The sequence below is a fragment of the Muntiacus reevesi genome, chromosome 2 (assembly GCF_963930625.1).
Source record: "Muntiacus reevesi chromosome 2, mMunRee1.1, whole genome shotgun sequence".
Classification (NCBI taxonomy): domain Eukaryota; kingdom Metazoa; phylum Chordata; class Mammalia; order Artiodactyla; family Cervidae; genus Muntiacus; species Muntiacus reevesi.
Window position 1 is genome coordinate 96909447 of NC_089250.1, and position 144179 is coordinate 97053625.

Genomic DNA, 144179 nt, shown 5'->3' on the forward strand with positions numbered 1-144179 from the left:
ATTTGGAACCAGTCTGTTGTTCCATGTTTCCAGTTTCTAACTATTGCTTCCTGACCTGCATGCAGATTTCTCAAGAGGCAGGTCAGGTGGTCTGGTATTCCCATCTCTTTCAGAATCTTCCACAGTTTATTGTGATCCACACAGCCTTTTATGCCAAAGGCTTTGGCATAAAAAAATAAATAAGTGTATCTTCATATACATTTGAGGCTTTCCAGGTAGCTTACTGGTAAAGAATCTAGCTGCCAATGCAGGAGGTGTGGATTCAATCCCTGGGTTGGAAAGGTCCCCTGGCAGAGGAAATGGCAATTCATGCCAGTATTCTTTTTTTTTTTTTTTCAGTGGGTTTTGTCATACATTGATATGAATCAGCCATAGAGTTACACGTATTCCCCATCCTGATCCCCTCTCCCACCTCCCTCTCCACCCGATTCCTCTGGGTCTTCCCAGCCCACCAGGCCCGAGCACTTGACTCATGCATCCCACCTGGGCTGGTGATCTGTTTCACCATAGATAGTATACATCATGCCAGTATTCTTGACTGAAAATTCCCATGAATAGAGGAGCCTGGTGGGCTATAGTCCATGTGGTCAGAGTTGGACATGGCTGAATGACTGAGCTCACACACATACCCACACTCATTCATAAACACAGAGGAGTATCACACTTGGCCTGTTTCCTTCTGTTATTGAACATTTATAACACTAGTATGATTTAATTTATAAATGAGAGCAATGATACTGTCTTTTCTTGTTTAGTCGCTTAGTCATATCCCACTATGTGACCCCATGGACTGCAGCACACCAGGCTTCCCTGTCCTTGCCATCTCCCGGAGTTTGCTCAAACTCATGTGCATTGCGTTGGGGATGCCATCCAGTCATCTCATCCTTTATTGTTTCAGTCTCCTTCTGCTTTCGATCTTTCCAAATACCAGGGTATTTTTTAATGAGTATGCTCATCCCATCAGGTAGCCTAAGTATTGGAGCTTCAACATCAGTTCTTCCAGTGATTATTCAGGACTGATTTCCTTTAGGATGGGCTGGCGGGATCTCCTTGCAGAAGTCAAGAGTATTCTCCAACATCACAGTTCAAAAAGCATCAATTCTTTGTTGCTCAACTTTCTTTATAGTCCAAATCTTACATCCATACATGACTGCTGGAAAAACCATAGCTTTGACTAGATGAACCTTGGCTGGCAAAGTAATGTCTCTGCTTTCTAATATGCTGTCTAGGTTGGTCATAGCTTTTTTCCCAAGGAACAAGTGTCTTTTAATTTCATGGCTGCAGTCACCATCTTCAGTGATTTGGAGCCCCCAAAAATAAAGTCTGACACTGTTTCCACTGTTTCCCCATCTATTTGCCATGAAGTTATGGGACCAGATGCCATATTTAGTTTTCTGAATGTTGAGTTTTAAGCTAACATTTTCACTCTCTTCTTTCACTTTCTTCAAGAAGCTGTATAGTTCTTCACTTTCTGCCATAAAGGTGGTGTCATCTGCATATCTGAGGTTATTGATATTTCTCTCAGCAATCTTGATTCCAGCTTATGTTTCATTCAGCCAAGTGTTTCTCATGATGTACTCTTCATATAAGTTAAATAATCAGGGTAACAATGTACAGCCCTGACATATTCCTTTCCCTATTTGGAACCAGTCTGTTGTTCCATGTCCAGTTCTAACTGTTGCTTCCTGACCTGAATATAGATTTCTTAAGAGGCAGGTCAGGTTGGATGGTATTACCATCTCTTTAAGAATTTTCCAGTGTTCAATGTGGCCCATGATACTCTGAGTGAGTGAAAGTTGCTCAGTCGTGTCCGACTCTTTGTTACCCCATGGACTATACAGTCCATGGAATTCTCTAGACCAGAATACTGGAGTGAGTAGCCTTTGCCTTCTCCAGGAGATCTTCCCAACCCAGGTATCGAACCCAGGTCTCCTGCATTGCAGGTGGATTCTTTACCAGCTGAGCCACAAGGGAAGTTCAGTTATCAAGGGATGATACTCTCTACATCTCCTTAATTCTTTTCCCCTTTACCTCTTTTTGCTTTTTAGCACTTGAAATATAAAGTGTGTGTTTTTAATTAACATAAAAAGTCTCCTTCTGTTAATAATCAGAATTAATTTCAGACAAGGCTAAGGCTAGAATTCCTTTGGAAATAGGCCTAGGGAGAATCCATGAGTGTCTGGTAACACTTAAACCTTCACTAAAGATCCTATTATATATTTATCAAATAACATATCTGTTTATATCAAGCTTTACAATAACTTGCTCTCATGCATTAGGCAGACATATGGATTTTTTAATGACATTGGCACATTTATGTCTCCAGAGAAGTTTCCTGCCATGGCATCCATACCCTATAAAAACATTACAAAGGCATTTTTGGAGCAAGGAATGAATTTTGAAATGACAGCCTGGCTCTGCTCCATGATGAAAATTAATGATAAATCTTTAAAAAAAAACTGAATTAAAAAGTAATCCTAAAATACTGATTTACAAAGATTCCTGACCTTGTTTGGCTACTGAAAATTTAGTAAATTTGGTAAATTATTCTGGTAATCTAGGTTACACCTTATTCTATTTGCTGCTTCTCCAAACCAGTAATCCAAGGAGATGTTTATAATAACTGTTTTCCTTAATCCCCAGCTGAACTGGTAAAGGTGATTTTCTGAAATCAGGAGGTAAGAGGCATTCCAAGTAATCACAGATGATAACAATTGCCAAACAGACTTCAGATATCTAAAAATAGAAGAGCATTAGTTCCTACTGCCACAAAAAGAATCTGATGTCAGCAGTGTCAGGAAATGTAACCTAACCAGAGTGAAAACACCCCATGGGGTTATATAACTCACTGGAGTCATTTTCAGGTTCTGCATGTAAATTGTATAAAACTCCCAATAATATAATCCTCAGGATATAGGGATGATTGGCAGGCTGCAAAGCTTTTTCTTTAGACTCAAACAGTTCTTTGATACAAACAATATTTTTCATTTCAAAGGTAATTGTTGGTAGCCAATAGGCACTGATAGTCCCATGTGAGTAGCACAATAAGTACATTGCCTTTCAAAAAACAGTATTGCTTTTCATGTGATAGAGACCATTTGTGCAATTGAAAACCCATTCAGAATGCACACTGATAGACCCTTTAAAATTCCAAGATGTTAATGTACTGAAGTGCATTATCAGACAGGCTCTCACACAAAAGCTCCTTGGGAAAAAATCTAATATATATATTCAGCCATCATTGTATTTACTTTTTTGGCACCAATTCCTTTCCCTTATTTTCTACTACACTTAGCAGAAAACCTCAGCTGTGTCTCAGCTGAAACAAAAGCAAGCCACAGTTCCAAATTTCAGTTTTTATTGTTGTCTCAATTACAGTGTTTCCCACTGTCCATTTTTGTTTCTTATCAGGAATTTTTAAATAACATACAGGACACAGAGATCACAAATGATTGCCTACCTATCCCTGGACCTATATGTCCTGAAAAGTAGATTTTTTCCCAAGTAAATCTTGCAAATTGTCTCTTTTTATCTCCCATGGTGAGCTTATTTTATACCGAATGGCAAATGGTTTTTATCTTCTCTTTTTATTTCTAATTCTTTTCAGGGCAAGAGCAGGCCAGTAAGAGAAATCCTTAGGCTATTCAATATTTATACTTATTGACAGAGCCAAAGAAACATGTAATCAGAGAGTGTAACAAAATGAACTATTAAAAAACATAAAACTAAGAATAAAGGAAAGCATTACCATTCATCAAGAGATTAGCCATAATCCTATTAAGAAATCAAAGAATAGTTCTAAAAGAATTCCACATTCAAAATTCTGAGTGATCAGTTGTCTGAAAGAAAATCAATTTTACATCACATCAAGAACAATTTTTGATGAATCTCTACTTACCTATTGATAGCTAGGCAATTAAAATAATAAAAATTCAATGACAATGTTAAGCCATTATTTAATCAATTTCTATTAAACAAAAAAAATGAAAAGCTTATTTAACTGAGTCTTGGGACCTGGGAAAATTTAAGTCACAATATAAAACTGATAGGGGAATCAAGAGACACAGTTCATTTTTTCTGTGCATTGAGTCACTGTGTGACCTTTAGCTAGTAACTTCATCTCTCTGTTTCATTTTTACCCCGTGTGAAAATGAGAGTTAAACTGAAATATCAGCAAATTTGCCAGAAAGACTAAAGACATCATGTTCCTAAAAGTATCCATATCTATTGAGAAATACAGATTCATGTACTAAAATTAAAAATCTTTATTTCACAATGAATGCTTTAACTTATCTATGTGCTAGGAAGGTTGCATGCTTTCTAATACAAATTTAGAGATTTTAAATGCTACTTTTTCTTACATAAATGTCTTCAGGCTTGTACAGTTTTCCTAGTTCATTTTTAGCTAAGCTAGGATCTCATGGGCTGTATTTATTGTACCAAAGTTATCCTCATCATCACACAGACTTCTAGCTACATTGGCTAAATGCCAAGATACTTATTGATGATGATTCTATAGTAGTACCTTATATATGCAGGCCAGTTTACACTTTACAGTCTAATGTACATAATGCTTTCTTGGCTAGTAAACAATTTTACTTTGAGGGTGATTGCACACTTGCTATGACTTCAGTTCTTTAGAGAGCTGGGGCACTGGTGGTTTGTCATCTAGAGATGGAAAATTCCTGAGATTTTTGCCTCTTAAGTCAAATGATATGATTCAGCAGGATACTCATCTTCATTGGATAGAATAGCACACATATGGCTACAGCAAGGGGTGTGACCGCCATGTTCACAAAGTCAAGATACGTAAAGCAAGTTAAGGGAAATGTGATGTTGGGGCAGTAAGCACAGCTAGAGACACCGTTGTGATTGTTGCCACGTGGTGACTCAGCCCAATAACAAGCTCTACAAGCATTTCAAGAGAAACAAAGTCTGTACACACACACATATAAATAAAATGCCCCAGTTTTTAAAAATAGTAATTAATTAACCTATGTTGAGAACTCTGAGAAAGACCTCTGTGCTAGGGCATGATATCTGAGCCACTGGAAATCTCACTTTAATTAAGAAATTCCTTCTGAGAACAATTTTTTCAATAGGAAAACGGAGAATCTATGCTTGAGAGTTTCAGACTCTCTACAACACAAGTATTCATCCTGTAAGATATTTACAATAGTGATTTTTATCATCATGTAAGCTTTTGTCGGAGCTGTAATGCCTCAGCATCGCAGTGTTGACGTCACATAGTCTTCTGCCCAAGAGCAGCAGCATCTCTCACGAGCACCATCACTGATTTTGCACTTTCCATCTCCCTCATTGCCAGTCATAGTCATTCAAATAAGAGATGGGTTATAAACACAACTGTATTATATCTATACATTGATTGCTTCTGATTTCCATCTTAGTAAAACCTGAAATATACATATTGTTCTCAAATGCAGCAAAAAAAAATGTGTTCTTTTAATTTTCTGAAACTATTCCCATCTTACGCTGAGATGCCCATGTCAGCTGATGGCAGAAAAAAAAAAAAAAAAAAAAACCTTCAAAACTCACAAATTACAGTACCTCAGGCCCTTCCAGTTTCAAATAATTTCTTTTGGTTAGAATATTATCATTTCAGAAATTATTAAGGCAACTCGAAGCTCGGTTCCTACCCAATCTTTTTCCTCTCCTTCCCTAACTTAGCTTCTGGTTTCAAGGGCTACTTTTCTATCCTGATGGTGAGATAGTTGGGACCTGGGGTCCTCATAGTCCTTCCTGGGACTCAACTAACAATCTGTGGGTATCTGCCTCTGATGTCCAAAAATGAAGAGCTCACTTATTAAAGTCATAATCTCAGTGAAATTCATATTCTTCAGCATGCTTAATGCTTGTTGAATGTTCCATTGGGCAGTTAGATGTTACTCCCTGCTGACAAGGCCCTATTTCTATTGTTATTTTTATTAGGTTGGCCAGAAATTTCATTTGGGGTTTTCCAGTACATCTTCTGGAAAAATTTGAATGAACTTTTTGGCCGATACAATATCATTATTGTAAAATATACATATCATAAAATCTATCACTTTAGCCATTTAAAGTATACAATTAAGTATCACTCAGTCCATTTACAAGAATGTGAAGCCACTCTAGTTCCTGAAGCTTTTGTCACTCCAAATGGAATCCATACACATAATAAGCAGTCACTCCCCATTCTGTCCTACCGCCAGCTCCTGACAACCACGAATGTACTTTCTGTCACTGAATTTGTTTATTCTGTATATTTTGTATGAATGGAAACATGAAACATGTGACCTTTTGTGTAGGGCTTATTTAACCTAGTGTTTTCAAAGTTCATCCATGTCTTTTACATTATCAAAACTTCATTCCTTGTTAAAGGCTGAATAATAGTCCATTATGGATATATTGCTTTTTGTTTATCCATTCATCTCTTAATGGAAATTTGGGTTATTTCTACCTTTGGCTATTGTGAATAGAGCTGCTATGAATAAGCGAGTCCATGTTTCTATTTGAAGACTTGTTTTTCATTCTTTTGGGTCTATACCTAGGAATGGAATTGCTCAGTCACATGGTCATTCTGCATTTACCCACTTCTACCTTTGTTTGCTGCAGATCTTCTCATTCTCAGTCACTTCCTTTCACTTCATTCCTAATGAATGATGTCCACCCATGGTTACCATGCTAGGGGCACTTAAGTTTTCATTACAGAAAGCTTCCTGGAAGACCTGCAAATTTGAACCTCAACTTTCTGGATAAGGAGGGGTACTCAGAAATCTCTGAATCTCTTAGGTACCACATGTAGGGATACAAAGCCAGTAGAACATCCAATAGCCCATCCCTGACCTCCCTCCTTCAAAGCCATTTTGCCATCCTTGAGCCTTGTTGGATGTGCTGGGAAAATAAAACTTCTACTTGAATATTCTCATGTTCTCCCTCCATTTCCTGAAGATTCTAACATTTTTTTTTCTTGTCTTACTACATTCCTATCCACCCTACAAGCAAATACACACACATAACCTATCTGGTATTTCTGTTTTTCTCATCTGGTAGGTTGTTTCAACTCTGAAGATGTTTCCCCTAGACTTGTTATCCTTCCTTTCCATCTCTTTCTCCTTCTGTAACTAGAAGGATTTCCATTACATAGCTTCTTACTCTTTCATGAGGCATTGTTTGCCTTTCTTTTTTGGAGCAGAAGGGCTACAGGGCAATCTGATTTAGGGGAAAATGGAAATATATATGTTTAATAGTTTTAGTATCAGATTATCCTCTTTTCATGTCTAATGGGCTTCCCTTGTAGCTCAGCTGGTAAAGAATCCACCTGCAATGTGGGAGACCTGGGTTCAATTCCTGGGTTGGGAAGATCTCCTGGAGAAGGGAAAGGCTACCCACTCCAGTATTCTGGCCTGGAGAATTCCATGAACTGTATAGTACATGGGGTTGCAAAGAGTTGGATATGACAGAGCGAATTTCACTTCACATCACTTCACTTCATATCTAATAGCAGTCTATGTAATGCAAGTTACATTCCTTAATTAATTGGCTATTTATATTCACTTGGGGAATTTTTGTACTATAAGAAAAATTGTATTCATTTTTAGACATTTCTAGAAAAAGGAAGCTCTTTGGGAGAATTTCCACTGTGTCCACCTGGCCTATACTCATGTTCTCCAAGTTGTTTATGCTTCCCATGGCTTCATTCTTAATGACTTCTTCAGTTGCTGTCAGTAACTTTTACTACCAAACATTTGGCTCCATTGAAGCCTGAGCCCCCAGAGTTGTGTTTTAGCTTCTGTGTTGTCCAAGGTTTGCAGCCGCAAGCCTGTCCTGCCGTAATTCTCTAACTTGGCCTGAATCCTCAAATGCCTTGTATTACTTTGCTGGTGGATGAGACACCACCCACCTTCAAAAACAAAAACAAAAACAAAAAACACCAAAAAGTCCTATCAAGGGAGTAGGGAGTTTCAAGAAGGAAGAAGCTGTTTGTAATGTAAAAAACTGTGGAGAGTTCAGGTAAAATGAGGAAAGAAGTGTGTCTTAATGACTTTCATGAGAGAAATTTCAGCAGAATAGCAGAGCTAGAAGCCCTAAATAAATAGCCAATACTTCCAAAATGTTTGTATTACCCTTCATTTCTTTGTAGTATTCATTTCAGCTCTAATTCGTTTTGTAAATAATGATTTGATGTGACTTTCTTTCCAAAGCTATAAGCCCCATGAGTATAAAAACTGTATCTTTTTGTATAATACTTTCATATTTTTTGTCATTAGGACTGAACATAATTCCTGGCACATAGAAAATGCTTAGCACATAAATGTGGGATGAGTGCAAATTAATGAAAAATTTAAAGACAGCACAACCTTTTAGGTATTGAGGGTGCCAGTGAAAGTTCCAGGTGATGGTAGTTCTAGTCCTGGGCCCTTCATTAGCAAGATGTATAAACTTGGAAATGTCATTGAATTCCTCTGATTCCCAGTTTTTTTCTTCTAATAGACTGATTGGATCTGTGAAAGATTTTTCTGTCATTGGTCCCTTTTTAGTAAATTCAGCCTTTTCTTTCATGTATGAAATGAAAAGTTTTAACTTTATCTTCTTTAGAGTCAGACATTTTATTCATAGCTCCAGGCAATTTATTGTGAATTGAGCTTTCTAGAATGGAATATTGAGTGCTCATATTTGCCCTAACATCTTGTCTCATTTTCCAGTTTGGGGGATTCTATCTTTCTTTATTTCACCATGATTTTATATTCTTCAGCCTTTTTTCTTTCTTATTTTGTCTCTGCTTGCTTTCTTTCCACCTTCCTGGCAAGAGAAAAAATAAAGGAAAATAGGCAAGCTAAATACCTTGGGTAGCAGTGTGACTCTTATATGACAATCTTTTTCCAATAGTGAAGATTTTCACCTGGGAATAACACTACTGTTTTTTATTTCCAAACTGAATGCATATTTATATGAAAGAGATGGGAATACCAGGCCACCTGACCTGCCTCTTGAGAAACCTGTATGCAGGTCAGGAAGCAACAGTTAGAACTGGAAACATGGAACAACAGACTGGTTCCAAATAGGAAAAGGAGTACGTCAAGGCTGTATATTGTCACCGTGCTTATTTAACTTATATGCAGAGTACATTATGAGAAACACTGGGCTGGAAGAAGCACAAGCTGCAATCAAGATTGGGAGAAATATCAATAACCTCAGATATGCAGATGATACCATCCTTATGGTAGAAAGTGAAAAAGAACTAAAGAGCCTCTTGATGAAAGTGAAAGATAAGAGTGAAAAAGTTGGCTTAAAGCTTAACATTCAGAAAACTAAGATCATGGCATCTGGTCCCATCACCTCATGGGAAACAGATGGGGAGACAGTGGAAACAGTGTCAGATTTTTTGGGGGGGAGCTCCAAAATCACTGCAGATGGTGATTGCAGCCATGAAATTAAAAGACGCTTACTCCTTGGAAGGAAAGTTATGACCAACCCAGATAACATATTAAAAAACAGAGACATTACTCTGCCAACAAAGGTCTGTCTGGTCAAGGCTATGTTTTTTCCTGTGGTCATGTATGGATGTGAGAGTTGGACTGTGAAGAAAGCTAAGTGTCAAAAAATTGATACTTTTCACCTATGGTGTTGGAGAAGACTCTTGAGAGTCCCTTGGACTGCAAGGAGATCCAACCAGTCCATCCTAAAGGAGATCAGTCCTGGGTGTTCTTTGGAAGGACTGATGCTGAAGCTGAAACTCTGGTACTTTGGCCACCTCATGTGAAGAGCTGACTCATTGGAAAAGACCCTGATACTGGGAGGGATTGGGGGCAGGAGGAGAAGGGGATGACAGAGGATGAAATGGCTGGATGGCATCACTGACTCGATGGGCATGGGTTTGGGTAGACTCCGGGAGTTGGTGATGGACAGGGAGGCCTGGCGTGCTGCGATTCATGGGGTCACAAGGAGTCGGAAATGACCGAGTGACTGAACTGAATTGAACTGAACTGAAGAGCTCATTTGCACTAAATGGCTCTTTTTTGAACCTATATTTGGATTTGCCTGTGTGCATGTGTGTGTGTGTGTGTGTACGTACATGTGTGTACCTGTGTTTATGCCACAGTTTTTTCCTTAAAGCTTAAGCCCACTTTTTATTTTGAACCCTTTGAACAACATCTAAACTAAACACAGCAATTAAATTTTTTAAAAACTCATGATTATGCTCCAGATAGATGGTTTTATTTCAGAGAAAAGTGCTTTATAATGGTTAAGGATGGAGACACAAATTCTTCTTGATTTATATCAAAACATTCTGTACTATCATCTCCATGGTTTCTTAGCTACTAAAGAAATCTAATATCCAACAGGAACCAAATTCAAGAAGCTTTGAAATAGAATAGAATAAGCTTAATGTGCAATCCAGTTTTCTAATCTCCCAATATTATGATATAGATTAAATTAGGCTCTGAGAGGCCTGAAATGGAAGATTTCAGTTCCTATTGGAAAATCAGGTAATTAGGGGAAAACAGTGGTTTAAGAAAAAAAGGAACCTTGAGCTACTGTTAAATTAATTATGTGAATTGAATCAAAGAAGTTGAGCTGAAATTATTTTTACAACTTTAGTCTTCTTTAGGAAAAGAGTTAGAAGGTTAGGGAGATCTAGAAAAGATATGGGAAGGGATTCTTCAAGAGATGAGGTAGTCAGTTTCTCCTCGTAGTTCCATAACTCTTAATTCTTTTAAGTTTTCCTGCTGGGGAGCATTTTTTTCCATTGTAAAAATGCCCCAAACTCTTTCCAATAAAAAGCACCTATGTATTATTGTCTATTGAATCAAGACTGATATATAGTAAGTAATTTACAGAGAAGCATTAGGGCCAGACCCCAAACGAGATGCTATCATTTCATGCAAAAGTGACTCAGGAATAAAATTACCTCTCAGAAATGTTATCATTTCACTGGCCAACTCCTGTCATCCTACGAGCAGAACCTAAAGTTGATGGACTCAGAGCTGGGAGGTTGCTATTGTAGCTGTATTTTCTAGGTCTAGGAAGTTGCTTCCCTTATTTTTAAATAGTAAGAGGATGTTGCAACATATAAACTTTTTCTTTGGAGTATTCACCTGCATCATAGAATTGAAGATATAACTTGTACTGAAATCAAACTGCAACCAGAGGGAATTCTTCCCTTTCAAGATTTATATTCATGAAGTAGTAAGAATTCCCCTATTTTTCTAAAATACTATGATGGATGCATTTTGGTAAAGTGAAAATTGAATATAAAATGTTATGATGAATTATAAATACAGATATATTTCATTCTCTCATCTCGATACTTTGCATTAAATATGAGTGTTGTATTTCTTTCAAGTGACTGAGTTAATTTTATTGGAGAAAATAATAAAATGATCATTCATTTCAGAAAGGCCTCTTGGAAAGGATTGCACTCATTTCATTTCTATTTTTGTATACATACATAACCCACTCTTGAAGAGCCAAGAAAATGTTTTACATATCTCATGAACTCCATCAAGTGGAAAAGAACTTAAAGCAAATATTGACATAGGGTAGTGACTTAACCGTATTACCTAGTGGGGAGAAATTTAAATTAGCTTCCTGACAGATGGATCAGCAAAACCCAATGATAAGTTTAGTCTGCACTGATCTTTGAGAAAGATTGAACTCAAGGATAGATTTTGGAAATTTTAATGAGACTGAAATGGAAAACAAGATAAGAAGTAGTTTACAGATTATCCATGGTTATTTGAAAGATGTTTGTGTGTGTGTATGTGTGTACAGATGAAAGGAATATAGGGAAGACAGGAGAAGTTCACTGATTATAACTTAACTGTAATAAATCAATAAAATGAAGTAATCTAACAAAGTAAAATAATACAAATGTAATATAATTATAAATATGACATCAATAAAAGATATTTAGAAAAATCAGAAAACTAATTCTTCTGATTAAAAAAACTATTTTGCCTTCCATATATATATATACATACACTATATATAAACTATATATAAATATATAAATTTTCTCCATGTGGAAGGGTTTGTGGGTCCCATGAAAAGTTCAGAAAGATGTTTCACCTAGGAAAAGTAACCATGACCTCACATTTCCCTGCAGAGAACAGAGTAGTATATTAAGCTACAGAATAGTGTATTATTTGTGACTGGAAAAGAAGCATTGACACTTGTTCTTCAGCTAGTTCTTCTGTCCTGATAATCTCTTCATGGATACAGACACAGAAGATAAATTATGAAAAGGACATTTAAAAAATTATTGGATCAGATCTAATCATGCATTTAATAATTTGTAATTTTTCATATTCCAAGAGGGTTTTAAGAAGTGATTCAAGATTAAAATTTAAAATTCAGGAGAGTCCATAGGATTCTCCAGGCAAGAAAACGGGAGTAGATTGCCATTCCCTTCTCCAGGGGATCTTCCCAACCCAGGGATCGAACCCAGGTCTCCCATAGTGTAGGCAGGTTCTTTACCATCTGAGCCACCAGGGAAGCTTTAAAACTTAGAAATAGTTAGGGCAAACAGTAATTAATGTTTTAAAGTGTAAAATTAAACAGATTTAGGTTATTACTAAAAACTCATTCTATAAGGAATGGACCACAAATTTGGTTTTGAGGTTTCTAGTTAATAATACAAAAGTAAAAATAGACCAATTAGATGATAATTCAGAATGTTTATAATTAATATTTCCGTCAGAGGAAGGAAAACCTAAATATTCCCAGTACTCAGGCCAGGGAGAATTTTCTCACAAGGCTTAAAAGGCGTATTGTGAAACGTAATGAACACAACCTTCAACCACAATTCATTCGCTACAATTCCGGTCTCTGAGAGCACTTTGGAGATCATGATGATGTGATCTTGCAAGTGTCTCTTGCTTTGACCAACACACTACTTGGGAAAACCTCACTGGATTTTGTTTATATAGGAAAGATTTTGAATTTGCAGTAATGAATACAGATTAGCAATACAACAAACAAATGCTATGTAACAAACCCTCTGCTTAATTTCATCTTAATTCGCTGCTGTATTTGCATTATATATTCTTTTAAAATGATATAAAATGTAGAGTTCTCACTCGCACCACCAACCCTTACCAAATCTCAATTACCACTTCTTTCATTAGAAATAACCACTGTTATGATTTTGATATTTGTTATTCCTATGTATTAAAACAACATTCACTCATTAGTTGAATTTTAAATATATGTAAAAAATATATAAATTGTGCAGTTTAATTTTCATAAAGTAAAAAGGCTCATTCAAACACTTTAATTTAGAAAATAGAACATTATTGGGTCACAAGGAGCCCGTCCCCACCCAAATTTGTACATCCTAGCAATCACTGTTCCCATACTCTTCTCAAACAGTAATCAATATTTTTTCTTCTACCACCACAGATCAATTTTTCCTGTTTTTGAACTTGATATATTAGGAATCAAATTGTATATCTCCTTTTACTTGGTTTTTTTTTTTGCTCAAAATGGTGTAAGATTCATCTTGTTGCATGTGACTTTAATTGTTCATTTCATTGCTGTATAGTGTTCAGTTGCATTAATATACCAGAATTGATCAAATCATTCTATTATTAATAACATTAAGATTGTGTTCCAAATATTAATAAATATTGCTATGGGCATTCTTCAACATAGACTTTTATTGGCTGTATATCAAATAAGGAAATTACAGAATTAATGAATGAAACAAAATAGTTTCCCAAGTGATTCTAATGATCACACTGCCACCAGCACTGTTTGAGAGTTGCCATCACTCTGTGTGTTTGCAGTACTTGGCATTATTAGACTTTTAATTTTTAGTCACTTTGATAAGTATTGCTATAAAGTGTTATCCTGTTTTTAATTTGCATTTGCTTGATGACAAAGATTGCTGGGAGAAATATCAATCACCTCAGATATGCAGATGACACTACCCTTATGGCAGAAAGCGAAGAAAAACTAAAGAGACTCTTGATGAAAGTGAAAGAAGACAGTGAAAAAGTTGGCTTAAAACTCAATATTCAGAAAATTAAGATCATGGCATCCGGTCCTGTCACTTCATGGCAAATAGATGGGGAAACAGTGGAAACAGTGACAGACTATGTTTTGGGGAGTTTCAAAATCACTGCAGATGGTGACATAGCCATGAAAGTAAAAGACACTTACTCATTGGAAGGAAAGCTATGACCAACCTAGACAGCATATTAAAAAGCAGAGACACTACTTTGCCAGCCAAGTTCCATCTAGTCAAAGCCATGGTTTTTTCCAGTAGTCATGTATGGATCAGAGAAGGCAATGGCACCCCACTCCAGTATTTTTGCCTGGAAAATCCCGTGGATGGAGGAGCCTGGTAGGCTGTGGTCGTAGGGTCGCTAAGAGTCGGACACGACTAAGCAACTTCACTTTCACACATCGGAAAAGGAAATGGCAACCCACTCTAGTGTTCTTGCCTGGAAAATCCCAGGGACGGCGGAGCACAGAGTCAGACACGACTTTGGTTGCACAGAGTCAGACACGACTGAAGTGACTTACCAGCAGCAGCATGTATGGATGTGAGAGTTGGACTATAAAGAAAGCTGAGTGCCAAAGAATTGATGCTTTTGAAGAAAAGCTGTAGAACACTGCTTTGTTGGAGAAGACTCTTGAGAGTCCCTTGGACAGCAAAGAGATCCAACTAGTCCATCCTAAAGGAAATCAGTCCTGAATATTCATTGGAAGGACTGATGCTGAAGCCGAAACTCCAATACTTTGACCACATGATGCAAAGAACTCACTCCTTGGAAAAAACCCTGATGATGGGAAAGATTGAAGGCAGGAGGTGAAGGGGACAACGAAGGATGAGATGGTTGGCTGGCATCACTAACTCAATGGACATGAGTTTTAGCAAACTCCAGGATTTGGTGAAGGACAGGGAGGCCTGGTATGCTGCAGTACATGGGGTCACAAAGAGTTGGACACTCCTTTGTTCATTGCCTTGCATCATGCCAGCTTCTGCTGATTTATTAATTTGGCTGCAACAGGTCTTTGTTGCAGCATGTGTGACCTTGTGTTCTTCAGTCTTCATTGAGGCTTATGGGAATTTTTTTTTTTTTTTTTTTTTGGTTGCAGCATGCAGGATCTTTTAGTTGTAGTATGAGGAATCTTCTTAGTTGTGGCATGTGGGCTCTTGAGTTGCAGCATATAAACTCTTTAATTGTACCTTGTGGGACCTAGTTCCCTGACCAGGAATTGAACTTAGGTCCCTGGCATTGAGGGCATGGAGTCTTAGCCTCTGGACCACTGGGGAAATCCCCAACTTCTATTTTTGTTGCCACATCCATTTCTCTGATACTGACCTTCCTGCCCCTGTTTTTTAAGAACTCTTGTGATTACATGGCCCAGTCACAATAATCCAGGATGATAATATACCAATATCAAAATCTTTATTAATTGCAAAGTCCCTTTTATGATTTAAAGCATCATATTCATGGTTTCCAGGGATTAAAGATATGTACATTCAGACTACCACAAATAATAATATTATTAAATGAATTTTCCTCATCAGTTGAGGTGATCATACTATCTTCTCCTTTATGCTATATATGTGGTGCGGCAGCTGCATGACGCTGGAGCTGCGAGCCTCTGAGAGAAGATACACCACGTCCAAAGTTAAGAGTGGGGGCCATGAAGGGGTACCCATGTCCAAGGTCAGGAGCAGGGGCCAGGAGAAAATACCCCAAGTCCAACATCAGAGAAACCCCAGTAAGATGGTCGGCCCTGAAAGAGGGCATCAGAGGGATGACAGACAGAAACCACAATCACAGAAAACTAACCAATCTAATCACATGGACCACAGCCTTGTCTAATTCATTGAAACTATGAGCCATGTTGTGTAGGGCCACCCAAGACAGATGGGTCATGGTGGAGAGTTCTGACAGAATGTGGTCCACAGGAGAAGGGAATGGCAAACCACTTCAGTATTTTTGCCTTGAGAACTCCAGGAACAGTATGAAAATACAAAATGATAGGATACTGAAAAATGAACTCCCCAGGTCGGTAGGTTCCCAACATGCTACTGGAGGTCATTGGAGAAATAATTCCAGAAAGAATGAAGAGATAGAACCAAATCAAAAGCAACACCCAGTTGTGGATGTGAAGGGTGATGGAAGCAAGGTCGGATGCTGTAAAGAGCAGTATTGCATAGGGACCTGGAATGTTAGGTCCATGAATCAAGGCAAATTGGATGGGGTCAAACAGGAGATGGCAAGAGTGATCGTCAGTGAACTAAGATGGACTGGAATGTGAATTTAACTCTGATAACCATCATATCTACTACTGTGGGCAAGTATCCCTTAGAAGAAATGGAGTAGCCATCATAGTCAGCAAGAGTCTGGAATGCAGTGCTTGGATGCAATCTCAAAAACGACAGAATCGTCTCTGTTCGTTTCCAAGGCAAACTATTCAATATCATGGTAATCCAAGTCTATACCCCGACCAGTAATGCTGAAAAAGCTGAAGTTAAACAGTTCTATGAAGACCTACAAGACCTTTTAGAACTAATGCCCCCAAAATATATCCTTTTCATTATAGGTGACTGGAATGCAAAAGTAGGAATCCAAGAGATACCTGCAGTAACAGGCAAATTTGGCCTTGGAGTACAGAATGAAGCAGGGCAAAAGATCATAGAATTTTGACAAGAGAACGCTCTGATCATAGCAAACACCCTCTTTCAACAAAACAACAGAAGACTCTACACATGGACATCACTAGATGGTCAACACCGAAATCATATTCATTATATTCTTTGCAGCCAAAGATGGAGAAGCCCTATACAGTCAGCAAAAATGAGACCGGGAGCTGACTGTGGCTCAGATCATGAACTCCTTACTGCCAAATTCAGACTTAAATTGAAGAAAGTGGGGAAAACCACTATACCATTCAGGTCTGACCAAAATCAAATCCTTTACAATTATACAGTGGGAAGTGGGAAATAGATTTAAGGGACTAGATCTGACAGACAGAGTGCCTGATGAACTATGGGTGGAGGTTTGTGATATTGTAGAGGAGACAGGGATCAAGACCATCTCCAAGAAAAAGAAATGCAAAAAAGCAAAATGGCTATCTGAGGAGGGCTAACAAATAGCTCTGAAAAGAAGAGAAGTGAAAAGCAAAGGAGAAAAGGAAAGATATACCCATTTGAATGCAGAGTTCCAAAGAATAGCAAGGAGAGATAAGAAAGACTTCCTCAGTGATCAGTGCAAAGAAACAGAGGAAAACAATAAAATGGGAAAGAGTAGAGATCTCTTCAAGAAAATTAGAGATACCAAGGGAACATTTCATGCCAAAAATGGGCTCAATAAAGGACAGAAATGGTATGGAGCTAACAGAAGCGGAAGATGTTAAGAAGAGGTGGCAAGAATACACAGAAGAACTGTACAAAACAGATATTCAAGACCCAGATGATCATGACGGTGTGATCACTCACCTAGAGCCAGACATCCTGGAATGTGAAGTCAAGGGGGCCTTAGGAAGCATCACTACGAACAAAGCTAGTGGATGTGATGGAATTCCAGTTAAGTTATTTCAAATCCTAAAAGATGATGCTGGGAAAGTGCTGCACTCAATATGCCAGTAAATTTGGAATACTCAGCAGTGTCCACAGTACTGGAAAATGTCAGTTTTCATCCCAATCCCAAAGAAAGGCAATGCCAAAGAATGCTCAAACTACCACACAATTGCACTCATCTCACATACCAGTACAGTAATGCTCAAAATTCTCCAAGCCAGGCTAAACAATATGTGAACCACGAACTTCCAGATGTTCAATCTGGATTTAGAAAAGGCAGAGGAACTTGAGATCAAATTGCCAACATCCGTTGGATCATCGAAAATCAAGAGTTCCAGAAAAACATCTATTTCTGCTTTACTGACTGTGCCTAAGCCTTTGACTGTGTAGATCACAACAAACTTTGGAAAACTTTGAAAAAGATGGTAATACCAGACCGCCTGACCTGCCTTTTGAGAAATCTGTATGCAGGTCAGGAAGCAACAGTTAGAACTGGACATGAAACAATAGAGAGGTTCCAAATAGGAAAAGGAGTATGTCAAGGCTGTGTATTGTCACCCTGCTTATTTAACTTATATGCAGAGTACATTATGAGAAACACTGGGCTGAATGAAACACAAGCTGGAATCAAGATTGCCAGGAGAAATATCAATAACCTCAAATAAGCAGATGACACCACCCTTATGGCAGAAAGTGAAGAAGAACTAAAGAGCCTCTTGATGAAAGTGGAAGAGGAGAGCGAAAAAGTTGGGTTAAAACTCAGTATTCAGAAAACTAAGATCATGGCATCCAGTCCCATTACTTCATGGCAAATAGGGAAACAGTGGCTGTTTGGGTCCAATATCACTGCAGATGGTGACTGCAGCCATGAAATTAAAAGACACTTAGTCCTTGGAAGGAAATTTATGACCAACCTAGATAGCATTTTCAAAAGTAGAGACATTAATTTGCCAACAAAGGTCCATCTAGTCAAAACCAAGGTTTTTCCAGTAACCATGTATGGATGTGAGTTGGACTCTAAAGAAAGCTGAGCACCAAAGAATTGATGCTTTTAAACTGTGGTGCTGGAGAAGACTTTGAGAGTATCTTGGACTGCAAGAAGATCCAACCTGTTTATCCTAAAGGAGATCTGTACTGAGTGTTCCTTGGAAGGACTGATGTCAAAGCTGAAACTCCAATACTTTGGCCACCTGATGCGAACAGCTGACCCATTTGAAAAGACCCTGATGCTGGGAAAGATTGAGGGCAGGAAGAGAAGGGGACAACAGAGGACGAGATGATTGGATGGCATCACTGACTCAATGAAGTTGAGTTTTGGTAGACTCTGAGTTGGTGATGGACAGGGTGGCCTGGCATGCTGCAGTCCATGGAGTCGCAAAGAGTTGGACATGACTGAGCGACTGAACTGAACTGAACTGTGGTGACTTCTTTTCTAATGTCCTCATGTTTAAAAAACTTCGTTCCTAGAATAACTCAGTTTCTTTGTGATGAGCTACTCCATTTACAAATCTTTAAATTTTATTTGGATTTTCCCAGGTGACTCCATGTTAAAGAGCTTGCCTGTAATGCAGGAGACACAGGTTCAACCCCTGTGTCAGAAAAATACCCTTCAGAAGGAAATGGCAACCTGCTCTAGTACTCTTTCCTGGGAAATCCTATTGACAGAGGATTACATGGGCTACAGTCTTTAGGGTTGCAAAGAGTCAGGAAAGATAGAGTGACTAAACAGAAGCAGCAGATTTTATTTGCTGTTATTTTACTCAGCATTTTTGCATCTATCTTCTTAAACAAAAATGGCCTGTAATTTTCCTCTTTTTGTTTGTCTCAGTTTTTTTTTTTTTTTTCCCAATCAGTTTTCTTGCCCTCAGATAATGATTTGAGAAGTGTTTTCCTTTTATCTAGTTTCATTTAAGTTTCTACTTTTGGCTTTGTTATTTTCTTTGGCTGTGCTTTCTGTGAATTTAGTTTACTTTCCTAAATTCTTGAGATAAATGCTTAGCCCATGGTTGTTTAGTTTTTCTTCTTTTCTAATAAATATACTTAATATTAAAAATGTCCTTCTGACATGACTCTAGCTGCAGCCATCAACTTCTGATATGTAGTCTTTTTTACCAATTTAAAATGCATTAAAAATTCTACTTTTACTTTTGATATTTTTCTTTGACCTACAGCTTCTCAATGGCCTCTTCCAGAATACATGCAAGTATATCTACAGATTTTCCTTATGAGTGTGTTTATCTAAATTGCTAGCCTACAATTATCAACAACAGCATTCTCTATGACTAATTTTGACTGTTCTTTGTATGCATGGATCCATAAATAATATATAATTTTTCTGTGGACTTTCAAATATATATTTGTATATACTGTTTTTATTTATATAAGATGTCAAATAAACATTGATCAAAAGATAACAGGCAGGGAATTATTAGTATCAGATAAAGCAGAACTAAAGGCAATATAGACTGAATATGAACAAAAATAAAAAAATAATTCACAAGGAATACATAGGAATCATAAGTTTGTGTACTACTGAAAATGTCATCGTATATAAAGCGAAAACTGACAGATTGTTCACAAACCGTCACTAATGATCATGATGAGAGATTTCAATTCAAGTGTAAGACACTCTATAAGTGAAACAAATAAAAGGAAGATGGTTAGGATATAGATTTTTGAATGAGACAATTACAAATAACAGGGCAGGGACTGGGTGGGTAAACAGACATAAAGAACTTTATAACAAGGAAATAACAAGCATACCTTCATTTCAAGTACACAGTAGACATTTATTAAAACTGATTCATGTCAATGTATGGCAAAAAATCACTACAATATTGTAATTAGCCTTCAACTAATAAAAATAAATGAAAAAAAATTGAGCTCATACATTTCACATTCTGTAATAAAAAATTGAATTAATGATTCAACAATAAATTGATAATGAAAATTAGAAAATTCATACATTTAAGAAGGCTCCTCTAAATTTCTTTTTTTTTTCTTTTCTTGAGAAACATCACTTTACTTACAAAGCTTCCTGTAGTTCACTTAGAATGAATTTGTCCTGCCTCTGGCCTCACATTCTTTTTCTTCTTATTTCCTGTTTCTCTGTATTTATATGTGTATATTTGCACCCTATTAATCTCTAAACATCTCCACACTCATATTTCACCATCGACAAGCAGAGAAACTGAACTATAAGAAAATCTCAAGACTTCTGCTGAATGACTCGATGGAAGGTAACATGGGCTTAGATATCCCTGAGGCTGGTCAGATGTTAACTCTAACAGTCCCTGTTACTGGGCCTGTGCTGAAAGGTAAAATAACTCTTGAGTGAGGCCTCACTAACTAAAAGATACCACAAAATGTCACAAATAAATAATAGTAGAATCTGAACAGAAGTGGATGGATTCATAGTGCCACAGAATTCTTAATATGACTAATTACAAACTTCCATGGCTTCCTACTAAATGTCAGAACAACTGATCAATTCAGTAGAATGAAAATCCTTCATACTTCTGATTGGAACTGAACTTTTCATTTCTAACTAGGTACACTTCTATTAGGTAGATCAATCATTCATTTATCTCTAAATATTCTTTTCCTTTATCATCATCTATTATTCCAAAACATCCTGGTTTTCTTTTTTTTTTATTCATTTTTTAAAATTAGTTGGAGGCTAATTACTTCACAACATTTCAGTGGGTTTTGTCATACATTGACATGAATCAGCCATAGAGTTACACGTATTCCCCATCCCGATCCCCCATCCCACCTCCCTCTCCACCTGACTCCTCTGGGTCCTCCCAGTGCACCAGGCCCGAGCACTTGTCTCATGCATCCCACCTGGGCTGGTGATCTGTTTCACCATAGATAATATACATGCTGTTCTTTCGAAACATCCCACCCTCACCTTCTCCCACAGAGTTCAAAAGTCTCTTCTGTACTTCTGTGTCTCTTTTTCTTTTTTGCATATAGGGTTATCGTTACCATCTTTCTAAATTCCATATATATGTGTTAGTATGCTATAATGTTCTTTATCTTTCTGGCTTACTTCACTCTGTATAATGGGCTCCAGTTTCATCCATCTCATTAGAACTGATTCAAATGAATTCTTTTTAACAGCTGAGTAATATTCCATGGTGTATATGTACCACAGCTTCCTTATGCATTCATCTGCTGATGGGCATCTAGGTTGCTTCCATGTCCTGGCTATTATAAAAAGTGCTGTGATGAACATTGGGGTGCACGTGTCTCTTTCAGATCTGGTTTCCTCAGTGTGTATACCCAGAAGTGGTATTGCTGGGTCATATTGCAGTTCTATTTCCAGTTTTTTAAGAAATTTCCACACTGTTCTCCATAGTGGCTGTACTAGTTTGCATTCCCACCAACAGTGTAAGAGGGTCCCCTTTTCTCCACACCCTCTCCAGCATTTATTGTTTGTAGACTTTTGGATAGCAGCCATCCTGACTGGCGTGTAATGGTACCTCATTGTGGTTTTGTTTTGCATTTCTCTAATAATGAGTGATGTTGAGCATCTTTTCATGTGTTTGTTAGCCATCTGTATGTCTTCTTTGGAGAAATGTCTGTTTAGTTCTTTGGCCCATTTTATGATTGGGTCATTTATTTTTCTGGAATTGAGCTTCAGGAGTTGCTTGTATATTTTTGAGATTAATCCTTTGTCTGTTTCTTCATTTGCTATTATTTTCTCCCAATCTGAGGGCTGTCTTTTCACCTTACTTATAGTTTCCTTTGTAGTGCAGAAGCTTTTAAGTTTCATTAGGTCCCATTTGTTTAGTTTTGCTTTTATTTCCAATATTCTGGGAGGTGGGTCATAGAGGATCTTGCTGAGATTTATGTCGGAGAGTGTTTTGCCTATGTTCTCCTCTAGGAGTTTTATACTTTCTGGTCTTACATTTAGATCTTTAATCCATTTTGAGTTTATTTTTGTGTATGGTGTTAGAAAGTGTTCGAGTTTCATTCTTTTACAAGTGGTTGACCAGTTTTCCCAGCACCACTTGTTAAAGAGGTTGTCTTTTTTCCATTGTATATCCTTGCCTCCTTTGTCAAAGATAAGGTGTGCATAGGTTCGTGGATTTATCTCTGGGCTTTCTATTCTGTTCCATTGATCTATATTTCTGTCTTTGTGCCAGTACCATACTGTCTTGATGACTGTGGCTTTGTAGTAGAGTCTGAAGTCAGGCAGGTTGATTCCTCCAGTTCCATTCTTCTTTCTCAAGATTACTTTGGCTATTTGAGGTTTTTTGTATTTCCATACAAATTGTGAAATTATTTGTTCTAGTTCTGTGAAAAATACCGTTGGTAGCTTGATAGGGATTGCATTGAATCTATAGATTGCTTTGGGCAGAATAGCCATTTTGACAATATTGATTCTTCCAATGCATGAACACGGTATGTTTCTCCATCTGTTTGTGTCCTCTTTGATTTTTTTCATCAGTGTTTTATAGTTTTCTATGTATAGGTCTTTTGTTTCTTTTGGTAGATATACTCCTAAGTATTTTATTCTTTTTGTTGCAATGGTGAATGGTATTGTTTCCTTAATTTCTCTTTCTGTTTTCTCATTGTTAGTATATAGGAATGCAAGGGATTTCTGTGTGTTAATTTTATATCCTGCAACTTTGCTATATTACTTGATTAGCTCTAGTAATTTTCTGGAAGTGTATTTAGGGTTTTCTATGTAGAGGATCATGTTGTCTGCAAACAGCGAGTGTTTCACTTCTTCTTTTCCTATCTGGATTCCTTTTATTTCTTTTTCTGCTCTGATTGCTGTTGGCCAAAACTTCCAACACTATGTTGAATAGTAGTGGTGAGAGTGGGCACCCTTGTCTTGTTCCTGATTTCAGGGGAAATGCTTTCAATTTTTCACCATTGAGAGTGATGCTTGCTGTGGGTTTGTCATATATAGCTTTTATTATGTTGAGGTATGTTCCTTCTATTCCTGCTTTCTGGAGAGTTTTAATCATAAATGAATGTTGAATTTTGTCAAAGGCTTTCTCTGCATCTATTGAGATAATCATATGGTTTTTATCTTTCAATTTGTTAATGTGGTATATTATATTTATTGATTTGCAGATATTAAAGAATCCTTGCATTCCTGGGATAAAGCCCACTTGGTCATGGTGTATGATTTTTTTTAATATGTTGTTGGATTCTGTTTGCTAGAATTTTGTTGAGGATTTTTGCATCTCTGTTCATCAGTGATATTGGCCTGTAGTTTTCTTTTTTTGTGGCATCTTTGTCTGGTTTTGGAATTAGGGTGATGGTGGCCTCATAGAATGAGTTTGGAAGTTTACCTTCATCTGCAATTTTCTGGAAGAGTTTGAGTAAGATAGGTGTTAGCTCTTCTCTAAATTTTTGGTAGAATTCAGCTGTGAAGCCATCTGGTCCTGGGCTTTTGTTTCCTGGAAGATTTTTTATTACAGTTTCGATTTCCTTGCTTGTGATGGGTCTGTTAAGATCTTCTATTTCTTCCTGGTTCAGTTTTGGAAAGTTATACTTTTCTAAGAATTTGTCCATTTCATCCAAGTTGTCCATTTTATTGGCATAGAGCTGCTGGTAGTAGTCTCTTATGATCCTTTGTATTTCAGTGTTGTCTGTTGTAATCTCTCCATTTTCATTTCTAATTTTGTTAATTTGGTTCTTCTCTCTTTGTTTCTTAATGAGTCTTGCTAATGGTTTGTCAATTTTGTTTATCTTTTCAAAAAACCAGGTTTTAGCTTTGTTGATTTTTGCTATGGTCTCTTTAGTTTCTTTTGCATTTATTTCTGCCCTAATTTTTAAGATTTCTTTCCTTCTGCTAACCCTGGGGTTCTTCATTTCTTCCTTCTTTAATTGCTTTAGGTGTAGAGTTAGGTTATTTATTTGGGTTTTTTCTTGTTTCTTGAGGTAAGCCTGTAATGCTATGAACCTCCCCCTTAGCACTGCTTTTACAGTGTCCCATAGGTTTTGGGTTGTTGTGTTTTCATTTTCATTCGTTTCTATACATATTTTGATTTCTTTTTTGATTTCTTCTATGATTTGTTGGTTATTCAGAAGCATGTTATTTAGCCTCCATATGTTTGAATTTTTAACAATTTTTTTCCTGTAATTGAGATCTAATCTTACTGCACTGTGGTCAGAAAAGATGACTGGAATGATTTCAATTTTTCTGAATTTTCCAAGACTAGATATATGGCCCAGGATGTGATCTATTCTGGAGAAGGCTCCGTGTGCACTTGAGAAAAAGGTGAAGTTGATTGTTTTTGAGTGAAATGTCCTATAGATATCAATTAGGTCTAGCTGGTCCATTGTGTCATTTAAGGTTTGTGTTTCCTTGTTAATTTTCTGTTTAGTTGACCTATCCATAGTTGTGAGTGGGGTATTAAAGTCTCCCACAATTATTGTGTTACTATTAATTTCCTCTTTCATACTCGTTAGCGTTTGCCGTACATATTGTGGTGCTCCTATGTTGGGTGCATATATATTTATAATTGTTATATCTTCGTCTTGGATTGATCCTTTGATCATTATGTAGTGTCTTTCTTTGTCTCTTTTCACATCCTTTATTTGAAAGTCTATTTTATCTGATATGAGTATTGCGACTCCTGCTTTCTTTTGGTCTCCATTTGCGCGAAATATTTTTTTCCAGCCCTTCACTTTTAGTCTGTATGTGTCTCTTGTTTTGAGGTGGGTGTCTTGTAGACAGCATATATAGGGGTCTTGTTTTTGTATCCATTCAGCCAATCTTTGTCTTTTGGTTGGGGCATTCAACCCATTTACATTTAAGGTAATTATCGATAGGTGTGGTCCTGTTGCCATTTACTTTGTTGTTTGGGGTTCACGTTTATACAACCTTTTTGCATTTCCTGTCTAGAGAAGATCCTTTAGCATTTGTTGAAGAGCTGGTTTGGTGGTGCTGAATTCTCTCAGCTTTTGCTTGTCTGTAAAGCTTTTGAATTCTCCTTCGTATCTGAATGAGATCCTTGCTGGGTACAGTAATCTAGGTTGTAGGTTATTCTCTTTCATTACTTTCAGTTCCTCTAAATTTCTAATAGAAGTTTTAAAATATTTTAAGTTAAAAATATAGTCATTAAATAATAAAATGTATCATATCTAAGATTATAACTGGAGTAAATTTACAGGCATAAGCCTAAATGCCTTTAGTAAAAATAACAGAATATTTGAAAAAAGAAAATGAGTTTAGCTCTTTGAACTCAAGAAGCTAGAAGCATAGCAAAAAACAAATTCTTTATTAGGGAGAAGAACATTTCAAAAACAAAATAAGAAATTAATGCAAAATGAGTCAAAGAAACCAAAGACCAACAAAATTAAATATGTTTATTTAGTGAACTAGAAGAATAGTCACACTTCAAATGAATGATCAAGAAAAACAAAAATATTTTAAAGTATTATGAACTAAACAAACACGATCACAGATACATCAGTTTATAAAATCATAAGAAAACACCATTGGGAAAAGTTTAAAAAAAATGAAAACTTGAATTTATTATAAAAATTTATAGAGAAATTAACTATAGCTGTACATATCAAGGTTAATAAATGCCAAAAACATAAGGTTAAGTTTTTAAAAAAGGGTAGAATGATACAATATGGTTTATAATTTATGAGACATTCATATTCATATTTTAAATTTCTCAGGGTAGTTTTGTTTTAGATGGATTTTGTCTTTTAGACCTAATTTAATAAATCATGATCTTTTCTTAATTGTTAGCTTTGTTAAATGTAAATCTATTACATTTATTATATTTTTTCATCATTTAGTCTTATTCCCATCATCTCATTTTGTGTTTTCTGTTCACATTCTTTTCCTTTGTTCCTTTTTCCTCCTACTTTCTTTTGAATCAATAAAAAATTTTAATCTATTTTGTTTTTCTTTAAAGGCCTAGAAACTCAGTTATATTATTATTTCACTAGGAATTCTGGAATGTTTTAACACATATTAAGTTAATTTTATTTTCTAACAAATTCTGTAGCTATGCAACATTTTTTCCCTATTCTCATACATAGTACAGAACCTCTCATATTAAAACTATACACTAATTGTTTTAGTCTGTCATCTCGTTATTGTTCGAATTACATTTCACATTCTAAAATACATAAATTTTTTTTCCCATCAATGAATAATTAAATTCATTGATACATTTTATTGATTTCTGAGTTCACCCCTCTGCTTGATGACAGTCTTTAATTTTTTTAAGAGTGAAAATCAACAGTCTTAATATTTACACATTTGAAAATCTCATCTTCATTCTTTTGGTTTAACTGGGTATAAAATTCTAGGTCACAGGTATTGACCTCAGCATCTTAAATAACACCACTGTCTTCTGGGGTTTCTTACTGCTAAAGAGAAATCTCCTGACAGTTTAAATGTCATTTTCTGCAAAAGTGTTTTGCCTCCAGGTTCAGGATTATTTTTAATATCTTCAGTGCTTAGTTCTAACTTTATGGTTTATCTTGCACACTTCTCAGAATTCAGTAATTTGTTATGAACATTTTTGTCTTTGTTCACTTTTAGGAAATTTATAGCTATATCTGTTCAGATATTGTTTCTTCACCATTTCTTCTAGCCTCTGATTCTGGAATCTCTCAGATCAGTCATCGATATTTCTTTGATGTGTTTCCTTATCCCTTAGAAATTTATTTTGCTCTTTGTGATGAATTCTTTGTGAATTCCTCAGTATAGTCATATAATTCATTAATTCTCTCTTTCTATCATGTTGCTTCATCTTTAGAATTGTTTCACCTAATGGGTGTTGTGTTTTTTCTTTCATTTCAATGACTGTATTTTTCACTTACAGAAGCCTGTGATTCAGTCTGTTTCATCTTCCCCTGGGCTTATTTAATTTATGTATGTATTAACATACCTACATTTTATTAACATATTGTATTTATGTTTTGTTTACATTTTATGGATTCTTTTTTTAAAAAAATATTTATTTGGCTGCACCAGATATTAGTTGTGCTACACAGGATTTTTGATCCTGTTGCAGCATGTGGTATCTTTAGTTGAGACATGTGGGATCTAGTTTCCTGACCAGGGCTCAAACTCGTGCCTCCTGTGTGGGGAGCATGGAATCTTACCATTGGACCACCAGGGAAGTCCCATTTTATAGATTCTTGCTCTTGGTAAATAAGAATTATTCTTTCATCTGAGACAGTCATTGTATTCCCCCATCCCTACAGTGCCCTAGTTCTGGGTAGCAAGACAGCAGTAGTTTTTTTGTTTTGTTTTGTTTGTCCCCCAGCTTTATTTTTTCATGAGCAGGAGAATACCTTGTCCGCTGTTTCCAGGCAGTGATTCTAGCTTTGGTCCTAATATCATCTAGTACTCTTAATTCCGCATAAGTAGCTGCTACAGCCTGAACCTGGACTTAACGGATTCAGTCTGGCTTACTGTTTTCTGTTCTATTTCTCATCTGTCCAAGAGTTTATCTTGATGGGCCTCATTGACAGGTATAATGCCTAATATTATATTTTACCTATTATTGCTGTGCATGTGGTAAAAATGTGAATTCTGCTCCATTTTGTGTGTGTTTGTAAATTTGTTATTAGATTGAAAATTATAAATAAAATCCTACTGGTTCCATGTGTGTTATTCCTCCAGATAAATTAATAGGGGAAAAATTCAGGCAAGTAACCAAGAATTCTTGGTAACAATGAGATGATCTGGAATGGAAATAAGGAAACCTTATTTGCCACTTACAGTTCTGCTTGTGGAATCAGGCAACCTTGGAATGATATCTGTGTCACTCTAGTTATCTGTCAAATGGGATTTGTTGTAGATATATAAAATGAATAAATTTTGAACAAATGTGGCCTCCAAATTTCTGATCTAATAGGTATCACTTACAACATTGTGGAATTCCATGGAATAATATCATATTTTATAAGAAAAACAGCCTTACTTGATCAGATAAGCTTGATAATTCTGTTTAAATGAAGGAAAACAGATTTGTTTACTGCTAGAATCCCAGAACCTTTAATGTACTCATGACTGGGAGTCTCCCTGAATGAGCCATCCATGTAACACTTTGCAAGGTCAACATGAAACAAGCAGGTTTTTGTTTTTCTTTTAGTTTTTGTTTTTGTTTTAGGTTTTTGTGGGACCTACCACAAATTCAGGGTCAGGATCTTATATTTGGAAAGAGAGAAATTAGCCAGTTAAGGAGAACAATTTCTTTGTTGTGCAAAAGCTTTTAAGTTTCATTAGGTCCCATTTGTTTATTTTTGCTTTTATTTCCAATATTCTGGGAGGTGGATCATAGAGGATCTTGCTGTGATTTATGTCAGAGAGTGTTTTGCCTATGTTCTCCTCTAGGAGTTTTATAGTTTCTGGTCTTACATTTAGGTCTTTAATCCATTTTGAGTTTATTTTTGTGTATGGTGTTAGAAAGTGTTCTAGTTTCATTCTTTTACGAGTGGTTGACCAGTTTTCCCAGCACCACTTGTTAAAGAGGTTGTCTTTTTTCCATTGTATATTTTTGCCTCCTTTGTCGAAGATAAGGTGTCCGTAGGTATGGGAATTTAAGCAAGGTGAAAAGACAGCCTTCAGAGAAGGGAGAAAATAATAGCAAACGAAGCAACAGACAAAGGATTAATCTCAAAAATATACAAGCAACTCCTGAAGCTCAATTCCAGAAAAATAAATGACCCAATCAAACAATGGGCCAAAGAACTAAACAGACATTTCTCCAAAGAAGACATACAGATGGCTAACAAACACATGAAAAGATGCTCAATATCACTCATCATCAGAGAAATGCAAATCAAAAACCTCAATGAGGTACCATTACACATAAGTCAGAATGGCTGCTATCCAAAAATCTATAAGCAATAAATGCTGGAGAGGGTGTGGACAAAAGGGAACCCTCTTACACTGTTGGTGGGAATGCAAACTAGTACAGCCACTATGGGGGAACAGTGTGGAGATTCCTTAAAAAACTGGAAATAGAACTACCATATGACCCAACAATACCACTTCTGGGCATACACATTGAGGAATCCAGATCTGAAAGAGACACGTGCTCCCCAATGTTCATCGCAGCACTGTTTATAATAGCCAGGACATGAAAGCAACCTAGATGCCCATCAGCAGACAAATGGATAAGGAAGCTGTGGTACATATACACAATGGAATATTACTCAGCCAGTAAAAATAATACATTTGAATCAGTTCTAATGAGATGGATGAAACTGGAGCCCATTATACAGAGTGAAGTAAGCCAGAAAGATAAAGAACATTACAGCATACTAACGCATATATATGTAATTTTAAAATATGGTAACGATAACCCTATATGCAAAACAGAAAAAGAGACACAGAGGTACAGAACAGACTTTTAGACTCTGGGAGAAGGCGAGGGTGGGATGTTCAGAGAGAACAGCATTGAAACAAGTATACTATCAAGGGTGAAACAGATCACCAGCCCAGGTTGGATGCATGAGACAAGTGTTCAGGGCTGGTGCACTGGGAAGACCCAGAGGGATGGGATGGGGAGGAGGCAGGAGGGGGAACCGGGATGGGGAACACATGTAAATCCATGGCTGATTCATGTCAATGTATGGCAAAAACCACTACAGTATTGTAAAGTAATTAGCCTCCAACTAATAAAAATAAATGGGGGAAAAAAAAAGAACAAGTTCATGGGGCTGTACTAATGGGCCATGAAGTGCTAGATTCTCTTCTTACGGATGGCTACTTTAACTACTTAATTAGGTTAGATGAAGCCAGGACTTCTATTTCTTAGAAGGGAGCAGATGTCATTTGCCTGTTTTTATCCAACATAATGATAAGTAACCTGGACTACAAAGAGTTTTCAAATAGCACTGGTCAGCAATTTCAGTAATTATAGGATTTGGGGGATGATTTTTAAAATGAAAGTGTCCTAAATCTAAAATATATGCATTAGTAGATATATTTTTAGTTATTGAGTCAGGCATATGTCTTAAAAAGCAATATTTAGATATAGTTTGTATACTTACATCTATATCTATCCTTATATACCTATAGTAAGCTTAATTTGCTCTATTATTTGAATTAATATTTTTATACATTTGTATCTTTCTTATAAGCTGCTATCTGGCTAATCTCTTGAGTTCCTATACTGTACTTTCTTAAAATTTGAAACCATTTCTGAGAAACCCTTGGTAAATATCCTCATTGTTTGCTGTGAAGTGAGATGTGAGAACAGAGAGAGATTGCAACACAAGCTGAGACTGAGTTCTTAAATCCTCCTTTAGAGATACTTCCCCTCTGGCAATTCCTCAGACAAGAGCAAAAAAAAAGTGAAGTCATAAATTTGGAATTTTAGAATCATTTTAAGGGACCCCAGAGGTCATTGACTTAATATTGCTGCTTTCTGATGGTAATCTGTAATAATCATTTAAAAGATGCTTGTAGCCTGTATCATTATTTCTGATGACTTTAAAATATAACAAGCAATACCCTAATTAATTAATTTCCATAATATTTATTTTCTTGCCTTTTGCCTCATTTATCCCCAAGCATCATAAGAACATAAAAGAAAAAAAAAAGTTCTATAGTTGAATAAAGTAATTTTTTCATTCTTAGTTGCTTAATATGCTCTGCCCACCCTCACCTCCCTTGTCTCCAAAAAAAGAAGGATTCGAGTTGGCTTAGGGAAGAAAGGCTCCCTAGCAAAAGCAGAATGAAGTTGAGACATCAAATGCCCTCATGATCTGACCCTAACTTAGCCCTCCAGCTGCAGCTCTTATGACTCTGTCTTGAAGTTTATATTCCATCAGCACTTAATCTCATGCAACTGACTCATGGTTGAGTCTGACTTCTCCATCTGCAGGAATGGTCTCTCTTCTTTCCCATGGTCGGCTTGGCTCTTGGCCTGGTGAACTCCCACTTGTTCTCTAAAGCTCCCTAAGCAAGACTAGGGACTTCCCAGATGGTCCAGTGGTTACGACTCCACGCTTCCACTACAAGGGGCTCGGGTTTAACCCCAGGTTGGGGAACTAAGATCCTACATGCCATGTGGCCAAAGAACAAGTGTACAATAAAAATAAAAGTGCCTAAGCGAGCGCCTTGCTGAAACTCTTGGGTGGATAATTGCCTGTTTCTGGACTCTTACAATATCTCATACAAAGGCCTACCTTGGCAAATTCTGTAATGCATTATGTTTATGTGTTTTTCTCCTCCTTGTTTGAAAAGAAGAGACACATCTCATTCTTCTTGTCCCCAGTATATAGCACAGTAAGTGCCCAGTTCATGTTTACTGGGCTCATGAGTGCCATGTGGGGCAATTGCACAATAAAATATTTTGGAGTTAGGTAGGTAAACTCCACTAAAATGAAGATTAAAAGACAAAGCTTTTTAAACAATGAAGAAGGTTCAAAAGATTGGAGATAGAAATTTCTGAAGGCTTTGGTGGAGGGTAATTGCTCTCTTGTATCACTGGGGTATTGATGTGTTCAATATAAATGAATTTATTGTATGTGATTCAGTGGGTAAGTTACATGATGAGTAGGATTAAGAAGCTGACTCTATTCTGGCCCTGCAGTTGACTCTATTCTTATAGCAAACTGCATTGCCTTCATGGTTCTCTACAGTATTCCACAACTCAAAATAGGTTCTTTTTCTTTGGATGTATTTTCAGAGTACATGGCACAGTACAATCTCTCTGGCTTACAGACTGGCTTGAAAAGTGGATTTGCTATTGCTGTTGTTGAGTCACTCATTCATGTTTGACTCTTTGCGATCCCTGGACTGCAGCATGCCAGACTTTGCTGTCTTTCACTATCTCCCTGAGGGTGCTCAAATTCATGTTCATTGAGTCAATGATGCCATCCAACAATCTCATACTCTGTTGCCCCCTTCTCCTCTTGTCCTCAGCATTTTCCAGTATCTGGATCTGTTCCAGTGAGTTGGCTCTTCACATCAGGTGGCTAAATTATTGGTTTCAGCTTCAACATCAGTCCTTCCAATGAATATTCAGGGTTGATTTCCTTTAGGGTTGACTGATTTGATCTTCTTGCAGTCCAAGGGACTCTCAAGAATTTTCTCCAGCACCATAGTTCAAAAGCATCAATTCTTCTGCTCTCAGCCTTCTTTATGGTCCAATTCTCACATCCAAACATGACAATTGGAAAAACCATGGCTTTGACTATTTGGACCTTTCTTTGCAAAGTGATGTCTCTGCTTTTTAATGTGCTGTCCAGGTTGGTCATAGTTTTCCTTCCAAGGATTTGCTATAGGATAAATTAAATTCTGAATATGGTGGTAGAAAAGGACCCAAGAGATTTTTCAAATCTACCATTTGCTGTGAGTTGACCTTGGGATTATATGAGATTTCAGGCTCTCTACTCTTAGCCCCTGAAGACAGTGACTGAGTTTTATTAGCATTAAGTGTTAGGCTGTTTAGAATGGTTTAGGCTGTTCTCAGCAGCACAAAGTCCATGCTTAATAAATGTTCAATGCCTGACATGCTCATCCAACAATTTGTGCATCAAAGAATAATTTGTTAATTATTATTACAGTGATCTCTATATTTGTTTTCTGACTCAGAATTCCCAGTGTTTCCCATAAATATAAATATGAGATATTTTGCTGCTGATAGTATTTTGTTCAAAGATAAAAGATATGTTGACCTAAATTAACTACAGAAAGCCAAGAACATCAACTGGGGCTTTAAAAAATTATCTTGCTTCCCTTACAGACACTTTGATCTTAAAGTATCATGCTGTCTGTAATCTCCTTACTTCTTAATCCCACTGACTGAAAATATCAATATTCTAGCAGGCTCAATGGCAACCCACTCTCCAGTACTCTTGCCTGGAAAATCCCATGGACAGAGGAGCCTGGTGGGCTACAATCCATGGAATTGCAAAGAGTCGGACACGGCTGAGTGACTTCATTTTCACTAGCAGGCTCAAGTGGGATGTTTCTGTGGAGATGAACGGGGGTCAGGGGAGGGGGAGGAAAAGGCAGGAATAGAAACCAGATCTGTTATCTTGAGCTCTCTCTCAACTGCCAAACTTTCATATATGAATTCTTACTTGACTTTTCTCTTTGGAGGTTTAATTGTTGTTTGAAATTTGCGATATCTAAAAATGAAATTTTTTGTTTTCTCCACTTCAATGACTTCTGATCCTGTCATTTCTCACCATCTCATTAGCATGAGCTTCATCTTCCTCTCTGACCTCCAATCTTTACTCTTTCTTTACTGCTGCCTTCTAAACCATCTGCAACCTCAATAGCTTTTGCCTTCAATGTAAATGAGAATCTGACATTTCCTTGTCCCTCTACAGCCACCATTCTAATCTAAGCAAGCAAAATCCCTCACCTGGACCACACACTAGCTGACCAACATATTTGCTTGTTTTACCTTTCCCCTATGTCTCTTATTTTTAATGGCATCTCAATAATCCTTTTCAAGTTTAAGTCAAGTTATGTCTTGTCTCTTCTCAGAAGCCTCCAATAGCTTCCCGTCTCTTCCAAAGTAAAATTCAAAGTCTGTCCCATAGGAGACCAGCCATTGGAGGATCTCATTTTCTGTGCTTTCTCTCTGGTCTTCAAGCACATTGCATCCCCTCCTTTCTCAGGAATTTTGCACTGAACTCCCTCTGCTAGAATGCTGTTCTCCAGGTGTCCTCCTATCTCACTCCCTGATCTCCATCCTGTCCAGGTGTTATTGCATTATTGGGGCTTTTTTTTTAAACCTGTCTACCTAAAATAATGACCCCTTCACCCCCATCACTCCCTGACTCCCTCCATTACTATGCTTTTTTATTCCCTTTATTATCTGTCATACAATATATTTACTTGCTTTTTTTTTTTTTTTTTTTACCTTCTATTTCTCTTAATTGAGCATAAATTCCATTTGGTAATAATTTCTTTTCCTCTGTGCTTTGTCCTCACATTCCAAGCATTGGACATAGCGAACACCAAGTAAACATTCATTGACAAAGTGAATTTGCTTGAAAATGATTAACAAAGAATGTCCTTGTACATCGACTCATTTGCCCCTCCTAAGGAGCCCATGGTAATAATGGGTCAGGAATACTTACTTCTGTGGTGAAAAAATTAAAAAAAAAAAAAGACTGCAAGAGTATCTTTAGAATTCTTGACAAAGACCCACAAAAGTCTAGAAAAACAATAGAGGGCACTGCCAAGTCTAAGACATAGGGTGTCTCACAAAACCAGAATGCAGCAACATGCCAGAAGGGTCTCAATCGAGGCTGGGGGATGGGAACACTGTCAAGGTGAGTTTGGCTTCTTCCCTAGGAAGGCATACGAACACACGAGACTCAGTCTCCCTTTCCAATATTGCCTCTTCTCTTCTTTCTACGTTATTTTCTCCCTGCAAATTAGGTTTTTCTGTTATTTTGTCCATATGACAGAATGACACTTTCCATAGCTTACCTTTTATCAACCCTGTTGGAGGAGAAAATCTGATGAATAAGGTCTAATTTGCTGTGGGTAAGGAGTATGCAGACAAGATGGACATTGCTTCTCAGAAAAATAAGAATCATTTCAAATTGGTCATATGCCCCTAAAAATATCTGTTTAGAAGTAGAAAAAGCATATCCCCAGAGTAACACATTGAAGGAGGGTAGAGGCTGGACTTGAAGTGGTTTCTTTTCTCCCTAATCTTATGCTTTTCAGACTTCTCCATATGTACTCTTTAGTGAGTTACCTGTGAAACTTCTATATACCTTCGATGACCATTAGTGACATTGGCTAGGTTAAAAAGACAAAAAGGGCCTAATTTAACATTTAAATTAAAATTTAAGGAGGAGAAAAAAATAGCATATACGAAGGGGAACTTTGGTATTCTGAGACCCCAACCCCGATTATCGTGCTGTTGGAAAGATGACTGCGGCAGCTTGACCACTTGCTCAGTCTGCTCTTCATATCCAGGGTGCTGGAGAGTGTGGGGGTACAGAAGTACTTGCCTCTTTTGTGTTTCCAGAGAGTGTACCTAGTGGAGCATCAAGGGCATTGGTCTGGCATAATTCCAGCACTGGCGAGCATAATCCTTCTCTGTGAAATATTTATTTTATCAAATTTATTTCAACTTCATTCCTTTCTCAGAAAGGAGTGGAGGCAGCTCAGTGGTACTATTGCTTTATAAAAAATGTAATTTACTTTCCTTTTTGCCCAGAGTTAATTTAGCCCCATTGTGTCCTTGCCCCAAGTTCATGGGAATGTGACTTCACTAGGGAAGAATCCACATAAAGACTGTACATTATACTTTAATGTCAGAAAGGTGGATGAGTTGACATCTTAGAATGGAGAGTGTATCACCCTTTTACTAAGAGATGTAATAGCAGAAACAGTCTTGACTGTGGAAACTGCCATAATAACAGCTCTGCTCATTTTTTATTGATGATGGATAAAAATTCTCATAATACTGAAGCACAGTAACTTGCTGGAATATAGCTTCAGGCTGCCCCTAGGGCAGACTTTATTTATGCATCCCTACTTTCACTATTTGTAATGATAATGATGATAATAATATTAACAATAATGATAATAAATATAAGTACTTTCTGAATTACAATAGGAACTAGAAGTTTCAGCTGTTTTCACCTTGACCTACTCTGCTGTATCTTCTTTTTAAAGATGTAATGCAAGAAACACCATTATAATCCTCACCATTGTTCTGGTTACTAATAGACCTGTGCCAGCAATTTGGAACAGAAAGTGAAATCTGCCCACTGTGGGTTTTGCTGGTTTTGCAACTCTTATTGTAGCCTTTTTAAAAATTATTAATTTATAAAGTGCCCTGAGCCTTAAGGAATATAAGCAACTGAGCAGGCTGAGGGAATAAAGTTACATAAATCACTATTAAGTTAGTAGCATAAACCATAGTGACCCTACGATGGCTCAATACAGTAGTTGTGGAGAACAGGCACAACCAGAAAGTTTCAAAAATCTAAAAAGGAAGTTTATTTTAAAATACATCGATTTGTATCATAATTTATAAAAACAGTTAAAAATGGGGATTAATGGAGAACCCAAAGAATCAACAAAAACCAGTAAGATCAGGATAATGTATAAAATTCTTATATAATTTGATATTTTGAGGACTTCAGAAATGTTGATGAGTGACCAAATTGTAATCAGGATAACAAGGACAAATCACAAGTGATAATCATGCTTTCCTTGAGCTGGGCGTGCAGCCCACTCAGACTTATGAAACTCATCACTGCATTTATTTGTTTGGTTGTTTTTACTGGCATATAATTGCTTAACAATATTGTGTTAGTTTCTGCTGTACACCAGCATGAATCAGCCATACGAATACATACATCCCCTCCACCTTGGCCCTGCCCGCCACCTTCCCGACTCCCCACTCTGAGTCGTGACAGAGCACCAAGCTGAGCTTTCTGTGCGTTATAGAACTTTCCACTAGCTGGCTATTTCACACGTGGTAGTGTATATATGTCAATCCTGATCTCCCAGTTCATCCACCCTCTACTTCCTCCACTGTGTGTCACCTGTTCATTCTCTATGTCTGTGTCTCTATTCTGGCCATGGAAATAGGTTCATTTGTACCATTTTTCTAGATTCCACACATATGCATTAATAGACAATATTTATTTTTCTCTTTCTGACTTACTTCACTCTGTATGACAGACTCTAGGTTCATCTGCATGTCTACAAATGACCCAATTTTTTTCCTTTTTATGGCTGAATAATATTCCATTATATATATGTACCACATCTTTATCCATTCATCTGTTGATAGACATTTAGATTGTTTTCAGGCCCTGGCTATCGTAAATAGTGCTACAATGAACATTGGGGTACATGTCTCCTTTTGAATTACAATTTTCCCAGGAGTGAGGTTGCTGGGTCATATGGTAGTTCTATGTATAGTTTTTAAGGAGCTTCCATATTGTTCTCTTTAGGCTATATCAATTTATATTCCTACCAACAGTGCAAGAAGGTTTGCTTTTCTCCAAACCCTCTCCACCATTTGTTACTTGTAGATTTTTTTTTTTTTTTTGGATGATGGCCATTCTGACTGGTGTGGGGACACCTCATTGTAGTTTTGCTGTCCAGAACACTGTGTATAGTATAACTTTGTCAGGTGCAATGGGAGGAATTTCTGTCTAATCTTAGTACCAGCAACAGTAGTACTTCTGAGTAATGGGTTCATTTCATATTTAATGGTCTCTGGGAACTATCTAATTGACCACATTTCCCTTTTCATACTGGTAAGAAGAGAGAAAAATTCTCATTTATAGCGTTCCCAAAGCAGTGTATAGATCCATATAGTAAGTGTCTTCTTATCATTTCTGAATTCACTTTATGTTCCTCTAACATGTTTTTATTATGTTTAGTTAGCTTTATACATCTCGTTAACTGCCTTACTTAAATCCTTTCTGGAATGAATGTGGGAGTTAGGGAGGAAGGGAAAAGGGGAGAAATTTGAAAATTTTAGACTTTGACATAAATATAATTTTCTATTACAAATTGTAAAATCTATTTTTTCTGTATTTACAAAAGAGGTAACTAAATTCCCCTTAAGGGATTCATATCCTTAATGCTAAATACCTTTGATAGTAAACATCAGTTTTAGCTTGTATCATGTTCATGGACATAACCGTATTAATCCACATTGAATATTACCATGGGGTTTAATACTGTAGGATAGTTTCTTAATAGGTTTCTAGCCTCTGTTCCAATTTATTCCTCTATAAAATGGCAGTAATTGCATGTACCTTGAAGGCTTGTGAAAATTAAAGATAATCTCTATGAAGAACAAATCTTAACCTTTTTGTCCCTAAACGTTCTAATCTGTGAAATGGGTATAAAATAGTACCTATGTCACAAGTAGGTTTGCAAAGATTAAATAAGAAGACATAGTAACAAATTTAGGAAAATTCCCAGTATAGTATAACTGCTATTCTTATTATTGTTATTATTTCTCATATTTTCATTTTACAAAACTTTTATAAATACCCCAAATTAATTTCTCCAACTTAAAGGTTGGAAATAGAGGTTTACTGAAATAATCCATAGTAGGCTTCTTAAATGGTCTTAAAATGGCCAGGTTTTAAAAGTCACTTAGCCTATCAATGTCTCCTTGGACTTCTCTGTTTACATTGATCCTAAATAACACAAGCTCAGCTACTGTGGTACTGTAGTTGTCAGCTGGGTGATTTTGACCCTTCCCCACCCACTCCTTAATGCTAAACAACTTTGATCGTAAATGTCAACTTTAATTTGTACCATGTTAAGGGTACATTTGACAGTGCCTGGAGTCATTTTTGATTGTCGTAGCTGGAGAGGATATGCTCATGGCATCTAGTGAGTAGAGACCAGAGAGGCAGCTGAACATCCCAGAATACACAGGATTGGCCTGACACCAAAAAGTGATCTAGCCCTGACTGTCCACAGTGCCCATGGTTGAAAAATCCTGGTGTAGATTTTTTTTTTTCTTGGCCAAAAGGTGAGTAACAGAAGGAACTGTTAGAAAACTGGTGCCATTGAAATCTTTCTCATTCAGTTACTGCTGTTTCTGCATTTCCTCCAGATTTTAGTTTTCAGTTTAGCTTAATCACAAGCTTAACGAATACAGTAAGAAAATTAGGGAATGTATCATGGTATAGTTTAAAAAATTCTGGCAACTGTCATTACCCACTTGCCTCTAAATGTATAAACAGTTCTATCTTCAAAAAGTCACTTAGACCCAAATGAAGAATCTCAGAAAGAGCTGTCAGAGTCCACTTCTAGCACACATCCTAGAGGAACTCTCATGTATGTGAGTCCATGGGGCTATGCAGAACAATATTTTGGTAATGATGAAAAGTTTCTAAAGACCCATAAAAAGGAAATGAATAGAGAAAATAAATTTAAAAATAAGTGAACTAGATATGTTTCAAAGTGGATAGAGGTCAAACACAATCTGAGTGAAAAAAAACAAGTTATAAAACAGCTTGTTAGGGTACCAACATTTCTGTAAGAATTTTTTTTACAGGAGGATAGGCAGGCCATGGAACTTTCCTGATCAGGGATAGAATCCGTGTCTCCTGCATCAGAAGTGCTGAGTCTTAGTCACTAGACCACCAGGGAAGTCCAAGAGTCTTAAAAGAAAAAACAAAACAAAAGAAAAAAACAAATATCAGCAGTTAGGATTGTGTTTGGTTGTGTTTGCAGAAATTTAGTGGCAGTGGCTTAACCAAATCAAGGTTTACAATTTTGTCCTGTAAGAGTTCAACCGAAGGAGATCCATATGAAGGCAGCTCCAAGAAGCCATCAGTCAGGTCCCACAAAGTGAAGGGATGGAGCGCTTATACAATCAATCAGTTTTTGTGGTCCAGAGAAGACTCTTGAGTCCCTTGGACTGCAAGGAGATCCAACCAGTCCATCCTAAAGGAGATCAGTCCTGGGTGTTCATTGGAAGGACTGAAGCTGAAGCTGAAACTCCAATACTTTGGCCACCTGATACGAAGAGCTGACTCATTTGAAAAGACCCTGCGCTCGGAAAGATTGAGGGCAGGAGGAGAAGGGGATGACAGAGGATGAGATGGTTGCATGGCATCACTGACTTGATGGACATGAGTTTGGGTAAACTCTGGGAGTTGTTGATGGACAGGGAGGCCTGGCTGCTACGGTTCATGGGGTCACAAAGAGTCGGACACAACCGAATGACTGAACTGAACTGAGCTGACTGTGGTCCAGAAAGGGGACAGGGTATATGATGATCACTTGTAAATATGTTTAGTTAGTCAATTTCTGATGGAGAGCTTGACAATAGTTTTCTGGGGTCCTCAAACCTGCAACCAGAGTTCCTTCCCTAAAGCTCATTCTATCTTTCTTTTATCTTCAAGGTGATGAGAGCTTCCATGACACACAGTGCATTCATGCATCAGGTCCATAAATAGGAAGGGTAGAAGGTGACTCTGAATCTGAATCTGAATATACACACTCTTACCAAGAAAATGATGGTTTTATTCCAGAAGCTTCATCTTCTGAAATTCTGCTTCCACCTCCTCAACCAAAACTAGGTCATATCCTCTCCTCTGCTCCCCTCCCCTCCCCTGTTTAGCTGTACAAGAGCCAGAAGGGGATGATGAATGGCCTTCTTGGACACTGATTCCTGGGCAAGACCAGGGTCCTGATAGAAGAGAAGAGAGGAATGACAATGATTAGGTGGACAAACAGAATCATCTGCCTTGAGTATTACAAAATGTTTAAAGATGGGTAGTGAAGATATAAAAACATGGGCTGGGAGAATATATCCCAAATTTATGAGAGTGTGTGCCTCTCAGGAGGGAGAGAGAATCCCATTGAGAAGGCATACAAAGTGGATTTATTTATGTGTTTAATTTCAAAGATTTCTGAAGCAGATATGATAGAATATGAAATTTTAAAAATCTGCATCTTCAGTATATGAAACATATACTCTGTTCTATTATGTAAGTTTTCTAAGTTAAGGAAAAATCTCATAACTTTTGTTAACTGGTAAATTACTTGGGGTGGTGGTATGTATTCTTTTGTCTCAAGAGAAAGACAGACATGAATGAATCTGCCCAGATAATGAGACAAGTGAGGACTGGGATGAAAATTGGAGGGAGCAGCATCCTCACTGGCCACAGAGTTGGACAGTCCTTGGAAGCGCCAACCCCCAAACCCATATTGCATACGGCTTCCCTCAGGTGAATACTGTGAAACAATTAACTAGGATTTAAGCAGAACCATGGGGAAATATTTTTAAGTATTCATGATTCATCTCGTTCTCAGTGAAAGTCAGCATAAAAGCTTACACGTACAATGTTTCCAAATAGCCGACTGTCCTAACGTTTTCTTTCATAAGAGGAAGGTCACATGGGATACTCATACAAGAGGTGCTTTTATGAAAGGCACTTTATCCACTCCAGCACCACCACCAAAAAAAAAAAAAAAGTGTAATGAATTATTTTCCAAAGCTGATGATTTCAGAGCACTCATTTTCATGAAAGTCAAAGTCACCCCCACTCAGTAATGAATTCCTTTTGGATGCAATTCAGACTTTCCAAGGTTACCAATTCATATTTTACAGAAAAAAAATTATTACCAGTCTTCAAGAGATATGCATGAGAAATTGAGGAACAAAAAGTTGAGGAAGCCAAAGTCCCAGGATGAGGTGACTGGGCATTTCCTGAGCACTTGAAGAGCTTCTTTTCATACCAAGGAAGAAGCCAGTTTAGAATAGGTTTTAATTTATGTAAATGAAGAAGTCAGAGAAAGAATAAAAAGGAAGACTTAGTGATTTTCTTTCACTTTCCCCTGCTGCAGACTCATGGCCCTGTGGCCTAAAGTGCTTCTACAGAAGAGGAAGAGCTTGGAAAGGAGAAGGTGGGGAAGATTCTGTGTCAGGGAAACCCAAACGGCCCTCTCTAAAACAATCCCACATCTTCCCTGTCACAGTGTCTTTTACTAATTCGTCTAAGGAAATATGGTAGGGGTTTCCACATGGGAAGGAAGAAAAATGAGTTCTATTTTTTCTAATTCCATTAAATACAGAAAAGGAGACAATAAAAAGAAAACTGTATGGCATAATTAACCCCAGGACCACAGAAACAACAGGAGCAATTTTCTTTGAACAAATGTAGACAACACAAATCTCTCTTTGGGAAGAAGCAGGCAAATTATTGGGTTGTCTGAAAAGTTAATCTGGATTTTTCCACAGCATCTTGGCTAAATAAACTTTTGGCCAACCCAATACTTTAATATTCCTGAGGATTGGAGTTCTTGGGAGCAAATCAGTTTAGGGCCCAAAGAACCAAAGTGGTAGTTTTGTCCCATTCTGATGACACTAACAGATGTTCTTGTCATCTTATGGAAGAGGCTTGGACCCACTTCCAGGGACAGCAGGACAATTTTGCTGGTCAAAGCTAAGTTTGGAAAATTTCAGACCAATGGGAAAAGCGAATCTATTTAGATTGTGAAGTAGGTTTGTGCTCACTGCTGCTCAATGATGGATAGAATCATTTTGTATTGTATTCCTGCCTGTGGAGCTGAACTTTTGAACTTGAGCTGTCATTCAGACCCAAAGATATGACGTTTTCTAGCCTTTTGGCCACCCTGAGTGCTCATTTCCTCAGTTGTTTAAGAAAACAAAACAACAAACCTTGCATCCAGAATGGTTGTGAGGATTAAAATAGTTTGTGTGAAAGCTTTGGGTAAACTCTGAAATGTTGAGAAAAGAAGATATCTTAAGGGTGTTATAAATGCTATGTTATTAGCAGGAAACTAAACATGTTTAATTTTTTGTTCTGTTGCATGTTATTTTGCTTTTGTGCACAGGTCATTTGATCTTGAACACGCCATTCACAAGAGTAAACCTAGGATGCCCCTTCCCTTCTTCCAGCTTTCATTTCTTTGCCTTCAAAGAGGTAAGAAGATCTAACATCCCTTCAAGCTCAAAGGCTCCAAAGCTATGTGACTCAAAGTACAAACAAAGAGCAGAATCTATCTTGAGTAAAATCCTGTGTGAGCTAATCGGAAAGGAAATCAACAGCATGACATGAGTAAAAGAGTATCGTTAAGGCAATTGAAGCTAAAACATAGAAATTGGTTGATATTTGCTTTGGTTTCTCCATGAAATTAGAGAAATGAGGTCTGTATCCTTTGGAAGATTTTGATCGAAAAGAATATTTTCACTAAGTTTTCGAAAAGTCATGAGGCAAGGATGAATTCTCTGATAGCTGCTCAGATAGTTCCTGAACATTCTGCCTTTAAGGGACTGGAGCTTTGATGAATGTGGCTGTCACCCCCAGAGGTGTCATGCACAGGATAACAAATGTCTCAGCACTGGGATGTTCAGTCTTCTGAGTAAGAACACAGAGCACACAGATTCGAGGGAAGCTGATTTTGCTTGGTGCTGAGTTTGCATCTGGGCTGGTAGGTGTGCAGTTTTCAAACAGGAATTACAGGATGCTGTAGATCACTGGTACTCAGGCTATGAAGAGGCGTGTGTGTGCCAAAGATCCAGGGATGTCTGAGAGCTCAGTCAGGTCTGACTCAACAGCCTCGAGAGTAGAAGCAACAGCAGATCCAGAAATACCAGCCACAGCAGCTCAGGCTGCTAATTCTCAAGCCAAAATACACTGGGCTGAATGAACTTTTTTTTGTCACATCTGATTCAGCAGCGTGCAGCTTAATGGACTGCTTCCCCTGAGAGAAGTGGTGGACATCTGCTCTTAAATATGACTGACATTTTCCCCACTTAGCATTTTCTCTAAAGCTTTTGTGTCCTAGATTGCTGAAGTTTAATCTTAAACTTTTTGCAGAGTTAATGAAAAAGGTTGCAATCTGCAAGTATAGACCCTGTGTGTCTTCCTTTTCTGAGTTTGTTTTTGCTGTGATGGAGATTGCCAGAATGTGATGTGCCCACTAAGTCTTCCTTTCAGCCCACTGAATCTGTAAAAATAAATGTCACTGCTCCCTCACATGTGACAGATGAGCATCTTTTGTCCTGGACATGTACTGGAAACACACTTTAGGTGATTCTGAAGGTCCAAACAGTGCTTTCAAGTCTTCTGTGGTGCTTTTGCATGAGCAGTGTACCACCACTTTGAGCCTGGAAATATGGCTGAGTTCAGACAAAACCTCTCCAGAACAGCTGCATCCTTTGAAAAGAAGAGAAAAGATTATCTCCAAAATCATTCCAGGTCCACGATGAGCTCTTGAAATATTAGAGGGGTCCTACAGTGACTGTCCCACAGTGATTAACAGCCATCACCTACAAAACATGTTTTCAAACAATAAACAACTTTCATTTCTTTTAAATTGGCCCTCTCAGATCTCCTTTCTTTTTTGCATCCCCTCTAATATTTCCAAGTATATGTTGGGAGCTTGGCTGGAAACTTAGGTCCTACACAAAACCCAGAGAGAACTAAAATGAACCCTTCACAGGCATGAAGACAGGTGATAGGGCATGAAGTTTTGGCAAGATATAGTACCATTTGTGTGTGTGTGTGTGTGTGTGTGTGTGTGTGTGTAAAAGCAATATAAATTTCCTCAAAAGCAAAGGTGATGACTTATTCATTTGTATGTCCCTCGCATAGTTGGCAGTGGCTTATATGTGATAGACTTTAAAAGACATTTGTTGAGGCCATTGATCAGTCATAGGGCAAAATATTATTCTACAGATACTGTAAGAGTCAACATGGAGCATAGGCAAATGAAGAAAGCAAGGTCCCAATTCCAGAGTTTCCACAGAGTTAGGTTCCAGGCTTCAAACTCACAAAAACCCTAAAACAGGTAATAAGATTTAATTAGTATATTATCCCATTTATATGAACTCATCTAGCTAGCTAGCTAGTTAGCTAGTTGTCATCTATCTATGTCTATCCATCTATCTATCTATCCATCTATCATCATTTTTCTACCTGAAATAAAATATTCATGAAAGAATGATTATTATTTTTAATGATTAATGATGAACATTTCAATAAAGTGGGATCCCATGTGATTTTTGCCCTCTTACTTTTCTATATGTTTGAAATCATTGCATTGAGCATGTATGATTTGTATAATCAGAGAAAAGCAGCAAAATTCTATTCACTATGCAAAAAAAGAAATAGGGTTCAGCAAATATGTGAATGAGGTGAGTCAAAGATGACAACTAAGATGGAGCCAAAATAACTGGAAGGTTGGTGGTTTTGTTAACAAACATTATGGGCTGAAGAAAAGGGCTGATTTCCCTGATGACTCAGTGGGTTAAGAGTCTACCTGCAATGCAGGAGACACGGGTTCTACCCCTAGATTGGGAAGCTACCCTGAAGGAGGAAATGGCAACCCACTCTAGTATTCTTACCTGAAAATGCACAGAGGAAACTGGCGGGCTGCAGTCCAAGGGGTTACAAAGAGTCAGAAACAACTGAGCATGCATACATATGTACATACACTGGGAGAGGACACATTTTGAATTCAGCTGTGGACATGGTGGGCTGGGAGCACCAGGAGATCATTGCCATGGAAACATGAAAAAGATGCTTGGGGAGCAACTGGTGCTGTAGACTTAAGGGGTCACTGATGGGAGTGGGATTGCAAAGGGAGAGATAGCCAGATGGACGAGCTGGAACTTGCACATATAGAAAGTGAAGGAGTAGACAGACCCATGGAAAGAAGGAGCCAGTAATGAAAAAAGATGAGAAATGGGAGGTGAGGATTCTCACATTACTAAGGGTGTGGCCACAAAGAAAAGGCATTCCAGGAACCCAAGGCCTGGTGCTGAGGAGGAGGATGGCTGGAAAAGCCTGTGGTGAGGAGATCTCCTTTTTAATTAATTTTATTGGAGTATAGTTGATTTACAATGTTGTGTTAGTTTCAGGTGTATAGTTGAGTGAATCAGTTATACATATATCTACTTTTTAAAATTTTATTCCTATATGTCATTAGAGAATATTAAGTAGAGTTTCCTGTGTGAAACACAAATATCATATGATATTATTTATATACAGAATCTTAAAAAAAATGGTGATTAGGTCTTTTTCTACATTCATGCAGAAGAGTTTCTTGGCATTATATTATCAAAGAATAATATCAAAGATGATAAATGAACAAAACAGAGTATATACATAAGTATGTTTTATGTAAAAACATATTTTAATTTTATAAAAAACTATAGATGTAAATAAGCACAGAGAAGTAATGTACACACAAGTAGTTTTTTAGCAGCTATTATGTGTCACCCAATGGGGACCCAGAGATGAACAAGATAGGTACTCTTGACCTTTAGGTTTTCATTATAGGCCAGTACTTTGGCCACCTCATGCGAAGAGTTGACTCATTGGAAAAGACCCTCCCTGATGCTGGGATGGACTGGGGGCAGGAGGAGAAGGGGATGACAGAGGATGAGATGGTTGGATGGCATCACTGACTCGATGGACATGGGTTTGAGTAAACTCTGGGAGTTGGTGATGGACAGGGGTCCCTGGCGTGCTGTGATTCATGGGATCACAAACAGTCAGACACAAATGAGCGACTGAACTGACTGAACTGACTGAGGATAGACAATAAACAAATAAATTTATAAAGCAGAGATTATTTCCCCTAGTGATAAAATCTAGGAATAAAATAAAGATAGAGGTGATGGAGATTATTCAGAAAGGGAAAACATGATCTCTCTGAGGACCCTGGACTTAAGCTGGAATCCAAATGAAAAGAAGGAGCCAGCTCTGGGGGAATGGGAGAAGGGGTGGGATTTGTCCCAGGTAAAAGCATCAATAGAACAAAGACTCCCAAATAGAAAGAAGCTTGGTGAATTCTGTAAACAGACAAACTTTCAGTGTGTCTGGAGCAGTGAGGTGGTTATAATAGAATCTAAGACATGGCCCACGGCCTCAGACAGCTCAGAGACATAAACAAGTCATTGCATATATCATGATAACCACTGGGAAAGAGACAAGTGCAAAGTGCTGTCAGTACACAGTAAAGGTGAGTGGCTTGGTCCAGGAAGCAGGCAGATGTGGTCTTTGCGCTAAGCCTTCTGAAGCTTTTGTGGAGGTTTCTACCAGAGGGGGAGATCATTGCTGGGTGAGATGTATTGTTAAAAGGGGGACACTTCATAATCAGCAGGGCAAAACATCACTAAGACAGTTTAAAGAGAAGCTGTAAGATTACAGCTACCTGTAATACAGGAGAAACTGCCTTATTCAGCCAGATCCGAGAAGAGGGGAAGACTTCTGTGGACCAATGACCTGTCTCTTCTCCTCTAGATTCTTTTCCATGGCCACGATAAGTGGCAAAGCCCACAGCTCTACATCCACGTTGTCTTACCTGATGTTCTCATCAGCACTGCTGCTTCAAAGGAAAGCCTAGAAACCAGGGACCCCGGACTGGAGGATGTCTCTGCTCCTAGAAGATGCCTGTGCTCACTTTCTTGGGTACCCTTAGGATGCAGAATAATCTCTGCTGATGGGGTTGTTCTTTCTCCCCTAAATATCAACTTTGGGTGGGGAAATGGGCCACCCACAAGAACTGAAGGGTGAGTAGACAAGGAATTAATAATGGAGTGGTGGCAACAGACAGCATTGTTACATTGAAGAAAAGAAATAGCAAAGTATGCAAACACATAGTAATATTGTAAAAAAGCTCACTCAGTTGTGTCAGACTCTTTGTGACCCCATGTACTGTAGCCCTCCAGGCTCCTCTGTCCATGAGATTCTCCAGGCAGAATACTGGAGTGGGTTGCCATTTCCTCCTCCAGGGGATCTTCCCAATCCAGGGATCGAAACTGCAGCTCCTGCTTTGGCAGGTGAATTCTTTACCTCTGCACCACCTGCGAAGCCCCAGCAACGTAAAGGATAATAGCAAATTTAGGAGATCATGAGTAGCACGTTATGGTGGCAGCTGCAAGTGTGAGTATGTGTGTGTGAGAGAGAGAGAGAGAGAGAGAGAACAGTGATGGAAAACGAGATTGAAAAGTCAGTTTTGGACCAACTAGTGATAGGTCTTAAATGATTTCCTTCAGACTTTATGCTTGATCTTGTTGAAAGCGAGATATCATCAAAGTGTTAAATAGAAAAGACATGTGATAAATTGTGCCTTTTAGGATGGTTCTGAATGCAGTTTGGAATATTTTTATGGGGGATTAAAGCAGGAGGTTGAATGACCATTTGAGAAACGACTGTGGTCAGCGAGGTAAGAAGTGATGAGACACTAAATTAGGATAATAGCAATTGAACTAGAGAGGCAGGTTATACATTGAAAGGAATGATAAGCAATAAAACTGGAAGAATTTGGAGATCCTTCCTTATGCAGGAAGGATAAGAAAGAAGAGCCAAGGGTCAAGGGTATCTCCAGTTTTAGTATGGGTACCTGAGGGGCTAGTGGCTACTAGCCATTATGTGGAACCCAGGGAGGGGATGTAATGCAATTTGAGTGTGGTACAATATGTATTCTATATGTACTGAGAGTGTGATGCTTGCAGAATATCTGGGGTAGGGGGAGGAGATGCAAATCTAGGCATAGAGTCCAGGAAAGATTTTGAAGTTAGAGACTGATAACTAGGTATTGATAGGAGTTAGTTGAAACCAAGAAAGCTGATGAAATAATTATAGCTTTTGACCCAGCTGTTAGCTGTCACTTGGGTCATATGGGAACCCTTGAATACTAGAAAGAACACTTTTTGCCAGAAGGTAGAAACAACCCCCAAGATCCCAGAACCACAACCATCCAAATTCTCCAGCCATCTACTTGGCAGAAACTGAACAACTGCCTCCACGGAGAAAACATATTTTGTCTCATAAATCCAATTTTCTTTGCCTGAAATAGTTTAGATACAGAAACTATATGATACCTGACATATGGTTGGTTTAGGAATTTTTGTTTTCCACAGTGATTTGATCAGATTTGCATACAATCCAATTGATCACTTTACCACCATCCATTGCAAATTTAGTTAATATTTAACCAAAATCTAAAAAAATTTATATAAACAAATTATATGGACTATGAATATGAACTTGGAAACAGATGCATAGATTCCTTCTGAAGTTTTCTCTTTTAGGGTTCCTTTAGTTCATTCTCTCTCTCCTGGGGAAATCAGCTCGACTTTCTAATTCAATGTGAATTCCTTTATGGTTTGTCTTGCCTGTATGAATGTCAGGGAGAGCAAAAATGTCAGACTGGCCCTTGCAAAGTGATCTCTGTGGTGTTCATCAAGACCCAATGAGTCATCTTGGTCAGTTTGATTTTTCTGGGTTCTTTTAGATATATTCATTCTTTCATTTCTCAAGGTTTGACACTTCATAAAGCAAGCAGAATTTGACATGTCTTAAACCTTCGTTTATCTAATGCATCTAAAATCACCCTTCGTTGGGTGAAAAAGATCAATGTACTTCCCCTTTAATTGCAAAATAATACTGGTGGCAGGTGCAGTTGGTGAGATTTCTTTTTTGTGAATAATAGCCTTTAAAATTGCGAAAGTAATACATAATTAAGGTGTCCAAACTATAGAAAACATTAAGGTTAAAAAAAAATGAGGGGCTGCCCATGAGCATTGGAAGCTTGAGCATCATTTTATCCATGTACTGCTGCTGCTGCTAAGTCGCTTCAGTCGTGTCCGACTCTATGCGACCCCATAGACGGCAGCCCACCACGTTGTACTAGCTACCAGTAAAGGCATGGATAACATTTATAAAGAGTTTGCTCATGGTTTTCTCCCTTACATCTATGTAATAAAATACCTAAGTGATTGTTCCTTATTAGCATTTATGGATCTACTCAATTCTCTTTAAAACCTACATAGTAGTATGTAGTGTGAAAGTTAAGTGTCACTCCCTCAGTCGTGTCCAACTCTTTGAGCTCTACAGTCGCTAGATATTTGGCATTTATGTGTTTATTTCTATAGAGGTCTAGTTGCGTGTATATGTGTGTGCTCAGTTTTGTCCAACTCTGCAACCCCATGGATTGTAGCCCGCCAGATTCCTCCGCCCATAGAGTTTTCCAGGCATGAATACTGCAGCAGGTTGCCATTTCCTTCTCCAGGTGATCTTCCCTACCCGGAAATCAAACTCTCCTGCATTGGCAGACAGATTCTTTACCACTAGTGCCCCTTGGGAAGCCCATTATGTAGTATGTATGTTCCCTAATTTAATAATAACCCTATTAATGGGCACTCTGCTGCTGTTATAGAAAATCCTACTCTGAACAGGCTTGTGTATATATTTTTGCACACATTTATCTGCAGGATACATTCTTAAAAGTTGACTTTGCTGGTCAAATGATAAATGTATTTTTAATTCTGACTGATACTGCCAAATTGTCTTCCAAAGGAGTTGTACCAATTTGCATCCTCACCAGCAATGAAAAAGATGCTTCTTCCCTTAATCCCTTCTAATAGAGCATTCAATAAATTTTTTTTTTGTAATCTTCACCAAACTGTTCATTGAGAAATGGTATCTTGTAGTTTAGTCTGCATTTGAAAAATGGTATTTCACTGTGGTTTGATTTGCATTCTCTTTTTATATTTTTTTTATTTTTATTTTTTGAGTATGAATTATTTGTTTTATTGCTTTGTATCTTATTCAATGCAGAGTCGATGTTTTTGAGTGATGGTAATAAGATGTCCAAAATGCATTGTCTTTTAAAAAAAATTTTATGTACTTATTTTTTGGCTCTCCTGACTCTCCATTGCTACTCAGATTTTTCTCTAGTTGTGGGGAGCAGGGACTACTTTCGAGTTGCAATGAGCGGGCTTCTCGTTGCAGTGACTTCTCTTCTCAGCAGTTGCAGCTCACAGGTTCTAGAGCACAGACTCAAGAGCTGTGGTGCATGGGCATTGTTGCTTCATGGCCTGTGGGATCTTCTTGGACCAGGGATCCAACTTGCATCTGCTGCATTGGCAGGCGGATTCTTTACCACTGAGCCACCTGGGAGGCCTGATTTGCATTTTCTTAATAATATCTTCTGCGGTGAACCATATACTTAACATTTTTTGTTCATTTTTCCAAAGGTTTTTTTTTTTTTTTTTGCTTTTGCTTATTTGTGAGAGCTATTTGCTCATTAAGAAAACTAATGCTTTGTTATATTTGTTGCAAAAATATTTACCCAGTTTTTTGTTCAACCTTTAAACTCACTATGGCATATTTATGATATAAAATTCTTAATTTTGCCAGTTGAAATATATGTATCATCTATGGTTGCTTAGTTTTATATCTTGCTTTGAAAACATCCTCACCATTATAATTGTAAAAACATAGTTGTTTTTTTATTTTTAATGTTTAATTCTTTGATCCATCTGGAAATGTTTTAGATATAAGGATTGAGGTAGAAATCCTATTTAATATTATTCAAACCTTAAACCTCTTATAATAGTCTATCACTATTTATGATTTATCTTTTATCAAAGTCTTTATGTATTTCAGTTTATTTCTTGACCTTGTTCTGTTTCATTTTTCTTCTTGACAGAATCTGATTATCTTGCTTACTTTAATAAGTCTAATGAAAGCACACTCTCTAATTTTTTCCCCCGTTTAGTATTTTCCAGCTATTATTTCATGCTCATTTAATCATAATATCTTTAGAATCAATTTGTGTAGTTATTAGAATTAAAATCTTGATTTATTCTGGAGATTATATTAAATTTATAGATCAAGTTAGGAGAAATTGATACTTCCTAAAATATCAAGACTTCTTACCATTCCCCAATAGAATATATCTTTCTATTTGTTAAATTATTTGTTGAGGGTCCTCAAAGTCATTTTAAGATTTTCTTCACATGAATCTGGTACATTTCTTATTCAGTTTATTCCTATGTAGTTAATGGTTCTAGTTCATATTATAATGGAAATCTCTTCTTCAAATTTATGTTCTATGTGATGTTTGTATATAAAAAAGCTATTGATTATTGTATAATTTCAGATTATTTGTAACAGTTTCTTAGTTTTTTTTGTGTTTTTTCTGGCTATTCAGGACACAATCATCTATAAGTAAATGATCAGTTTGGCTCTTCCATTCTGATTTCTCTACCTGTCATTTCTCTTCTCCGAGTGCACTGACACCCTTCTCCATAAAAGATGGTATTAGTGATGTATTGATGATACCTTTTGCCATTTAGAAGTTTAAATCTTTACATAGGAAAATCGGTCATTCTTTTCTTTCATAGCTTCTGGGGTTTATAACTTGCCTTGGAAGGTATTTCCCACTCCCCCAATGCTAAAGATACATTCCATATTTTCTTCTAATATTTTAGAGTTTTCACTTTTACACTTAGATCTTCAGTCCATCTGGAATTTATTTCTATATATTGCATGAGATAAAAAATTAACTTTATTTTTTCCAGATGGTTTGCAGAATTTCCCAACATCATTTATAAAATTGGTCAATCTTTCCTCTCTAGTTTGAAATGCTACTTTCATCACATTCTAAATAAGTCAGTTTTCTTTTTAAGTCAGAGCTTAAAAACTAAATGAAATGAATTACAGTAGAGAACAAAGATAGGAAATGGAGGCAAAAAAACAGACATTGAAAGAGTTCTACACAAACTATTTAATGTATACAATACAATACAAATGTCATTCATAGCAAAATAGTATAAATATAAATAAGTCAGAGCAAATATTCTTATAAAATATTCTAGTAAGAAAGATTCAGTGAATGGACACCCATGAAATATAAGTGTGCAAGAGTTAAACATTGTTTACAGTTACTCCCATCATATGAATAATTTAAAACCTCAAAACTATAAACATCCTCAAGCTGCCTAGTTTAACTTCAAATCAGATGTTACTGAGAGAGGATCAGAATGTATATTAAGTAAAAAAACAAAGCCTAAAATTAGAGGGAAAAAAAAGTAATGGTCTCTTCTGTTTTTAGATTTCTGGATGGTATGGCTTTTCATTGACATATCTAAAGCTCTAGATGTATGTCAGTGTGCATGTCACACATATATGTAGAATGAAGGTGGAACAGTGGTTCTGTGCAATTCTTTCTCTCTTTGAACAGAAGAGTTAATTAAGAGTCATTGAGATCAACTGCCAAAGATAACAAGAGTCAGTGTGAACTCCGAAACCTTGGTGGAAATCCCAAAATATGTGCACTAAAATGCATGCCTTCCCAAGGCTTTGAAAGATCTATGAAATAACAAGTTAACAATTACTGTTAGGATACTGAATCCTGATAGTTCTCGGCCACATCCTTTTAGTCTTCAAAAGCCTGAAGTGCTCCTACTCTTCACTTTGTTAGTGGAACTACAACAGAGCTAACTGATGCATTTGTGTAACAATCTTCACTTTGGAAGATTAGAAAGAATATTATTGGCCAACAAAAATTTCCATTTCCTCATGTTATCTGTTCCAGCTTAAATAAAAGTTAACAGAGTAGTCAAAAGAGAAAGACAGTTCTCTAATCTTGCAGTGGCAAGTCATGTCCTCTAGGAAGTAAAGAAAGTCCAGAAGATGATCGTGAGGCATGTTTCTACACAGCGTCACTGTGTTTTCTCAGAAACGAAACGGTAGGTTTTTAGGAAGGACATTCAATTGAGTTCATCAAGCAAGTAAATAGCAACAACAGTAATAATAACAGCAGCACCAACAACCACAAATAAGCCACTTTGTTCAGTGGTGAGGATGTGGATGTTTTGTGTCTGTGAGGGGTTGGTAGAGAGGTATGGCCTGTATTGCATTATAGGAATGATATAAGTCAGTTATGTTGTACAGATAAAGCAGAAGCCAGTCCCAGAATGTCAGCCTCTGGGAAGTAACTGCTGTCCAGGGCACTTTACAGCAAATACTATAAATGTTTTAATAGTTTGAAAAACATCCATAATACTATAAATGGATGTTTTTCAAACATTACAATATTTAGCAAACTACAATAAAAACATGCAATTAACTAAGTTAAGTTTTAAGTTTTCATCAAGGGTCCTAGGCATACAACCTGGACTTAGGTTTTATTTTGCAATAAACTAAATGAATATAGATTTTCTTGACTATGAAAAAAGGTCCAAGAGAGTGGATGTTCTGGCAGTCAGGTTAACAGATGTTTCCCTTAATAGTTTTTCCTGGAAAATCTTGCAGAGCACCTGTCTCTTTTGCCACCACTACTTATTGAGACAGCTTCCCAGGTGGCGCTAGTGGTAAAGAACCTGCCTGCCAAAGCAGGAGACAGGAGGTATGGATTCAGTTCCTGGGTCAGGAAGATCCCCTGGAAAAGGAAATGGCAACCCACTCCAGTATTCTTGCCTGTAGAATCCCACGGACAGTGGAGCCTGGTGGGCTACAGTCTGTAGGGTTGCACAAAGTCGGATATGAGTGAAGTGACTTAGCATGCACGTACTTGCTAAGACTGTCTTGGGTGCTCTTTGCTTTCCTGGCAGTGGGGTAAAGCTAGACTTGACTTTCTTTTCCCCAGGCCTTTGGAGGACAGCTAATTACAAAATACTTAAATATTAGAAACTCATTCACGGAGCCAAGCCAAGTCTCAGATTCAAAATCATTTAAAAAATATCTGCACAACAACCATACTTCTTCATACTTGATCTATTTTTAGAGGCCCAATATTTGTTTTGCTGGAACATAAGACAGTCAACATAAAAACAGATCCTGCTAAGTGTCTTTATAAATAGAAGTTATTAGTTTGTGTTCAATTACTAAGCATTTTAAATAACATGCCCTTAAAAGTTATCAAGTTCTTTATATAAATACAATTTCCTGATGTTAACTTTTCATAAAATTATTATGGAAAATTATAAATGTACTCTATTATTTTCATGTGTAATTATGCAATCATATTGTTAAAATTAAAAACATGAGGAAGAAAAGAAACAGAAACATTATCAAGCACCGAAGAAACTATTAACTGAAAAATATTAATTTTTCTGTATAAAAAGTTTGTCTATGCAACTATTAAACAGGTTGAACAGATATCATGTCACACGGATTTATAGATAAAATTTGTCCCAGTTGGGTGTCCCTAGGTCATATCCAATTTAAAGTCACACCCTGCCTTATCTTTAATGTCCCTTTCAATTCCTGAGCATAATAATAAGGTGGAATTATGCTTTGAACCCTAAAGGAACAGTTTTCAAGTTGTTTGCCTTATATAATTACTGCTATAAAGCCAGGTAAGTTTTCACACTGTATCTTTAAAAGCAAAAATCATTTTAAAAGGTTCTGAATTGCCTCCAACTGGAACGTATGGAGGCATATGAAAGGAAAATACAGCTATTTCAGTACTGGGGAAATGCAGTCATAATGCAGGGAAGAAAAGCGAATTTCCTGATTTCCACACTGCTGTGGCATTTTCTGACCCCCGTCACTCATCAAGGGCTGTCGGTGGTGAGGAGGGCTAATGCAAGCCTCTATCACCACCATCTTCCCAAGACCAAAGGCCGGCTCCAGCAGTGGCAGTTCAGAGGCGCTCCCAGGACTGCAAGCGGACACCAGCGACTGTGGTAACATTTAAAGGGCCTGAAATACCTTTATTCACTGCTTCAGTGCTTTCTTGCATCAACCCACATAATTCGAGTTGGCAATACAGAAAATGGTAAAGTGGAGTTAAGGGAAATCCTGACGAAGACTGCAAATCGTGTTCAGAGTGGAAATTGTGACTCTGTCAGCTTTACCAGTATTTCCTGCCCCACAACCAGTAGATCTATAACCAAAATGGCTTGCTGTGAATTTTGCAGCACCCAAGCCAAAGCAATAACATTTCCACAAGAGCATATGCACCATGACAGAAGGCCACAGCAGCCCAGAAAAATGATTTTTCTGGTAAGGTCCATGCAGCGATGAATAGGGCTCTTGATGCTATGGTAACTGGGCAGAGATTTTCACTGTTTCCAGCCCACAGTGAGGTAATTTTAAAGGCACTTTTCCCTTCATTTGTTCTACATTCACTGAATGTACATTTTTTGATGTCAGAGGGACACTGCAGGAAAGATCAGATGAGATACTCTGACAATAGAGCCAAAGTTCAAAGATGCTCTATTTTCAGGTAACAGCCGCGACGGTTTGTCTGCATTAAATCTCTTGAGGGCATGTCACTCTAACCCTGTCCACAGCTTTTCAAACAGTTCAAAACAAACAAATCTCTTAGTCGTTGAACAACTCTAACATCTGATACCATCACACAAAAGTTGTAGCGATAGCTACTAATCAAAGTTCTTTTCATTCCGTTGAAAAAAGAAAATTCCTCAGCTTTGGTTTAAGATCACTTTTTATGTTGTTCTTTTGAAAATTATTATATGCCAAGGCTAAAAAAAAAAAAGAGAAGATTCTGTCTGAAAGATGAACCAGAAAGTCAAGCTGTCTAGCTGCACGCTGCTGTCGGCGACTGACTAGAGTATGGGGTGGGAGTCGTCGGAGGTGACCCGCAAGGCCTCTAGCGGAATAGCCAAGGCCTCCATGGAACTGCCTGGCCAGGCCCCAGGTGAGACTCCACTCGCCCCAGGTACATCCGGGCATCCGTGCTCTCCTTTCAGGCGTTCTGGTCGATTTCGCAAGGAAGCGCGGACGTCCAGGGCCAACACCACCAGGCGGTAGAACTGTAGCACCACCACCAGGAAATTCTTGGCAGCAAAGAACACCAGCATCTGGTTGATCACTTCGAAATAGGTCATGAGTATGAGCCGCACAACAAGGAAGGGACCATCTTGTATGAAGATGCTGATTCCGATGTTCCACAGGTCGGCGCTGTATTGGCAGAAGAATCGGCTGGAGAACCCCCTCGTTGTCATGGACACGGGGCACACGACATTCTGTACTGAAAACACACGACAGGCCAATTAACGCAGGCCTCTGAAATGCGTGAGAGAATGGAGTGGGTAAAGGCCATCAAACACTGGGGCTACGCTAGTTCACGATTGGGAGTGAGCCTGTAATTTCTTTCCTTTTTTTTTTTTTTTTTTTTTTTAGTGGAGTGTAGTTTATTACACCGGCGGAGCCTGTAATTTCATTCTGCTGGGCAGGGGCATAGAAACAGCTGAAACCACCCTGCCATTGGACATTCTTCATCATTTTATATTCAAAATGGATCATCTGGTTTAAGTCCAATAAAACACATGAAAGTAAACCAGCCTCTAATTTCTATGCATGTAAAAAAAATTCAGCTCACCTTCAAGTCCTCACACTGGGGAAACACCATTAACTAGCTAGATAGGAAAGAACAGAAGACAGCGCCCTGTCTGTCTTTGAAGTCTGCAGCATAGGGAGGCAGCAGGGTAGCAGGGTGCTCTGTGCCTCGAGTCAGGGAGTCTGGTTGCCTCTTCTGGCTTCCTTACTTTCTAACAGCAAGATGCTGGCCAAGTTACTTAGGCTGCCTGGGCCTCAGTTTCCTCCTTTGAAAACTGCAGAACAGTGATACCTTTGAGGAGAGGGGCCCCTATTCCCTCTTTTTGTTTCCATGAGACTAACACCCTGGCAACTCTCCTTTCTACCTGTCTGTTTTTCCCTTAAGATAATGTGTGAGTTACCTGGCTGCTAAATTTGGGAGATGAACCAGAGTATACATGGCCAAGATCCTTCTGCATCCTTTCTTTAGTACCTACCTATTACTGGCTGACTCACTCGGGCCTCTATGTAAATTGTCTTGTGAAAATTCAAGTGCTTCTTCAAATTCAAACTTAAGTCACGTTAAACATATTTCTCTAATGGTGGTGGGAAAAAAGCCCAAATAACTGCCATTGTTATTTTACTTTGTCTAATTCCTTATGGTTTTGTTTCACAGTTTACAAGAAAGACTGGATGTAATTACTGATTTTCCAGTTGAACAAAAGGAGGTCCAATCAACAATGCAACCTTTTTTGTTTTAATTTTTTTAATGTAAATTTAATTCAGGGTCAAGGGCAGAAAATAATCCTTTTATAATAATACAGCCTTCCACGTGGAGTTTTCAAACAAAGAATGCCTTCGTCTATTGGAGCCTGCAAATATTATGAAGCTGCTTTGATATGGGTGCACATAATGTACTGTTTGTTGGAAAATACAATAGTGATTTAGTCAGAAGTAACATTTGGTCTTTGTTTTTCAGACAGCTGCATAACATTATCACCCATGAAAGTTTACAAAATTTCTTTCTTAAATAAAAATTTTCTAAGTGAGGCTATAAACCGCAGATATGGGAGGGTGAGGACGAACAGAGGGAATGACAAAAGAAAAACCAAGATGAGATCAATAATAGCCTTTCCTAAGATGTTAGGGTCAGGAAGTGTCTCCCAGGGGATCTCCTAAGAGTATCATTCAACATCTAAACTGATGGTGCCTAATATTCTGGCAGAGGACACCAGCTGATCAATGGGTATAGAGCACGTGTGTGTGTGTGTGTGTGTGTGTGTGTGTGTGTGTGTGTTTATCTGCATACATTTGTTTGCAGTTAATAACTGGTAATTAGGTTCTGAGCATTTCCAGAAAGCCACAGCCATGCTTTCCATCTATTCTGTTGACAGTTTTGTTTTGCAAAAGTGGATGCTAAGGTCTAAAATAACTCTGAAACCTCTGTGCCTATAGGAGTGGACCGAAAAAGGATGCAGAAAAATTAAATATCCTTGTACAAAGATTCATTCTACCCCTGAGGTCATTAGGTAGGGTACCATAAGAGAGGAATCAGACTTGAGGAAAATATAACTATTCAATCCAAGAAATTCAGAGTGAAGTGGCATCCAGGAGAATTGCCACATCAAAATTCTAGGGCTCCTAGAATTTATAGGCTCACTCCAGGTCAATGCAGTCCAATAAAACCATCTGTATTATAAAAAAACACACATTCTATATCTGTGCTGACAACACAGCCATGTATGACCACTGAGCAGGCTAGTGTGATTGAGGAACTGAACTTTTAATTTGATTTAATTTTAATAACTTTAAATAGCCACATGTGGCTAGTGGGTACTGTACTGGATAACGCAGCACTAGATCATCAGTATGAAATGCCTGAGAAACAGTTTGCTTCTGGCAAGGTCTTAGGGGGGTTATGTCTTTATTAAAATAAGTCCAGTGGGAGTATAAGACCCATTACTGAGGAAAAAATCCAGTTTTCCATGTGGCCCTGAAACTGCTCTTATTCCTTTTGAAGTTCTAATACAAACATCTGACAAAAGAATGAAAATGACCCCTTAAAAATATCAAATGCCAGTAACTATGCTAATAAGCACAATCGTTACAAACTACATCTTACTTTTGTCACCACAAGAACACTCAACCCTCACTACAACAATCATCAACCCTATTTCATGGATGAAAAACGGATGCTCCTAACTAATTTGCAGAAGTGATGGAACCACCGTATGAAATGGACATAAGTCTGTGCTCTTATCTTCTCAACTATCTCAGGTTCACCAGGTACCCGGAGGGAACGTTCTGGCAGCCCTCCCGAGTTTCAACCCACTTTTCCTCTAACACTGAGATATCAAAGTGATTTAAAAAAATGATAGTCCTCTCAAATGACTCCTTAGGTTCACTAGAGTTTCATAATCAAGAGCTGTTATTTTCTGTTTCTCTGAGCAAACATCAGATACTTACCTGCCAGGTCAAGTGGAAATTGTAGCATGCTCCAGGTCCATATAACAAGGATGGAATAGACCAGGGCAGGACTATTCCTGGAATGTAGACAAGATTTTAAATTAGCGATGAAAAATATGATCACATGCAGAAAAATATTTCCTCTTTTTTCTCCTTGGTTATCACCAAGATGTTTGTGAAAAATCCATGCATGATTAAAGTGAAATAATGAAAAAGAAGTTTTAAAAAATACAAAACTTAAAACCCAACTTCCATATGTGCCAACATCTATGTGAATCATGGCAAAACCTCTTGGTCCCATATTGCTGTATTTCGTTTTACAAAATCACAGAAGCATTACAGGACAAAAGTTAGATATTAACCTGAAAGTTCAGTGGGCTTATTTCAAGAAATTTCAAGGAGAGAAAGTGAAAATTGTCCCAAAACTCTAACTTAAAAATCCCTCTCAACAGGGCTGGATGAGATTCAACAATTAAGAGCTTAGCACGTAAAAGAAACTCCATCCTCAGCTGGAGAAAAAGTGGGAAGATAAATCCAATAATCGAAGATTTACAGTGGACACTAGGATGTAAATCATTTCATTCACAATTGAACATGTTTCAGTTGTGAATCAAGGAATATGAATGTTTCATTCCCTGTTGGATTCCCAGTGCCTACAACAGTGCCTGGGAAATAACAGTCACTCAGCAAATATTTATGGAAGGAATTGTTGCATGTACAAAAGGATCCATACCTGGAAAATGTACAGATGTCATAGACCTAGGAGAATGGCCTCAAAGACTAAAGTCAGAAAGAATAGAGGTTACAAAAACATAAAGAATATGAAAGAAGAATCAAAGTCACTCTTTTACAGCAAAAACCCAAAGGAAGTTATCAATTTGAGGTTAGTGGTGTAATAATAGATTTTGTTGCCAACTTCTCTGTCAAGAGGGATTTCCAGAATGGAGAGGGATAGAAAAACATCAGGGAAGAGTAATTGAAACCAAACTCAATGAGGTGATTGTAAGGGATGTTTTTAAATGCTCCAAGTATTGAAGTCCTGAAAAATTAGATCTCAAAACTCTGAGAGAATTTGTAAATGAGATTTCTAAGCCATCATTATCTGTTCTGACAGTTAATGGTGCAGACAAGATTGGTGACAAAAAAATGAGGTCTTAACTTTCAAAATGAAGCAAAAGTATATCTTGAACTATAAAGGCACATTTACTATTCATCCCTGGTTAGATTATAAAACTGGTTATTTGAAAGATTTCTGAGAGCCTGTATTGAAGAGAACAGTAATTACTAGGAATCACCACAGCTTTCCTGAGAACAAAAGCACTCATCCAAGATTATTTTCTCTCTCTCTCTCTCTCCTTTTCTTTAAAAATTGAGTTAGGATTACTAAGCAGGTAATGATATATAAATTAATAATAGACATTTGGATTTAAACAAGGCTCATGAAAAAGCCTCCCATGGTGTTCTTATTAGCAAGATGAAGAAATGTTCTGGGTGTGAGTACAGTTAGGTGGATTCCTAACTGCGTAAATGACTCCCCAAAGGAAGCTCTCTACCGGGTCGCTGCAGGCTCTGCTTTTGATTCTGTTCCACTTCACATTTCATCCCTGAGTTGGTTGCTGATGCCGATGGAAGGCTTCTCCTATGCACATATGACATTGGAGGTTGGATTGGAAACCAATACCCCAGAAGACACAACCAGGATCCCCAGAGATCTTGACAGGATGTAACTGGATGACCTTCAATAGAATAGAAGAGGTGGCACTTCATAGCAGCCATTCAAAAGGCTCAAGGATTTTCCCTTCCTATTATCTAATTATGAGTCCACAGTGTGACATAATTTTTTATTTTCCAAAATTAAATGCAATCATAGATCACTTCCCAAAAAGTATAAGTCAAGAATTTTAAATGAAAATGCCTGGGGAATATGGTCAATAATTTTCCCTTTGCAGTGTCAATGTCTATATTTAGCAGAACTTCAATAAGTGCCTGGATTTTTAAAAAACCTTACCTGCAGTTTCTGAGCTCATACTATGTGCCAGGGAGTTTTCTAAGTATTTAACTCTGCAGTCACACTTAATCCTCATACCAGCTCAACAAATGGGTACACTTATGATCCCTATTTGGCCAGTGATTTCAGCATCCACTCTTTTAACCTTTACGTGATAGTATTTCCACGAAGAAAATGGAAAGTTTTAACCCTGCTCTGTTCTATAGTGTTCAGAGTATATCTGAAATATTATGTGCTGCCTTCATGTTTTAGGAGGAATATTTAAAATGTCTTTGACCCAAAGGAGAGAGTCTAGGATGGTGAGAGAGCTCAGAGCCATGTTAGACATGGCATAGATCATGAAACTAAAAACCAGAGACGATTCCTTAAAAACTGGAAGAGTTATCATCTGGAAAATGAATTAAACTTATTTCTTGTGACTTCAGAGAACCAATTCAGGTTCAAAGGATTTTAGCTGCACCTATAAGAATCCAAATTTCATCACAATAGAGGAAAGTACTTTCTTATAACATTAACTCAAAATAGAATGAGTTGCCCCTGGGGTTAGTATATTCTCTATTAGTGAAAATGTTCAAAGAAAGTCTGGACAAAAACTTATTGAGAACATTTTGGAGAGGATTTTGCAAGAGATGTAAAATAGATTTCTCCATAGATGGTCACTTTTGAAGTTTCTTCTCATCTCAGACTTCAATAATTCTACCAAAAACCTCATGTGCAATTTTGTCTGCAAGGCAGCAGAAAGAAATGGTAAGGCATGAACTCTGGTGCTGGGTTGCCAGAATTCAAACATCAGCTCTAACCCTCACCAGAAAGGCAGGACGTGGGCCTCCAATCCCAGACCAATCATTTACCAGCCACATGAATATGGACAAATAATTGAACACCTATGTGCCTTAGTTTGGTGGTTTAGTTGCTAAGTCAAGTCGTGTCTGACTATTTGCAACCCCATAGACTGTAACCTGCCAGGCTACTCTGTCCTTGGGATTCTCCAGGCTGGAATACTGGAGCGGGTTGCCACTTCCTTCTCCAAGGGATCTCCTGCTTTAGTTCACCCACTTTCAATGACAATAATAATAGCTACTGGATTTTATTTGATAGTTGTGTTACATGTTGTTTGAATATGTTAAACATATAAAAAACCTCTCAGAACAGAACATGATACAGACTAAGCATGGTTGAGTGCTACAAGTTTTATATATATATATATATATATATATATATATATACACACACATATATGTATATATTTATATTACTAGGTAACCTTGAGACTGTCACAACTTCTCTTGACTGCCACTGCTAAACTTATAAAATCCTGATATTGATAGTCTCTATTTAATGGTGTTATTGTAAAGACTAAATAACTTATCACAACCAAAACCCTTAAAGCAGTGCTTGGAACACAGCAAGAGATAAATATTATCCATCACCCTTGGAAGGAAAGTTATGACCAACCTAGATAGCATATTAAAAAGCAGAGACATTACTTTGCCAACAAAGGTCCATCTGATCAAGGCTATGGTTTTTCCAGTGGTCATGTATGGATGTGAGAGTTGGGCTGTGAAGAAAGCTGAGTGCCGAAAAATTGATGCTTTTGAACTGTGGTGTTGGAGAAGCTCTTGAGAGTCCCTTGGACTGCAAGGAGATCCAATCAGTCCATCCTGAAGGAGATCAGTCCTGGGTGTTCATTGGAAGGACTGCTGCTGAAGCTGAAACTCCAGTACTTTGGCCACTTCATGCAAAGAGTTGACTTGTTGGAAAAGACCCTGATGCTGGGAGGGATTGGGGGCAGGAGGAGAAGGGGATGACAGAGGATGAGATGGCTGGATGGCATCACTGACTCGATGGACATGAGTTTGAGTAAACTCGGGGAGTTGGTGATGGACAGGGAGGCCTGATGTGCTGCGATTCATGGGGTCGCAAAGAGTCAGACACGACTGAGTGACTGAACTGAACTGAACTGAACTATTAGTAGTAGTAATAGTATTTTTATTATGGGAACATACTTCTTAAACACTTTGTGTTTTAATTTCATTATTATACAAAATAGGGATAAATAATAAACTGACTTTGACCCTAAGTAAGATTCTAACTCTATGATACTGAATATACATCTTTTGCAAGTATTCTCTGAGCACATGCAATATGGGAGAATGTGGGTATTGACAAACGTATTAGTAAAGCTTTCAAACATAAATATTGAAAAGATGATCAGAAAATCTTTGGTGCAAATTTGCATTATGAATTCAGGCAGTAAAATTTACTCAGCAAGGTTAAATGCTTAAATATAATTACATCACTAAGCTTAAATGGCAAACACTCCAAATTTATGAAGGAATTTTGGAATGAATTTATCCAACATTGTCTCTATTGTGTAATTGTCTCCCCCACTTGTCTTGCCCCATTTTCTCATGTGTAATCTATCTTCATAAATGTCAGCTGAGAAGCATGCAAGCAGACAATGGACTCTATTCATAGAGAGACAAAAGATCTTTTGAAGTATAATTATAGATGTGAGTATTACTTCTCTACTTGGAAAACTTAGGAAGATAAAAGACTGACGTTTGGTAGATCAGTGCACTAAAACTATTGAGTGAAAAACTAAAAATAATGTCATACACTGCTAGTTTTTTTTTAATTTTTAAGTTTATTGATTTACAATGTTGTGTTCATTGCTGCTGGACAGCAAAATGACTCAGTTATATATATATATATATATATATATATGTTCTTTTTTATATTCCTTTCCATATGGTTTATCCCAGGACATTGAATGTAGTTCCCCATGCTATACAGTAGGACCAGTTGTCTCTCCATTCTATATGTAATAGTTTGCATCTACTGACCCCAGACTCCAACTTCCATCACTTCTCCACCCCACTTCTTGGCAGTGATGTTTGTTCTCTATGTTCGTGAGTCTGTTTCTGCTTTGTAGGTAGGTTCATTTGTGTCACACTTTAGATTCCACATATTAGTGGTGTCATATGATACGTCTTTTCTGACTTACTTCATTTAGTATGATTATCTCTAGTTGCATCCATGTTGCTGAAAATGGCATTATTTCATTCATCTTTAATGACTGAGTAATATCCATTGCATACATGTACCACATCTTTTTTATTCATTCAACTGTCAATAGATATTTTGGTCATTTCCCTGTCTTGGCTAGTGTAAATAATGCTGCTATGAATGTAGGAGTGCACTGTATCTTTTTGAATTATAATTTTATCTGGATGTATGCCCAGGAGTGAGACTGCTGGATCATGCTGTGCTTAGTCACTCAGTCATGTCTGATTCTTTGTGATCCCATGAACTGTTGCCACGAGGCTCCTCTGTCCATGGAGATTCTCCAAGCAGGAATACTGGAGTGGGTTGCCATGCCTTCCTCCAGGTTGCTGGATCTTAGAGCAATCCTATTTTTAATTTTTTGAGGATCCTCCATACTGTTTTCCATAGTGGCTGCACCAATTTACATTCCCACCACAGTGTAAGAGGGTTTCCTTTTCTCCATACCCTCTCCAGCATTTGTTATTTTAGACTTTTTAATGATGGCCATTCTGACCACTGAGAGATGATACTTCTTTGTAGTTTTGATTTGCATTCTCCAATAATTAGCGATGCTGAGGATCTTTTCATGTGCTTATTGGCCATCTGTATGTCTTCTTTGGAGAAATGTTTATTTAGGTCTTCTGCTCATTTTTTTTTTTTTTTTTTTTTTTTTTTTAACGTTGTTGAGTTGTGTGAGCCCTTTGTATACTTCGGAAATTAAACCCGATTGGTCACATTGTTTTCTGATCTTTTCTCCCATCCCATAGGTTGTCATTTCATTTTGTTTATGGCTTCTTTTTTCTATAAAAGAGCTTGTAAGCTTGATTAGCTCCCATTTGTTTATTTTTGTCTTTATTTCTATTGCCTTGGGAGATTGACCTAAGAAAACATTGGTATGATTTATGTTGCAGAGCATTTTGCCTATGTTCTCTTCTAGGAGTTTTATCGTGTCTTGTCTTATAGTTGTCTTTATGGCATTTTGAGTTCATTTTTTATGCACGTGTAAGGGTGTGTTTTCATGCAATGCTAATTTGCTTGACTATGTCTTTTTGGAAGTGTAAATTCTTCTGTAAATAACAGATAATCAGTGGATAGACTTGCTCTAGTTTTTTAAAAAGCATCCAACAAGCTCTTCAGAGGAGGGGAAAAATTAAGGGGAGAGAGAGAGAAGGAAAGAAAGGAAATGAAGTATTAATCTAACTTGGAAGAAATGTGTCACCAAGCAAAAACAGCTAAATTAAAAGAACACACAGTGGGAACATAGAAAAACTCTCCTTTGTTTGGTCAAATATTCATAGTGAAGTTGCAATAAGGCTATAGGAACATTTTGTTTTTCTTTTTAACAAATGATCTATGTTCAAAAAAATACTGCACAGAGTGATCTCCAAAGGTGTAAATAACCATTTAACTGGTGCTGGCAAGTATGTGGAAATTCAGACTTATTAAAATGTTGGAGGGTGACTGTAGCAGAATGAAATGGTCATCAAACCCCATCCCCAGCAAACATACATAACAATGGAAAAATTATCAAAAACAACCACTTCAGATCTCTGGAAATAAACCAAAGGCTAATAATAAATTGAGCAATTTATTCATGAAAAGCTGGTAGAACTTTAGTTAAGAAGAGTGAGCATCTAAGACATTCTTGCCCATGGGATATTCCCTTATCCCTCCAGGTTTGTATGTAAAGGAAAAATTGTATCAGACAATTAAATAAGAAATGAAGACTTCATTGAAGGCCATTGCAGTAAGGGAGAGAGACTGAGTTCACCCCCATTGAAACAGAAGGCAGAAGAGTTTTTAAACAGGGGGGGTAAACTAGTGGAAAATTACTAGAGGACATTAAAGAGGGAAATTGGCACTGATCTAAGTTAGGTTCCTATCATCTCAAAGAGTCTAGGAGACAGAAGTGCTATCTTTCTTGATGATCAAATTTCAAAGGGATAGCTCTTACATCATTAAGATATTCCTGGGCCATATTATGAAACTGGAAATAGACTGAGAAAAGACTTGCATCTCAAAAGGGTGGAGGAAGAATTTGCAGACCCAAGTTTTCTAAAATAAATGCTTTAAGGAAAGGAAAATCAGTGGCCTATATTCAGGAATAAACCTTTTTAAAGTTTAGTCAAGATGAGGGAAATGTTAAGACTGTCTTGGTCAAAAGGAGTAGTGGTTTTTACAACAGAGAGAGCTTGGCAATGAAAACCAGAAGCTCCTTGTAATCAGAGTATACTGATTTGATTTGGAGTGGAGTGTGAAATCCCATGGTAAAAGGTGTGCTCAGTGAAGGTAACAAATTTGGTTGGAAATGAATGGAGAAGTCCAAAACTTTGGTACTTTACTTTACTTAGGTTGCAGTCCCACTTGGGGTGAGTGGTTGACTAACTTGAAATTTAATGGGGAAATTCCGGAAACAAGAGAGCCAGAGAAGGGCTAGGTAACATCTCCATGTATGCCAGACATATGCAGAAATGATCCAAGAAGGGTCAGTAAAGATTTGAAACCAGATAAATATGAAAACTTTGATGTGCTTTCCAGTTCATACAAAGATCCATTTGTTCATGGAAGGTGGAAATAAAAAGGCTCAAGATGTTTGATCACAATCGCTGCTCAAATCATTGACTGTGCAGTTATAGGTGTGACTTTAATAGCCATGCTAAAGACAAAAGTAAGAAATAAAAACAAACAAAGCAAGATCAAGCAGAGACATCAGTGCCTGTAATCCAAGGGAAGATAGAATCCTCAGAATAAATTCAAGCAGTTTACTGAGACAACAAAAACAAGAAGATGCCTGAGGGATATGGGGAAGCCTGAAGATAATATATTGCAGCACAATATAAAATGTCTAGTTTTTAGCCAAAAAAGTAAGAGACATGCAAAGAAACAGGAATGTGTGACTCAGCTCAGGAGAAAACAACAACAATCAATCAATCAATCACTAGAAGTTAACTCTAATGGGGTCCAGATGTTAGGTTTACTAGATAAAGACATCAGAGCAACTATAATAAATATCCTCAAACAATGAAAGAAAACTATGTTCCATAAACTAAAGAAAAACATGATGACAATGATTAAACAAATAAATAACTGAACTATGAAATATAAACTAAAAATAGACTTAAATAGAAATTCTGGAGTTGAAGATAAGGGAACTGAATGAAAATTTCACTAGGTGAGCTCTGCAATTTGACTCTACATATATACTGGAGATGGTAGACAAATCAGTGACCCGAAAGATAAATCAGTGAAAACTATCCAGTCTAAAGACAAGAGAGTAAAACAGATAGATAGGAGAAAATGAATAGAGTCTCAGAGACCTACAGAATGCAATTAAGCTATCTATTTGTGATAGAAGTCCCAGAGAGAAGAAGAGACAATTGAGGAGAAAACGTGAAGAAAGTATGGCTGAAAATTCCTCTGTTTGAGGAAAAATTTACATATCCTAGATCAAAAGATCACAATAAACTCTGGAAAATTTTGAAAGAGATGGGAATACCATACCACCTGACCTGCCTCTTGAGAAACCTGTATGCAGGTCAGGAAGCAATAGTTAGAACTGGACATGAGACAACAGACTGGTTCCAAATAGGAAAAGGAGTACGTCAAGGCTGTATATTATCACCCTGCTTATTTAACTTATATTCAGAGAACATCATGAGAAATGCTGGGCTGAATGAAGCACAAGTTGGAATCAAGATTGCCAGGAGAGATATCAATAACCTCAGATATGCAGATGACACCACCCTTATGGCAGAAAGTGAAGAACTAAAGAGCCTCTTGATGGAAGTGAAAGAGGAGATTGAAAAAGTTGGTTTAAAGCTCAACATTCAGAAAACTAAGATCATGGCATTTGGTCCTGTCACTTCATGGCAAATAGATGGGGAAACAGTGGAAACAGTGTCAGACTTTATTTTGGGGGGCTCCAAAATCACTGCAGATGGTGATTGCAGCCATGAAATTAAAAGACACTTACTCCTTGGAAGGAAAGTTATGATCAACCTAGACAGCATATTAAAAAGTAGAGACATTATTAAGGCCCATCTAGTCAAGGCTATGGTTTTTCCAGTAGTCATGTATAGATGTGAGAGTTGGGCTATAAAGAAAGCTGAGCACAGAAGAATTGATGCTTTTGAACTGTGATGTTGGAGAAGACTCTTGAGAGTCCCTTGGACAGCAAGGAGATCCAACTAGTCCATCCTAAAGGAGATCAGTCCTGGGTGTTCACTGGTGGGACTGATGTTGAAGCTGAACTCCAATACTTTGGCTACCTGATGCGAAGAGCTGACTCAGTTGAAAAAACCCTGATGCTGGCTGGGCAAGACTGAGGGCAGGAGGAGAAGGGGACGACAGAGGATGAGATGGTTGAATGACATCACTGACTCAATGGACAGGAGTTTGAGTAGACTCCGGGAGTTGGTGATGGACAGGGAGGCCTGGTGTGCTGCGGTTCATGGGGTTGCAAAGAGTTGGACACGACTGAGCGACTGAACTGAACTGAACTGAGATCAACAGAGTCGTAGGAAGATTAAAGACAAAGATATCCAAACCTAGACACATCACAGTCAAACTTTCAAAACTCAAAGTGAAAAACCGACTCTTGAAAACAGGAAAAAAAAAAAAAAAAAAAGACCAGGTGCAGGGTAACAACAAAACAATGACTAACATCTTATTAGAAATAATGAAGGTCAGTAGAAAGTGGAATGATACATATAAAATGCTAAAGTAAAAAGTATTGACCAAGAATCTGTATACAACGAAACTATTTTCAAACATGAAGAAAAAATACACACATTTCTGCCAAAGACAAGAAGAATTTGTTGCTAACAGATTTGCCTTAGATGAAACAATAAAGGATGTCTTTCAGGTTGAAAGAAAATGACACTGAAAGTAATTCAACTCCACAAGAAGGAATGAAGAACATCTTCAAATATGTGGTTAAATAAAAGTGAATTATAAATATATAATCATATCTTAATTTCTTTACAAATTAATCTATATAATAGTAATGATAAAACTGTACTGTTTGGTTTATAACATATAAAGATGTGACTTATATGTAAGAATAATAGTAAAAAAGAAGGGGAAGAAATGGAACTATTAGAATGTGAAGATTTAAATATATACATTGTCTTTCCTACTTAACGTCAATACAAAAATCAATAGAGGAACTAAAATTGTTCATTGAATATATTTTTAAAGCAGTAAATAACATAAGAATAAAATGGAAATGAGATGTAGAGAAAAATGAATTGCAAAATGGCAGATATAAATTCAACCACATCAGTAATTACACTAAATATTAATGGATTAAACACCTTGTAAAAGCTTAGAAAGTGTCTCCCCAAATTCGTATCTACCTAGACTTCAGAATCTTACTTGGAGGTAGGGATTTTGCAGATGTAATCAAAATAAGATGAGGTCATAACAGATTAGCATGGTTCCTAATCCAATGACTGATTTCCCTAGAAAAAAGAGGGAAAATTGGAGACACAGACAGACACAGTGGAAAGAATACCGTGTGAAGACAGAGGCCAGAATACAAGTTTCTGTTAGATTAAGCCACCCAGTTTGTGGTATTTTGTTATGGCAGCCCTGGGAAATTAATATACACTCCAATTAAAAGACAAAGATCGTCTAACTGAAAGGAAAATGCAAGCTCCAAGTATATGTGGTATATAAAGAACACAGTTTAGATACATAAACATACTGAGCTTGAAAAAAAATTCCATGTCAATAGTCATAAAATAGAGTGCCTAGATTCATGAGAGACAAAATAGACTTTCAGACAAGAAATATCACTAGAGAAAAAGAGTGACATGTCATTATGAAAAACAATTACTATATCAGGAAGAACTTTTAAAAAATTGCACATCTTAAAGCAGGACCTCAAAATACATGAAGTAAAAACTGACAATACTGAAAAAAGAAACAGACAATTCAACAATCAGAGTTGAAGATTTCAATGCCTCACTCAATAACTAATAGAACAACTAGGCAGAAAATCAGTAAGGATATAGAAGACCTGAAGAACTGTATCAGCCAATTTGACATTATTTAAATTTATAAAACACTCAACCAAGCAACATGTTCTTTTCAAGCACATATGGAATATTCTCCAGGATAGGTTGTATATTAGGCCACAAGATAAGTCTCGATATCTTAAAACACTTAATTTTGTATATTCTCAGACTACAGCAGAATTAAAATTAAAAAAAGCAAGAAGATATTTAGGCAGTCCCCATACAGAAATCAAATAGCTTTGCTTCTAAACAATTCAGAGGTCAAAGGAGAACTCACAGGAGAAATTGGAAAATAATTTGAATTGTATTAAACAAAAAAAGATAACATATCAAAGCTTATGAGATGCAGATAAACTGGTGCTTAGAGGGAAATTTATAACTTTGAATACCATACTAGGAAGGAGGAAAGAGTTCAAATCAATAAGCTTCCATCTTAAGAAACTAGAAAAGAGAAGTGCAAATTAAATCCAAAGCAAGCAGAAGAGAGGAAAAATTAAAACATCAGAACACAAACCAATGAAATAGAAAACAGAATAATAATAGAAAAAAAATCAGTGAAATAAAAAATCAGTTATTTTAAAAGACAGAGGAAATTGAGAAGTCTAATCAAAAATAGAGAAGACACAAACGACCAACTCAGAATGAAAAGGGCAGGACCATAATAAGTGACTCTACAGGAATTGACACAAGTAGAAAGGAATAACAGTATGTTCAGCTTCATATGAAAAATAAACATATAAAATGGAAGAAATCCTAAAATGTAAAATATAATAAAACTTGACCCAAGAGGAAACAGAATAACAGAGGAGACTTATAAGAAATAATGATATTGAATTGGTAATAAATACCTTCCCACAAAGAAAAACATAGGCTTAGACAGCTTCTTAAGTGAATTCTATAAAATATTTAAAGAAGAAATAACACCAGTCTTATACAGAGTCTTTCAGAAAATAAAGGAGTGATCCTTGAGATATTCATTGAGGGATTATTACCCTGATACCAAAGCCAGGAAAAACGCCATTTGAACATATTACTAAAAGACAGTGTGTTTTATGAATGTAGATGTAAAATGATTAACAAAGTGTTAGCAAACTAAATGGAGAAGGCAATGGCACCCCACTCCAGTACTCTTGCCTGGAAAATTCCATGGACGGAGGAGCCTGGTGGGCTGCAGTCCATGGGGTCGCTGAGAGTCAGACACGACTGAGCGACTTCACTTTCACTTTTCACTTTCATGCGTTGGAGAAGAAAATGGCAACCCACTCCAGTGTTCTTGCCTGGATTATCCCAGGGACGGGGGAGCCTGGTGGGCTACCGTCCATGGGGTCGCACAGAGTCAGACATGAGTGAAGCAACTTAGCAGCAGTAGCAGCAGCAGCAAACCAAATTCAACAGCTACAGAAAGGATTATACACCATAACCAAGTGATATTTATCCTAGGAAGCCAAGGTTGATTTACCATCTGAAAATTAGTTAATGCAATACACTATATTAATAGAACAAAGAACAACCACCACATAACGATCATAAGAAAAACAGGAACATATTTGACAAAATTAAATGTCCATAGAAAGAAAGGAGAGAGAAAGAAAACGAGAGAGAACAGAAGAAATAAAGAACTCTCAGTAACCTAGATAGGGATTTCCTCTAAATGATCAAGGGCATCTAATAAAAATATCTGTGCAAAATCTACAGCTGGCAACATCCTAAGTGAAAGACAGAATGCTTATCCTTCGAGATTTAAAAGTTCATTCCTATTTATTTATTTATTTTGGCCATGCCTCATGGCATGTGGAATCTTAGTTCCCCAACCAGGGATCAAACCTGCACCCCCTGCAGTGGAACCATGGTCTTAAGAACTGGACCACCAGGGAAGTCCCCACTCATACTTCTGTTCAACGCTGTATGAGAAATTTTAGCTGCAGCAATAAGGCAAGAAAAAGAAATAAAAGGCATATAGATTAGTAACAATCAAAACTATCTTTGCTTTCAAATGATATTCTCTTATATGTAAAAAGCCCTAAGGAGTCTACAAGACTAATAAGCATGATTGATGGGTACAAGATTACTACACAGAAGTCAACTGTATTTCTATGTAGTGGTAATAAAAACATGAAAATGATATTAAGAAATTAAGAAAAAAATTCTATCAAAAAGAAAAAATACTTAGGAATAAATTTAGGCAAAGTGGTGTAAGACCTATATATGTTGAAAATTACGAAACATTGCTAAAAGAAATCAAGGAAAATCTGAATAAATGATGACATAGTTAACATTCATGGGTTGGAAGACTTAATATTATAAAGATGCCACTTCTTCATAAACAGATAGCAGTCATGGTGTTAGTTGCTCTGTCATGTCCAACTCTGTGATGCCTTAGACTGTAGCTTACCAGGCTCCTCTGTTCATGGAATTCTCCAGGCAAGAATACTGGAGTAGGTATCCATTCTATTCTCCAGGGCATCTTCCCAATCCAGGGATTGAACCTGGGTCTTTTGTATTGCAGGCAGATTCTTTACTGTTGGAGCTACCAGCGAAGCCTGAGGCTTAGATTTAATACAATCCTTATTTAACCTCCAGCAGGATTTTTTTTTTTTAGAATTTGACAAGCTAATAATAAAACTTATAGGAAATTGCAAAGCACCTAGAAAAATCAGAACAATTTTTTGAAAGAAGAATGTTAGAGAACTTAAGAGTATCTAGTTTCAGAACTGATCATAAAATGTCAGTAATCACAGTAATGTGGTACTGGCATAAGGACAGACACACAGAGCAGATAGACACACAATAGAAAGTCCTGGAAAACTTACATATGTGGTCAATTGATTTTTGACAAAGAGCGCCAAGTCATTTTAATAGGGAAAGGATAATGTTTTCAACAAATGGTGCTGAGACAGTTGGTCCCAGCTGGGACAAAAATTACAGCTGGGACAATGCCAAAACATAAAATGAAACAAGACAAAATATGAACTTAGACTCTTACCTCAAGACACACAAAAATTAAGTCAAAATATTAGAGAAAAATATTTCTAATTTTTGATGAGGAAAATATTCCTTAGAATCTATGATTCCCAAAGCTCTACATATAAGAAAAAAATGATAAATAGGATTTCATCAAAATTAAAAAAAACTGTTCTTCAAATGACAGCATTAAAAAATAAAAAATTATATACTGGGAAAAATATTTACATTTATGTATCTAATAAAAGACTTGTAACCAGAATATATAGACAACTCAATAAAAATTTAATCCAGTGAAACATGGGCAAAAATTTGAACAGATGCTTCACCAAGGAAGATATATGAAAAGCTAATCAGCACATGAAAGATTCTCCACTTCATTAATCATTTAGAAAATGCAAATTAAAAACACAATACAATACTACTATGAGCCCACTAGAATGGTTATAGTCATAAGCACTGAAAAAAATGTGTTGGTGAAGATGTTGAGAAAATGGAACTCTCACACCTTGCTGGTGGGAGTGTTTTTACATAGGTATAGCCACTTTGGGGGGCATCCCTGGAGGCTCAGTAGAAAAGAATCCATCTGCCAATGCAGGAGATGCAAGTTCAATCCCTGGGATTGGGAAGATACCCTGGAGAAGGAAATGGCAACCCGTTCCAGTTTTCTTGCTTGGGAAATCTCATGGACAGAGGAGACTGGTGGGCTAGTTCCAGGGGATCGCAAAGAGTTGGACACAACTTAGCAACTAAACAACAACAATAAAAAATAGTCATTTTGCAAAACAGTTTGGCAATTACTTAAAAAGTTAAATGTATACTTAACATAAAACTGAGTCATTCTATTCCTAGGTATCTATACAAGAGAAATGAAAACAGATGCATTCAAAGGCTTGTAACTGACTGTTCATAGCAATATCATTTTCAATAGCAAGAAAACTGACTACAGGATGGATAAATAAAATGTGCTATATGCATAGGATACTAGTCAGCTATTAGAACAGAGCCTGACGACCCATACATGCAACAATGGGAACGAACCACTGAAACATTATGCTATGTGAAAAAGTCAGACACAAAGACCATACACTTTATGATCCCATTTACATGAAATTTCTAGAAAAGGAATTTCTATAGCGATATAAAGCATATCAGTGGTTGCCTAGAGTTGACAGTGGGAGTGAGAATTGACTGCAAACAGACACAAGGGGTATGGATTCTGGTGATAGTTACACAAGTCTATAAGTTTCAAATTATCACTGAACTATAGAATTATAATAGATGCATTTTGTGTTGTATAAAGTGAAGTTCTTATAAAAAACTTGTAATATCTCATGAGTCCATGCAAATTCATAAGAATCAGAAAGATGAACTTTGTGTAGGTATGTGGAAGGAAACTGATTTAGGTTAAATAAAAAACAAACAAAAAACTGGATTTGAGGTATTACCCAGGATGCAGGAAAGAGAGGTAGACATCACTGTGATGTAGACATCATTGCAGGTTTTCTCCTAAACCTGTCAACTCAAATTACAGAATAAAATAAAAAAGAAAAGAAAATGTTGCAATAATAAGTGATGCTAAGTAGGTTATAATGAAGTAACCCTCTTTTCTATATTACATGGAAACATCCTTTACAAGTATATTAAATTTATGCTTTGTGATTGTCTTTTTGAGGCCAAAGGGGAAAGCTATGCTGCAGTGAGAGAGTTTAAGTCTTTCCTTTGAAAACATGGAAACCTGAGGTGTTTATTCCTACAGTATGGGACCTGAGATGAAGTCAGAACTTGGGAGGTGGGCCTTAGGTGGGAATCAAAACTTTCAGTTCTTTCTGGGCCTTGATTTTGTAGACTTTGGGTTGTGATGGAGATATGCAGGAGTGCAGTGGAAACCACAGAAAGTCTCTGACACAATGCAATTACATTAAAAATAAAATGATTTCAAGGGTGAAACAGATCACCAGCCCAGGTTGGATGCATGAGACAAGTGTTCAGGGCTGTCGCACTGGGAAGACCCAGAGGGATGGGGTGGAGAGGGAGGTGGGAGGGGGGATTGGGATGGGGAATACATGTAAATCCATGGCTGATTTGTGTCAATGTATGGCAAAAACCACTACAATATGGTAAAGTAATTAGCCTCCAACTAATAAAAATAAATGGGAAAAAAAATTTTAAAAATAAACTGATTTCATTTGAGATCATGAAACCCAAAAAGAAACTGAAACACAATAACCTGAGCAGAGGTGAGTCAGCTGTATTCTCAGGACAGGTGTTAAGTTTAGAATGAGTAAAAAGATTTATAAAACACTCAGATGAATGTGCAGGTGGGAGAAGAAAATGCTGAATTGAAATTATCTGGGTGAGGATAGGATTGTGTATCCTTTGGTTCATCACTTGCTCCCTATTAGCTCCGCAGTCTCCAGTAGCACACTTTTGGCCCACACTAATCAGTCAAGAGTTGGTGAATGAATGCTCTCTCATGACTTTCAGAGTGTTTTTTAAACTGCCTTGGATGATTGACATTTTAGTCATTAACTTATTTAATATTCAACATCTATTGGCAAACTGACCTATAAAATGCCTCTTGCTGTCACTTGTGCATGGGCCTAAACCATTGAGCATTAAGACAGTCCCACATCTTTATGAGGGACTCATCTCATAAAGATGTGAGAAACATCAGATGAGTCCCTCAAAACGTATTCCTCCCTGGACCACCCCCCACCCACTTCTACCTCATATCCCTTGCATCTCCCTAGATATTTGGCATTTATGTGTTTATTTCTATATAGGTATAGCTGTGTGTGTGTGTGTGTGTGTGTGTGTGTGTGTGTGTGTGTGTGTGCTCAGTCGTGTTTGACCCTTTGCAACCTCATGGACTGTAGCCCGCCAGGTTCCTCTGTCCATGGGATTTTCCAGGCAGGAATACTGGAGTGGGTTGCCCCTTCCTCCTGTGGGTATCTTCCCAACCCAGAGATCGAACCTGTGTCTCTTGCACCTCCTGCATTGGCAGGTGGATTCTTTACCACTGTGCCACCTGGGAAGTATAGGTATAGTTAGTTGTGTGGTGCCTGTAGTTATTTGTTGTTTTTATATGCTTGGTCATGATTTTTTTCTAATGTTTTTCTTGTAACCTACTGCATTATAAATATTCTAATGTGTCTGAATATATGTTACACAATGTAAAGCACTGGCCACATGTAAGGTATTAAAGCTGCAAAGCTAAAATCAACATTTTGGAGACACATCTGGTGGTCCAGTGGCTAAGACGCCTCGGTCACAATGCAGGGGGCCTGGTTCAATCACCAGTCAGGGAACTAGATCCCATATGCTGCAACTAAGAGTTTGCATGCTGCACAGCAAATTAAGTAAATATTCTTTAAAAAATAAAATCAGCATTTTGAGGACAATGGATCAACTTAGACTAAATTCTTTTTAAAATTCTATATCTACTTAAGATATGAGAAAACAGTATAAATGGAACAGGAAATGATCATATAAAGGTAACCTATGATAATGATACACTTTGTACTATAACTGGGATATTAAGTTTACTCAGTAGGTTAGTGTATTTTGCTCAGCTTTATGTTTCATTACTTGAGAAACAGCATAAAGTAAACGGTAGCATTAAAAGCCAGCCTCATTGCAATTTATTTTTATAGCATAGTGCATAACAACCTGAGCTGAAAGTACATTCAGGCACTGAGACTTAAATCCCTAAAGGTAAGAAAGTAGTTCCATAAACAGATGTGATCATGGATTCTGGGTTTATTTGCTTGTGGCAAAAATAAAAGTACCAACTCAATAAGTTTTAATTTATAGGCATCTATACCAGATAGCCTTTGGGCACTTCGAACAAAACTGATTAAAATAAAATTTAGGAAAATAAAACCTAATCTGCCCCATTCTCCATTCACAGTGGGTAATATAAATTCCTCAGTCAGCTAGGGGAGAGAGTCCTCCATGCCTCCTCCCTGTACTTTCCTGGAATGGTAGCTCTGCTCTGCAAGAGACACTGAAGATTGCCTGTATTCCTGGACACTTGAGAATGTGAAAGAGGAGCCAGGGATGGTTTTCAGGTAACCATGGCTTCACCTAACCTGGGGTCATGCAAACAGGCAGAGCTTCTCTGTTCTTACCCATGGAAAATATTATCTGCCTTTTTTTCTGTAGCAGCAACGTCCTTTACATATTCAGTCAGACATGACTGAGTAACACACACACAACTTTCTCTACATATTCATACGCAACTTCTATATATATACATAGCACATATATATGGTACATACATACATACATATATGTATATGCATGTGTGCGGGCTGGATCCCTTCAGTCATGTGCAACTCTTTACAACCCGATGGACTATAGCCTGCCATGCTCCTCTGTCCATGGGATTCTCCAGGCAAGAAGACTGGAGTGTGTTGCTGTGTCCTTCTCCAGGGGATCTTCCCCATCAAAGGATCGAACGGGCATCTGTTATGTCTCCTGCATTGGCAGGCGGGTTCTTTACCACTAGAGCCATATAGGAAACCCAGATATGTGTATACATGTGTGTGTGTGTGTGTGTGTGTGTGTGTGTGTGTGTGTGTGCACGTTGGGGTGCTGGTACCTAATACATACCTGAAAAGCAACAAATTCTATGATTCTACCACTGGACATATGATATACTGAAAAAGCTTTATTAATGCAAAATATAAATAATAGAACAAAAAAGCAGGTGTGTGGACCTGACCTTGAAAAGGTCTTTTCATTGCAGGGCCTACTTACCTCACATTTTCTTCTTCCAGGGTCTCACTTGTGAATTCCAATATGTCAGCAGCTGTCCCCACAAACATAAGGAGAAGTTGAGAGAGTTGATCCCGAGTGATCCCACTTCCAATGGGGAGAAGCCATCTTCCAATTATTAGCATTAGAAGGAATGTCTGATGGAGTCCCAAAGTCCAGACTTTCTCACATACCGTAGATAAGTTATTTACAAAAACTTTGGCCTGTTAAACAGAAATGTTATGCAGACAGAGGGATTATGAACTAGAACCTTAGAGAGGCCTTTTTCACCATGGTTTTCAATGAAGAGTCAGCTTTTGTGGAAGAGCATTTCCAGAAAACGATTCTTCATTTACTAAAGAAAGTAAAACTCTTTTTAGCTGAACAATCTTCTAAAAAAGAAAAAATGCTAATGTCTCTTTAAAATGGGGCAGCCTTATAACTGAAAGTAATTTAAATGTTTTACTTACTAGTGAGGTTGTAGTTATGATATTTTAAATGCTAATTTTGCAACTTTTCACAGACAAGTTCTTGTATTATTTCATCAGTCTCTGTAATAAGTATAATATATAGAAACATTTTTAAAGTTCCATATTAAAATTTTTTAATTCCTATATTTTTCTTTATAGATTTCAAATTTGAATTTACTGGTAATATTTTCAGCATGGTACAGATCTTCTCCTTTGATTTTTATTACTTTAAAACACTATCAAAGGAGAAAATATATGATGTTTATTACCTAAAAGAAAGAGAATAATTATAAGGTTATTTTTATTCTGAACATTTAATATATTATTAAAAATCTATAAGCAAGCAACCAAATTTCTTCTGCCCTTATTCTTGGACTCTGGAGAAAATTTCCATCCCATTCATGTATTCCAAATACTATCTCTTGCCCACTTAACATCTAGTGTGCAATATCTTATTGGCGTTATAGGGTATGATCTTCTAAAGACTACAGGGGTGTAGATCTCCAGCGGATGGACAGTGATTCCAACTGACTTATACAAGTGACTTAACTACATTTCTACAAATTTATTTACCCCTCATGATCATGTGCTGAGGTCAAATGGAAAGGTAATGGGAGAGAAAAATATGTCAGTATGCTAACTTGATTGAAGCCATGCAAGAAGATCAATACTCTTTCATTTGCACATTTCACTATATGTCTTCTATGACTCTTCTCATTGCTGTTGTTTAGTCACTAAGTCATGTCTGATGCTCTTGCAACTCCATAGGCTGTAATCCTCCAGCCTCCTTGGTCCATGGGATTTTCCAGGCAAGAATACTGTAGTGGGTTACCATTTTTTCCTCCAGGGCATCTTCCCCACCCAGAGATCAAACCCATGGCTCCTGGATTGGCAGGGGGACTCTTTACCACTGAGCCACCAGGGAAATACTCATGAGTCTTTCCAAACATCTTATTTAATTCTTACAGGATGCATGTTGTAGTAGTTGCTGTTAGGTTGCTAAATCATGTCTGACTTTTTCACAACCCCATGGAATGTAGACCACCAGGTTCATCTGTCCATGGAATTTCCTAAGCAAGTATATTGGAGTGGGTTGCCATTTCCTTCTCCAGGGGATGTTCCTGACCCAAGGATTGAAACCATGTCTCCTGCTTGGCACTCCTCTTTACTACTGAGCCACCTAGGGCATAGGAATGTATGCTAGCAGGGTAAATATTAATGTTTTCAATTACCAGATGATAAACTGAGAGGCAGTGAGATTGATTTGTTCAAAGTGACATGGATAAGCTGTGACTGAAGGTTGAATTAGAATCCAAAGCTAGCTCTGTTAAGCTCAATAGAATCAATAGCCTATCTTACGATTGAAAACACAGTTCAGTGAAAGGAGCCTTGGCCGTGAGTCTCTCATAGGCCATAGTTAGTTTGCCAAATATCAAACACGGGAAGAACAAAGAAGAGCTTCTATTTTGGCTGAAAACCTTCCCTAAAGTTAATATAAGCACCTAAAAATATAAAGGGCAGAGGAGATCAAGAAGGCAGAGGAGTAAGTGGACAGTACATCTCTCTCCATGGCTACATCAGGAATACACCTTCAGACACAGAAGTGCATGCAGAACACCAGCTGAGAGTGGACAGGAGGAGTACCTGACCAGTGGAAAAGAATATATAGAACCACACAAAACTCCGTAGGATGAAGGAACTAGGGGGAGAAATAGGAATGTTAATAGGACTGGACCTGCCCTCGGCGGGTGGGGGAACTGAAGCAGGGGTTCAGTTTCAATCCCCACATTGGGGCAATCGTCTGAGTCAGAGGAGAAACATTTAAGGCTGAGAGTGAAACAGCTGATCTGTGGCAGCCTAAATGGAAAGAGAATCAGAGAGTCCTTCCTGCAGTCATACATACCCCAGGAATGTATACATTCCAGACAGGAATGCTGGTCCCCTCGAATGTGCAGCAGTTGGGAGATGGAGTTTAGGGATTGTGGAGCAATCCCAGGGCAAGGGCTGCTCTTGACTGAGAAAGACAGAGTGAGGGGATGTGAGGTAGGAGATCATGGTGGGAAATGCCGGTAGAGGAAAGCCAGGCAGCCACGTAAGCAAGGCGATGCTGCTGAGTCATGCATAGTGGGTGGAGCCATCACCATAGCCTCTTTCTCCCCACAAGCCAGCATCTGCAGCTGAACAATAGAGAGGCTGGCCCATTCTAAAGCCTAGTGCACTGAACTACAGAGTAGGACCCCAGGCAAGAGAGCCTTCTAAGTACCTCAACGAGTGGAGCTACAGAGAAAGACTGGTCAAAGAGGCCTTCTGATCACCAGCTACAAGAAGCTCGAAAAAAAACTCTGATAGGGCCATAACTCCTGTGGCAGAGGCAATCCATGTACCTGCACACTTGGTGCTGCCAGGGCCCCCACAAGACAAGCAGTGGTGCCACCTTCACGCTCAACTCTCATTGGGGCAGAGCTTCCACAGGCAAAACAAAGTCTTGTGTCTATGCACACAGGTTCACTTTGGTAGTGTCTGACTCTTTGCAACCCTGTAGACTGTGGCCTACAAGGCTTCTCTGTCAGGGTGAGGTGGGGGAGGGTTCTCCAGGCAAGAATACTGGAGCCTATTGGCCAAGACTGGCTGCCATACCCTTCTAGAGCACTATATTTCCTGCTGCCCTAGCCACCAACTCCCCTGAGTACCTGGTGCTGCCAGAACCTCTCTAACCCAAGCAGCTGCCCCACCTCCACACCTAGCCCTCAAAGGGGCAAACACGAGTCCTCCAGGGCAGGCTCAGGAGCAAACCTCAGAGGACGACCCACATGTAGAGGTGGAAATAAAACCACAATCAAAACCCAGGGACAGTGTGGCTAAGGAAGAAAACCCAAAACCTTCCCACCAGCTGTACAAGTTGCAGATTAAATCCACACGATCAACTAGGCAGATGGTGTGCCTATGGAATATATAAAAGGTCGTTGAGAGCTCCCACAAAAGAAGTTCTGATAGCTGTGAACATTGGAGGCAAGAACACACAGGAGTAGGACCAGGGCGGAATCTGAGCTGCCCCCACATTAGGTCCAGAGATCAGCAAGCACGGTGTTGGAAGGCATTCAAGGGAGGTAAAGTGGACTCTGTCTCCCAGGGAGGGAAAGGACTCTGACAGCAGTGACTCAAGAAAAACATTATTCTTATTTTTTGACTTGTTCTGTAGATGCATTTAGATTTTTCCTCCCCTTTTCCCCCTCTGTTGTAGTTGTCAATTTTATTGGTACTATGAAATCCAATTAAGCCTTTGAACTTTTTTTTTCCTCAGTCACATTTTTTATTGTTGATATAAACCTCTGCCTAACACTGGGCTTTTGCAGATCTGTGGAGTTTTCCTTTTTCATTTTTCTTTTCCTTTTTTAATTTTAATTTTTAGTTTTTTAAACTTATTATTTTTTCTATATTTATTCTTTTGTTGACTTTTCCTACTGTTCTTTTCCCCTTGCAGTTAATCTTTAACAAATATAAATCTTCCTTATCTACCTCTGTCTAACTTTGCATATCTATTCTTTCATTCTTTTCTTTCTCTCCTTTCCTCTCAACATATTTGTTAGTTTTATTTTCATTGCTTTATTCCTCAGTCGGCACCTTGCTTTAGCTTTGTTTTCCAGTTTGTGCTTTAGTTAGTTTTGTTCTGGTAGATATAATTTTTGGTTTCCTTAGTTTGCCAGGTCAATCTATTATACTTTATTTTTTGCTGGACTGTTTTGATTTTGCTTATAGGTATACATGTATATGTGTATATTGTATATGTGTCATATATTTTATTGTTGTTATAAACCTCTGCCTCTACGTGGGGCTTTTGCAGTTCTGAGGAGTTTCCTTTTTTTTCCTTCTATTTTTTCTCTTCCATTTTCTTTTCTTCCTTTTCTCTTTTTTATAATTGTAATTTTTAATTTTTAAAAAAGATACTTTTTCTCTATATTCATTTGCCTTTCCTACTGTGCTCTTCCCCTTGCAGTTAATCTTTAATTTATATAAATCTTCTCCATCTACATCTATTTAAATTTGCATATCTATTCTTTCACTTTTTTAAAAAAATTCCTTTCCTCTCAACGTATTTGTTAGTTTTGCTTTCATTGCTTTATTTCCCACTTGGCACCTTGCTTTAGTTTTGCTTTCCAGTTTGTGCTTTAGTTAGTTTTGTTCTTAACTGGTAAATATAATTTTTTATTTCCTTTGTTTGCTGGGTCAATCTACTGTACTTTATTTTTATTGGACTGCTTTGACTTTTCTCATGTGTGTATTTGTATATTCCATTATTTTAATTATTATTTGCCTGATTTTGTAACTACCATTTGTCTGGGGTTCATCTCTGGTTTCTCATTTTTGGATATTTGTTTTAATCTTACTTAATCCCATTATAAACCACTTGTGGAATCTTCGCTCCTGACCAGAGATCAAACTCTGAGCCTTTGGAGTGGGAGCACTGACTCCAAGACCCTAGACTATCAGAGAACTAACCCTAGGGAGTATCAAATAGTGAGAACTCACACAAATGAAACCACTTAAATACAAGACCCAGAATCACCCAGCCACCAGTAGCACCCTGTGCAGAATGCCTCATCTAAACAACAAAAAACCAAAAATACAAAGCCAATAATCAGCAGGCAGGAGTACCACCTCACTCAGCCTTGCCCATCAGAGGAAAGTCAAACATAAACTCAGCACAAATCTCACCCTATAAGAAGCTTACACAAACCACTGGACCAAGCTTAGGAGAGCAGAAACCAAAAGGAAGATAGAATCCAATTTTCTTCAAGGAAAGAATTCAACTTTCCTTGAAGCCTGGGAAAAGGAGACCTCACACACAATAAGTTAAAAAAAAATAATGAAAAGGCAGAGAAATACTACACAAATGAAGGAAAAAACTAGAAACACAAAGTCCTAATAAATGAAGAGGAAATAGGCAAACTACCTTAAAAAGAATTCAGAATAATGATAATAAAGATGATCAAAAACCTTAAAACAAAATGGAGAAAATGGAAGAATCCATTAACAAAGACCTAGAAGAATTAAAGAAAAAACATACAGAGACAAACTACACAATTACTTAAATTAAAAATGCTCTAGAAGGAATCACTAGGAGAATATCTGAAGCAGAAGAACAAATCAGTGAGCTGGAATATAAATGGTGGAAATAACTTCTGAAGAGCAGAATAAAGTAAAAGGAATGAAAAGAACTGAGGATAGTCTCAGAGACCTCTAGGACAATACCAAACACACCAACATTCAAATTATAGGGGTCCCAGAAGAAGAGAAGAAGAAAGGGTATGAGAAATTTTTTGAAGAGATTATAGCTGAAAATTTACCCAACATGGAAAAGGAAATAGCCAAGAGGCACAAAGAGTCCCATACAGGATAAACCCAAGGAGAAGTAATAATCAAACTAACAAAGACTAAACACAAAGAGAGAATATTAAAAGCAGCAAGGGAGAAGCAACCAGTTACATACAAGGGAAACCCCATATGCTTAACGGCTGATCTTACAGCAGAAATTTAAACTGGAGCCCATTATACAGAGTGAAGTAAGCCAGAAAGAAAAACACCAATACAGTATACTAATATATATATATATATATATATATATATATATATATATATATATATGGAATTTAGAAAGATGGTAAAATAACCCTATATGCAAGACAGAAAAAGAGTCATAGATGTATAGAACAGATTTTTGGACTCTGTGGGAGAAGGCAAGGGGGATGATCTGAGAGAATAGCATTGAAACATGTATATTATCGATTGTGAAACAGATAGCCAGTCCAGGTTTGATGCATGAGACAAGTGCTCAGGGCTGGGGTACTAGGATAACCCAGAGGGATGGGATGGGGAGGGAGGTGGGAGGGGGAGTTCAGGATGGGGAACACATGTAAATCCATGGCTGATTTAAGTCAATGTATGGCAAAAACCACTACAATATTGTAAAGTAATTAGCCTCCAACTAATATAAATAAATAAATTTTAAAAATTAAAAATTAAAAAAAAATTCTGCAGGTCAGAAGGGAATGGCAGGATATATTTAAAGCACTGAAAGGGAAAAATCTACAACCAAGATTACTGTACCCAGCAAGGATCTCAGTCAAAATTGATGGAGAAATAAAAAGCTTTTCAGACAAGCAAAAGTTAAGAGAATTCAGTACCAGGAAACTAGCTTTACAACAAATGTTAAATGGAATTATATAGTCAAGAAATACAAGAGAAGAAAACAGATCTACAAAATCAACCCCAAAGAATTAAGAAAATGGCAACAGGAACATGTATAACAATAATTACTTTAAATGTAAATGGGTTAAATGCTCCAAGCGAAAGACACAGACTGGCTGAATGGATACAAATCAAGACGCACATATATTCTGTCTACAAGTGTCAGGAAGCATTTAACAAGAGGCTTCCTGTGTGCTGTTTTGGCTCTGTCAGGAACCCTCTGGCCCTTATTGATTCCTGAATATTCAGGAATTAAGAGGAGAGGCACGCCTTTCCCGGGACTGAGGAATCCAGGCATTTCTCATTACAGTGATAAGCACCCTTTTCCTTTTTATGAGCCAAATGGTAAAGGTGATTTTTTGCAACTCTCTCTTTGATAGGGATCATCTGATGTTTTGTAAGTCTGGAATTTTAATCTTTGTCTTTGCTGAGAATAACCACTTTGTAAAACAGTATGTATGCCCACGCCATGTTGATTAAAACACCTTTGCTCCATCAGAGCTTTGGTCCCCGTGTCTTTCTTTCTTTATTTCTATTCCTTCTTTTTGTCCGTCTCTCTCTCTGTCTCTATTTCTGGCTAATTCCTTGGAGCGTGGAGGCCCGCTAAGCTCACTTTCTTGCCCGGGCTTCTAAGACCCTCTCGAGAAGGCGCACTGTGCCTTCACCCACTCAAGAGGGCGCCTGGTGCCTACGTGCAGCAGCACGAGCCCTAAGAACAGGGCTCTTGGTTTTCCGCATAAACCAGGGGATATCAGCCTCTTTCTCTCTCTCTTACTCTCTGGGCCACCAGGTTCCAGTCCATTAAAGGACCAACATACAAGAAACCCACATCAGACCTAAGGACACATATAGACTGAAAGTGAGAGGATGGAAAAATATATTCCATGCAAATGGGAAGCAAAGGAAAGCTGGAGTAGCGATCCTCATATCAGACAAAATAGACCTTAGAATAAAGATTACAAGCTACAAGGAAGGACACTACAGAGTGATCAAAGGATCAATCCAAGAGGAAGACAGAATAATTGTAAATATCTATGCACCCAACATAGGAGCACCTTAATAAATAAGACAAACACTAACAGACATAAAAGAAAAAATTGACAGTAACACAATAATAGTAGGAGATTTTAACATCCCACTCACACCAATGGACAGATCATCAACACAGAAAATGAATAAGGAAACACAAGTCTTAAATGATACATTAGATGAGATGGATCTCATTGATATCTTCAAGACATTCCATCAAAATGCAGAATACCTTCTCAAGTGCACATGGAACATTCTCCAGGATAGACCACATCTTGAGTCACAAATCAAACCTCAGTTATTTAAAAAAAATTGAAATTGTATCAAGCATCTTCTCCAACCACAGTGCTATGAAGCTAAATATCAGTTACAAGAAAAAAGCTGTAAGAAACACAAACACATGGAGATTAAACAACACATTAATAAATAATGAACAGGTTACAGAAGAGATCAAAAGGCAAATAAAACATTTCTAGAAACAAACTATAATAAAACATTACAACTCAAAACCTATGGGATGCAACAAAATTAGTTCTAAGAGGGAAGTTTATAGCAATATAATCCTACCTCAAGAAACAAGGAAAACATTGAATAGACAACCTAACTTTACACCTAAAACAACTGGAAAAAGAAGAACAACAACAAAAAAACACAAAACCCAAAATTAGTAAAAGGAAAGAAATGATAAACATCTGAGCAGAAATAAATGAAAAATAAAGAAAGAAACAATAGCAAAGGTTAATTAAACTTAAAGATGGTTCTTTGAGAAGATAAAATTGACAAATCTTTAGCCAGACTCATCAAGAAGAAAAGAGAGATGAATAAAATCAACAAAATTAGAAGTGAAAAAGGAGAGGTTACAATAGATAATGCAGAAATACAAAGGATTATAAGAGACTATTATGAACAACTATATGGCAATAAAATGGATAACCTGGAAGAAATGGACAGAGGATTAGAAAAGTTCAGTCTTCCAAGACTGAACCAGGAAGAAAGAGAAATTATGAACAACCCAATTGCAAGTACTGAAATGGAAGTTTTGATAAAAAATCTGCCAAAAAAACAAAAGCCCAGGACCAGATGGCTTCACAGGAGAATTCTATCAAATGTTTAGAGAAGAGCTAACGCCTATCCTTGAGGAAAGAACACTTCCAAACTCATTCTACAAGGCCACCATCACCCTGATACCAAAACCAGATAAAGATAACACACAAGAAAAGAAAATTATAGGCCAATATCACTGATGAACATAGATGTAAAAATCCTTAACAAAATTTTAGCAAACAGAATTCAGCAACACATCAGAAAGCTCATACACTATGATCAAATGGGTTTATTCCAGGGATGCAAGAATTCTTCAATATACAGAAGTCAATCAATGTGATACACCATATTAACAAATTGAAAGATAAAAATCATATGATCATCTCAGTAGATGCAGAAAAAGCCTCTGACAAAATTCAGCACCCACTTATGATTAAAATGCTTCAAAAAATTGGCATAGAAGGAGCCTACCTCAACATAGTAAAGGCCATATATGATAAGCAAACATTATTCTCAATGGTGAAAAACTGAAAGCATTCCCCCTAAGATCAGGAACAAGACAAGGGTGTCCACTTTCACCACTATTATTCAACATAGTTCTGGGAAGTCCTAGCTACAGCAACCAGAGAAGAAAAAGAAATAAAAGGAATATAGATCACAAAGAAGAAGTAAAGCTCTCACTGTTTGCAGATGACATGATACTGTACATGGAAAGCCCTAAAGACAATATCAGAAAATTACTAGAGCTAATCAGTGAATTTAGTAAAATTGGGTGATACAAAATTAATACACAGAAATCACTTGCATTTCTATATACTAACTGAACAATCAGAAAGAGAAGTTAAGGAATCAATTCTATTCACCACGGCACCAAAAAGAATAAAATATCTAGGAATAAACTTACCTAAGGAGGCAAAAGAACTGTACACAGAAAATTATAAGACACTAATGAAAGTCAAAGATGACATAAACAGATGGAGAGATATTTCATGTTCCTGAGTAGGAAGAATCAATATTGTGAAAATGGCTATACTACCAAATGCAATCTACAGATTCAATGTGATCCTTATAAAATTACCCACGGCGTTTTTCACATAATTAAAACAAAAAATTTCACAGTTCATATGGAAACATAAAAGACCCCAAATAGCCAAAGCAGTCTTGAGAAAGAAGAATGGAGCTGGAGGAATCAACCTTCCTGACTTCCGGTTATACTACAAAGCTACAGTCATCAAGACAATACGGTCCTGGCACAAAAACAGAAATATAGACCAATGAGACAAGATAGAAAGCCCAGAAATAAACCCATGCACTTATGGGTACCTTATTTTTGACAAAGGAGGCAAGAATATACAATGGGGCAAAGACAGCCTCTTCAATAAATGGTGCTGGGAGAATTGGACAGCTGCCTGTAAAACAATGAAATTAGTACACTTCCTAACACCATACAGAAAGATAAACTCAAAATGGATTAAAGACCTAAATGCAAGACCAGAAACTATAAAACTCTTAGAGGAAAACATAGGCAGAACACTCGATGACATAAATCAAAGCAAGATCCTTTATGACCCACCTCCTAGTATAATGGAAATAAAAACAAAAATAAACAAGTGGGACCTGATTAAACTTGAAAGCTTTTGCACAGCAAAGGAAACTATAAGCAAAGTGAAAAGACAACCCTTGGAATGGGGATAAATAATAGCAAATGAAACAACTGACAAAGGATTAATTTCCAAAATATACAAGAAGCCCATACAACTCAATATCAGAAAAACAAACAACCCAAGCAAAAAGTGGGGAAAAGACCTAAGCAGACATTTCTCCAAAGAAGACATACAGATGGCTAACAAACACATGAAAAGCTGCTCAACATCCCTCATTATTAGAGAAATGCAAATCAAAACCACAATGAAATATCACCTGACACCGGTCAGAATGGCCATCTTCAAAAAGTCTACAAACAATAAATGCTGGAGAGGATGTGGAGAAAAGGGAATGCTCCTGTACTGTTGGTGGGAATGTAAACTGATACAGCCACTATGGAAGATGGTATGGAGATTCCTTAGAAAACTAGGAATAAAGTCACCATATGACCCAGCAATCTCACTCCTAGGCATATAACCTGAGGAAGGGAAAATTGAAAAAGACACATGTTCATTGTAGCACTGTTTACAGTAGCTAGAACATGGAAGCAACCAAGATGTCCATGGACAGATAAAGAAGTTGTGGTACATATACACAATGCAATATTATTCAGCCATAAAAGGAACACATTTGAGTCAGTTGTAATGAGGTGGATGAACCTAGAACCTATTATACAGAGTGAAGTGAGTCAGAAGGAGAAAGATAAATATTGTATTCTAATGCATATATATGGAATCTAGAAAAATGGTACTGAAGAGTTTATTTACAGGACAGCAATGGAGAAACAGACATAGAGAACAGACTTATGGACATGGGGAGAGGGGAGGAAAGGGTGAGATATACGGAAAGAGTAACATGGAAACTTACATTATCATATGTAAAATAGATAGCCAATAGGAATTTGCTGTATGGCTCAGGAAACTCAAACAGGGGCCCTGTATCAACCTACAGGGGTGGGATGGGGAGGAAGATGGGAGGGAGTTTCAAAAGGGAAGGGATATATGTATTCCTCTGGCTGATTCATGTTGAGTTTTGACAGAAAACAACAAAATTCTGTAAAGCAGTTATCCTTCATTAAAAAATAAATTAATTTTAAAAATATATATAGGGTAGATCCCAATCTTTTTATTATATCATTCTTACACAATTGTGTGTATCTCTCTTTGTACATAGGTCATCTGATCTAAGTGTTAAAGCTTCCTTAATACTGCATGTTAAATATATTTATTAATGCATATAAGATATATATGCCCATTAGGCTTGTTAAATATGTTCAATAATATTTCAAAATACAATTATCTTGTGACTTTCTGAGCCAAACAATTGGCGAATTTCCCTAGGGAAGAAAGAGCTGAAAGGTATAGAAAGTGGTATTCTCATCAAGTGAAAAGGTGATTTATTAGATCCCTTAACATACAATGAGAAAGCTCTTACCGTCTCAATGAGATCATCTGCTCTGTTGGTTCGTTCAGCTGACAACAGAGTTTGATTGAAGTCTTCTTTTCTGCTGGTATTCTGTGACAATCCTCCAGATTGGCTACTGCAATACTAAGAAGTATTTTTAAAAAGCAATGTGTCAGAAAATATCACAGTAGGCAGTGTTTAAGGTGGTTTCAGTGTATCTAAGAGATTATGAGCAAAGATATGTAGTTTCTGTAGTATGCATAAACATTTTCAAAAATCAGAATATAGCCTTGAGATAGAAACCACTTTTCAGTTAATATGAGAAAAGAATCAACTATACACATCTCATTTTCCCACAAATCTATGAGACTGTAGATGCTCTAAATTCATTGTGGAGAGCTGTAGAATTTGTGAATTGATCTCGGCAGTCCCTTTCTTAAATTCTGGAACAATTTATAAAACAAACCAACAACCACTGAAAGCATGTATGATCCTGGTCAAAGCACTCATTCTATGATTTTATTACTTGTTCAGAGCCTCTTTATCTAAAATACCATTTTGCTAATGTAGGTAATTCAGTTTCTTTCAGTCATGCCTGTTAAACACTGTAACAACCCCCCAAAAATGATAATAATAAATTAACATATCCACCCATCAACATAGACATTTTATATCATTCTAGAAGCCAATTTAGATTTATAGAAAAGTTAAGAATAGACCTAAAATAAATGGCATTTCCCCCTCCTTATTCTTTCATTTTGCATGTAAATTTCTTTATGTGAACTATGTGTGATTTTTAATCCAACCAGAAGCTCAGACTCTGAGGTAGAGAAAGAAAAGAGAAAAGTACATAAGAAAGGAAAGGTGTGGTACCGAAAATGTAAGTGTAGCCAATGATTATTTCACAAACTCATTAAAAAAAAAGACTGATTTTTAAAAAATCTGCAGAGCTAACATACATTTAAAGTGCACACACACACACACACACACACACACACACACAACCACCACTGCACATCCATGATCACACACTTGGATTTAGAGAGAATTTTTTTTAAATGTTATCACTGAGAAGTATATTTTTCTTAATTAATTCTGGATACTTCATTGATCATTCTATGAGCTACTTGGAAAAGTAGAAAGGAAAGTCTGTCAAGAAGCTATTTTTTTCCCTTCCATCAAAACAACTAGTGTTATGGATGGGGGGAAAAAAAGCTAGTGTTATGGGTGAAATGACAAGAATAATTAAGAAAAATGGCCATGTGCCATATCTCTAAGAGCAAAAATGTAGTTGTTTGCACACTTTTTTTTTTTTTTTTGTATATGGCTAAGGCTCCAAGAAAAGATAATGAAGGTAACAAATTAAATTTTTGAACCAAGCAAGAAATCCTCATTGCAGGAGTTCTGTGACTCTAAGAACCTAATGTTCAATAGGAAACATATTTGAACACTTCTTTGCAAGCATGAAAGCAGATTGTATATTAAAAGTGGTGACCTTGATATGTTTTTCACATTTTTATCACTAAAAATCCATAGACATCTTGTTATTTTTAAAAAATAGTCATCTGTACTGCAGCATAAAATAGCATTATAGCAAATGGTTTTGTAGTTCATATTATGGTATAAAGACCCGAGTCCCTGTTCATTCTTAGAATTCTGTTTGTTATAAATTGATGCAACTTTATTTTAAGTGGCAGGTGTATTGGATTGCACAGAACAAACTCCTAAGACCTAACCTGACTTATATTGGTTTTGTGGTAATATTGTTTACAATCAGCATTATATAAGTGAGTTACATGGATGATCTGGGTGCCAAAAAGTCACTTTTTCACGGGCTATGTCTGAAAATTTTTAAAAGCTTCAAAAATATTCTTTTGGTTCAAACCAGACTGTGACATCTTCAAGACTAGAATATTTCCATTGCATTAATTGTGCCAATTCATAAACAGACTTGACTAAGATTTAAGGTCATAATTGTTGTCACAAACATTTTCTTTCCATTCATGTAGACCCAGTCAGATTCAGACGTGAAGGTACAGAATTGATCATCTAAGAGAAATGTTGTCATGAAATAGGTCAGGATGTTTTTCAAATGCCAAGTCATAGGTTAGAATGTTTCGGGTGTAGAGTAAATGGAAAATGTGAAAGCAAATTAAATTATCCTTTTCCATCATGAAACATTCAGATGATTTTGATGCAAATTCCTATAAAACACAAAACACGTAATTGAAAAAGGCAGTGTGATTTAATGAACTAGGGGTTAAGACCCAGGTTCTAAACCCCAGAACTGCTGTTGATTAGCTGTGTGGCCTTGGGAAAATTACTTAACCTTGCTGAGTTTCAGGTTCCTATTCTCTAAAATAGAAATCTACATATCATGTCTAACTTAAGGAGTTGCTGGGTATACGAATGAGAAAATGAGAGAAGTATCTGAAAATAGTTTGAAATAAAGAACTATATGAAAATGTATGATATGATTATTATCATAACCAAGATTTCCTACATGAATAGACTAAGAATTTCTGTACCTTCCTTTATTTTGACATTTTTAATTTCTTTAAATGCAATTCCAATACTTTTTTGTCTCTCTCTCACTTTTTTCTACTTCCAACTCTGCCCACCCTGCCCAATTCACAATCTGGGCGTTCATTTTCATTCTCAGTGTCAAAATGAGTCAGATCCATTACTACTAAAGGTCCAATTTCTTTTGTAGTATGAAAATTAGAGAGGTACTGCCTGGGGCTCAAACATCTTTTTTTTTTTTTTTTTAAAGAGTTTTTGGTTGCATCCTATTTGTTGTAATGGGATTTGACCTGTATATCAATTAACTGTGCAAAGCATTTATACTATAAAAGCATTTGGGGAAATGAATTGTTATTGTCGATGATAACCATGTCATAGAATTGGTGATTCAAGTCACCAGAGCTTATTCCCGTACCCTTGAAAGTAGTAAGTAGTAAGGAAATTGAAACAGTCTGGTGGCTCAGATGGTACAGCGTCTGCCTACAGTGCGGGAGACCTGGGTTCAGTCCCTGGGTTAGGAAGATCTCTTGGAGAAGGAAATGGCAACCCACTCCAGTATTCTTGCCTGGAAAATCTCATGGATGGAGAAGCCTGGTAGGCTACAGTTCATGGGGTCGCAAAGAGTCAAACACGACTTGAGTGACTTCACTTTCACTTTTCCTGATATCCTTATCATATATATTTTAAAAGCTATGGTAACTTGAACCAACCAATCTACTGTGACAAAAATTCTTTTGCTACAAACATAGAGTAGCCTTTGACATTAATATTCTTTAGACAGGAGATTTAGGCAGACAGATATCTTCTTCATGCCTACATTATTGGTACATGCTTTGGAATTCCGCAAAACTAGTCCACAGAACTAAACTCCCCTCTGTTTGCGTAAAATTTTGAGCAAGCATTTTCCAGATAAGGTTTGAATATCTGAAACATGTATCAGAGGCTTAACTTTGCTACAAAGTGACCTACTGTAGCAAAGAAATCTGTGAGAGTCTCACAGATTTTACCAGTAAAGATACTACAATATTATTATATCATAACTACAGTTCATCTGTAAAACATAATCCTGTAACCTGAGCCCTGAAGATGTGAAGTCCAGGCTGCAGTCTAATGGACTGGACTAACTGCCCCCCTCCAATGTCGTATAGGAGCATTGATGACAATCAGTGGCTGAATCCAGCCTAGATCCTGCTACCTAGGTTTGCCCATATAAGAAGTAACTCACTGAAAAATCAGCACCTCTCTCTAGACCGGGATGGGGGGAGGCGTGGGAGGAAGGTTCAGGCAGGAGGGGATATAAGTATACTTATAGTTTATTCATGTTGTTGTACAACATAAACCAGCACAACATTGGAAAGCAATTATCCTTCAATTAAAGAAATTTAAAAAATTAAATAAGTAGCTCTACTTATAGATTAGGGACTCATATTGGAAGCCACTGTTTCTTTTCTACATCAGTGTGGTCTTAATATATATAGCCTACCCTTCCTGATCATGGGTTCCCTGGTTCCTCTCCTTTACACTTATTTTGGGGCACTTGAATGAAATTCATATTTTACTAAGACAGCTCTTAGGACCTCAGAAGTGAATCTCCTATAACCTGCAAAGCCTGTAGGCTTAAAACAGACTATTTCAAATAGCCCTTCCAAGTTTGACAGTATTTGATAGCAGAGTACAGATGATGGAGTTTTGCTTTTGTTTTTGTTGTTCCTCTGCACGTGTGCTAAGTTGCTTCAGTTATGTTTGACCCTTGGTGACCCTATGAACTATTGTCCACCTGGCTCCTCTGTCCATGGGATTCTCCAGGCAAGAATACTGCGGTGGATTGTCATGCCTTCCTCCAGGGATCTTCCCAACCCAGGGATCAAACCTATGTCTCCCACAGCTCCTGCATTGCAGACAGATTCTTTACCCCTGAGCCAAAGGGGAAAATGTCATTTTATAGGATGCTAGATAATTGAGCCTTGCCCATTCTTTTTTTAAATTTTTATTGGGGTATAGTTGCTTTACAATACTGTATTAGTGTCTCCTGTACAGCAAAGTGAACCAGCTATATGTGTGCATACACAGATAGCTCTTTTGAATTTCTTTCCCATTTAGGTTACCATGGAGCACTGAGAAGGGTTCCGTGAGTTACAGTAAGCTCTCACTAGTTATCCATTAGTTATCTATTTTGTACATAGTATCAATAGTGTATATACATCAATCTCAATTTCCCAATTCATCTCACCAACCCTCCGTTCCCTTGGTCTCCATACGTTTGTTCTCTATGTCTGTGTCTCTATTTCTGCTTTGTAAATAAGATCATCTATACCAATGTTTTTTTTCAAATTCCACATATATGCATTAACATATGTTATTTTTTCTCTCTTTCTGATTTACTTCACGCTAAGAAACTGTCATTGGGCTTCCCAGGTGGCTCAGTGGTGAAGAATCCACCTGTCAGTGCAGGAGAGGCAAGAGACATGGATTCAATCTCTGGGTCCAGAAGATTCCCTGGAGTTGGAAACGGCAACTCACTCCAGTATTCTTGCCTGAAAACTTCCATAGACAGAGGAACCTGGCAGGCTAGGATCCATGGGGTCACAGAGTCCGACACGACTGAGCGACTAAGAAAAAAAGTCTGTCATACAGAGCCCTGCCCATTCTTAGTTCAGTAACTCACTGAAACTGCAAGGGATAAAACCAAAATTGTATACTCCCATGTAAACTGTAGCATATTGGAGGGGAAGTGTTAGGAACAAGATCTCTAACCCAGATTATTAATGAATACTCTTAAATCTTAAATGAAAGCAACACTTTTATTAGTTTAGACAGATCACGGATTCATTTCTTTTTTGCTGAGGGCTCTTATTTATTCAATTCTTGATAACCCCAGTTCCTTAGAAAAGTGCATTTCTGACAGAAATTGGATTATAATAGGAATGTAGTTTATTGCTGAGTATTCAACTTTCCAAAAGTACATACCTGGGTTTCATGGTGCATTTCAAGAAGCCATAATGATGGAACAATGTTAATCAGATATAAAAATATGGCTGGTGAAAACCTGTGAATGAGGGAAAAAAATAGTTCAGCTTTTAAATTTTTTTTAAAAGAAAGAACACAAGTGAACATACCCTGACCACACTGAGTTAAACCTTTTAATCTCAAGTATTTATTTCAAAGGGGAAAAATGCATTATGTGATTCCTGCCATATGGATTATAGAGAAACAAAGCAACTGTAAAAGGCACTAGCAGCTGTCATTCTCACTGAATTTCTAATCCAATTAATAGATGTTAATTTTAATACGGTTTAATGGGACACTGCCAATTAGTCTCAGGCACAAAACTGGATATTTTGAGTTTAATATGAAAGCAACAGTAAATCTTGATTTCTGAACACTGTAATTTCTGGAAGGTTGCCTACATTTTTCAACGTTAACCTGAAATTCTGAGAGCTCAAATAATAACATTCTGCTAGAAGACAAAAATCAGATGATAAGGAATAGGGCTAAACAAAATCAACTGGCTTTGTGTGTTTCTGCTAAACCTAGGAAAAACAAAAATACAGGCACACCTCATTTGATTGTGCTTTGCTTTATTGAGTTTCATAGATACTGTGTTTTTCTTTACAAATTGAAGGTTGGTGGCAATCTTGCATGAAGCAAGTTTGCCAGTATCATTTCTCCAACAGCATTTGCTCAATTTGTGTCTTTGTGTCACATATTTCAAATTTTCTGACTATTTTTGTCATCTGTGATCAGTAATCTTGGATGTTACTTTTAAGATTCACTGAAGACTCAGATATAGCTAGCAGTTTTTAACAATAAAGCATTGTTTAATTAAGCTTTGTTCATTGTTTTTTTTATAGTATCAAACTTTGAAAAAGCCTAAGTTTATTTTTTTAATTTAATTTAATTTTTTTTATTATATTGTAGTGGTTTTTGCCATACATTGACATGAATCAGCCATGGATTTACATGTGTTCCCCATCCCGATCCCCCCTCCTGCCTCCCTCCCCACCCCATCCCTCTGGGTCTTCCCAGTGCACCAGCCCTGAGCACTTGTCTCATGCATCCAACCTGGGCTGGTGATCTGTGGTGGGAATGTAAACTAGTACAGCCACTATGGAGAACAGTGTGGAGATTCCTTAAAAAACTGGAAATAGAACTGTTCATTGTTTTTTTAAGACATAATGCACACTTACTAGACTATGGCCTATTGTAAGTATACTTTTAAATACACTGGGAAACCAGAAAATTCATGTAACTCTACGTATTTCAGTGGTATGGAAATGAACGTCCAATATCTCCAAGGTATGCATATACAAACAAACCACAGATGAAGGGTTTGGTATTTCTTTGAGGGCTATCTATAGTAAGTATTTTCAGACTCAGATTCAGAGGGCAGTCCTTAGAGAGGACTCTCATTTGTACTTGGACACATCAAATTTAAACTTTAGTTTTGCCACTGACCTCTGTTTGCTTCCTAATTGACAAAATGGGAACAGTCATGCATTAGTCGGCTCAGGCCATAGACTGGGTGAATTAAACAACAGAAGTTTATTTTCTCACAGTTCTGGAGATTGGAAGTTCAAAATCAGGCTTCCAGAATGGTTGGGGTTTAGTAAGGACTCTCTTCCTGGTTTTTAGACAGCCACCTCCCACTGTGAACTCACATGGCCTTTCCTGAGTGTATACACTTCACAAGAAGAGAAAGAGATTTCTCTCTTCTCTTCTTATGAAGCCACCAGTCTTAGTGAATTAGGACCCCATCCTTATGATCTCAATTAACTCTACTGACTTCCTAAAAGCTGTCTCTAAATATAGTTACTCTAGGACTTACGGTTTCAACGTATGAATTTTGAGGCGACACAGTTCAGTCCATAGCAGTCACATTTATCTCACAGGGATTTTTATTATATAGTTGACCCTTGAACAACATGGAGATTAGGGCTCTCTGTGTAGTTGAAAATCCACATATAACTCTTGAGGTCGACACTCTATATCCACAGTTTCACATCCACAGATTCAACCAACCATGGGTCATGGGGTACTGTAGTATGTATTTATTGAAAATAAGATGCATGTAAATGGACTTGCACAGTTCCAACCCATGTTGGAACTTTCTATAAAGCAGTGTCTGGCAGAGTTGTACATTCTGTAACAAGTAGCTGTTACATAATTATGGGATGTCATGCAATGAAAACACGTCCTTCAAAATTTGAACTAAGATAAAAATTGCATAATTTACAAATTTATTTCTTCCAATTGCATTTGATTTTAGATTTGACTCTTGCTTTATAAATCATCTTAAAGTCAAAACTGTAAGTCGGTGTAATTTTATTAAAATACTTTTAGTACATTCATGTGATGGTTTAAGATGACCTGAAAAACAGAAATGTTAATTGCTCAAAAACAGAATTTGAGATGAAATTCTACTAAAATCATATGGTTATAATCTGGGGGAGGAAAAAGGGAGCGAACAAACTTAAATGGAAGAAAACATTTAGAATGGACTGTTTAAATGCTGTTAACCTTTTCACTAATATCTCCTTTCAACTTCTGGGAAGAGAAAAAGAAAGGGCAAGTGAAAGCAACTCTTAAAAAAAATCAGTATTTAAATAGACATTACCCTACCATCAATTTCTGCAGAAATTAATTTGAAACAAAGGGTTATGGGTCATGATATTATTAGAATCTGACTTAGACAAAGGTTGGGCTGCAGAAAGATATCCAAGGACCCCATGTCAAACACGCTTTTAGAAAGAAAAGGAACACTTAATTCTTTGACCTCCCATATCAACGGAAACATCAGGAGAGAGTATTTCCTTTGTGAAATTGGGAAAGGATATGAATTCTGGTTGGAGGGACAGTTGGAATATGTAAATCTTTGTTTGCATATGTCAAATGTTGGCTAGACTGCAATTTTGTTGACTCTCTCAGGATTAATTTTGGGTTAACTCGCCTGGCAATACTGTTCAAATAATAATCTAGGGAAACTACATACTGAACATATCATAGTTCTTGGAAGAGTTCAAGAATAAAATAAACAATAACCCTTAACATCTTCTGTGCATGAAGTTTATTTCTACAGTTGGAAAAAAGGCTATCCTGGTTCAACATGTTTCCTCTAATCAGGAATCTAGTTATGTATTTTAAAAAAAATTCAAAATCCAGGATTTTCTCTGTTGCCTATTATACATTCCCTAATCAGATACATATTCAAAGCCTCTTCCATTCCTCAGCTTATCTCCACTTCCCTTTTCTCTACCACATCCTATCAAGCTGATAGGATGTTTCCGTAGTTTCAACTTGCTGTGTATTTAAAATGAAACAAAACAAAATGTTTTGTAAAGTTCCCCTTGTTCCATTCCCTCTTCATCAGACCTATTTGACATCTGTGAAAGAGAGTGGGAAGAGGGAATCACATTAACTGCCTGAGAATTAATCATATTCAAGTCAATAACATAAGTCCATTGTCTTCCTCCTCCACCCCCTGTTCCCGACCCTCTTAACCCTATACCTAAGAGGATTAGCTGGAATTTCCAAAGGCTTCCAGATAGAATTACCAAGGAAATGCCTAGTCCACAAAATGATCAATAGCAAATCAGAATTAGGAACTTCCTCCCTTCGCTCCTCTCTCTCTCTCCAGTAGCAGGCTATGGTCGTCGTTCAACTGATTTTTTTTTTTTAATTATAGAGAAAATAAAAGTCTGTTTTTTAGAAAAGTACTGAAAGGTATAGATGCACTGCATTTTTTACATGAAGAGTACATTTCAGCTCTATGTTTTGTTGGATCATGGGCCCCTATTAAGAGCAACGGGTTGTATTGTCCCTTCAGGTTGGTCCATCTGAGAAGAGAGGTTCTGATGTGAATTTTAGAGCAAATGTCCCTTCAAATTATGACTACTTGTTTCAGAAAGTCCTGCTCTTATATCTCTATCAGTACCCTTCCTATATTTTGAAATGCAGGAATTCAGTGCAGTAATTAACTTTAACTTGTATTTCTCTTGTGACCCAGCACGTTCTCCAATGTTTTCTTGTTGTGCATATTTATAATATGACTCGGCAGATCCTGAGTCTCTTTATGTCCCTTCCCTCTTCCTTCTCCTTCATCTTTTCCTCTCCTCGGTAGTCTCAAGTGTCTTTTTAAATCTCTGTTGTTGTTGATCAGTTGCTAAGTCATATCTGATTCTTTGTGAACCCATGGACTGCAGCACACCATACTTCCCTATCCCTCACTATCTCCCAGAGTTTGCCCAAGTTCATGTCCATTGAACCAGTGATGCTTTCCAACCATCTCATCCTCTGCTGCCCTCCTTTCCTGATCTTTCCCAGCATCAGGGTCTTTTCTAATGTCTCGGCTCTTAACATCAGGTGGCCAAAGTATTGAAGCTTCAGCTTCAGCATCAGTACTTCCAATGAATATTCAGGGTTGATTTTCTTTAGGATTCACTGGTTTGACCTCCCTGCTGTCCAAGGGACTCTCAAGAGTCGTCTCCAGCACCACAGTTCAAAAGCATCAATTTTTCACACTCAGACATCTTTATGGTCTGACTGTCACATCAGTACATGACTACTGGGAAGACAATAGCTTTAACTATACACACATTTTGTTAGCAAAGTGATGTCTTTGCTTTTTAATATGCTGTCTAGGCTTGTCACAGCTTTCCTTCTAAGAAACAAGTATCTTATAATCTCATGGCTGCAGTCACCCTCCACAGTGATTTTAGAGCCCAAAGAAGAGAAAATAGGTCACTGCTTCATCTTTATCCCCTTCTATTTGCCATGAAGTGATGGGACTGGATGCCATGATCTTAGTTTTTTCAATGTTGAATTTTAAGCCAGCTTTTTTCACTCTTTTCTTTCACCTTAATCAAGAGGCTCTTTAGTTCCTCTTTGATTTCTGCCATTAGAGTGGTATAATCTGCATATCTGAGGTTGTTGATATTCTCCCGGCAATCTTGAATCCAGCTTATAACTCATCCAACTCAGCATTTTGCATGATATACTCTGCATATAAGTTAAATAAACAGAATGACAATATACAGCCTTGTTGTACTCCTTTCCCAATTTTGAACCAGTCATTTTTTTCCATGTAAAGTTCTAACTGTTGCTTCTTGACTTGCATACAGGTTTCTCGGGAGACAGATATTCCCATCTCTTTAAGAATTAGTGCTTATTTATGAATGCCTAAAGTTAATACTTATTAAGAAAATGCTTAAATGTTTGAATGACTAAATTTATAAATAAAGGGAAGACTGAGAAAGTGAAACAAGTGAAGGCTGCTGGCATCTACAAGGACCTTCCATTCATATTTCGGCAGGCCTGGTAGCAGGTAGAGTTTCTTAGTTGTGTCTCTTGAGGAACTGTTACACTGCAGTAGAAATTTCAGGAATTTGAGAGACCCAAATTTGAATCTTGCCTCTCCCATTCATTCATCTTTGGAAATTCATTACCTTTTCTGAGACTCAAGAATCTTGTCTATGAAATAGGTTATATCAACCTCCTAGGGTGGTTATGACAAGTAGAGGAGACAGTGTTATGGGCTTGACATTGTACTAAAAGAAGAGAAAAAAGCTAAGAGGGTTTCTAACGCAAACCTTCACATATGTACTTCTCCCCCTTGAAATACCTCTCGCCCTCACTTTTCACGTTATCATCTCCTTTTCAAAGTTTATCAGCTCTATAGGACTGCACAGGAAAACTTTCCTTGTCCTTCCAAGCTTCAGTTGGGTCTCCTCATTATGATTATCATAGAGCAGTCTTCACTCTTGTTCCATGAGTGTTAAAAGAGTTTCAACATTTCTATGTGTGCATACGGCTGTGTGCCTGTGTGTGTCTTTGTGGTCACTTGTCTCATAGCAATTCTAAGTGATACACGCACAAGAACTGTACCTGACTGCGTCTGTCTGCGCACCAGGCCCTCAGCGCCTTCCACAGTGCCTGGCACATGATGGGCCATCCCAAGTATTAATAGTGATCTCATAAGGTTCTAGTTGATTTACAATTCTGACTTTCTTGACACTCTGTTGCTGGTTTGACTGGAATCTCCTTTTGAAATATCATAAGTTGATTCTTATCAAAAGTTTTCCTGAAGGAAACATTATTCTGTGCCTGGATGAATTTGATATTTTTTCTACCATGCAGGATTTAATATTTCAAGGTGACATTTAGCCATTACTTATTATTTTGAAGGTTTATCATATTCCTGATAGTGCATTGTCAGTGCAGTTCATTTCTGGAACCAAGGAGAATGTGAATCCTAAAAATAAAAACCAAGCCTGATCCCACCTTTTTCTGTATAATGAACCAAACTGCATACCCTTTATTAGGGGTTTCAGATCATTTTACTCTAGTTTTCATGTCTTAATTGTATTGAAAGTAAGTAGATGCCAACCATAAGCCCTAATATCAGAGCGGGGTCTAGCCATCTCAGAAATAAGTGAAATCAGGTTTCTTGATGATTATTTATAAAAAATAAGTTATACCAATCATAGACTGGCAAAAACTGATAAATATATGAATAAATGATTAAGATACATCCAAGTTGGATATTTTTATAAAATTGATATTATCCTATTATTGATGAGCTATCTACCCTTGGAAACTCAGATTTATTACAATTCTAATTACCATTACCCTATCACAATACAGAATATGCCCAACATTAACACTTTAATACCAAATTGCTTTCCTTTTGGTCAGCTATTTTTTTCTAAATTTACCTTCCTAAAGATAATTTTTCTCCACAGAAATGTTTGTTGTTTGTTTGTTTCACAGCTCTCAGCCAGTATGCCAGTTCTCCCTAAATATACGGCAAGAGCACCACCCTTATTTTCCGTTATTTGTTATGTACTTACTTGTTGACTAATAGGTTTGTAGGTCTTGTTACATGCTAGACACTACTCTGAGCTCTTACAGAACTATACTCATTGCTTTATTTTCAGTTCACGTCTTCCAAAAATAAAATATTACTTACCATACAAAGTTGTCATTGCAACATGACATAATGTTTTTCACAAAATGATTGTGTCATGACACTTAGCAATTTAGCTCTGCAGCGGATTATATTTCCTTCAACTCACCATTAGTCTAGAAGTAAGATTCCATTTTCCTCTTCCCCAAAATGATACTTATTATTGTTTTCTTATGGAAAAAGTAACATTTGTTCATTTTAGAAATGTATAACAACAGAAATAAGCAAATAGAAGAAAATTAAACATAATATCACCCACTACCCTGCATAGCTTTTCTCTCTGCATACAATAAGGATTCTAATCTTCTAATTACATGCATAAATCTGAAGATAGGTACTATTTAAATGAAGCAAAAACAATGTTCCAAAATCACTCTGAGGTGAACTGCGATTTATTTTGTATTTCACTTCTCAGTATTTCCTACTCTAAAAAGGCAGAGTGGAATTGTAAGGATACACTAGACCCAAGTTTCAAAATCTCATGTTAAACCGCCTCGGGGGTCCTCAAAATTTCTGGAGCACTTTATAATAATAGGTTTATTTTCATGGAAATTAGGAAACTAGGTCAAGATATCTTTTCATGCACCCCTAAATCCTATCTAACAACTTAAGGACTGTCCTTCTTACATGTAAACTGGTTTCTTGAAGTGGGCTTTAACATCCAGGGTTTGCATCTAGGCTGCTCAGGAGGCGTCTCTGTTAGCACAGGGGGAGAAGGCAACTGATAGGATGGCCTCTAGCTACCATCTGTCTCTCTGCCACCCCTCAGAATGCACGCAGTGCCCCTGCAGAACACACAACCCCTGAATGCCTAGGAAGCCACTTATCTGTCGCCTCCCTCCTAGAGCCCTTTGCCTTTGTCTGCCCATGAGGGATGAAGGAGTTGGGGGGAAGAGGAAAGGCCACAACCAAATGGCCGTAAGTTGGTGAGAATGCCCCACAAAAGGAGAACTGAATATGGAATGTGTATGTTTCATCAGGTACCAAGATCACATGATGGGTTTGTTTTGTCATGATCTTTAGTGGGGAGGTGGCTCAAATGGTCAAGAATCTGCTCGGAATGCAGGAGATGTGGGTTCAATCCCCAGGTCAGGAAGATCCCCTTGGAGAAGGGAATGACCACCCGCTCCAATTTTCTTGCCTGGAGAATCCCATGGACAGAGGAGACTGGGGCACTACAGTCCCTAGGGTTGCAAAGAGTCAGACACAACTGAGCAATAGAACAACAGACTAATAACGAGAACAAAAAAGACAGGGAGGATTTCAAATCAGTCAGGAATACCTGCTGTAATGGAATTTTCAAAGCCTTTGAAAAATGCCCATATTTAGCTTTTATAAAAAGGAGAATACTTGTGAAGGTGAATACTAGCACTCTTAATTAGAGCTTTCATGGTTTGCTATTGTTGACTCTTGTTTTTTAATTTTTCTTTTAAAAAAAAGTTTGTTTGGCTGTGCTAAGTCTTTGTCGTGACACGTGAGGTCTTCCATCCCTGTGTCCTGTGGCACATGGGATCTTTAGCTGTGCCATGGGAACTCTTAACTGAGCCATGTGGAATCTAGTTCTTTACCCAGGGATCAAACTCAGGCTCCCTGCATTGGAAGGGAGGAGGCTTAGCCACTGGACCACCAGGGAAGACCATGAATGTTTTCTTTCATAAAGCAATATTCTCAAACTATAATATCAACCACCAGCAAAATTAATAATACATACTTCACTTAAAAATTTCCAAGAGGATATCTAAGGCAAGAATAAACTCTATTAAAATTGAAGTTGCTCACATCCAAAGCTCAGCAAAATGCCTCACAATGACTAAATGAGTTATAGGGACAAAATATGTGTTGATTTTAGGATTTACATTACTATTTTTTCTCAAAAAAATTCTGAGGCAGAGAACATCATGACCTCTTCCTAAATGAACTGGTTCCAGATGAAACCCTAACTATCGCCACCATGCTATTCCCTCACCCTGAAAAGCCCTTCTCTCTTTTCTTCTCTTCACTCTTGTAAAACCACCAGCCACTTCAAAGACCAGGACCTAAAGCACATACCTGAGAAATTTTCCTTGTCTAACAAGCTTACTGCACAGGCTGTATATTTATCTTGCAGCCTTTCTGCTCTTTTGGACTTAATTTGTCGAAAATTATTTGGTACTCAGAGTACTGTTTTGTCTTGCCTTCATATGACTGCATATGTTTTATGTTCCTTCAAGAACACCATCATAGTGCCTAGTATAATAAATGAATGTTTAATGAACAAGTGAACTTAAGTGCTAATGACTACAGGAATTTTAATGGTCTCTCAAGGGATTCAATGGATTATAGATGTTATTTATGTAGAACTTTAATTTACTTCACTCTATAAAAGACAGTGGTATTTATTTCTGTTCTGTGGTAGAGTTTGGTTGTTTACTTTAGGACCCATGAAGACAGTCTAGAATTTTTCCCCTTTTCTATCTTCTTTTGCATCTGCTTTGACTTTCGAGGGATGTCTGCTTGTGCAAGAGTGTCTCTGAGCTAGTATCTAGTCTAAAATCATCTTTTTTTAAAAAAAAATACTTATGTATTTATTTGGCTATATGGGTCTTACTTGCGGCATGCAGGATCTTTTTTTTTCTTTTTTTAAGTTGCAGCATGAGGGATCTTTCGTTAGAGCATGCAAACTCTTCTTAGGAATCTAGTTCCCTGACCAGTGATTAAACACAGGCACCCTGCATTGGGAGCACAGAAGAGTGTTAGCCACTGAACCACCAGGAAAGTCCCTTAAATTTTCTACATTCTCTTCTAAGCAAAACCATTCTAGTGTTCATTTAGCAAATCACCTGGGATTTATCTACCCAATTTTGAAACAGAGAAAATACTTTGACCCTTTCTGTACCAAAAAGAATCCTTGACCCCAAAAGTGTCTGTAGTGGTACTGTCCACAGCAAAACCCAGTTTGGTTGCTGAATGTAGAGTACAGCAACTAGGTGATGGAGTTCAATCCCGGCATGGGAGTACTTCTCTGAGTTTGGCTTCCTCATTTGCAAGCAGGAACTAGCACCAGGGCTTTTGTGAGGAGTGAATGAGGAGTCCATTCAATGCAAAAGTCTGGCTCAAGAAAAGTGAGGGGTCACAGATGTTAGGATTGTTTTTGTGACTTATTATTGTTAGTTGTGACCTTTGATAAGTGGTCCAGCCTTGCTATGCAGCAGCATCCTCATCTTAAAATGATAATAAAGATGAAAATGAATTCATCAGGTCATTGTGAGGATTACATGAGATAATGGATATAAAGCAGGCTTGGAGCATCATCAGTACTCAATATCTCAGTAACTGTTACCATCTCCATGATCACCATCACCATCACTTTCGTCGTCATCCTCCTCCCCATTATTAACAGACTGTCAGAAAATGGCACAGCCAATTTATTAAGAGGCTTTTCCTAATAATAAAATAGGCATGTGGAACAGGAAACTCAATTAAGGAAATAAGAAAGCAAAGGACCCCTACAGGACCCAACTAAGTCCTCATAGAGAGGACTTCTTTTTTTCCCAAGGTTACTCATTTTTATTCTAATAAGCATATAACATTAAGTCAGTCTTACACCAGCTACCTCTTGGACAGCCCAAAGATAAAATATAACCCCCTTCCCTGAACAAGTATGGGTGGTAAGTTTATATTCAGAGAAAATAAAATCAGCTCCACCTTGGCATTTTATATTAATAGTTGTGAATTATTAATAACCATTAGTGTGACTTTGAAAGAAAGTTCATTTTTTCAAAAACTGCATGTCAAAAACCTATTTTTAAAAAAAAAACACTGTTTTTCTTTAACAAAATGATTTATATACCCCAGGTGTGATATAATGACATCAGTATTTTAGAGGCACTTCTGAAGTTGGGAGGGACATGCACATGGGGGAAATAAACCTGGAGGTAAAGGTGAATCTTCCTTTAATGGAAAAGTGAAGCTATTCTGATGTGTCCTGATGCTGTATGGATAGTAACACCACTGCTATGAGAAGCAGAAATACATGAAATTTAAAATTAGATAGATATTAGATATATACATGTGTGTTAGTCGCTCAGTCAGGTCTGACTCTTTGCAAGACCATGGACTGTACCCTGCCAAGCTCCTCTGTTCATGAAATTTTCCCAGTAAAAATAGTGGCGTCAGTTGCCATTTCCTTCTCCAGGGATCTTCTTCATCCAAGGATTGAACGGGGGTCTCCTGCACTGCAGGCAGATTCTTTCCTGTTTGAGTCACCAGGGAAGCCTTTAGATATATATTAGACATATATACTGACTCATGGGAGCTGCCCATGCTAATGTGCACTTTGTTTTTCTCCCAAACAAGTACAAGAAATTATAAACTATTATAACCTTAACTTTCAGTTCTGAATATATCATAGTGAACATAGTATGTGGAGAAAAACATGGGTATCATTCAGTGGTTCAGCTTCCTAGGAGTCCCATTCTAAATGTAGACATAATTATTGTTTTGATCCCAAGTCCCATGTCCCCAGTTTCCCCCTCAGTCAGTCTCTCCTATCGGGAAGTTTCCATAAGTCTCTTATCGTTCTCCATCAGAGGGCGGACAGACTGAAAACCACAATCACAGGAAACTAACCAATCTGATCACATGGACCACAACCTTGTCTAATTCAATGAAACTATGAGCCATGCTGTGTAGGGCCACCCAAGATGGATGGGTCATGGTGGAGAGTTCTGACAAAACGTGGTCCACAGGAGAAGGGAATGGCAAACTGTTTCAGTATTCTTGCTTGAGAACCCCATGAACAGTATGAAAAGGAAAAAAGATAGGGCACTGAGAGATGAACTCCCCAGGTCGGTAGGTGCCCAGTATGCTACTGGAGATCAGTGGAGAAATAACTCCAGAAAGAAAGAACAGAGGAGCCAAAGCAAAAACAACACCCAGTTGTGGATATGACTGGTGATGGAAGAAAAGTCTGATGCTGTAAAGAGCAATATAGCATAGGAACCTAGAATGTTAGGTCCATGAATCAAGGCAAATTGGAAGTGGTCAAACAGGAGATGACAAGACTGATCGTCAACATTTTAGGAATCAGCAAACTAAAATGGACTGGAATTGGTGAATATAACTCAGATGACCATTATATCTACTAGTGTGGGCAAAAATCCCTTAGAAGAAATGGAGTAGCCATCAGAGTCAACAAAAGAGTCTGAAATGCAGTACTTGGAGGCAATCTCAAAAATGACAGAATGATCTCTGTCCATTTCCAAGGCAAACTATTCAATATCACAGCAATCCAAGTCTAAGTCCCAACCAGTAATGCTGAAGAAGTTGAAGTCAAACGGTTCTATGAAAACCTATAAGACCTGGAATTAGCACCCAAAAAAGATGTCCTTTTCATTATAGGGAACTGGAATGCAAAAGTAGGAAGTCAAGAAATACCTGGAGTAACAGGCAAATTTGGGCTTGGAGTGCACAATGAAACTGGGCAAAGGCTAATAAGAGTTTTGCCAAGAGAGCACACTGGTCATAGCAAACACCATCTTCCAACGACACAAGAGAAAACTATACACATGTACATCACCAGATGGTCAATATTGAAATCAGGTTGATTATATTCTTTGCAGCCAAAGATGGAGAAGCTCTATACAGTCAGCAAAAACAACATTGGGAGCTGACTGTGACACAGATCACAAACTCCTTATTGCAAATTCAGACTTAAATTGAAGAAAGTAAGGAAAACCATTAGACCATTTAGGTATTACCTAAAACAAAACCCTTATGATTACAAAGTGGAAGTGACAAATAGATTCAATGATTAGATCTAATAAACAGAGTGCCTGAAGAACTATGTACGGAAGTTCGTGACATTGTACAGGAGGCAGGGATCAAGACCATCCCCAAGACACGAAATGCAAAAAGACAAAATGGTTGTGTGAGGAGGTCTTACAACTAGCTGTGAAAAGGAGAGAAGCGAAAACAAAGGAGAAAAGGAAGGATATACCCATTTGAATGCAGAGTTCCAAAGAATAGCAAGGAGAGATAAGAAGGCCTTCCTCAGTGAGCAGTGCAAAGAAATAGAGAAAAACAATAGAATGGGAAAGACTAGAGATCTCTTCAAGAAAATTAGAGATACCAAGGGAACATTTCATGCAAAGATGGGCACAGTAAAGGACAGAAATGGTATGGACCTAACAGAAGCAGAAAATTTTAAGAAGAGGTGGCAAGAATACACAGAAGAACTATACCAAAAAGATCTTCATGACCCAGATAATCATGATGATATGATCACTCACCTAGAGTCAGACACCCTGGAATATGAAGTCAAGTGGGCCTTAGGAAGCATCACTATGAACAAAGCTAGTGGATGTGATGGAATTCCAGTTGAGCTATTTCAAAACTTAAAAGATGATGCTGTGAAAGTGCTGCACTCAATATGTCAACAAATTTGGAATACTCAGCAGAGGCCACAGGACTGGAAAAATTTCAGTTTTCATTCCAATCCCAAAGAAAGGCAATGCCAAAGAATGCTCAAACTACCGCACAATTGCACTCATCTCACACGCTAGCAAAGTAATGCTCAAAATTCTTCAAGCCAGTCTTCAACTGTACTTGAACCATGAACTTCCAGATATTCAAGCTGAATTTAGAAAAGGTAGAGGAACCAGAGATTAAATTGCCAACTTTCATTGGATTACTGAAAAAGCAAGAGAGTTCCAGAAAAAAACGTCTACTTCTGCTTATTGAATATGCCAAAGCCTTTGACTGTGTGGATCACTATATAAACTGTGGAAAATTCTTCAAGAGGTGGGAATACAAGATCACTTGACCTGCCTCTTAAGGAACCTGTACGCTCAGGAAGCAACAGTTAGAACTGGACATGGAACAACAGACTGGTTCCAAATAAGGAAAGGAGTATGTCAAGGCTGTATATTGTCACCCTGCTTGTTTAACTTATATGCAGAATAAATCATGAGAAGTGCTGGGCTGGAGGAAGCACAGCTGGGATCAAGATTTCCGGAAGAAATATCAATAACCTCAGATATGCAGAGGACACCACCCTGATGGCACAAAGTGAAGAAGAACTAAAGAGCCTTGTGATGAAAGTGAAAGAGGAGAGTGAAAAAGTTGGCTTAAAGCTCAACATTCAGAAAACTAAGATCATGGCATCCGGTCCCATCACTTCATGGGAAATAGATGGGGAAAACAGTGGAAACAGTGTCAGACTTTATTTTTGGGGGCTCCAAAATCACTGCAGATCATGACTGCAGCCATGAAATTAAAAGACATTTGCTCCTTGGAATAAAAGTTATGACAAACCTAGATAGCATATTAAAAAGTAGAGACATTACTTTGCCAACAAAGGTCCATCTAGTCAAAATTCTAGTTTTCCAATAGTCATGTATGGATGTGAGAGTTGGACTATAAAGAAAGCCGGGCACTGAAGAATTGATGCTTTTGAACTGTGGTGTTGGAGAAGACTCTTGAGAATCCCTGGACAGGAAGGAGATCCAACCAGTCCATCCTAGAGGAAATCAGTCCTGAATAGTCATTGGAAGGACTGATGCTGAAGCTGAAACTCTAATACTTTGGCCACCTGATGCGAAGAGCTGACTCATTTGAGAGAACCCTGATGCTGGGAATGATTGAAGGTGGGAGGAGAAGCGGATGACAGAGGATGAGATGGTTGAATGACATTACCAACTCAGTGGACATGAGTTTGAGTAAACTTCAGGAGTTGGTGATGGACACGGAGGCCTGGGGTGCTGCAGTCCATGTGGTCGCAAAGAGTAGGACATGACTGAGCGACTGAACTGAACTGAACTGAACTGAACAAGTCCCTTGTGAAACAAAATAATAAAATATGACTTTTTCTTGAAAGTGAAGCATACTGTTAACTCAAGATAGCATAAGAGTCTTCTTCCTAAATCATGACTCAGATCCTTGAAAACAAAGTCATTTGCTGGTAGCTTTCAGTACATGCCTACAAAAAGGATGCAATTGTAAGTCACTCTTTTGCATTGGAAAAGACCCTGATGCTGGGAAAGGTTGAGAGCAGGAGGAGAAGAGGGTGACAGAGGATAAGTTGGTTGGATGGCATCGCCAACTCAATGGACATGAGTTTTAACAAATTCCGGGAGATGGTGAAGGACAGGGAAGCCTGGCGTTCTGCAATCCATGGGGTTGCAAAGAATCAGGACTTTGCCACTGACAGAACTGAGCTGTCTGAGCTGATCAACAACAGCAAGACTCAGGATAGAAAATGCCTACACACAAGCACATATAAACACAAAGATAACGAGTATCGTAAAACTCTATATACATTGCAGGCAGTGATGATAAATCCAGTGCACAGTGGAAACTTAGTATTATTAACTAAAAAAGTTAAGGAGAGCTATCAGGCAGTCCGTATGAATTCCCTATTTGGGCAGCAAATATAAGGAAAGAAACAGTTTATCTGCTGGGAGAATTTCTAGTGCCCATGTTGGCCACATGGAAATCATAGGGTCTCCTTTACACCTGCATTTCATCCTCTCTCATACCCTGTAAGATGGGGGGAAGAGTACTTGTATTCCCCAACTTTCTCTGTGGCATTTTTGTAAGCACTCTTGGTAGACGGACATACATACTATCAAATACTACAGAATGATATCGGACAGAGCTCTTCTCTGCTACTCAGAACTTGTTCATGATCAGACTTCATATGGTACCTGTCAAATCTAGGTTTTTCATTTCTCCCTTTGAACCCTCTAAATATTGTACAGTTGAGTAATCAAAACACTTCATTGAGGTGTTTTTTTTAACAGAATTGGATTGAATTTGCAATGAAATTAGGACAGAATCTCTTTTGATTCCTAAATTATCTTTCCTGTGTTTAGTTGGAGTCCACCCAGACATTTTCTAACATATGATGTTTCAAATGAGATATGGTAACAGTTACACACTAGTTGTATAAAGTAGATAAACTATAAGGACCTATTATATAGCACAGGGAACTATATTCAATATCTTGTAATAACCTATACTGGGAAAGAATCTGGAAAGACTGTATATATACATGTATATGGTCTTCCTATATATATACAGTCTTTCTGTAGTGATTCAGTTATACATATATATATATATAACTGAATCATGTGTTGTACACCTAAAATATTATAAATCAACTATGCTTCAAATTTTTAAAAAATGAGATATGGTAAAATATAAAATTTTGACAGGATTTTTCACTTGGATGAAAGGGACATGGTGAGAAGAGAAAGTGAAGAGTAGAAGAGAAAGTCAGTATTTCTCTGTCTTCTGGGAGGGTGTCAGAAGTGACCCAGGACACACTTAGCTCTTCCTTCTCTCAGTCCTTTTTTCACCTCCTTGGCTCTTCTCATGCCTGACTCCTCTCTTTAACAGACTCAGCTCCCAGATCATCTCCCAGCAAGACATCTCACTTTCCACTCAGTAGACCCTTCCCCAAGTCCTCCATCCATCTTTCAGTTCAATTCAGTTCAGTTCAGTTCAGTCGCTCAGTTGTGTCCAACTCTTTGCAACCCCATGAACCGCAGCACGCCAGGCCTCCCTGTCCATCACCAACTCCTGGAGTTCACCCTAACCCATGTCCATCAAAGCAATGATGCCACCCAACCATCTCATCCTCTGTCGTCCCCCTCTCCTCCTGCTCTCAATCTTTCCCAGCATCAGGGTCTTTTCAAATGAGTCAGCTCTCTGCATCAGGAACCCATCCCATTTAGCCCTTCACTGTTCTGATCCCACACTTGTTTACTTGCTTATTGTTATTTATCAGCACATCTTTTTTTTTTTTCTTCCCATTTCACTAGGTATAATTGACACACAGCACTGTAAGAGCTTAAGGTATACAGCATAGTTATTTGACTTATATACATCATGAAATAATGACCACAATAAGCTTAGTGAACATCCATCATCTCATATAGATATAAAATAAAAGCAACAGGAAAAAAATATTTTTCCTTATGATGAGAACTCTTTAAGATTTACTCTCAACCACTTTCACCTGGGGCTTCCTAGGTAGTGCTAGTGGCTAAGAATCTGCTGGCCAATGCAGGAGCCATAAGAGACACGAGTTCAAGTTCAATCCCTAAGTCAGGAAGATCCCCTGCAGGAGGGGAGGCCATGGCAACCCACTCCAGTATTCTTGCCTGGAGAATCCCATGGACAGGGAAGCCTGACAGGCTACAATTCATAGGGGCACACAGAGTCAGACACAAGTGAAATAATTATCACACATGCACAGTAGCACGCGTGCATGCACTTTCATGTCTAACATAGAGCAGTATTAATTATTTCAGTCATGCACATCACATCCCCCATACTTATTTGTCTCATAGCTGAAAGTTTGTACCTTTTGACCATCTTCATCCAATTCCCCCTCAGAACACTTCTTTATTATTTACTTCTTTACTTTCTGAGTCGCCTGACTAAAACATGAGTTCTTTTAAGGCAAGATTTTACCTGTTTTATTCACCTCCACTTTTTTGGCACTAAAAAAGTATCTATCTAACATGTTTGAGATGTACCAGGTATCTTTGCTGAATGAAGAATGATAAGACTCTATGCTTCCTCCAGAGAAAAGTGCTCTCTTTCCCCACCCTCACTTCCTTCAGGATGTTCATTACCTACCCAACCTCGCCACTTCTCTCTCTTACCCATTTTTCCTGCTCCAGCTCAAATGCTGTAAAGTCCCCACCCCCCACACTGTAACCCGCACACCGCCTCCTTCCCCCACGCCAACCCTCACTCCTGCTATCACTCCTCCTCACATCCTATCTCTGCTAAATTGTTAGTGTATTAATATCCTTGCTCTTCCAATCGCCAATTCAGTGATCTCAAGTAAAATGATTTAACAGCTCTGTGTCTCAGCTTCCTCATCTCAAAATGGGAGAAAACAGAAATAGAAAATAACTATAGCCGCTGTCAAGATCAAGTGGGAAATTCTGCAAAGCAAAATACGTGAAAGAGCCTGAACATCACTAAATGCTAACTATTCATAATTATTCTTATCCCCACATATTTGAACACGTCATTGAACTGCTACCTTTTATTTTAAAACCTCAAATGTGTTTGCCTTGTTTCTTCACATAGTGTCTACCGTGTCATGTCCACTTATTAAGCAGGTCAGCAAAAGTGGTTATGTGATTCAACTTAATAAAGGGAAAGAAAAATGATGAGGTAACCAAATCAGTAAGATATTTTGTTCACTTGAAGATATGTACCTTGTATTCTTGAAATGTTGATGAAGAAAGCTCAGTGCTTAAAATTCTGTACTTTCAGCAATAAGTTAAACTTAGATTTTTACATATTCTCAGATACTGTCTGCTTGAAAGTGAACAGGCTTCAAATTTGTGAAAGTCTTGGTCACTTTTTTTCTCTCCTGAGAAATGTTTTATCAGTATTAGCTGGAAAGGAACTAGAAATCTTGTTTTCTGTTTGACTCTACCTAAATGATAATTCATGGGGCTTCTCAGGTCGCACTCGTGGTAAAGAACCCACCTGCCAATGCAGGAGATATGAGAGATGCAGTTCGATCCCTGGGTCAGGAAGACCCCCTGGAGGAGGGCATGGCAAGTCACTCCAGTATTCTTGCCTGGAGAATCCCACGGACAAAGGAGCCTGGCAGGCTACTGTCCATAGGGTTGCAAAGAGTCAGACACCACTAAAGTTACTTAGTACACAGGCATGAGAATGGTAATTCACAGATCCTTTTGATTGTTGCCCAGACAATAGAAAATAAAATCAAGAAAAGGCAGTAATCAAACTTAGAGAATGACTTATGGTTGTGGGGAGTTGGGAGAAGAATGAGGGGAAGGAATAGTTAGGGAGTTTGGGATGGACATGCACACACTGCTCTATTTAAAATGGATAACCAACAGAGGGAACTCTGCTCAGTGTTATGTGGCAGTCTGGATGAGAGGGGAGTTTGGGGGAAAATGGATACATGTATTTGTAAGGCTGAGTCCCTTTGCTGTCCACCTCAAGCTGTCACAACACTGTTAACTGGTTATACTACAATATAAAATGAAAAGCTTTTAAAAAATAAAGCAGTGATATTAATTTTTATATTAAATGAATGTAAGTGAATAGCAGATGAAATTAATAAATACGAGGGGAAAAGAACCAAATTCCACCAGCGCACATTTCTTGGACTTCATGAGGAATGTGCCATTGGCTTCCCTTCCTTATCCTATATGATTCCAACAAATTAAGCTTTTCCAACTGGCAAGTTCTTAGAGCTGATGTAATGTTGCCTGTCCCTGGACAGCTGAGCTCAGCAGCTCTAGTTCCATTTTTCCTTTCCAAAGAATAGCTAAAGAAACATTCTTTGGATAAGTGTAATATGTTTGCTACGTTACAAGAAATTTTGTTCACATTTTCCTCTATAGCTCTGTTTATTGCCCCATTATTTCTATAGATTTGATTTATTTGGGGCCAGGTGCAAATTTTAATGAAAAGAAAAAAGTTCAAACCAGCCCAGAGCAGTCTAAAGGAGGCTCTAACGTTCCAGAAAAGACATTTTCATTTCATGTATGCACAGAGTTTAGTCCACTGTTCAGACCTCGATTGATGGATTGATTTTTAATATGAGAGGGTTTTCCCTCTTCCTCCTCCTCCTTTCTCTTCTCCTTTTTACTCCTCTCATTCTCTCCCTCCTCCTCCCTGCCAGCCTCCCTCCCTTCTACCTCCTCTCCCCCTCCCTCTTCTTGACTAAAAAATAGATAATGTATTCAATTGACACAAAGGGTAATTCTTTAATAAGTTTGTTTTCTTAAAGAAAGAGGCAATAACATACACAACTCTGTAACTTTATCCTGACGATGTATCATGGACATTCCTCAAAGTCAATACTAAAACCTACCACATTATTTTCAATACCAGGAAAATATTCTATAGTATGGGTAGTGTACAACTTTTCAACCAATCTCTAGATGAATGGTCAGGTCGCTTTTAGCTTTATTTTCCACTATCAAGATGAAATTTAATATTTTTGAATGTATGTCTTTAATATACAGGTACTTTTGGTTCTATAGGGTGGAATAAAAAATGTAAGACAAATGGATTAAACAATAACATATATTTATACATGTATTTAACATATATTTATACATATATCATATGTATAAATATATTTATATATTTATATAGATCTCTATAGTAACATTTTCATAGAGGTATAGATACTGCCATAACTTTATCTTTTAAAATATCATTTTAGCATTTCATTTTCTGATTTTTTTCCTCAAATTCATGAGAGAACATTGTGTGAGCTTTGTCTATCATGCAAATGATCATATTTATAGACTCAGTTGTAGTTGGTAGCATCAGTAGAACAAAGTTTTACTAATCACATTTCTATTTAGATCATTTTACAAAGATTCCTTTGTTTCTGAAATTTTATAATAAACCAAGTCTATCAAGGTTTTGGGTTTTTTTGTTTTTTTTTTTTTTGCTTATTATCAAATATGGTCTAGATATTGAGTCAGCAATTTTTTTTTTTATTAGTGCTATATACAAGGTAGCTCAGATGGTAAAGAATCTTCCTGTAATGCAGGAGACCGGGGTTCGATCCTTGGCTTGGGAAGATCCCCTGGAGAAGGAAATTAAAACCCACTCCAGTATTCTTGCCTGGAGAATCCCATGGCCAGAGGAGCCTGATGGGCTCTAGTCCATGGGGTTGCAAAGAGTCAGACACAACTGAGTGACTAACACTTTGACTTTATACACTTTTACTATATATATAATATACATCGTGGGCCTATTCTGAAATAAAGGTGAGAATTTTTTTCTACTTTTTGGCTCTGAATCAATGGTTTATTGGCTAGCCTCTCAAAGTTTTTTAACTTGAAAATGTGTCCACTTGACATAGAATAATTTTTAATAAGAAAAATTCTAGGATCTCAAAAAGACCATCTCTTTTGTATTCACTGATCATCAACATGTATCATTTCATCTAATTCATAATAACCTATAAGATATGTATTTATAGATAAGGAAACAGACTGGAAAAGGTTAAGTAACTTGTTCAATGCCACACAGCAAGTAGGAAAACCCAGATTTTACTCCATTATCTGTCTGATTTTGAGTCCATACTCTGTACTCAAACATGCCCCTAGTTTCCTGTTTAACTTGACACATTGACCATCACCTGTTTTGGTCCCAACCTTTTTTCTTTTCTTGGTTTTAAGTTACATGCCCATCTTAGCAGCCAGTGGTCAATGGTGATGAAGGTGCCATCGACTAGAGCATTTCTACATAACTGGCTTGTCATTTTGACTTAATGTGTACTGAGCCCTCTTGTCCACTCTTGGAGAAGGAGGAGGATGTTTCAGGGACAATTAAGCTCATCCTTCTTCTGGGGTTGACATTTTTTCCAGAGCCCTGATGATGGCTGCTGGCAGGACTACTTTCCATGGAACATATATCAGCCTCAGTCTTCATCCTCCCGTTACTGAAGATCTTTTTTACCCCAGCATGTTAAAGCTACTCAGTAAACACTAAATCAGTCTCATGTGACATGCTTGCTAGATGAACACTTTTCTCCCTTTTGTTTCTTTAACCCTAAGGCTTATCTGGGGAACTAATACCATTTATCTCTGAGACTTCCAAAAGACACGGTGGAAAGTACCTCAGATCTCTCCTATTTAATAAGCTGTCAATGAGGGGAGGGTTAGTGACCTGCTTCCAGTCCTTATTGTATTAAATTAAGGTTCTACTTGAATAATTTCTTCACTAATAATTTTAGAAATTTTTCAACAGTGAAAGATTTAAGGAAGAGTCATATCATTTTAAGAGAGAACACATTCTCTCCCTTGGATTGTCGTGAAATACACAGCCTTTTGTAAAATCGTCAAAAGGGTTTTCTTTTTTTTTTTTTAAACTTAATATGCCATCATGTATATAATTCTTGAATTGGGTAATAGTATTTTCCTCTTTCTCATGGCAGTAGGTATTTTTTTTAATATGGACATACATGAAAACACAGACTCATTGTTTTAAAAAAAATTAACACAGGAAGAGGACTAACTCAGATAAGTTTGGGATGAAAATCTCCTGGGAGTGGAGCGATAGAGATAGACGGTCTTGTAAATGGCAGGAAGTCTTTCTCTCAATTCTTTGATTGCCATCCAAGTCTTTGGGGGAGGAAATAAAGCATCAGGCAGAACCTGTAGTTTGGCATGTTGAGGTTAAGGTTGAACCACTGCCTGCTAGTCCCTTCCCCAGCATCTCAACCCCTCTTTGACAAGATGGACTGACTAGTAACCAAGGCTGTGAAGCAAGCCCGAAGGACCCCTGAAGCTGCTGCCAAGCCAGGGCGCCTTGGGCTGGTACAAGCAAAGCGGCTAAAACCACAGAGGTGCTGCGAGTGGCTTCTCGCCCCAGGACACTTACCGATGCGCACAAGCTCTCACACAAGTCTGCCCACAAAAGGGCATTCCCATAACTGCACGCACCCAGGCTAAGCTGTGCACACTCACACCCCAAATTCAGAACGCAGAGGGCCTGACACCCTTGATGCACTTTCCGCAGAGCAAGCAAGAGCTTCCCTTCTTTTCCCCGTCTTCCAAGTTGCCAGCCCTGAGACTGGGTGGCACGTGGGTGCGACTCGAGCCTTCCCCGTGTAGCCCTGGGACCCTGGGGGCACTCCGGCGTGCCCAAGAGACGCCACAGCAACCCGCGCTGCTTCGACGCTCCCAGAGAGGACAAAGGGGGTCCGCATCCCAGTAAAGAATCGGCAACCTGCAAGGAGATGGGTCCCTGGGCCGGCCGAGAGTGCCCCAGGGGAGCGTCCCGGGAACTCGGAGCGCCCTCCCTCTCCCGGGGTGCGCTCACCATTTGTAGCCTCTGCCGCGCTTGAATTTGAGGGTCAGCGCCGTTTCCAGAAACAGCAAGAGATTGAGCAGAGCCAGCAGCCAGTACCACGGCTCCTTCTTCACCGCGGTCACTCGCCAGACTCCAACCAGCGAGTGCAGCACGAAGAGGAGCCGGGTGGCCAGGGCGTTGAGCAGGACCAGTCCCTCCATGCCGCCCGGAGCGCGCGCTGCCCGCGCCCCGCAGACCCGGCCGGGAGCCGGGGGCGGAACGTGACAGCTCGGAGACCTGCAGCGGCTGCAGTCCTCTCGCCCTCCCAGAACTGGAGAGAGCCGAGCGCCCCTCCCCCAAACTTCCTGAGAACTCTCCGGAGAGGAGATGCTAGCCCCAGCTCCAGGCTTTCCGGGGAGTGTGAGGCTGCCCTGCTCCGGCTTCCAGGCGTTGTTCTCCTGCTTTTGTCCATCTCCCCTCCCAATCCCTGGGGGTCCTCTTTCCATCCCTGCCTTGACCCCTCACCCCTCAGGCTTCCGTGGGGTCACCGAGAACTTCCCGCACTGGAAAGAGGAGGGAGGTGCGCTGAAAGGCGTGGGGTTGCACACCAGAAAAGGGGAGGGGGCGCGCTGCGGGGTGTCCCTTACTTTTCCACGGAAGTACTTCCATTCACTCACATGTTGTATAGGAACCAACCGGGTCTCCTGATGACTCTAAGATGGGATGCAGGAGAGCCAGGGAAGCAGGCAGGTTTAGATATACGGATCCAGCCCAATTTGAAGAATTAAAACTTCCCTGGACTAGAGGAAATGAGGCGGGCTAGGTTTTTTCGCAGAGCTCTCAGTACCTCACTTAGCAAGATAGGTAGCTGGAGTTAGCTCTACTCTTAGGACAGGTATTATTAAAGCAAAGGGATAGTCTTTATTATGTCTCCCCAACCCTCACCCACTACCCTGACTATTTTTTTTCCTAAAGGAAATAGAGTGGCAAAACAGGAAGGCAGGGGGACAGTGCAGAGAAGATAAAAGATAAAGCCAGGCTTAGATTGGAAGGAGAAATTCATGGAGTGGGGAACTGTACCCTTGACATCAATGACTAATGAGGTAAACTGCCTTTCCAGCAACCAAAGCAAAGAAGAAACTGAAGTCAGGATTTTCCAAAATACCTCCACGATTTTTGTTTCCTTGTTTGGTCTCCTACCACCTGTACCACTGTTTACTTAACATTTTTCTTAAACGAACTCAAATTTTTACTGAAATAATGTTTAAAGGAAACTTTCTATCACTCATAAATGTAAAATCAGTGTAGTAGGCTACAGATGGGAAGTAATTGCAAAAAATAAATCAGATAAAATGAAGCTAACTTACTGAGATCTTGCTAGAGATTAACTATTACCTTCCAAGGCTCTGTGCCTCAGCTTCCCTCTTTCTGGGAAAATAAAGACATGCTAGTTCTGGGAAAGATTGAGGGCAGGAGGAGAAGGGGATGACAGAGGATGAGATGGCTGGATGGCATCACCGACTCCATGGACATGAATTTGAGTAAACTCCGGGAGCTGGTGATGGACAGGGAGGCCTGGCGTGCTGCGATTCATGGGGTCGCAAAGAGGTGGACACGACTGAGTGACTGAACTGAACTGAGTCCTGTTACTACCAAGCAGAAATACTCTCTTGCCCACATTAGTAAAATTAAAAAGTATAATTCAAAGAGAATATATCTTGGTTAGGTTTATTCAACTGAAAGTCACCCCATACCTTTCTTAAAATTAGGTTGAAATTTCTGAAGTATGTGATTACTGTCTTCAGTAGGTGAAAAAAAGATCCAACTGCTTAAAAGAAGTTCACTTCTTTCTGGTAGTGTGGTTAGGGAGATTTCTTTTTTTCCTGTGGGTCTGCACTCTCCCACATCTTACAGGAAACCCAGTAGTGATATCCTGGAGCTGTTTATTATGTGCCCTTCAGTGTAGGCTGATGGCACTGTGTCCAGCGACTGTAGAGGACTGGCGCATGAGGGCACATAGACCATACAGCGGGGGGTAGCACGGTATGGACACTGGAGCCCCAGCCCTGAGGCAGCTCACTGTCTTGGAATCCTGGCTCAGCCACTTAATTGCACTGTAACCTTAGTACCTCAATTTCCTCATCTGTAAATGGGGTATGAAGGCTCCTCAACTCCTCAACAATCTCTTGACTCATGGGGCCATGGTGGGTATAAAATGAGTTAATACAGGGGTCCCCCAGATTCCAGGATCTAATGCCAGTTGAGCTGATGTAATAATAATAGAAATAAAGTGCACAACAAATGCAATGCACTTGAATCATCCTGAAACCACCTTCCCTCTCACTTGGTCTGTGGAAAAATTTTCTCCCATGAAACTGGTCCCTGGTGCTAAAAATTTGGGGACCACTGAATTAATTCATGTAAAGCACCTGGCAGGTCATAAGAGCCTGGTCAACCTTGGGACTTACTGCCTGGATCAGGGTAGTTAGTCCAGGGGAACTGCTCTTTGAATATCTGTGACAAGTAATAATAAAAGTGGAGAGAAAAATGTGACATTCCTAAGACCTGTCAAAATCCTCTAGTCCAACACCACCAGGAACACTCTGTTGCTGAACAAATTGGTTTTATTACTATTTTAGGGAGGGAGTACACGCTTCATGGAGAACTGTGGGGCATCTCACTAAGAAGTTGTTAGAGAGATTGGAAAATACTTTCTAGAAAAGCCTGGTCTTGTGTTAGGTGATTTTAAAGAGGGCTGAAAAAGGCATGGCTTTACTCTAAATTGGATACTATCAGGAAGATGGATTAGTAATTCTAAGGTTGGGTGTCTTAATAAAGCTAATTTAGATCGGTGGGGAATGTGTGGTCTTTTTTTTGTGGTTTGAACAATGTAAATGTTTTGTCTGTGTTCAGTCACGATTGCAGAGTGATCCACTTTTTGTCTCGATCCATCACTCTCACAGAGACCTTGCTTGATATTCTGTGAAATGTTTTTGTTCACCCGGAGGACACCAAGACCTGACTACAGTGCCAGACCAGTTGCCTCCTTTAGGAAGTTGCTTTTTTCTTCCTCAGTCCTCCTAGGTGATGCCATCTAACCATCTCATCTTCTGTCATCCCCTTCTCCTCCTGCTTTCAATCTTTCTCAGTATCAGGGTCTTTTCCAATAAGTCAGTTCTTTGTGTCAGGTGGCCAAAGTATTGGAGTTTCAGCTTCAAATCAGTCCTTCCTGTGAACACCCAGGACTGATCTCCTTTAGGATGGACTGGTTGGATCTCCTTGCAGTCCAAGGGACTCTCAAGAGTCTCCTCCAACACCATAGTTCAAAAGCATCAATTCTTTGACACTCAGCTTTGTTTATAGTCCAACTCTCACATTCATACATGACTACCAGAAAAACCATAGCTTTGACTAGATGGACCTTTGTTGGCAAAGTAATGTCTCTGCTTTTTAATACGCTATCTAGGTTGGTCATAACTTTTCTTCCAAGGAGCAAGTGTCTTCTAATTTCATGGCTGCAGTCACCATCTGCAGTGATTTTGGAGCCCCCCAAAATAAAATCTGTCACTGTTTCCATTGTTTCCCCATCTATTTGCTATGAAATGATGGGACCGGATGCCATGATTTTAGTTTTTTGAATGTTGAGTTTTAAGCTAATTTTTTTCACTCTCCTCTTTCACCTTCATCAAGAGGCTCTTTAGCTCCTCTTCACTTTCTGCCATAAGGGTGGTGTCATCTGCATATCTGAGATTATTGATATTTCTCCCAGCAATCTTTTTTTCTTCTCCCAGCAATCTTGATTCCAGCTTGTGCTTCATCCAGCCCAGCATTTCACATGAGCTAATCTGCATATAAGTTAAATAAGCAGGGTGACAATATACAGCCTTGACATAATCCTTTCCCAATTTGGAACCAGTTTAGTTCTTTTTTATCCTTTAAGAAAGCATCCTTCTTGCTTCATTCTGAGCAGGGCAGTTTGAACAGAAGATGAAGGAGGCATGGCAGGCATATTGACTGACACACCTAGTACCATCTAGCCCTGGGGTTGACCCATATAAACCCTACACCTACAGTGTAGTTGTACACCTACAGTGTAGTTGTCCCTGCCTGATACTATCCAAATATCAAGCAATTATGGACACACTTATGGCCTCTCAATAGCGATGCCTACCAAAGTCATGTCTCCATCCAGAGCCACCAAAGTTGCAGGCTGGTCTCAAAAGTCACAACCTCCTTTTAGTATTCATTTCTCCCTTAGCCCCATTTTGATCCTATTTAGACATCACTTTAATGCACATACTCAGTAGCAGTGATGTCAACGTAAGGAGGTTTCCCCTGAGCCTCTGAGAGCTGGTGCTTAACATAGCTCATTCAGGCCTTGGTAGAACTGTCTTTACACCATCTGCCAGCCTTGGTTAATGCAAAGATCCACATCCATTCCAAGGATACTCTGATTCTCTTTACATCCTTACAGGGAGTCTCCCTCAGCCCACCCCCATCTTTCTTTAAAGAACATTTCTCAGATTTTAGCTGGAGATCATTGATGACCCTAGGTAAGGAGTAGAGATGGTCCCTAATATAGAAGGTCTGAATATAGTTACTGAATAAATACGTCAAGTATAACTGCTCTTTGCACTTGCTGATGTGACTTAAGCTTCTTAGGTGTTCTCATAGAAAGAACTGTGCTCACCTTGTTCTCTAAGACTGTTTTCTTTTGCTCTAGTATCTCCATTGACCCACTCCAAATGTATTCTATCCTGAAACTCCTCAAAATGTCCAGTCCATAATGCTTTCTAGCAGTGTTTTTAATTGCATCCTTTCTGGCTTTAAAAATATTTTCTATTATTTCAGAAGTGAAGTCCTAGCTCTTACTTCACGAACTTTAACTAGGAAACTCACAGATTTATTTGCTCTTCTGAAACATATGGATTAAATAGGAACTTTGCAGCTATTGTACATTATGTATAATAGTAGAGGAAACACAGAGCTTTACTAAGTTAGTAATAACCATAATAATTACTCTTCTTAAAAAAAGTAAAAGTCACTGGTAATTGTCAATCTTCAGACACTTTAAAAGCTAGCAAGAAAGAAGAATCTGAAGTGTAGGAGAAGGGTCTGGAGTGAGGCTGCCTTCAAGTTGCCTTCGTCAGGCCTTGGCACCATCTCTTAAGTGATTGTTGGCAAGTTATCTAATCTCCTTGAGCCTTGTTTTTTCATCTATAAAATAATAATAATGTCAATACCTTCATCTGTTAAGAGGGTTAAATTGATTGATATTTCTAAAGTGCTAAGAAAAATGTCCCCAATGTATCAGGCACTCAGTAAATATTTCTTGAGTATATCAATTAAAATATGAATGAGGGCTGAATAAACAATACCCCAAAACAGAAATATATTATTCCCCATCTGGTATCATAGCTGAGTCATCTCCTAAGGCCAGCTGCTTGTAAATGATGGGGTAAATACTAAAGTAGTCAGTGTCATTGGTATGAGCTCAATGCTTCATTCTATCACATGAAAGGAGAACAGATCCGTGGAAACATGGTATGATTGATGATGAGTAAGTCTAAAAATGCTGGTGGTTTTACTACCCTGAATTGTGTGAGACACATCCTTTAGGATAGCTAAAAAATAAAGATTTTGGCTTGGGAGTCATGCAGCTTGGGTTTGAGTCACTATTCCTGTCAGGGGCTGAATTATGTCCTCACAATATCCATGTTAAAGTCCCAATCCGTAATTGTTCAGTTGCTCAGTTGTGTCTGTCTCTTTGCAACCCCATGGACTGCAGCATGCCAGGGTCCTCTGTTCTTCACTATCTCCCGGAGTTTGCTCAAACTCATGTCCATTGAGTCTGTGATGTCATGCAGCCATCTCATCTTCTGTTGTCCCCTTCTTCTCCTGCCTTCAATCTTTCCCAGCATCAGGGTCTTTACTAATGAGTCAGTTCTTCATATCAGGTGGCCAAAGTATTGGAGTTTCAGCTTCAGCATCAATCCTTCCAATGAACATTCAGGGTAGATTTCCTTTAGGATGGACTGGTTGGATCTCCTTGCAGTCCACGGGACTCTCAAGAGTCTTCTCCAACACCACAGTTCAAAAGCATCAATTCTTCGGCACTCAGCTTTCCTTATGGCCCAACTCTCACATCCATACAATCCCTTGTACTGTAACTCAGAATATACCTGGATTTCAAGACAAGGTTTTTAAAGAGATGATTAAATTAAAATGTAGTCATTCACGTGGGTGCTAATCCAGTTTGACTGGTGTCCTTTTAAAAAGAGGAAATTTAGGTGCACAGAGACAGCTGGGATGCATATGCACAGAGGAAAGGCCATGTGAGGATTCAATGAGAAGGTGGCCATCTGCAAGCCAAGGAGAGAGACCTCAGACAGAAACAAACCTGCCAATACCTTGATCTTGGGCCCTCTGTGAACTAGGACTGTGAGAAAGTAAGGATCTGTTCTTGAAGCCACTCATTCTATGGTATTTTATTATGGCAGCCCTAGCAAACTAAATGCTTCAAGAATATGACCTGGGTAAATTTGGGTGTTTCTTTCTCTCTCTAAGCCTCAGTGTTCTCATTTGCAAAATGAGGATATTAAGTAGCACTTGAACCATAGATGTTGAGGATAAAGTGAGATTATCATTTAGCAGAGATCCTGCCTTACCTTATAAAAAGTTAGTCATTCGGTTGAGTCTGTCTCTTTGCAACGCCATGGACTGAAGCCCACCAGTCTCTTCTATCCATGAAATTCTCCAGGCAGGGCTACTGGCGTGAGGAATCCCTTCTCCAGGGAATCTTCCTGACCCAGAGATCAAACCCAGGTCTCCTGCCTTGCAGGCAGATTCTGTACCCTGTAAGTCACCAGGGAATATTAGCTATTATTATCATCACTATCGTTATAATATCGATGATTATTATTGGTGTTATTAAATGTCCCCAGAGGGACAGTTATCAGGCTCCCTTCCTATCTGATTGAAAAATGAGCAACATTGTTACACATCCAAAATGTTGTATCTCTTTGTAAATCACAAGCCTGTTTTGCAGGTGAGGAAACAACTTCCTTTTAAGGATTTTTGAAGTCTGTTAAAAAGGTTTGAATCTTTAAGAAAATCACATATGACTATCAAACACAAAATAATCAGTTTGAAAAAAGAAAGTTCATTCCAAATGTGAATTTAAATTATTATTGGTTCATGTAGGTTTGTTTTTTTTTTTAATGTGTTTATTTTTGCCTGCACTGGGTCTTATGGCTTCTCACGGGCCTTTCTCTAGTTGCAGCGAGTGGGGGGCTTCTCTACAGTTGTGGTGCACGGACTTGTCACTGTGGCAGCTTCTCTTGTTGTGGAGCAGGGGCTTCATATACTTGTGCTACGTGGGCTTAGTTGCCCTGCAGCAGGTGGAATCTTCCTGGACCAGGGATCAAATCCATGTCCCCTGCACTGGCAGGCAGATTCTGTACCACTAGACCACCAGGGAAAGACCATGTAGTTTGTGGTTGCTTGATTGGTTGATTGGACCTGTTGATGCATTTTGAGTTTGTTCAGATAAGCCTAGGATTATAGCTGTAGCCATGAAGATAATGTGTATCATTTAATCATGAGAATTCTTAACCACAGGAGCACTGAAAAGAACATATACTTGAAAGCATTCTAAAACATTGCTTCTTATAAATGCTTCTTTTGAGTGTGATTTAGAAGAAGTGGTTGAGGGTTAGGGAGAGATTGATTGAGTGCAGTTACAATGCCTTAGTTCTAGACCCACCTCACGGTCTTCCTTTGTGAAGTGGAGCTGAGGATGCCAGGCTTGTATACACCATGATCCTTAAAAGAGTCACATGACATGATGAATATGAAATTGCTGCATTAAAGGACTCTGAGATCAAGATTAACTTTACAGTTATAAGTCAAGTTGGTATACATTCCCTTGATATGATGTGATGAGAATAGCACTTCTCTGTGGTCTTCCTCCCCCAAACCTATAACCCTCATCTATCCTTGAAAAAAATATCAGACAAACCTAAATCGAGGGATACCCTGCAGGATACCCTCCCAGTACTTCTCAAAACCATCACAGTCATGAAAAACAAGCAAAGACTAAGAGACTCTCACAGCCCAGAGGAAATTAAGGAGACATGGTGACTCAATGTGGTATCCTGGACGGGATCCTAGAACAGAAAAAGGAGATTAGTGGGAAACTAGTGAAGTCCTAATGAGGGCTAAAGTTTGGTTCATAGTAATGTAAGATATTAACAAAAGGGAAACTGGATGGGAGGTATACAGTTCTGAACTATCGTTGGAAACTTTATGTAAAGCTATAATTCTTATAAAATTTAAAAGTATTTTTTAAAAAGGAAATTGATATACTAATTTAAGATTTTATTTATTTCATTGTATTTGAAAGCAGCTTATAAATTCAAAAACTCACTTTAGAAATTTCAGATAAGGGAATTATTATGTGATACTTTGAAAATACTTTTAGGATAGCAGAGTTAATTATTTTTCTCTATTGCTCATGCATTTAGTCTCTAGTTTGTTATCATTGTCATCAAAAAATCATCTCATTACTGAAGAGTCCACTGAGTTTACCAAGTCCTGTCTCCTCATTTTGCAAACAAGGCCCAGAATGGGTGGGTGACTTATTTAAAGTTTATAATAGTATTGATAATGGAAAACAAAAGATACTTTTATTGCACAAAAAATTATGAATAAATATATAAAGAAATACATGCACACATATGTCTTATACTGCATTATCTAGAAAATATTTCTTTTTGATAGAAATGAGATGTGAAAGCATAGGATAGGCATAGGATAGTCTCTATAGTGGGTCTATTAGTCTTTTTTTTTTTTCTTTTGAGTGTTGTTTTGTTTTGTTTTGTCTAGACTTAAGGAAACACATCCGGTTTGGTTTAGGAAGTAAATTGATAACAAAAAGCAATAAATGAAACTGTGTCACTCTTATGTGAAAGGCTTGCACTAGACCGAGGATTTAAAAGTGAGCAGTATCAGGTCTCTGACCTTGAGGCCCTCCCAGCCTGGTCCAGGCAGCAAACACCTAAGCAGTTTATACTAGTATGTCTGAAGCAAAGGGTTAGATGGCTATGCCAAGAAAGCTCTGAGGAGTCAGAGCTAGTTGGCCCCTGACCCAACAAGGGGCCCAGCCTGATGGAGCCCTCCTAGAATGAATGACCACCTGAAATGTTTTAAAAGAGGAGTGAGGAGTTGGCCAAATGGAGAGGAAGGAGGAAGGGACTCCAGGCAGGAGAAGGAACTTTGTGTCCTCTGAGGTTGCAAGGAAGGAAGGAAGCATGTGGATTTAGATAAGGCAGAGGCTGAAAGGAGACAGGAAGTTGACAGAGATCAGGTCCAAGGACTTCAGCCTTCACAGTGAAGTAGGGTGTGAGCCCAAGTGCTGACAGTGGGGAGTGGGTGCTGGCTGGAGACCTGGGTGAACATGGTAAAACCTTGGGCGCATATCTGAGGGCAAGAGAGTAGACTGTAAGCAGAGGCAACAAAGGGTGCACGAACAATTCTGAGCGAGTATTAGCACCAGTGTAGAGGAACATGAAGTTTCCTCTGCAGCCTTCAATGGTCCAGCTGTAGAGAGAGCATAGAGCAAGTGGGGTGTAGTATTCATCTTGGGCTCAGTTTTCCCCGACAGGGTGAACGGAGTGTGGGAGCCTAAAAGAACCGAGGATGGCGAATATTTGCTGTTCAGACCTCAGTTGTAAATGTCATGGCGGGGCAGAAAGGGAAACTGGGGAGGTCAGCTGACTGGAAGAAAACAAAGGCAGCAAGAAAGCTGATGTTCCTGTAAGGATAAGGGAAAGTCAACGTGTCTCATTTTTTTTTTAAATTAATTTTTATTGGCATATAGTTGCTTTACAATGCTGCGTTAATTTTTACTATACAGCAAAGTGAATTAGCTATAAACTTAGTCGCTCAGCTGTGTCTGACTCTTTGCAATTCCATGGACATAGCCTGCCAGGCTTCTCTGACCGTGGAATTCTCCAGGTAATGCTGGAGTGGGTAGCCATTCCCTTCTCTGGAGGATCTTCCCAACCCAGGGATCAAACTCCGGTCTTGAGTGGAGGGGGTCTGTTCGGCCAGGTGACCCAGCTGCTGCTCTTCCCGTGTCTCACTGAGTGACTGCTGACGAGGCACTGCAGCTCCTGGGCCATGGTGCCTTCCTGGGGAAGATGAATGAACCGCCATAGCTGATGGCAGGCCCCTCCCCTCTCAAAGGTTGGCGTATCTGCTTCAGTTTCCCCATCTGGACAGCAGAGGGCTCTGCCTGTCCCCCATTGGTATCATTATGGGACCCCAGCTGGGATCCCCTATTCAGTGCTGACCGCCCCCCACGCACGCGCGCGCGCGCGCACACACACACACACACACACACACACACACACACACACACACGGCAGTTGCTCATCCAACCACACCCCTCCTCCTGCTCCCCCATCCACAGCCTTTGACCCTGGCCAGCCTCCCCCTAAGCAGGTCACCAGATGGGCTCCTGAGACCCTCCCCCTGGCAAAAGGCTGCCTGTGTGCAGCTCATTCCGCTGGGGGTGGAGAGCAGGAGGGTGTGCGCTCGACCTTGGACTGGCAAACAGAGGCCTGTGGGGTGTCAGTGTGCCTCAGTTTCCTTCCCAACAACACTGAATTTTTATAATATCTAAAAATTGAGGGGGCTTCCTTGGTGGCTCAGCTGGTAAAGAATCTGCCTGCAATGCAGGAAACGTGGGTTAGATCCCTGAGTCAAGAAGATCCCCTGGAGAAGGAAATGGCAACCCACTCCAGTACTCTTGCTTAGAGAATCCCTTGGACAGAGGCGCCTGGCAGGTTACAGTCCTTGGAGTTGCAGAGCAGACACGACTGAGCTACTGATACACACACACTGCATTGAGGGCAGATTGTTTACTGTCTGAGACACCAGGGAAGCCCCCTGATGAGTCAACTGTGTGTATGTGTGTGTGTATCCCTTCTTTTTTGGATTTCCTTCTCATTTAGGTCACCACAGAGTAGAGTTCCCTGTGCTATGTAACAGTGGTTGTGGTTTAGTCACTAAGTCGAGTCACCCCATGGACTGTAGCCTGCCAAGCTCTTCTATCCATGGGATTTCTCAGGCAAGAATACTGGAGTGGGTTGCCATTTCCTTCTCCAGGGGATCTTCCCAACCCAAGAATTGAACTTAGGTCTCCTACATTGCAGGTGGAGTCCTGCACTGCAGACGGACTCCTGCAGTGCAGGCGGATCTTTACCAACTGAGCTATAAGGGAAGCCCATGCTATAGAGTAGGTTCTCATTAGTTACCTGTTTTGTACGTAGTATCAATAGTGTATATATGTCCATCCCAATCTCCCAATTCATCCCACTCCTTCCCCTGCTTGGTATCCGTATACTTATTCTCTACATCTGTCTCTATTTCTATTTGCAAATAAGATCGCCTTAACCATTTTTCTAGATTTCACATGTATGTATTAATATACGGTATATGTTTTCCTCTTTTTGACTTATTTCACTCTGTTTGACAGCCTCTAGGTCCATCCATGTCTCTTAAAATTAAATATGTTAGAAAAGAAAACTAATCCATGTGTCCGGCTTCTGAGTAAATAAAAGGAAGTGTATGGAGGTTTAAGAGAAGCAGAAGATGTTAAACCCAGGTGCCATTGCCTTCAATACTTATAAGGAGGGTGAAGCTCCGTGGGGTGTCAAGAGAATGCATCTGGGGTGTTAGGATTGTTGGGGATACAGAATTGAAGAACAGTAAGGTGGCACTAGCGGTGAAGAATCCACATGCCAATGCAGGAAAAGAAAGAGATGTGGGTTTGATCCCTGGGTCCGGAAGATCCCCTGGAGGAGGGTGTGACAACCCACTCCAGTATTCTCACCTGGAGATCCCATGGACAGAGGAGCCTAGTGGGCTACAGTCCATGGGGTCACACAGAGTCAGACACAACTAAAGTGACTTAACACATAAGGGATAAAAACACAGCAAGGAGAGGAGATGGAGTGCTAGGAGATGGAGTGGTAACACCTTTTGTTCGAGGACCAAGGGTTAGAGAAAATGGGAAGAATGATCAGAATAGATGCTCCTAATATAACTGGGAAAGAAACAGCTCATGGTGAAGGGCTTAGGTACCAAGTGACCACAAATATGTAATGACAGGCAAGTGCATTCATCTAAACCACTCTTCCCTCATTGAACAGTTCTGTCGTAACAGACTATTGTGGCACTGAAGAGAATAATGCACCCGGGCCACAGTAAGAGATACCTAATAAAGAAGAGCCAACTTTGGCACTATGGGTGAGAATCCTGGGTGGTCTGGCAAGTCTATGCAAGACCTACATACAGAGGGTGGTGATGCCCAGGCACCAGCAGGTAGAGCAGCAGTTGGGGGTCTAATATGACCAATAGCTTAGATTTGAAAACATGCACATGTGCATGCTAAGTCACTCAGTCATGTCTGACTCTTTGTGACCCTGTGGACTGTAGCCCACCAGGTTCCTCTGTCCATGGGATTCTCCAGGCAAGAATACCAGAGTGGGTTGCCTTGCCCTCCTCCAGGTTGAAAACCCACAGTAAGAGTTTAATATTGAACCCTACTTTGAAATACCAAAAAGAAAACCAAAAAAAAAAAAAAAAAATGTGGAAATTGATATCCGAAATCATTACTGCAGATATGTGTTTTAAAATCAGTTCTCTTTTTGGACCTGATAGCACCCCAGAAGGCTTATTTGTTTGTAGGTGAAGAGGAGGCATACCCATGGCAGAAAGTAAGTAGAGGGAAAGAGTGTTGAATTGAATAAGGAACACAAACAAAGAGACAAAGGAAAATCTTTATGGAGGCAACACTGTCAAGTGAACTCAACCAAATTCTGAATTCTATGGCTCTGGATCAGGTTCTGTGTGTTCATGAGGAAGGGCCATTCATGAGATCCAGAGGGTCTTTTGCACTCATTATTTCTAACAAGTTGGTTATGTTTATAAAATAGAATCATAACTACATCTGGAACTTTTACACAGAAATTAAGGTTGACGTATATGCCAGAATGATTTATATTCCCTGATAAGATGGTAAAGTAAAGATTTATTTTACTTTGCACTCTCACAGCTTGGATTATTATTCATACTTTATTTTGCAAATTGGTGGTAACCCAACTGCAGCCAAATCAAGAGTTCACATGCCAAGTTTTAGTCTGAAAAAGTTTTGCATCCAATATAGACTTGGCCACAAAAATGAGGAGATCGAGTAATAGAAGAGAAAAGAAAGTGTTTTATGTACTCGGGAGGTCAAAAACAGATGTGAATAAGGTTCTCACAGAGTATGGCTAGCTAACATCTGGTAATCCCTAATGCCTTTCGCTGTCCATTTGTAAGTTTCTCCCAATGTTTAATATCAACAGCTATTCAGGAACGTAGTGACTTGCACAAAAAATAAAATAAAATTTATAGATATGAAAGACAAAGCCAGAAAATTACCCTGTTCTTGGCATTCATCCTTCCTGGGCAAGCACTTCGTATTTTCTTTCTGTCGATGCTATGTTTAAAAACTACATGATTGGTTAGATTTCGATGGGGCTGAATGTGTGTTGTCTTGTTTCTTTTGTATGACTCAGTGAAAAAGAAACATAATACCTTATGCTGACTTTAATCAGAGATTATTTTTTCTGATTTTTTCTGATTTATTTTCAGATTTTTTCTGTGTAACCTGAAGAAAAAACGAGAAAATAGTCCCTGAAGGACAAGTTATGCCTATAGCGGAGGAGGAAGGAGAGAAAGGATTGTTGAGGAAGGTGGATAAATTAGCCCATCTTGTTTTCTTGGTACAGTCTCTCTGATTTCTTGTTCCCTTCCAAACAACTCCCTTCTACAAAGACTGCTCCCACAAACTTCAGAATTGGCCAAGTAATTTACAGAGGAGGGCAGACATGTCTGTATTTCTAGCCACAAAGGTTACAAAGGCTGAGGGACACAACTTTAAATTTGATGGCTGCTAAATGCAGCAAGGAAGGTTGGACATATGTTCCTCACTTGTCCACAGATCTATTTTGTATTATATAAATTAGAAGAAGTCTAGACATTCCTTTGCAGATTAGTCAGGCCCACAGAACTGATTAATTAATAACTGATTCAGAGACAACAACAAGGTATCAACTTGTATGCCTACTCAGGTCCTCTGGAAGCAGCTGCCAGGAATACAAAGCATTAGAAGAATGCTAAAGCTCTTCCCAAGCTCAGTGGGAAAGTGCATTCCTGGTAGACTTTGGATTTTGGCCAGGGCAGTGGGCAGGAAGGGTAGCAGCCCATGAGCCACTTAGTAGCCATCCTTGCTTTAACCTATGGTGTTTGTCATGATAAGATCTGTTTCCTAAGGTTTGGGAATTTTTAATTCAAATTAAAGCCACAGTAACAAATGCAAGGAGATCCAACCAGTCCATCCTAAAGGAGATCAGTCCTGGGTGTTCATTGGAAGGACTGATGTTGAAGCTGAAACTCCAATACTTTGGCCACCTGATGCAAAGAGCCGACTCATTGGAAAAGACCCTGATGCTGGGAAAGATTGAGGGCAGGAGGAGAAGGGGATGACAGAGGATGAGATCGTTGGATGGCATCATTGCTTTGATGGACTTGGGTTTGGGTGGACTCTGGGAGTTGGTGATGGATAGGGAGGCCTGGCGTGCTGCAGTCCATGGGGTCGCAAAGAGTCAGACATGGCTGAGAGACTGAACTAAACTGAACAAATGCACATGCTTGTCATGCAGTAATAGTGATACATCAGATCCTTTGATGACCCTCTGTACCTCTGGAAGAGCTTTTTTAAGTCATCTTGTGAGATCCTAAAGTGATCTTATAATACAGAAAGTGGATGTGTTTTTATCCCCCTTTCTAAATGAGGAACTAGATTTCAGAGCAGATCATCCTAAGTCATGCTACCAGTAAGTCAGAGAATTTAGGAAGTACTTTATAGTCATTTGATTATTTTGTAATCACTCAAATTTCTGACTCAAATTAGGAGTTATAGAACTGTGAGAATTCTGACTAGGATTTTCTGTTTCCTAAATTTTGCAGCAACAAGAACTAAACATGAAATGTTTACAATAAATGTGCATACACATGATTAAGTGACAACTTGTGGGAGACAGCTGGCCTTTGAAATGCAAAACTATTAGTCTGACTTGTCCAGGAAAAAAGAATGTGTTTATGTATGTAATTGTTTATTAAAAAGACTGAGTCATGTGCTTATTGAGGCTGGATGTCCAAAATCTGCAAAGCCTGTGTCACAGTTGGAGTCTGAAGAATGGCAGCTTCTCATAGAACCAGAAAGAACAGATGTCCCCTTTTGAAGGCAGGAGAGAGAATTCTCACTTGTTTGTAGAAACCTCAGAGTTTTGTTCTATACAGGCCTTCAACTGATTAGTTGAGGCTCATCCACATTACAGAGGGCAATCTGCTATACTCAATCTGCCAGTTTAAATGTTAACCCAATCCCCAACACCCTCACAGAAAAATCCAGAATAACATTTGACCAAATATCTAAATACCTCATGGCCCAGTCAAGTTGACACATAAAATTAATCATCACAAATTCACCCCATGTCAGCTATATACTCCTTAAGCCATATTTAGTCTCCAGATAAAGAAAATGACAGGTTATCCTTATACCTAACATGATACAACCATCCGGTGTACAACCGAAACACTCTAAGCTTTCTTCCAGAAGAGGATGAAAAACCCTTGAGCAATACTTACTCTTCTTGTTTATATGTCATAGCTTAAGTACTATGAGGGTAGAATGCTATAGACTGAACTGTGTTGCCTCAAAATTCATATACGGAAGCCCTAAAGTCAAATGTAACCATGTTTGCAAATAAGGATGTATTTAGGAGGTAAATAGGGTAAAACAAGGTCATAAGGGTTGGGCCCTAACTGTATAGAACAGGTGTCCTTGAAGAGGAAGAGATGCCAGAGGTCTCCCTCTCTCTCATTCTGTGCATGCACAGAGGAAGGCCCATGTGAGGATACAGTGAGAGGGTGTCCATCCACAAACCAGAAAGAGAGGTGTCACTAGAAACCAATCCTGCAGACACCTTTATGTTAGACTTGCAGCCTTTAAAACTATGAGAAAATAAGTGGCTGTTGTTTAAGCCACCCAGCATGTGATGTCTAGTCCTGAACTGACTAATGACCATAACCTTACCTGAGAACATTTATTGCTATCACAGAAGAGGGGCTTTAAAGTGTATCAGCTCAAATGATACAAATGAACTTGTTAACAAAACATAAACAGATTCACAGACTTAAGAGAACAAATTTATGGTTACCAAGGGGGAAGGGTGAGAGGGAGGGATAGTTAGGGAGTTTGGGATTGACATGTACACACTTCTATATTTAAAACGTATAACCTACAAGGAACTGCTGTATAGCTCAGGGAACTCAATGTTATTTGGCAGCTTGGATGGGAGGGAAGTTTGGGGGAGAATGGATATAGGTATGTGTATGGTTGAGCTGCTGTCCACTTGAAACTATCACAACATTGTTAATTGGCTATAATCCAATGTAAAATAAAAAGTTTAAGAAAAAATAAAGTATATAAGTCCAGTAATTATCTGCATGTGCTAATTCATTCTGTTAAACTACTAGGCTGGGCATAGACCCAAAATACCCTTCCTGGTATTTTAAGGGCTGTATTATAAATTATAAACTGCTGAATCTTCTCATGTTGTTTCAAAGGCAGCATGGTAAAGTTGCTAAGAGTAGGAGGATGACTGGGAAAGACAGGAGTCGTCAATCAGTTTTATGGAAAGCTTACCAAATGCTGAGCCTTTGTGACACATTGGGAAAAGATGCAGGTGGTATTCTGGAGAGTGACCTGGGTTCTAAGGTGGGGGCAGTGCATTTTTCCCTCTGAATGTTTAGGGTTGTAAAAAATTTGACCAAAAAATGACCCCCAAAATTTATTTTCAAAAGTTTATTTGGGAGGAGGAATTAAGATGGCAGAGGAATAGGATGGGGAGACCACTTTCTCCCCTACAAATTCATCAAAAGAACATTTGAACGCTGAGCAAACTCCACAAAACAACTTTTGATCACTAGCAGAGGACAGCAGGCTGCCCAGAGAAGCAGCCTATTGTCTTCGAAAGGAGGTAGGACAAAATATAAAAGATAAAAAGAGAGACAAAAGAGTTAGGGACAGAGACCCATCCCGGGAAGGGAGTCGTAATAGAGGAAGTTTCCAAACACCAGGAAACCTTCTCACTGGCGGGTCTGGGGGAAGTTTTCAAATCTCGGAGGGCAATCTAACTGGGAGGAAAAACAAATAAAACCCACAGATTATATGCCTAAAAGCAACTCCCAGCAGAAAAGTAGCCCAGATGCTTGCATGCACCACCAGCAAGTGGGGGCTGAACAGAGAGGAGTGGGCAGCATTGCTTAGGGTAAGGACCAGGCCTGAATGCCCTGAGGGCAATCGGAGGGAGCTAAGGTGAGATAACAACTTAAACTGTGGGATAGCAAGACAGAGAGAGAGAGAAAATTAACCAGCGAAAAGCGCTAACTGAACACACTGCCGGCCCCTTCGCAGAACAAAGGAAGGACTGAGCAATTCCAGAGAAGAGCTAGCTGGCTGCAGAGCGGCCCATCCCCCGCCAGAGGCAGGAGGTGGTGGGCGGGGGGTGGAGGGAAAGGGGCAAACTCGGCCCCAGAGATGGCATCCCCTACCAAACTGAAAACAGGCTTCCAGCCTCTAACCAAAGACTTCCTGAGATTCTGGATGGTTGACATCCACTGGGAGGGTCGCAGCTAGAGACCAACTTCCTAGAACAGACACAAGGCACACCCAATCGGCGTGGGCAGAAACTGAGGCTGGGACCTGGAGGGGATAAGGCGCACCGCACCCGGGGAGAGTGCGCCCGTCAAGCTCCTGGCTGCCTGAACTGCTGGGGCGGGGAAGGCACAAACCGCAGGCCCAACCGAGTCTAGGCCTTTGTGGAGTACCCGAAAACTGGAACTGCACACAACGCAGGTCCCGCCCCCTATAGAGTAGCCTGGAGCCTGAGCAGTGTGGACGGGGAAAGCACACACACCGCGAGCGGGGGCAAACCCAGTGTGGCCGGAACACTGCAAGTGCTCCCCACACAGGCCAGTGACATTTGTCTGCAGTGCCCCTCCCTCCTCACAGCACGACTGAACAAGCGAACCTAAACAAGAGACCATCTCTGCCCACTTGTGGCAGGGCGGAAATAAGACTCTGAAGAGACCAGCAAACAGAAGCCAAACAAACAGAAGGGAACCGCTTCAGAAGTGACAGGTGCAACAGATTAAAATACCTGTAGGTAACACCAACTACACCAGAAGGGGCCTATAGAGATCTAGAAGTGTAAGCTGGAGCAAGGAGGTATCTGAAACTGAACCAAACCCACACTGTCTGCAACAGCTCCAGAGAAATTCCTAGACATATTTTTACTATATTTTTTTAATTAAAAAATTTTTTTTCTTTTTTTAAATTATTTTTCTCTTTTAAAATTCCCTATTACTCCTCAATTTTCACTTTATTTTATTTTATTTTAAAGTCCTCTATTACTCTTCTATTACTCATTAATTTTCATTTTCATTTTCATATATTTTTACTATTTTTTAATTAAAATTTTTTTTCTTTTTTTTCTTTTTTTATTTTCTTTTAAAGTCCTCCATTACTCCTCTATTACTCCTTAATTTTCATTTTCATTTCACTATAACCTTGCAAAAAAAAAAAAGACCCTATTTTTAAAGCAAACTTCATATATACTTCTTAAATTGTTTTTGTTTTTGTTTTTGTTTCTAATATTGTATTTCTAAGAGTCTAACCTCTACTCTAGATTTTTCATCTTTGTTTTTCAGTATTTGATATCAATTTTGGACATTTAAGAATCCAATATTGAGAACCCGTTTTTACTCAGGAGTGTGATGATTACTCTCTCCCCATTATAACTCTCCTTTTTCTCCCCCAGATCACCTCTATTTCCTCCCTCCCTTTTCTCTTCTCAATCCAATTCTGTGAATCTCTATGGGTGTTCTGGGCTACAGAGAACACTTAGGCAACAGAGTACACTGTAGATCTGTCTCTCTCCTCTTGAGTCCCCCTTTATCTCCTCCTGCTCATCTCTATCTCCCTCCTCCCTCTCCTCTTCTTCATGTAACTCTGTGAACCTCTCTGGTGTCCCTTACTGTGGAGAATCTTTTCACCATTAACCTAGAAGTTTTGTTATCAGTGCTGTATAGTTGGAGAAGTCTTGAGGCTACTGGAAGAATAAGATTGAAATCCAAAGACAGGAAACTTAAGCCCCAAACCAGAGAACACCAGAAAACTCCTGACTACAGGGGACAGAAAGTAATAAGAGATCATCCAAAAGCCTCCATGACTACACTGAAACCAACCACCACCAAAGAGCCAATAAGTTCCAGAACAAGACATACCACATAAATTCTCCAGCAACACAGGAACATAGCCCTGAGCATCAACATACAGGTTGCCCAAAGTCACACCAAACACATAGACCCATCTCAAAACTCACTACTGGACACTCCATTGCACTCCAGAGAGAAGAAATCCAGTTCCACGCACCAGAATACCAACGCAGGCTTCCCTAACCAGGAAACCTTGACAAGCCAATCGTCCAACCCCACCCACTGGGAGAAACCTCCACAATAAAAAGGAACCACAGGCCACCAGAATACAGAAAGGCCACTCCAAACACAGCAATCTAAATAAGGTGAAAGGCAGAGAAATACCCAACAGGTAAAGGAACATGAAAAATGCCCACCAAGTCAAACAAAAGAGGAGGATATAGGGAATCTACCTGAAAAAGAATTTAGAATAATGATAATAAAAATGATCCAAAATCTTGAAAACAAAATAGAGTTACAGATAAACAGTGTGGAGACAAGGATTGAGAAGATGCAAGAAATGTTTAACAAGGACCTAGAAGAAATAAAAAAGAGTCAATTAAAAATGAATAATGCAATAGATGAGATCAAAAACACTCTGGAGGGAACCAACAGTAGAATAATGGAGGCAGAAGATAGGATAAGTGAGGTAGAAGATAAAATGGTGGAAATAAATGTAGCAGAGAGAAAAAAAGAAAAAAGAATCAAAAGAAATGAGGACAACCGCAGGGGCCTCTGGGACAATGTGAAACGCCCCAACATTCGAATCATAGGAGTCCCAGAAGAAGAAGACAAAAAGAAAGGCCATGAGAAAATACTCAAGGAGATAATAGCTGAAAACTTCCCTAAAATGGAGAAGGAAATAGTGACACAAGTCCAAGAAACCCAGAGATGCCCAAACAGGATAAAACCAAAGTGAAACACCCCAAGACACATATTAATCAAATTAACAAAGATCAAACACAAAGAACAAATATTAAAAACAGCAAGGGAGAAACAACGAATAACACACAAGGGGATTCCCATAAGGATAACAGCTTATCTATCAATAGAAACTCTTCAGGTCAGAAGGGAATGGCAGGACATACTTAAAGTAATGAAAGAGAATAACCTACAACCCAGATTACTGTACCCAGGAAGGCTCTCATTCAGATATGAAGGAGAATTCAAAAGCTTTACAGACAAGCAAAAGCTGAGAGAAATCAGCACTACCAAACCAGCTCTCCAACAAATGCGAAAGGATCTTCTTTAGACAGGAAACACAGAAAGGTTGTATAAACGCAAACCCAAAACAACAAAGTAAATGGCAATGGGACCATACCTATCAATAATTACCTTAAATGTAAATGGGTTGAATGCCCCAACCAAAAGACAAAGACTGGGTGCATGGATACAAAAGCAAGACCCCTATATATGCTGTCTACAAGAGACCCACCTCAAAACAAGGGACACATACAGACTGAAAGTGAAGGGCTGGAAAAAAATATTTCACACAAACAGAGACCAAAAGAAAGCAGGAGTCAAAATACTAATATCAGATAAAATAGACTTTAAAATAAAGGCTGTGAAAAGAGACAAAGAAGGACACTACAAATGATCAAGGAATCAATGCAAGAAGAAGATATAACAATTATAAATATATATGCCCCCAACATAGGAGCACCGTAATATGTAAGACAAATGCTAATGCGTATGAAAGGGGAAATTAAAAATAACACAATAATAGTGGGAGACTTTAATACCCCACTCACACCTATGGATAGATCAACTAAACAGAAAATTAAAAAGGAAACACAAACTTTAAATGACACAATGGACCAGCTAGACCTAATTGATATCTACAGGACATTTCACCCCAAAACAATCAATTTCACCTTTTTCTCAAGTGCACATGGAACCTTCTCCAGGACAGATCACATCCTGGGCCATAAATCTAGCCTTGATAAATTAAAAAAAAAAAAAATGAAATCATTCCAGTCATCTTTTCTGACCACAATGCAGTAAGATTAGATCTCAATTACAGGAGAAAAAAAAAAAAAACCTATTAAAAATTCAAACATATGGAGGTTAAATAACACGCTTCTGAATAACCAACAAATCACAGAAGAAATCAAAAAAGAAATCAAAATATGCTTAGAAACGAATGAAAATGAAAACACAACAACCCAAAACCTATGGGACAACTGTAAAAGCAGTGCTAAGGGGAAGGTTCATAGCATTACAGGCTTACCTCAAGAAACAAGAATAAAGTCAAATAAATAACCTAACTCTACACCTAAAGCAACTAGAGAAGGAAGAAATGAGGAGCCCCAGGGTTAGTAGAAGGAAAGAAATCTTAAAACTTAGGGCAGAAATAAATGCAAAAGAAACCAAAGAGACCATAGCAAAAATCAACAAAGCTAAAAGCTGGTTTTTTGAAAAGATAAACAAAATTGGCAAACCATTAGCAAGACTCATTAAGAAACAAAGGGAGAAGAACCAAATCAACAAAATTAGAAATGAAAATGGAGCGATTACAACAGACAACACTGAAATACAAAGGATCATAAGAGACTGCTACCATCAGCTATATGCCAATAAAATGGACAACTTGGAAGAAATTGACAAATTCTTAGAAAAGTATAACTTTCCAAGACTGAACCAGGAAGAAATAGAAGATCTTAACAGACCCACCACAAGCACGGAAATCGAAACTGTAATCAGAAATCTTCCAGCAAACAAAAGCCCAGGACCAGATGGCTTCACAGCTGAATTCTACCAAAAATTTAGAGAAGAGCTAACACCTATTTACTCAAACTCTTCCAGAAAATTGCAGAAGGTAAACTCCCAAACTCATTCTATGAAGCCACCATCACCCTAATTCCAAAACCAGACAAAGTTGCCATAAATAAAAGAAAACTACAGGCCAATATCACTGATGAACATTTATACAAAAATCCTTAACAAAATTCTAGCAAACAGAATCCAACAACATATTAAAATGATCATACGTCATGACCAAGTGGGCTTTATCCCAGGAATGCAAGGATTCTTTAATATCTGCAAATCAATCAATATAATACACCACATTAACAAATTGAAAGGTAAAAAACATATGATTATCTCAATAGATGCAGAAAAAGCTTCTGAAAAAATTCAACATCCATTTATGATAAAAACTCTCCAGAAAGCAGGCATAGAAGGAACATACCTCAACATAAATTAAGCTATATATGACAAACCCACAGCAAACATTATCCTCAATGGTGAAAAACTGAAAGTATTTCTCTTAAAGTCAGGAACAAGACAAGGGTGCCCACTCTCACCACTACTATTCAACATAGTTTTGGACGTGTTGGCCACAGCAATCAGAGCAGAAAAAGAAATAAAAGGAATCCAGATAGGAAAAGAAGAAGTGAAACTCTCACTGTTTGCAGATGACATGATCCTCTACATAGAAAACCCTAAAGACTCTTCCAAAAAATTACTAAAGCTAATCAACAAATATAGTAAAGTTGCAGGATATAAAATTAACACACAGAAATCCCTTGCATTCCTATACATTAACAATGAGAAGACAGAAAGAGAAATTAAAGAAACAATACCATTCACCATTGCAACAGAAAGAATAAAATACTTAAGAGTATATCTACCTAAAGAAACAAAAGACCTACACATAGAAAACTATAAAACGCTGATGAAAGAAATCAAAGAGAACACAAATGAATGGAGAAATATAGCGTGTTCATGGATTGGAAGAATCAATATTGTGAAAATGATTATACTACCGAAAGCAATCTATACATTCAATGCAATCCCTATCAAACTACCAACAGTATTCTTCACAGAACTAGAACAAATAATTTCACAATTTGTATGGAAATACAACAAACCTCGAATAGCCAAAGTAATCATGAGAAAGAAGAATGGAACTGGAGGAATCAACCTGCCTGACTTCAGACTCTACTACAAAGCCACAGTCATCAAGACAGTATGGTACTGGCACAAAGACAGAAATATAGATCAATGGAACAGAATAGAAAGCCCAGAGATAAATCCACGTACCTATGGACACCTTATCTTCGGCAAAGGAGGCAAGAATATACAATGGAAAAAAGACAACCTCTTTAACAAGTGGTGCTGGGAAAACTGGTCAACCACTTGTAAAAGAATGAAACTAGATCACTTCTTAACACCATACACAAAAATAAACTCAAAATGGATTAAAGATCTAAATGTACGACCAGAAACTATAAAACTCCTAGAGGAGAACATAGGCAAAACATTCTCCAACATAAATCACAGCAAGATCCTCTATGACCCACCTCCCAGAATATTGAAAATAAAAGCAAAAATAAACAAATGGGACCTAATGAAACTTAAAAGCTTCTGAACAACAAAGGAAACTATAAGCAAGGTGAAAAGACACCCTTCAGATTGGGAGAAAATAATAGCAAATGAAGCAACAGACAAAGGATTAATCTCAAAAATATACAAGCAACACTTGCAACTCAATTCCAGAAAAATAAATGACCCAATCAAAACATGGGCCAAAGATCTAAACAGACATTTCTCCAAAGAAGACATACAGATGGCTAACAAACACATGAAAAGATGCTCAACATCACTCATTATCAGAGGAATGCAAATCAAAACCACAATGAGGTACCATTACACGCCAGTCAGAATGGCTGCTGTCCAAAAGTCCAGAAGCAATAAATGCTGGAGAGGGTGTGAAGAAAAGGGAACCCTCTTACACTGTTGGTGGGAATGCAAACTAGTACAGCCACTATGGAGAACAGTGTGGAGATTCCTTAAAAAACTGGAAATAGAACTGTCATATGACCCAGCAATACCACTTCTGGGCATACACACCGAGGAAACCAGATCTGAAAGAGACACGTGCACCCCAATGTTCATCACAGCACTGTTTATAATAGCCAGGACATGGAAGCAACCTAGATGCCCACCAGCAGATGAATGGATAAGGAAGCTGTGGTACATATACACAATGGAATATTACTCAGCCGTTAAAAAGAATTCATTTGAATCAGTTCTAATGAGATGGATAAAACTGGAGCCCATTATACAAAGTGAAGTAAGCCAGAAAGATAAAGACCAATACAGTATACTAACGCATATATATGGAATTTAGAAAGATGGTAATGATAACCCTATATGCAAGATAGAAAAAGAGACTCAGATGCATAGAAGACACTTTTTGGACTCTATGGGAGAAGTTGAGAGTGGGATGATCTGAGAGAACAGCATTGAAACATGTATATTATCAAGTGTGAAACAGATCACCAGTCCAGGTTGGATGCACGAGACAAGTGCTCAGGGCTCGTGCACTGGGATGACCCAGAGGGGTGGGCTGGAGAGGGAGGTGGAAGGGGGGTTCAGGATGGGGAGCACATGTAAATCCATGGCTGATTCATGTCAATGTATGGCAAAAACCACTACAATATTGTAAAGTAATTAGCCTCCAACTAATAAAAATAATTGGGAAAAATAAATAAATACATAAAAACTTTATTTGAAGGTTCTAGCAGAAACCCAACTATTCATATAGGCTTATCTGGAAGTTCCTCGTCTATGACTGGGGAGAGTGTACACTTTTCCTCTTATCATCTTTGCCTGTTGGCTAGGCTGCTGATACTGTGACCTGGTTATACTGATGTCTTAACATTGTGCTACCTCTAGATTATGGAAGACTTGATTTAGCTCTAAGGAGTTTGCAGTCAACGCTTGCCAAGATGAAAAACTAAACTTAATCATAATGTGCACTGTGTGTGTGTCTGTGTGTGTGTGTGTCTGTGTGTGTGTTTAATCACATAACTTTTAGGATCCTAATTTGTTGCAAGGCCCCTATTTTTTAAATTAAATTTATTTATTTTTAATTAAAGGATAATTGCTTTATAGTATTCTGTTGGTTTCTGCCAAACATCAATATGAATCAGCCATAGGTATACCTATGTCCTTTCCCTCTTAAAACTTCCTCCCACCTCTCTGCCATCCCACCTGTCTAGATTGTTACAGAGCCCTGGTTTGAGTTTCCCGAGTCATACAGCAAATTTCCGCTGGCTATTTCATATATGGTGATGTATGTTTCCATGTTACTTTCTCCATACATCCCAAGCTCTCCTTCCTCCGCCTGCCCCGTGCCTCTAGGTTTGTTCTCTATATCTGTGTCTTCATTGCTGCCCTGCAGATAAGTCCATCAGCATCATCTTTCTAGATTCCATATATATGTGTTTGTGTACAATATTTGCTTTTCTCTTTCTCACTCTGTATAATGGGCTCTAGGTTCATCCACCTCATTAGAACTGACTCAAATGCATCCCTATTTATG

General features: G+C 38.4%; 1 protein-coding gene across 1 annotated transcript; it reads right to left on the reverse strand.

Annotated features, from left to right (window-relative positions):
- Positions 1 to 52502: 52502 nt before the first annotated feature.
- On the reverse strand, positions 52503 to 118806 carry TMEM26 (transmembrane protein 26). The gene is made up of 6 exons (XM_065922397.1): positions 118445 to 118806; positions 95620 to 95698; positions 90160 to 90273; positions 78296 to 78516; positions 59495 to 59571; positions 52503 to 56741 (listed from the first exon to the last, which is right to left on the reverse strand). The coding sequence occupies exons 1-6, from the start codon at positions 118633 to 118635 to the stop codon at positions 56317 to 56319; spliced, it is 1107 nt and encodes a 368-aa protein (XP_065778469.1). The 5' UTR covers positions 118636 to 118806; the 3' UTR covers positions 52503 to 56316.
- Between the last annotated feature and the right edge of the window lie 25373 nt (positions 118807 to 144179).

Bases quoted from the DNA above. Each gene is read 5' to 3' on its own strand.
- TMEM26 (XM_065922397.1), bottom strand. From the start codon at position 118,635: ATGGAGGGACTGGTCCTGCTCAACGCCCTGGCCACCCGGCTCCTCTTC. The intron at 95,699-118,444 runs GTGAGCGCACCC...CCTCATTCACAG, and splicing joins CGCGGCAGAGGCTACAAATG to GTTTTCACCAGCCATATTTT. The intron at 56,742-59,494 runs GTAAGTATCTGA...GTGTGTTTTCAG, and splicing joins ATTTCCACTTGACCTGGCAG to TACAGAATGTCGTGTGCCCC.